Source organism: Neolamprologus brichardi, chromosome 7 (genome assembly GCF_056152115.1).
Source record: "Neolamprologus brichardi isolate AB-2024 chromosome 7, ASM5615211v1, whole genome shotgun sequence".
Taxonomy (NCBI): Eukaryota; Metazoa; Chordata; class Actinopteri; order Cichliformes; family Cichlidae; genus Neolamprologus; species Neolamprologus brichardi.
Genome location: NC_142110.1, coordinates 44,320,771 through 44,437,880, shown reverse-complemented (window position 1 = coordinate 44,437,880; position 117,110 = coordinate 44,320,771). Strand labels below are relative to the sequence as shown.

Genomic DNA, 117,110 nt, shown 5'->3' with positions numbered 1-117,110 from the left:
ACAATACTATTGCACTGCTAGAATGGATGGTACAGTAGTGCAACATTGTCAAAGCAGCTGACCTCAGCATGTGTCAGCACGTGGACATGGGGTGGGGGGTGGGGGGGTTACAGCTATTCTTCACAGCCTAACTCCAATTACGCTTAAATAAGAAGCAAAGGTGTTATTTATAACAAAACAAGAAGGTGGGTGTTGAAATGCAAATTTACCTGTCTTCTTCCATGTGGCTGATAACGTCTGTCGAGTGTGGACTTAAGTCTACAGGTTTCCGTGCAGCAGGAGACACAGTTGCATCACATTTAAGCACACCCGGAAAAAAAAAAAAAAAAAAAAAAAAAAAAATTGCTCCACACGCAGGTTAAGAGTTAAGGCAGTAAAGGGAGGTTTGAGTGTCTGTTTCATCAGCCAATGCCCTTTTAATATTGCACTGCTCATCTCAGTGTCCAGTAGTGCAACAGAAAAAGGGCAGTGGACAACAACATGGACACAATCAGCCTCCACTGCACATACTGACTCAACTACCCACCTTGTTTTCTCAGCCCTGCAACAAACAGTCGCTTAAATCACACAAATGAATTAAAACACACAAACACACGCACACACACACACACACACACACACACACAAAGTTGGATCAGAAAAAAAAAGAGGGAAAAAAAAAGGAAGGTTAGTTTGCAAACTAACTAAATTAAAACAGAAACAAATTATTACTTCTGCACAAAGTCATGGGTTTAGCTCAAAAAAAAGTTCAGCCCTGCAAGCGTGCATGTCCTGGAAACAAAAGTTAGGATGTCACAGATTAACAGTACAGCTTTTCAGCTGAGGAGTTAAATGAACTTCCCAAATTAAACAGCACTGGTTACTCTCACCCTGGGAGAATGGGAATTTCCCAGCATGTGGGCCCATACTATTCTCTCCAGTGAATGACATGCATTCTAATTTTGGTGGAGAAATGGGAGGTTGGAAACAGGGGAGGGGGGGACACACACAGACACACACACACACACACACTCTCTCTCTCAAAGGATTCAAAGAGCCAGGGCTGATAATGCCAAACTATAAAAACACATTTTAAAAATAAATAAATAAATAAATATTAGTTTTGTGCAAAACGAACACATGGTGGGGGGAAAAATGAGCTAAATTATTTAACATATTCAAACTGGAAAAAAAGTTTGCATCAATACAGGAAAAAATTAGTAAACTGTAGCAATCCCTGGAAATAAAAGTGAAGCAAATCCTGCAAGTTTACACAATGGGTGCGCAGTTACACAACGTACAGAATCTATAGCATGACAGGAAAGAGGCGTTGCAAGCGTCCAGAACACAGCGTCGCTTCCTCATTCCTCAGACATCTGACGATTCCTATAAATACACCTCAAGGTGTTCCTCTCCCCCCCCCCCTTTTTTTCTTTTTACCTGTTCTTGGGAGCTTTATCCGCCATACATCTCTGTGAGCGGCCTATACGCCATCTAGAAGCGCTGGCTTTGCTGTGCGAGCCACTCCGGCCAGCTCTCACAAACCCACAGAACCATACTGACGACTTGTTAGATTGCACAACAGCATATAGGCTGCACTAAACGTACGCACACGCTAGCACCGTGAAAATGTCCCCCCACCCACCGAACCCCCCTCGGAGAGACCCACCGCACTAAGATAACGGCGCGATAAGGTGCAGGACGCGGGGTGTCTGTCCACAAGGCGTTAAATCGTGTCCTGATCAAGTTTTGAAGCGAGCTTCCAGATGCGCAGCGCGCGGGATTCACTCAACTCTTATCGCCGTTTTGCTCCTTTAGGTCACAGAAACAGGAACATCTTCGTATCTCGACCTTTGCAACTTCCAAGTTTGCACTGAGCTCCTGACAATTTACGCACACAAAAAAGAAAAGAATTTAAAAATAAATAAATAAAAATCAGCTACAACTCATCGTGGCCAACCTCCACCTTCTCCACCTCCATAACCTCCTCCTCCAAAATCATGAATAGTATCAAGCCAGGGAGGGACAATCCGTTATGGGCAAAAAAAAGAGAGGGGGAGAGGGGGGAGAAAAGGGAAAAAAGTTGTCCATAAAACAAAGAAAAGCAGCCCTCTCCACAAACCACACTTCGCGTTCCGCTAGTTTGAGGATTCGAGCCGTCATCCTGCGAGGCTGCGGGTGGATACGGATCAAATCTGCGGAGCTCGGAGAGTCAGAAAAAAATCGCAAGTCTTCCATGCACAAGCACACGGCCTCGCAGACCCGGACTCCATCTTTGACTACTTGACATTCAGAGCCTGCCGGAGCAAATTCCTCGTTTGCATGCCTCCCGCTGATTGGCCTCTTCTTGCGCTAGTCTTTGCTATATGATGCGCCATTGGTTTGGTTTCGGCGTGTTCGACATTTTCAGCGCGCACGGGATTGGCTGCGGGCGTGGAAGCGTCACAGCGTACAACGAATACCTGATTAAATGTTTCCCATTCACAAATTTCTCATCATCTGCCCCGCACATTATCTGGATACTTAATCACTAATTATTGCGTTTACTGCGTGGCGCACAAACCTTTTGTGCGCTTATAAAGGAGATTATGGTTGGTGTGTAATTGGTCTCTGAGGGGACAGTAAGCTTCTCATTAGTTAAAATGTGGACTAAGTCCAGCTTATTCTCACGGCTTGGATAGCTCGGATCAGACCATCAGGAGTGACCTAAAATTTAAAATAATCGATTTAATATAATTATGACAGGAAGGCGGAAGTAGTATGTAGTCCATAGTGGACGCAGATATGCAACCTTTATTAAAATAAATTAGAATAATAAATTCAACTTGGACAGGCTTTAAACCACTACGACAGATTTTCTTTTAAAGAATATCCATAATTAGCCTGTATGGATCAGCTTGTGAGGGATCAATGCTTGGATCGGATCACACGGTGCTGGAGGCGGACCTACTGGGCGCCTCGGCCCCTCGCAGAGCTTTGATTGACGCACAGAGAGGAGTAGCGGGCTGTGAAATTTGGCATTCCTGGCCAGAGGAGCTGAAATAATGGCATTATCCAGTGGGAGAGGGCCCACTTTTTACTCCCCACACACCCACCCGACTCTAGCCCACTCAGAAGGGATCTGATTGTGCAGCCAGTCGGCAAAATATGTTTGATGTAAGGCGAGGCATGATGGATCCGGTGAAGGTTTGGGCCAGTGATGTCCCATCTGAATCCACACAGAGAGGCTTTTTTCCCCTCCTGTGACTGTCCGCATGCTGGACCGAGTCCTGTCAACGTTTATTACTACCTCTGAAACTGATCATAAAGACCAATTATGGTATATATATTCTGATTTTATCACTGCTGCTGAAGCCCATTTTCACACATTGTTTCTGTCCTCATTCATAACCAAATAGAAACAGACAGAGAGGAAAGCAGTTTTAATGAATCTGATAAATACACCAGGAACACTGGAAATCTGTTTAAAAAAACACTGACATGCAATATGTGAAAATGAGTGGATCCATATTAGGTGGATGTATGAAATAGACCTGTTTTTCACATTAAAGAAATTAATTTATTAAAAGGAAATAGATAGTTTCAGAAACAATTTGGAGAAATGAGCTGCTTCACTGCTGCTTCAGGCTGAATTTAAAATAAAAATCTGGTTTCACAAGGAGTGAAAATGAATTATTATTATTGCTATTATTAATAAGCATATTTTCAAAAATGTTTGAGGAAAGATTAATGAGTATTTAACAGGATTGAGACATAATTACTTTTACAAAAAAAAAACCATTTTACTGTTTCAAAGACACAGCAACGACTAATCTATGATACGACTTGATTATTTGTTAAAATGAATTTATATGTATATATTTTGTAAGATTATAAAACTGAATACACTTCATTAGACTCTGTACACACTTGGTTTACCTTTGGTAAAATAAAAGCAATCAAATTTAGAAAGTACAAAGAGATACTTTCTTTTCAGATTTGTTCATTTAAAATGTGACACAATTACATATTTATATTTTGAAATAAAATAACATCAAACAAAAGGAGATAAAAGACATTTATTGATTGGACAATTTCAACCATTTTACAGCTAAACTCAAATCAGGTTTGTGGTTACCAAAGGTTGACTTTCAACTGTGTTTAATTCAGATATGACGATTTGCATTCTTCAGTTCAGGGAAATCCAGTTGGATTTTTTTAATAACTGTAATTTAAGAGATTTACAGAACTGAATAATTTATTCTATAAATAACAAAGACTAAAACAACACATTTTATGATTATTTCAAACATGTGTTTCCTGATTTAAATACAGTGTTTGACTCACATTTATGAGGATCCCAAATTCAACCTTTACATTTTAGGCTTAAACTATAAACTGTTAATAAAGCAAATTTGTTTACAGTTTCTGATAAAGCAGCTATCACTGAAAACACACCAATAATGTCACCGTTCATTTATGCACATATATACTGCAGTTCCTGACACATCTATCAGTTAATTTTACACCTTTTAGGACATTTTATCTACATTTCTGACATTTAGGGCTGATGTTTTCACACCAAATGAGCTAATTACATCTGATATAATTTAATAAATAAACCACGAGTTAAAAAGATCAAACAATTCAGTTTTATCAGATTTTTTCAAATATTTTTCTTCTTTGGTTTAACTTTAAAAAACATTTAGAAGATCAGTATTTCCCAAAACAGAAATAGCTACACTTTAATTAAACTGGTTAATCTAGAGGACATTAAAGAAGGAATACACCTATAGAAAAATAGCATGTGGTGCACTCAAATCCCCCTTTCATTAAGCAAATAACAGAAGCAAAAAAACATATTTTTAAACATTAAAAAAATGTTTCATTTTTCACAAAATGTTTCTTCTGAGCTCGAGCTTGGGAGAAAATTACCAGCTAAAAGCTAAAAAAAAAGGCCTGACTTTAAACTGCTGCCTGTGTGAGGTGTCATGGGGGCTGAGAAAAGCCTTTTAAACATGGGAGTTATTGTTCCCTCTCTTTTTCCCAACCTCCCATCCTCCGAAAATGTACCTCCTTTCTTCCTCTGCCCTTTAACCTCTACCAACCCCCTATCCCTCCATCTTACGTGTCTCTCCCCCTCAACATTTCCTCTCGCCTCTCGTCGGCTGAAGACCAAACAACTGTGATGGATCGTCATTAATAATTTCCCACACACAGAAAAAGGTTAATGGAGAAGGTTTTGATCAGTGGAAAGAGGTGTTTTCTGCTTCATCTTTTTTTCATGAAGTAGCAGCAGTAGTATTAGTGCTAGTAGTGGAAGACGTAGTAGTAGAAGACCCCACCTCGAGCACCGGCTCCCTTCCTAAAAGAGGTTTCCCCACCTCACCTCCCCCCTCTCTCCTCTTTCTTGAAACAGACTCTATGGACTGCATACATGACATTCCAGCTGTGTGGGTGGCACAGCCTTTACAGCTTCTCCAACAGTACACATGGCTCCTAAAGCACAACAGCAAAGGAGCCCACGATCCATCTTCACTTACACTTCATAACTTCAGCTCTGTGCCGCGGTTGTACCTGAGAAATGTAATCACAAATGTTGATGGCTCGTTATCTGATGACCCAAAAGTTCACAGGGCAGGACATGTGAAAGAATAAGTCACAAGGCGGCACATTTTCCCCCTCTTCTTTATCTTTAACCCTGATTTTGTGTTTTAAGAGCTTTAAGGAGCTCAGAAGCATTCCTGGAATTTTGTTTTACCACCTTGATACCTCACGGCTGTTCAAAAATATGTTTTTGTTATAAACATGATTTTTCTAATTAGTTATATGTTTTGGGAAATAGCTGTAGGCAGCAGCTTTAATACACAATTTAATATGAAAGATTTTCATGTGCCCTGTATCTGTGATTAATATGTAGCTTTTCCATTACTGGAGTTTTAAAAGCCTTTAATAGCCAGTTATATGTCTCATAAGTAAAGTCAGAATCTACAGCAGTGTGTACATTTGTCTGGAACCTACCTTTGTGTTTAAAGAAAGCACACAACTTTAATACATTTCCATATCATATATAACATTTGAACTATATCTTTAGTAAGTGTAATCACAATACTTTTCGTTTTGCTCTTCAGTTCACCTCAAAAATGTTCTCCATATATACATGTAATGGCAATAACTATGATATTTAGGGGAAGGAAATAGTGAATAAACATTGCGCATGCACGTGTATTAAGTTGCTCAAAGGTTTAATTGCACCTTTTGTACTCTTACGGTCAGAGACTCGATCGCCTTCACTATACTTTTGTTTTAAGTGTAATTCGTTTGTTAAAAAATAGACAAAACACACAATAAATAAAGTTAGTGAATAGAAATTTGACTGAAGGCAGAACCATCATTTTTTTCTCTGATAGAGATCATGATAATGTCGTTAATGTAAATTACTCAGCTTCAGGAATCAAGAAGACAAAATTGGATACTGAGACCTACAAACCCTACAAAAAATGTTCTTATAGCTGGTCACAACTACATTATCATGCACCACAAACCAGTGATCAAAGGTTTATGGCGGTCTTATAAAAGTTAGGGTGAGGGTTATTAAAGTTAGTAAAGTTGGTCGTTTTTTTTAAAAAGATGAAAAAGTAAAGGGGATATCAAAAATAAACAAAATGCCTTTCAGTGCTCAACTAAAAATTATAGAAACTGTTCACCAGTCTGCTGTGAATCATGTCAGCGCAGGTTAATAATTTGTGATTTTGCTTGTTGACACATGTTCTGTTTGTATCTATACAGCTCAGTGTCACAAATTTGCCACAAGGGGCTCTGTCCCCTCTACCCAGAGACTCCCAGCCCCCCTTGGAATAAATAACGGGCAAAAAACTCAAATGCATCAGTAATAATTTTATTGTCATCATATTAACCCAACAGCTGAGCTGTAGTGGTAGCAGGGAGTGGAAGCACCAAACAGCCTTCAGCTTCCACAGACCTTCATGCCTCCATTCAACAGCACCCTCCATTAAATCAATTAGTCATGAGGATCACTGCAGAAACTTACTGAAGCTCAAAACCTGCGGGTGGGAGACATCGATTCCTCTCCTACCACCAACAAACAACAAACCTTGTCCATAACTCACAGCGAAGGCTACGTCAGGCTTGTTTTTCCCCCCTCACTTCCACCGGGCGAGTGCAGGAGCAGAGTCCAAAGGATGAAAAAACTCAACCCCATTAGCTGAACTTCAGAGGAATTCCTCACTTTACATACAGAATGCACATTAGGTCAAAGGGCAAAGGGCCAGAGGGGAATCCACCCCCGCCCAGGCAGGCAGGCCTTATTTAAACAAGCCAGGAATGCCTGGTTTGAGGAGAGGAGAAGAAGGAGAAAAAGAAGGGGAAGGAACCTCTATGCCATTAAAATGAGTTAAGGGGCCACTGCCAATGAATACCAGCACTTTTTAAATTACCCGCACTGGATGAGTTCATCTGCTACTGACTCTGAAATTTATTACGAGCTTTCCCTCATTAGATGTTTACTGCTTAGATGAGTCTTCCTGTAATGATAGGTGAAATTACTATGTGTGCTCAGATGTGCCGTGCAGACTGAGGAAGTGCAATCAACCTCTGAAACAGAGAAGCTCTGAAGATGGACAATGAATACATATAGACGTTATACTCAGTTTAGTATACATACTGACAGTGTTGCGTAGATTAATATAGGCTTGTTGTTGTTGTTTTTTTATTAGTTATGCTCAATCAAATCTGTTTTTTGTGACTTTTGCATTGTTTTTTTAAAACTCTTGTGCAGAATTCATCCAAATATTTTTTGATATTATTGGAAAACCTTTCATATGAATTGTGTGTGGCACTCCTTAAGACACACCAGCGAGGCTTATATCCACATTTGTCTCTATTTCATGTGCAACTTTCACTCTTAGTACTAGACAAATATCCTGAAAGTTCATTGGATTTTATTGATCTTCTGTCCCCATAAATTAAAACGAAGGATTGATTCCTACAGCAGTTGCTGGCTAATTGGGACTGTGTCTTGACCTGCATGTCTCTAATTTTAGGATCAAAAGGAGAGAGCGGTACGAGCGCCTCTAAATACAAAACCCTGCATTCCAGGCAAGGGCCAGCTTCCCAAGTTTTAGGACCATCTCGCCAAAATATCTTACAAATGACATGCTACAATCCCCATGACTGTGGTGGAATTCTGTCCACTTCAGGGCTTCAAAGCTGTGCAGGAATCGTGGATTGCTCTGGCCAATAGGTGGAGGGGGATGGACCCTGCCTGCTTTGACCTCAGAGACCTTCCCCCCCAAAAAACCTCCCCCAGCCACGCACTCAGTGTCCTGCCCTTCATCCACCCCCTCACCATCCACACCATCCACGGAGTCAGTCAATCAGTCAGTCAGTGGGTCGGCCTGTTCATCTGCATGGCAGTTTGAAGGTCTTCTGGGTGTCTTTAAGCAACGACGAGCACTCAATATGGAGCCGTTTCTTTCAGCACAAGACCCCAGCCAAATGTTACACCAGCATCTTTTCATTAAACTGGTCCCTGCTAGAGTAAATTGGCTTCCTCTCCATAAACATTGGAGCTCAATCCTGACCCTGCTCGTACTCAAATATTTTAGTGCTGATCTGCCACAGCAGATCAGACAAAATGCCTCACATCCACTACAGATACAAGCACGGAGTGAAGATCTCAACATTATTGTAAACTCTTGACTCAGCGTCTTTGGGCTGTCATTGAGGCAGCCATTTCCCCCCATTAAGATCTCCCTACGGAGCCCTGCAGGAACCAATTACTGTACTTTGATGAGAGCACACCTTTCATTTTTGTTAACTGCTTAATCAAGGGATGATTTCTCTCTTTGATTGTTTGATTCTGCAGCTTTCTGCTTCTGCCAATGTAGCCTGGCTGTCAAAATGTGAACTGTATAACGCTGCGGTTCATCTGCGTGTTGATACATTGGGTGAAAGCTGCTCATATACAATGGAAAACAAGCTTATAACATCGGCCAATAAGTGAAAATACACACGCTGAGTTTAAGAGTAAAAACCTTTCATAACTGACTTGTGTCATAGGGGTTTCAGATATTTGTGCTCTGCTGCCATCTGCTGGGCGATGTTCATGTTGCAGAGAATTATGCAACTGATAGTTAATGGAAAATTTCATCTGCGATGGGAAGATATGGGGTCGATTCTGTAGCTGCATATGAAAACCGCCAGAATCTATTACCAGTGCATACATTCCACCTTAAAAAATGGCTTGAAATTTCTGCTTCTAGGCTGACAATATATATATTTTTTATTTTTATCTAACGTAAATGGGAAAACCTGTAAGTTTTTTTTTTCTTTTTTTTAGGTTTGTTAGCTAAAGTGTTTCTCCAAAGTGTACATCATAAAATAGAAATCATAATCCACTATTCTTACTGTGAGCAGTTTCACACGGGAACTATTTTCTTCCTACCAATTTACACCTGCAAACCACATCACTGCGCCTACTGAAGGGTGCGCAGAAACGCAAGCTGAGGCTTGGGTGAAGGCTCCGACACACATTATACGTGGTATATTACTTTGACCAAAACTCTAGCTGGCTTCTGCTCTGCCAGTGGACCTTGTGGATATTACAGGATGCTAACACACACGTTTTCTCCAGTGGTTTCTTTTAAACGCCGTATATTGAAATTCAGCGGGGGGTGACTTCAAAAACAGTCTTTTCTTTGTTCGATATCTGTTACCTTTACTTGGTTGTACTGCTGATGCCTTCATCATCCATTTCTGGTGTGAGTTGATGATTTACACCACAGAGCTGATGAAAAGTGTGACACCCATTATTTAGTCAATATTAGCATGTCATGTAAAATTGTTGCATAGGAAAGTTTATTACGCTCACCTGCTGTTTTATTAGGCACACCTGTATAACTGTCCCTTAATGCAAACATCTAATCAGTTAATAAAATGGCAGCAATTCAGTGGATTTACACATTGTCAAGATCACTTGCTGGAGTTCAAATTGTCGCATCAGAAATGGAGAAGAAGGGTGATTTAAGTAACTTTTGAACTTTGTATGAGGCAAGTGTGAGTATTTTAAAAAACTGTTGATCTACTGAGGTTTTCCCGCACAACCATCTCTGGAGTTTACAGAGAATGGTCTGAAAAGGAGAAAATATCCAGTGAGCTGCAGCTCTGTGAGACAAAATGCTTTGTTTATTATCAGAGGTCAGAGGAGAATAGCAAGACTGCTTCTGGCTGATAGGAAGGAAACAGCAACTCAAATAACTGTTCAGTAGAAGTATGCAGAAGAGCCTCTCTGAATGGACAACACGTTGAACCTTGAAGGTGATGGACTACAGCCATAGAAGACCACGCTGGGTAGCACTCCAGTTAGCTGAGAGCAGGAAACCGAAGCTACAATTAAGGCTCGCATGAAGAACAGGACCGTATTGGAAAACCTTCACCTGGTTTGATGAGTCTCAATTTCTTCTGCAACTTCCTGACTGTAGGATCAGAATTTGGGATATGAATACATCCTGCCTTGCATCAAAAGTTCAAACTGGTGGTGGTGTAATAGTGTGGGAGATTTTCTTGCAACCCTCTGGGCGCCTTAGTACCAGCCGAGCATTATTTAACCACCACGGCTTACCTGAGGTATTGGTGGTGACCATGTTCATCCCACTAGGATCAGTGTACTGATCTTCTGATAGTTGCTTCCAGCAGGATAACACACCCATTCACAATGTTCAGATCACCTCAGTGTTTCATAACTTGGCAATGAGTTCACTGTACTGAATGCCAGTACAGAACAATGGCCACTAACTTTCTGCTTCTCAACTCAGATAAAACTGAGGTCACTGTACTCGGCGCTGAAAAGCTTAGAAATTTGGTATCTAACCAGATTCTTACTCTGGATGGCATTACCTTGGCCTCCAGTAACACTGTGAGGAACCTTGGAGTCATTTTTGACCAGGATATGTCCTTCAACGCACATATTAAACAAATATGTAAGACTGCGTTCTTCCATTTGCGCAACATCTCTAAAATTAGAAATATCCTGTCTCAGAGTGACGCTGAAAAACTAGTTCATGCATTTATTACTTCCAGGCTGGACTACTGCAATTCATTATTATCAGGATGTCCAAAATACTCACTGAAAAGCCTTCAGTTAATCCAAAATGCTGCAGCAAGAGTACTGACAGGGACTAGAAAGAGAGAGCAGATTTCTCCTGTTTTGGCTTCCCTTCATTGGCTTCCTGTTAAATCCAGAATTGAATTCAAAATCCTGCTCCTCACATACAAGGTCTTAAATAATCAGGCCCCATCTTATCTTAATGACCTTGTAGTACCATATCACCCTATTAGAGCACTTCGCTCTCGCTCTGCAGGCCTACTTGTTGTTCCTAGAGTATTTAAAAGTAGAATGGGAGGGAGAGCCTTCAGTTTTCAGGCCCCTCTTCTGTGGAACCAGCTTCCAGTTTGGATTCGGGAGACAGACACTATCTCTACTTTTAAGATTAGGCTTAAAACTTTCCTTTTTGCTAAAGCATATAGTTAGGGCTGGACCAGGTGACCCTGAATCCTCCCTTAGTTATGCTGCAATAGATGTAGGCTGCCGGGGGATTCCCATGATGCATTGAGTTTTTCCTTTCCAGTCACCTTTCTCACTCACTATGTATTAACAGACCTCTCTGTATTGAATCGTATCTGTTATTAATCTCTGTCTCTCTTCCACAGCATGTCTTTATCCTGTCTTCCTTCTCTCACCCCAACCGGTCGCAGCAGATGGCCGCCCCTCCCTGAGCCTGGTTCTGCCGGAGGTTTCTTCCTGTTAAAAGGGAGTTTTTCCTTCCCACTGTCGCCAAAGTGCTTGCTCATAGGGGGTCATATGATTGTTGGGCTTTTCTCTGTATCTATGAAGCGCCTTGAGGCGACATTTGTTGTGATTTGGCGCTATATAAATAAAATTGAATTGAATTGAATTGAACACATTAGGGATGAAATGAGATTTGCCTCATGGATGTGCAAAAACTGTGTGATGCTTTCATGTCAAAAAGGACCAACCCTGTATTTAATGTGTGCCTAATCAAGTGCTAGCTAAGTAGAAGCACAACCCCCCCCCCCCCCCCCCCCCCCTTCAATGGCATTACCGATCATGTATGACAAACCAACACAAGAGATTGAGTGCAATTGACCGTGTTAGGTGACCCGAAGAAAGAGATGCACTCTTGTTACAGTTAGAGTCATGTTTATTTACAGCAGAATCCTGAATGAGGGGGGAGAGGAGCAAAGGGGGCAGGGAAGAGGGGTTAAAAGGAGACAAAGTGTTTTTAGATCAAGCGCTTCAGGATTCATGTTTCACTACACAGTTCTTAATTTATTTTATTCACCATTTTTCTATACAGAATCCATTCAGCCGTAATATCAACTCAACCGACAGAGCTCGTGTGCTCTGCTGGAGGGGAAGAGAGATGGAAAGAAAAAAAAAAGAAAAAGAAAAAACCTAAAGCACTAAACTAAAAATACAGAGGGGCTAAAAAGAAAACAAATTTCTATAAAAAAAACAAAAAAACCCCCCAAAAACCCACCATGATCATTAGTTATGCATATATACACATATACATACACGCATATGTATATGTGTATATAAATCTATATATTTTCTGCCTTGTCCATGAAGAGGTGAAGGGGGGTTTGTAGATCCATGACGTCAGTTATGACGACTGCAATGAGCAAACTGCCAGAAATCCCGAAGCAGACAGTACTCAGGTCAAAACTTTCAGTCAGAGCTGACCAATCAAAGTCCTTCTGACCTGCAGCCTTTGTACTACCCACTGACAGGAGTTCATAGGTCCAATGTGTCCGTGTTGGCCAGCAGAGCTCAGCACTGCAGTAGCCCTGTTTAATGCAGTCTGAGAAATGATACACTGTACACTTAACATGCACGGCCAGGTAGCATAAAAAAGTAAAAAAAAGAAAAAAAAGAAAAAGAAAACACAAAACAAAAAACCACCCCAAACCCAAAAAGCCAGCAAAATGCATCCAGACATCTTCAATCACACACTTTCCAGTATACATTAGATATTAACTGACAAGCACCACAAAACAGTGGAAAGACCAAAAGAAAAAGAAAAAACAAAACAAAAAAAAAAGATCAGTTGATGGTGACAGTAAAAACATCCTGTGGGTTAGCTCCAACCTCAATTATTTGACTGATTTCTGAATGGTGTGACTGATTCAGGACTCAGCTCAATGGATTCAAACAGGTCCACACACACACACACACACACACACACACACACACACGCACACTCCACAAAACCTTTAATCTGTAGCTACTTTAATCTCAGTAAGCCTTCATATCCAATGACCCTCCTCTGGAGCAGGCTTTGATTTCAAACTCTCACAATAGTCAGGTTTTCATTGACTGAGGTCAAACACTGACATTTACAGAGTTCAGATCAGATGTTTCGTTTGATTTGTTCTTTTTGTGCTTTGTTGTTTTTTCTTTCTTCCTTTTTTTTTGCCAAAACACAAAAAGACTTGTGTATTCTGGAAAGAAGTGTGTTTTCAAGGCCATATATAAAAGGTGTAAATTTGGGATGTGCAAAAATCACTGAAACATGTAGTTTCAGGATAAAAGTAACGTAGCATACCTTCAAGTTACTTCAACATTCATTTATTTGAAACAAACAAAAACAACACTTTTTACATTTCCACCTGTCTGAAGAAAAATGACCTCTGGTGAGTTCTGTGTAAAAGTTCATGCAAGTTTTGATTGAACATCCAGCTCAATGCAAACCTGACTATTGTCGCTGTTTCTAAACTTCAGTGTTCGTGATTTCAAATTAAAACCCATGTAAAACAACCATTCACTCATTTGTTCTGCTTTCTCTCTCTCTCTCTCACACACACACACACACACACACACACACACACACACACACACTTTAACACTAGAACAGGAAACTAACTTTGCAATTGATCAGTAACAAAGGAAATTGTTTTTTTGTTTGTTTTGTTTTTTAAACCACACGCGCGCACACACAAAAATCCATCTGTTGATTCTATTGGACAAGTCGACAAACATTTAGAAAACTGTCTCCAATAGATGGACGCTTGCTTGTCGACGCAGCTGGCAGTCAAAATTCACCAAAAATTCGGCTGTTGGCTGGCGTCAGATTCCCACCCTGTTCAACATGCTCCCAAACACAAATACAAACTCAAGATACTGCAAATACATGTGTACACATATATACAAATAGAAGCGCCCCCACCCGCCGACGCTGGGGGGAGGAGGCAGCTTAACAATTTATAATGCATCATTTCTGTATATGCCAAGAATAAAACTTTTCTAAATAAAATACATAGTTATCTGTGAGGGGGGGGGGAATGAGGACAGCAGATGAACAGAGAGGAGGAGCTCGCAGGGAGTGTCAGAGGAGAGCAGGAGCGCCGAGGAGAAGCCATTATGGAGCGATGGTGGAACAGATGGGAGAAAGCGAAGGTGAATGAGGGCAGACGGATGGAAGGGGAAGACTCTTCTCCTTTACCGTGTCGCTGCTCATGGGCATTCTCCTGTGCCGCTGCAATACTCCACCTCAACTCCATTTTTTTTTTCAGTTGTTCCATAATAATAATAATAATAATAACAACAATATTAATAATAATGACCACAACAATGCTAAAAAAATATATATAAACCCCTGCTATGTCTCACAACTGCAAGTCCACAAAAAGGGGGGAGGGGAGGCCTTGCCCTCGAGTTCATCTGAGTCATAGACAAAGAGAGATGCAGAGGAAATTAAAGACGTAGAAAAAGGAGGAAACTGCAGACAGAGAGGAGGCCTGACGAATGAGACGAGGCCATGTGAGGGAAGTGGCAAATGAGACCAACTATACATGTGTGAAAAGGGAGGGGGGGGGGGGGGGGGGGGACAAAACAAAGACTGGGAGGGGCAGAACAAAAACAGCATGGGCAGGATGTGCTGTAGTGAAGAGGAAATAAACAGAGAGGAAGCAGAGATGAAACAGGGAGGATATAGGGACCAAAGATGAGTTGTGTCGGGGCGTTGTGATCCACACACTGGTGTCCCTTCGGAGGGTTTTCTCAGAAGATTGGTGGAAAGCATGAACGAGTGATGACAACATGGCCTCACTGTGAGTGTGCCCTCTCTCCTTCCCTCGAATTAAGGGAGAAAAAAAACCCAACAACAACAACAACAACAACAAAAAAAAAAAAAAACTTCTCCGTGCTGGTCGCTTGTCCCAAGTTGTATCATACCTCTAGGAAGCGAGAGCTGCTAGACTTAGTGTGGAAAGGCTCAGACCACATGCGCCGCAAATCCCCCTGTGGGCCACAAACACCAAGACAAACACAAGTTAAGAGTCTTTAAGCGAATCACTCAAATGTTTCCTAATAAACTGACACTGACTAGATGATGATCAACAGAAAAAGTAAAAATAAATATCTCTGCCCCATACAGCTGTGCACACAAGTTGTAAGTGGTCACTGGCAGATGAATCAGCACCTAAAATTATTCTTCACTACTTAAAAGTACAGTGTCTAAAATCTCACCACTAGATGTCAGTAGATTGCAGACAGCAGTCAACTGAATTCTGTTTTCTTACCCCTCCCAATTCAACTGCGTAAGCTACGGTGGCCCCTGTAGGACAAACAACTCGCGCTGCTGTTCATCCGTAGTGAGTGTAGATGGTCAGTCCGCTGTTTACCTCAGCTGTCAATATGCCAGGTGTCCACCTCTATTTAGGAGGAGGCTGTAAAACTTTGTGAAAGTAGTCTGATACGAGGCAACGACTCAGTAAAGCTCACTTCTGTCTCATCAAAGTGATACTGAGGTGAGTTATCGAGGGTATCCTGAGCCTTTCTGTCAGTAAGCGCTGCCTTTTTTGCTGGGTTAGGTCAACATACCTAAAAGACTATCGGCAGGATGGCAATGTCCATCTCAAACACTGTATTCAAGATGGCAGGCCAACATGGTGGCTTCCACAAAGTGGCGCCTGCTTCTATGTTGTTTTCTTTTTTTCTTTCTTCTGTTATTTCTAAATCAGAACTGCAACAGCTAGATTTTTGGCATAGTCCATGGCTGATATTATACCTTCAGGTAGGCCATGGTGAGCAGAGGCAGCAGGGTGAAGGGCACCAGGTAGAGCAGAGCGGGCTGTGCAGCACGATGGATCCTGGAGGCCACGGTGGCAGTCAGCAGTCCTGAGGAAACATCAACAACATGTCAGAAATGTCACAAATACTTAAGACAAAACATTTTAAAAGGTCACAGCTTAAAAAAAAATAAAAAATCACCACTGCTTAACACTGAGACAATATAACCTTGACCTTTTACATCCATCCCTTCATTGATTGCTTACCTACAAAGTATCCGATGAGAGTGCAGTGGAAATAGGAGACGCGCTGCATGCGTCCAGACATGTTACCGGGCCCTGGGACTTCCCCGGTCGCTTGCTTCTTGTAGTTATCATAACGCAGGACAAAGCATAACAGCAGCCCTGGCATCACGATGTCTCCTATTCCCAGCATCGAGAAGTGACTTCCTGTGGAACTGCGCAGAAGCAAAGCGCAAAAAAGAAGAAATGATGGCAAATCAATGCCTGTGTCTTATTTCCATTTCATCACTACTTGGCTAAAGCCAACACAAGGTCCTGAGCAAATATCAGACTGAAATCGGCCAAAAGTCAGTCACCATGGTAGCCGCACTGTGGTTACTACGTTCACTGAAACAGAAAGCTTCAGCTGTATTATGTTAACTGCAGCTCTGTTAGTGCTACTAACACACTAATTTTAAAGGGGACCTAGCACTGCTTATTACCAGCTATTATTTATAATAATAATAATAATAATAATAATAATAATAATAATAATAATAATCTCTATTTAACTTATAATTCAACCTACACCTGGAAGACACTTGTGGCTCCTCTCCCTTTAAGCCTAGTTTCTTCTGACCTGCTGCGCTGGAGACCATGGACCATATTAAATATATCTCCTCTCTGACATAATACAAAAGTCAAAAAACTGTCCAAAATGGAGCACTTAATGCAGCCTGAGGCTTGAGCTTCACTTGATTTTACCTCAGTAAAGAAAGTTATGCAGAGTAAGATAGAATATGTGATTGGTTTAGTTTGCTAGCAGGATCATGCAACAAAATTATAGCTGGGTTTACAGTTTAGATGATTAACCTCTGGCGTTGGTCCAAATCTGGATTTAGATTCGGTTTTCAAGTTTCCATTTGTAAGGACTGTTTACCATTGCAAGACGGGGCAAAACATTTCACATCATATCCCGAAAAATATGCAATTCTAAAAAAAAATAAAAAAAATAAAAAATAAAAAATAAAAAGGAAAAGGGAAAACATTAAACTAATATTGATCCAGGGACTCGATTCATGCAATTCAATCTTTTAATGGAGGTATAGAGAATCAGCAAGGTCATGTTTGCAACTCATTCTATGGCTGGAAATAAAACATTAACAGCTGTTTTCTCAATTAATCAATATAACTCCAAAGCAGAGTTAAAACACAGTTAAAACATAACACATCAAACCTTTCTGAAGCACAAGCACGTGTTTTGTCTGACGCTGTCTAAGTTCATGTTCAGGTTGTCATCCAACACAAAGAATACATCCTCATTGTGACAAAGGGACAAAAACAAACAAACAAACAAAAAAAACCCCACAAACTGGTATACTAATTCACTGACAGTTTCAGCTATTAGGATGTACCCTTTAGCATTAATCTTGAGGCAGATCTTAAGAGGTAGTTAAAATGTTTGTCCTTTGTTTCTTGAAGGTGTTGTAAATTTGTTGGTGATACCAACAGCTGTGAGATAACAATACTTTAGGATTCACCTCGTGGGACCTGAAAGATGTCTTTTCAAGGGTCGGTAACATTTAGCAAACTTAAATGTCAAAAAGCTGAGCGGAGTGATGAAGTGAGCATCAGTGACTGAATAAAGGTCACACATCATGCACACGCAGAGGCTGATCACAAGTAAACGACTCGGTGATCCCGAATGAATGTGTACCAAGCACACACTGCACTGCTTCATGATTGAGAGCAGCATTTACCTGGGAAAGACGAGTTTGCCGGGCAAGGAGAGGCGGGGTACGTCACGGCCCATCCCCGGCCCCAAATGGAGCTTCCTGGACAGAACATCTATGGGATTTTCAGCAGGCTGAGTGGCTACTTTGACCATCACATTACTATTGAAGATGTATGCTGAGAAAAACACCTGGAAAGAAAGAGAGCCGGCCGTTAACACTTATCAGGCTTCACCACAACCCAAAGTGACTGTTGCTACTTTTCTCATAAAACTCAAACACAATGTTTATGTCATGAAAAGCAAGAAAATCCCACTTAAAAGAAGGTGGCTGCAGCCAGTTTGATATTAAGTAACACGGAAATTCCACAGCAGGGACGGCTTATAAATTTGTCAATGCCCAAGTTTTGATAAGAGGCACCATCAGTATTTATGCACTTTTAATTCACTCTGACAGAGCAACTCATAACAGCTCTTTAATAAAGACAAAGCTACCGGTCTCAGGAGATTATGTCTGACTACTGTGTGTTTGCATTATGTGCTCTTCAGTCATAGCTGACAGGGCAGACTCATCAAGAGCATGTGCTCACTTTGATGTATTTAATGGAAATTCTACTGAATGCCATAAATGAAATGTATATGGCACTCAGCTTTCCTTACCCTTTTACCCATGTGAAATTCAAATTTCTATAAATCTGAAGGAAAGCGGCATGTTTGTTTGCAAAGCTGCTGCTGTACTGCTTTCTGATTCTGGTGCTTATGGGATTTGTCAAATTCAAAGGCAACTGACTTGGCTTTAAATTAGGGTAACACTCAATACTGGTGTAAAAATGTCTGTACTTAGCGCAAAATACAATTGACCATTTTTAAGCACTTTTCAAAATGCTGGTTGTTCTGGGAAAAGCAAACGGCTTCATCAGTGAACAGCAGACATCCACATTTAACCCATTCCTTATTGCTTTACAAAATAAAATCAACAAAGAGAGAAAATAAAAAAAAATCATAGGGCTGTCATCAAGTTAATTTTGAATTCTTCCTGAACATGAACTGGGGGCTGGAGCCTATCCCAGCTACTACAGGGCGAGAGGCAGGGTACAGGTCACCAGCTCTTTGCAGGGCTAACACATAGAGACAGACAACCAGTCACACTTACATGGGCAATTTAGATTCACCAGTTTGCCTAAATAGCATCACCTTTAGACTGTGGGAGGAAGCCGGAGTATCTGGAGAGAACCCATGCAAACACGGGGAGAACATGCAAACTCCACACAGAGAGGCTGCAAACAGGTGGTTGAATTGAACTCATGACCTTCTTGCTGTGAAGCAACAGTGCTAATCACCGTGCCACTGTGCTGCCCCAATCTCATATATTGACCGATATTTTTCTTCCAGGTAGACGAAACAAACAGATTTCATAACATGGTTGAAGGTTGGTTTTTCTGTCCCTTCCTTTTCATTTAAATCCATATACTGACAGATTGAAACATTTTTAATAGTGGTCCTCCAATAAACTGGCCAGGTTCTCTTCTTAGATATACCGAATGTCACCCAAGTATACAACTACGTCCGTAAGTATTTCGATCCTAAGACACTTGTTTGTAAGTTCTGTCTTTGCATACCAGAGGTGTAGTTTAATAAGTTTTAATTCAAGAGATTTTAATAAGTGCTGCATCGTCTGTTTAGAAATCACTGCCAGTTTCATACACATATATATATTTTTATGTATATATGTCTTGACTCTTTTTCTCATTGCTGAAGCCACGACTGCAGATGTCTCTGATAGACAACTGTCTAATATAAAATATGGATGCAGCTACCGGGTCAGAAAAATGAAGCCAGTGCAGACGTGGGAAGTGTCTTAATCCTGGAATCTATCTGAAGGCGACTAGATAGTGATGGCTATAATTTCAAAAAGACTTCTGGTCCTATAGAGGTCTAAGGGAAAAAACTGCTTTCTGACTTTATGCCTGTATACACCTTCCTTGAGCTCAAGGGCTCAGTCAATCATTTTGGGTAATTTTGAATACGAAAATAAATAATTAAAAAAATTAAGCTGTTATGTAAATCTTCGTCGTGGCATGTTTCAAAATAGAGGAATTTCTGTGGTATGAATCACAAGTCATTAGAAAATGAGCATGTGGCTTCACAGTCAGACTTGTCCTAGTCACTTTTGTGGGTTTTTTTTTTTTTTTTTACAATTAAGGAAGCGAAAGAGCAGAAATGCTCAACTTGAGGCTTCACAATCAGGACTTCAGAAATGAATGGGTGGCGTTATGACGGCACACTTTTAAAACCGTCTCTGTCATTATTACAGTCCTTGTTCTGCTCTGGAGATCTGCTGTGAGCTGGAGGACAACTTGAACCCACAGCAGGTAAAGGGCTGCTGCTGTGATGCTGTAGCTCATCTAGGTTGCTGAGCAGAACGAGCGGTCTAAGACAGTGGAGCTGAAGACCATCCACCAGATGAACTTTCTGCAGTGACAGCTAAACATCGCTCTGTTATTTATAGACACAAAACGTAAACATGTAAACACAGATACACAACTATTTTTTTGTGTCTTAAAATATATTTTTTCCTCTGTTTTGAACAGCTCTAAGCAGTACTCAACACACTACCTACAAAATGGGAGAACTGTTTAACTGACCAGACATGGGGCTGTTGAAAGATGTGTAGCATTGTAAAATTAGAGGATATTAAACAAAGAAGAGAGACATACCAAAAGTCTGCCAGAAAATGCTAACGAGACTTAGATGCTTAAATGTCTCAGTGAATTAGTGATCTAGTGTTTCCTGAACTAGCACCCTCTGTAGCGAGATCACCTTCATGATTCATTTAACATGTTAATTCGATCAGTTTTGCTTTCTGCCAAATGAATTTTTAATTTTTCATGATTTATTTAATTTCTGCACAGCAGTCAGTGCGATCAAGTTCTCCCTCAAACTCAAAACTGTTCAATGTAAAGTGCCTCACTTAATCAGCAATGACAGACACCGGCCTGCAGGTTTGAGGAATAAATACAAAGCCTTTCATAATCGTGAATCATCATGTTTGTTTGTTTTTTGTTTATAAACAGAGAAATTTTCTCTTTGAATGTGTGCTTCATATATCGCAGTCTGTTTGCTGCGTCTCACGGAAGCTGCTTGTATGTCCGCCGTGTTGAAGGTTTAATTTGGGTTGGGAGCATCTCTTACCCAGAAAACATCATAAATGAGCAGTCCTGACAGCAGCAGGCAAGACACCTTCAGACTGGGAAGTCGCACAAACGCTATCATGGCGACACACAAGCCCATGGCTAAAGCTGAAAGGAGAGGACAACACATAATTTCACATTTTCAAAAGAAATGAATGAAAACAGCAACTTGATAAAGCTGTTCAAATTATTTTCCTACTTGAAATTGATTTTCTCAGGGCTGCATAACTGAAGATGAATACCAACATATACCTTTATATTGAGCTGGGAGTCTGTCATTACCTTTTTCAAAGTCCAGCGAACTGGAATGCCAGTTCATGGGTTAGTCATGTGGGTAAAATATAGAACCAATGACTAATATTTAGCATGTAGTTTTCCACCATTAGGAGAAGTACTTATTTTAAAACTATGAATCATTACAAGCTGAAGATGTTAAAATGTTTACTTTTAGCATGCTGTGTAGCAGGGCATGTTAAAACAACACCAAATCACACATTGCAGTTACATTTCTGAAACCTGACTACTTTGTGTTTAAATTTCATTGCTGCGGCTCTTATCTGTGGATTCTCATTCTGTTTGTAGTATGAACTGAAGCAACATTCATACAAAAGTTAAGGCAGAGCAAAGTACCGTCCATGAGAAGCCAGTGTCCAGTCAGCACCCAGATGAGCACCAGCATAACAGAGAGTGAGAAAGACAGGAGCTCAGCCAGAGTGAAGCGCCCACAGCAACCAAACGAAATCCTGCAATGAGACAAAAAGACACAGAAGTGATCCACTTAAATCTCACAGAGCACTTTGGGGTAAAATGCAGTGTACAAAAACTTTTACAGGTGGATATATTTCTTAACTGAGGATCTGCTGCATATCAACTGCTATACAAAGAACTTATGTTTGAGACAACTGATGTTTGGATGAGTGAGAGTGGAAGGTAAGTCTGCAAACTGCGTAACAGATCAAGTTAACAGTAGTTTTTTTGGTAAATAGCGTGCAGGTGTTCATCTTTCAGCTTGGAGTTTTCCCTGGGGTGTGGCGCTGGCAGAGAAACCATTACATTGTGTGGGTTGTAGGGTGGAGCCTCAGTGGTTCAGGCTTGCTCTGGGGCATTCAGCTGATGCTTTGATGGACTGGGATCTGGGAGGGTGATGTCAGGAATTCTTGTCAACTGGCATGTGGAAAGCCGTTGCCATCATGACCATACTTTATTAAGTCTAAAGGGATTCTGGGTAGGTATGGAATTGTTTTTGGGTGAGAGAAGCAGACAAAGATTTACTGAAAACTAGATATGGGGATTTGAATGTTTAAACAAAGTCGTTTTTATTTAAAGCAGTTTTTTCCGTGTCAGTTTATTGAGCAGATGGGCTCTCCTGGTGACTCTGTGTGAACTCCCCGGTGGAATAGAAGAGTTGATTATTCTAGATGTCTTAATCTAGAGGCTATGCTGAACTTTTAAATGGAAATTATATGGAGGAAGGCAATGCAAGAGAATTTATTGAATTTTCACTACGTCCAAACATTCAAAATAAATTTCCCAGTGGTATTGAGTTTTGCACCTAGTTTCCGTTCTACTCTGTGAAATTAATGCAAAGTATTTCCATCATACCAGGAACAGCTGAGAGGACAAGGACATCTGATAAGCAGTAGTAAAAGACCTTTTTGAATACTTTGTGGAAGAAACGCAAAACACCACGGAGCAGTTGAGCAGGAGCCAGAAAGACTATGAAACATGATTTTCTTACTTGTTCTGTGGGGAGCAGGGTCTGGTCAGATACTGGCACATTGGCAACAAAAGGAATGCAAATGCAATTGTTGCAAGAACTGAGGAGAGGAACAAAACACAGCAGTTAAATCCAAAGCCCAGTTCACCTCCACTGCTTGTTCCAGTGGTTCCTGTCGGTTTAATGGGGCAGCTAATGCCTTCAGTTATAATAATCAATGCAGTAAAGATGTTTCCCCAGTGCGTAATTACACAACAGTAACATAAAAGCTTTATAATAACTCTACAGCTTATTTTTTGTGGTATGTTCAAGACTGGTAGTTACCTGCAGTGCAGATGGTGAAGACCACCTGTACAGAGTCGAAGAAGAAGAACATGACTAGCAGAGACACTGAGGCTCCTATGGGCAGAAACAGGGCCTGTGTGGAGTCTATAGTCTGAATGCCTGAAAAAGAATTCAAACATTAATGTAAGATGGATTAAAATGCACAAAACAGGAATGGATATTATATGTGACTTTAAAAACAACGGTACGAGCAGAGAATTTAATCATTCATTAGTTATTACCTGAGAATCCAAGAAAACATTTAGCATGCACAGTTCAACTTTGCCCTGTATGTAATACTTACTGTTGTTTGTATTGTTGTTATTGAAAGACCCCGTTGTTGAAGGGTTTCCATCCTTATCCTTGTCCTGGTTCTCACAATCCATGTTTAATGACCTGCACAAGGAAGGGAGAGAAAACCTGTGTGTGATTCTGGCTTCCACAATTAGCTCCTCAAAGCATGTACACTAGTATGAGGTGAAGGGAGGTGAAAACGCAATCTCTGCAAATCAGATCTCATTGTGGATGCTCTAGCAGCTCAATTTCAGGGTCTTTTGCATGATAAGCACGTTGAAAAAAGCCTTCACATTTAGCATGCAAGCTTTTAATTTTATTTCTTCATTTACTAGGCATAGTTTTTTTTTTTTTTTTTAAATATTTGGTTTCTACATAAGCAGTGTATCTATTAAAGCAAAAAGACAAGAGAACTGTACTGCCAAAAATGCCTATTTTAATATTTCTTTGTCACATGTCAAACAGATAATCAATACTGAGTTTCTTCATATTGTTTAGGCCAAGTCTGCATACACAGGTCCAGTCTGATGACTTGCTAATAAAGAGTGTGGGCAGAAGAGTGTAAAGCTTGCGCCTGAAAAAGCACATCTTTTCTTTGAGTCAGAATGCCTGACTCACAAATCCCGTGACCTTGAGTTCAAAAAAATGTAATCCTTAAACATTAGCAAATTTAAACTTGATGCATGTTTTGAATTAATTATGCTTATCTACAATAGCTTTTTTAAGTCATACTGTGATACCAATTTTCCATTCTGGTACTATAAGCCATACTACCAGAAGAGGGTGCAAACTGAAAATGTGGAGAAGCAGTGGCAATTACGTATGGATGCATGTTTATCTAAACAATTATAAGCAGACTTTATACCATTTATTGTTACACAGATAGAAAAATGCTCACTGGATATCTTTGAAAACTCATTGCCTTCTCTAAACCTCTTTTTTGCATTCTTTAACATCTATGGCACTTTCCATGTTAATAAAGTACAAGATTACTGTCACATTAGAGAGGCTGGGATCCTACAGTTCAAACCAGATTTGATTCAAACACAAAACGAAAGTTTTAAAGACCAACAACACAATAAATAAAAAACCCTGATATCAGTTACTTAAAGGTGCCACTTGTTTGTGTTTGTGGTTTGGCTGAGATTCTTTAGATAGTCTGGTCAACAGCTGCAACAAGCTGATCTGAGATGCATGAGTAAGTCAAACTTGCTAATGTAAACCATCTTTTCAAACACACATGAAAATGTGGGAAATTCCAAAGTTTGGGAACATCAGTTCCCACCAGGTCGCATTTCAAACACTTCCTACACAAAAACGTATCTTGCCTCAGAGATCCTGCAAAAATAGTTTAAGGCCACTTATCACTTACAGTGGGATGCAAAAGCTTGGGCAACCTTGTTAATAGTCATTATTTTCCTGTATAAATCATTGGTTGCTTCTGTAAATCCAATAAACTTTGTTGCACTTCTCAAATATCACTGTGTGTGTCTCCTATATGATATATTTAACTGACATTTTTTATTGTAAAACTTTTTGTTTCTAATTAAGATTTCACCTTAGCCAAGTTGGAATTTTTTTACATTTTGATTTATTTTTGTCATCGCTGCCAAAGATTTATACTGTGCAAAATTAAATGGAATGCCTCCCAACAGCAACCGCCTCAGACTAGAATGAGCAGAGTGCAATAAGTTAATAATAATTAACCAGCTAAATTTTGTCTGATGCTTTGCAAGCTGGTGTGCTTGCTGGAGTGATGGCTGAGTGTCAGTTTTATGGTATAATCACAGCTATTTCTGTGCAAGTGGGCCTATATGAATGTTTAAAGTGTTTTAACCTTCTTTCAGTACCACAAAGTATATAAAACATTTTAAGGTCATAAAAAAAAAAAGAAGAGAATGGGGGGGGGGGGGGGGAGAGAGAGAGAGAGAGAGAGAGAGAGAGAGAGAGAGAGAGAGAGAGAGAGAGAGAGAGAGAGAGAGAGGCTCCCATAAGAGGCGGTCTCTGTTGTTTTTGGTTAGCTGTCATGCCCTATTTTAAGGAAAAAGTCCTGAAAAGTTAAAAATCAGGCTAGCATTTCCATAGCAGAGCTGTGAACTAAAAGACTTTAAAACAAACTTATTCTAAAACTGTGGCACAAACTATCCTGTTATCAGGAAGAACACTCGATTGCCTCAAGTAACATGTTTCTGTGCCTTAGCTGGTTTCTTGATACTTGGTGTAAAGAAGCTGCCTGAAACACAACCACAGTGAAAGTTCAGCACAATTTTTTTTTTTAATTGAACAAAGTCAGACAGTAGACGAGTGCTGTATGTTTTTGACATATTCCTGGTCTCTTTGTGTAATGCAATGATGGACTCCATGTCGGATGTTAATGATGTCAGATTACCTAGCTAGCAAATATTACCCAGCATGTGTGTAGCTTTGCAAATGTGCAGTTATTAGAGTTAAACTGTTTATTGTTCACAGATTATAGTGTGACTTATTGATTTCTATCATATAATTTGAAGTGTGAATAAGGCACCAGGCACACAGGAGCTAGAGTAGGATGTCTCGAGACCACTTTTACGTGGTCTTGGTCTTGTCTTGGTCTCGACGGACTTTGGTCTTGTCTTGGTCTCGCTCTCTCGGTCTTGCTGTCTCAGATCAACATAGTGGTTGGGAGATTTGGAGTCAACAATATCCATGACACACGTTCAATAATGTGTCATGCGCAAAAGCATCAGCTCTAAGAGCCGTGCTTAGAGAGTGCTTTGTAGTAAATCAGAGTCGACTCCCATTGAGCGAGAACCGGCTCCTCAATTTCCTTTCACTGCTCAGCTCTCACACAGTGGCTCAACTATGCTCCAATCCCTCCATATTGTGGCCAATCACATGCGAGGATATAGGATAATATCATTATGTGAAAAACAGAGAGGGTGAGAGACGCGACAGTCAAGTGGAGCGTGTGTCTGTCCTCTCAGTAAGTGAGTGAGACAGTAGACAGCGGTGAGGAGGGCTGTGTGAGTGCATCGCAAAAACACATAAGTATGCCTGACACCTGTAAACGAAGCAGCATCTGGCTGCAGTTTAAAGACTTTTTTGTCTCAGTCTCGTCTCGACTTGGTCTTGGTCTTGATACCCTCTGGTCTTGGTATCGTCTTGGTCTTGGTTACAAGTCTAACAGGAGCCCATTCCCCCGCCCCCAGGCAACCACTGCTCTCTAGGGAAACATTAATATTCCCTGTGTGGTTGTGAGTAGTTGCTGGAGATTGCTTGTTGTCACTAGGTAAATTTGGTCACAAAGAGTTATACAGTGCTAACTGAAAACCTTTGATTGCTTTGGTCACATAAAGACTGCCGTGGTCAACAGTAAAGCCCCTCAGGTACCCAGTATGGAGACAAATTTAGACTACGTGAAAATTCATAGGGACTGTTTTGTGGGCTGACTGGTAAAACACTATGTGAAAATGTTATCATCATTTTGATCATTAATTAAATTATGTCTAGTTTTAATGATAGATTACACCTGTTATTACTGGGATGGGAGAAGATAATATATCCATACAGATTAATCACAAAATATAAATTAGAGAGATGTCGTAATTTTGCTGTTTGCTAATCCAAACAATTAAACTAGAACTTGAGCATTTTTACTGACTTGAACACACACACACAAAAATTAATAAAAAAAAAAAAAAATGCCTACATTTTACTGCTCATCTACTGTAATAGAAACACTAAAACCCGTTTTCCTATTAACACTCACCTGAAGCTGCCATAGACAATGAGCAGAATGGAAATGAGGAAGGTGGACACCTGACTGGAGTCAACTAGGGAGTACGCCCTATAGAAGAAAGAGAGACATACAAACATTACTTACTGCACAAATGACTACGCATGGACATTTAACAACAACAAAAGCACAACGGTCTCATTACTAACACAAGATTACTGCTATGTACTGTTGAAGAGCAGTAACACATTAATCTGATAATTAACTGTGCTGCTGTCGATATTTATTTTACCACAGCTTAAGTTTTCAAATTCCTAACACTCAGATGCTGTTGTCAAGCGATTATACTTGATGCTTGTGTGTGTTTATGTTCTGTACTCTCCGGTCACAGCTGTCAGGGCAAAACTCTGGGCTCCATTCACTACATTCAATAGTGAACAGCATATAAAAAAAAGTATTAAATAGACCAATGCCAGCAACCTCAATAACATCCCACAAACATAACTGCTAAGAATATGAGGAATATGCGATGAGTTTCACTGCTATAGCAAAGTGCCTGCTGTATTGGAGAGCAGTCTCACAACTGTGATGCTGATGGGATTTGTTTAACTAAAAATACAGTGGTGTGGCCTCTAACACTTGGCATTATTAGACTTGATATTTCATCAGTTTAAACGTTTTTTTTAATAAGTGCTAAGACATGCAGCAGCCAGGAAAAGGAGACTGAAAATAAGTGTCACATGCTTCAAAGTATGAGCAAAAAGAAAACAAAACGCACCAAATTCACAAACACCAAAGTCTCTCTTTTTTTAACCACAAAGGTTAACAAAAGTCAGGATGATGCAGTTTCTCTCCTGCAGCAGGAGACAACAATGTGGAGGAGTTAACTTAAGTGAAAATCTTTTTTTTTTTTAAAGAGTTTAGGTACTGCTTTTGCTGTAAAAGCAATCAAACCTTTGTGATTAAATGCTTCTGCTAGAATCCTTTATATATATATTCAAACATTTTCTGAACTTTTATGTGCCCACTGACACTCTGTTTTACACAACAGTGTTACACAACAAAATAAAAAAATATTAACTCTTTACCCTTTGAAAGCCTTAGAGGAACAGCTTCAGTAATGTTTCAGGGCTGTTAGTGAAAGTGGTCTCTGCTTATGCAGCTACCCTTGGAAAAAAATGGTCATCGAACCACATCTTTATTGATATATACTGAAGTGTCAAACACATCATTAAGGGTACAGGGGAGGTTGTTAAATGTCATCAAATATTGTCTTTATGGGGGAAAGATTTAAGATAAAGATACTTTCCTGATGAATTTATGGGCTAAATTACTAGTTTCAAGTCCATAAATACATTTTCTTAATATCCCACCAAGATACAAAGTGCACCCTGGACAGGTATAAAACAGTACCAACACAGAAAGAGACAACTATTCAGCTTACATTTAACCCCACAGTAACACAAGATACTGAACTTAAGAAGAAGTTACTTTCCGATGCATCCATTAGACTGGGAATATGTGTGAATATTAGATAAAGCACTCAGGAAGAAAAAGCATACCAAAAATATAAATGAATGGGTGGATGAGGCATGTTGTACAGAGCCCTTTGAGTGTTCAAATAGTGATGTTACGGTCCACATTTTACACGGTCTCTGATTTAGCCACAAAATATGAATAGTAGTAGTTGTGATTAGAGTATAAAGGACTATCACTATCAATAAAAGGTATGTTCACACAGGAAACCTCATGCTTTGTCGTTCAAATTTGGTCCAAACTCTAGTTACCTAGGTAACCCTCTAAAACAGGGGTCGGCAACCTTTCTGATGATGAGTGCCATCTAAAATTTCCTCAGAAGACAATGTGCCATAGGATTGCATTAGTAATAAATTTAATAACGCTCTATATTAACAGTTACACACTATATAGAACAACTTTATAGAATTATATTTGTTCGCAGATGTTGGCAGCTATCAGCGAATAGTTATCATCTATTTTAAAACAACAAAAAAAGACACTTTTTTATCCATAACAAGAACTCTATAACAGCAAATGAACTGTACAACAGAAAATGTAAATGCTATTTATGGTCTCCTCACGAGAATGATAAGAAAAATAAACTGGTCCAATATGGCATGTTTTTGATACAGGGATACACATGTTAATGTGATCTCTGGGCTCCCACTCAGAGACACAGGTCTCCGAGTGTCCAGCATTCAGACAGCTACCTGAGGACACTCTTCGTGTGAGAGAAAATCTGCTCACACAGATATGTAGAGCCAAATACTGTCAATAAGGCCTCTGCAATGTTCTGAAGACAGTTAAATTTGTCAGGTAGTGATGTCCAGCAGGTGAAAATGCAAACTCCATGAACACGCACAGCTATGGATACCAGCTGTGTTTGTAGTTCTGCAAACTTTGACCCCCACAGAGTCGAGCTTTTCAGTTCAATCAGCTGCATTTCGATGTCCTCTGAGTTCAGCCAGTTAATGCGAGACAAATCCAGCTGCTCATTAAAGCTTTCTGGTTTGATCAGAAAAGAAAACATTGGTCCATACACCTGAAAGTCCTGAAAACACATTGTGACTTCTGTCTCAAGTCTACGGATGTATCCGTGTATTTCCACAGTGCTGTTGCTGAGCCGAGCGGACAGCTCCTGAATCATTTGAAGTGTTGGAATGTAAAAATTTCAACATTACTTGAAAAAGGTGCCAGCTAGCAACGTCCCTCTCACCAGTAGGCTAAGTTATTTTTAGCCAACTACAAGTTGAATCTGGTAGTTGGGGTTGTTAGCTAAGATACCATCATTAAGAAGCGGCACAACTAATGTGTCTATGTGAGCTAATTTGCGATGTGCACCGCTGGCCCGGCCATTTATTTTTTAATGCACCTTCTCAGATTAATTCACTGCGTGTCGTGTCCAGGGCTGCTCAATTAATCGAATTTTAATCTCGATTGCGATCTGGGCTTTCGACGATCATTAAAAACGACTGAGCCGATTATTAGCCCCTCCCGCGTGCTTTACTCTCGCGCTGCTCTGTGTGGCAAATCGAGCGCACCTCTCTGCATTTCGAACACGTGTCACAACAACTAAGAGGACCTGAGGTAAGCTCGGAAAGCTAAGCAGAAGTTATTTGCAGAGGAGAGTGACTGCCGTTGGTTGAAAAGAGAGGTAAAAAAAACTTCAGTGGTGTGGAAACATTATGGGTTCGCGGAGTCAGACGTGGATCAAGTAGACATAGTGTGTAAACTTTGCTACAGTGTCGTAGCTGCACCACAGAGCAACACTGCAAAGTTCACTAAACATAGATGTTTACATTTTTCATTTATTTTTTATATTGCAAACATTTGGACTGTTATCAGTATTTGCACACTATTTTATATTATTTTTTGACAATCTTTAAAGTCATTGTCTGTGAAGGTTCTCAGTCATCCAGGTCATTGTAGTCAAAGGAGCTTGCAAAGAAAAGCGTCTGGACTTCTTTAAGTTGCTTGAAGACGTTTCACCTCTCATCCGAGAAGCTTCTTCAGTTCTAAGGTCAAATGGTGGAGAGTCCCAGATATAAACCTAGTGGGAGTATCCCCCCACAGAGGGACAAAAGGACCCCCTGATGATCCTCTAATCGCCTGAGCCAAGGTGTGAAACTGGGTGTGGGTCCCAATCAGCCAGAGTTTCGGGTGAGTTCATTGTGAAACCTGGCCCCACCTTATCATGCGAATTCCTGAGGTCAGATGGCCCAGGATGTGAGTGGGCGTTAAGGCGTCTGGGGAGGGAACTCAAAACTGGATTATAGATGGCAGAGAGTTGGTGTCGTAAACCACCGCCTCTGTTCAAAGATGGTCGCTGACAGTGGACATAGATGGCTTCTTTCACTCCTCTTTCAAACCATCTGTCCTCTCTGTCCAAAATGTGAACATTGGCATCCTCGAAAGAGTGTCCTTTATGCTTAAGATGCAGATGGACAGCTGAGTCTTGTCCTGTGGAGGTCGCTCTTCTGTGTTGTGCCATGCGCTTGTGAAGTGGCTGTTTGGTCTCTCCGATGTAGAGGTCTGGGCATTCCTCGCTGCACTGTACAGCGTACACCACATTGTTAAGTTTGTGTTTTGGAGTTTTGACTTTCGGGTAGCTTCCGGTAAACTTCGATGTTGAGGTTGCCATTCTCTTCAATGTGCACAGCGCACCTGGTACCTGGTACAGATATGTAGACAACACCTGGGTCAAAATCAAGACATAAGAAGTGGAATCCTTCACTGCGCACATTAACGCTGTGGATAAAAACATCAAGTTCACCAGGGAAGACACAAAGGACAACTGTTTGCCTTTCCTGGACTGCGCTGTGCACATTGAAGAGAATGGCAACCTCAACATCGAAGTTTACCGGAAGCCCACACACACGGACCAGTACCTCCTCTTTGACTCCCATCACCCTCTGGAACGCAAACTTGGAGTAATTAGGACCCTACACCACCGGGCAGAACATGTTCCCTCTAAGCCTGAAGGGAAAAAGAAGGAACACACACATGTAAAGGAAGCACTCAAAACGTGCGGCTATCCTAAATGGGCATTCTTAAAGTCAGCAAAGATGCACAGAAAAGAAGATCAGACACCAGCGAGGGAGGATAAGAAGGACAGACGCAACAACATTGTCATCCCCTATGTAGCCGGTGTATCAGAGAAACTCAGGAGGGTTTTCTCCAAGCATGACATCCCGGTGTACTTCAGACCCAGCAACACGCTCAGACAAAAACTGGTTCACCCGAAAGACAAAACTCCAAAACACAAACTTAACAATGTGGTGTACGCTGTACAGTGCAGCGAGGAATGCCCAGACCTCTACATCGGAGAGACCAAACAGCCACTTCACAAGCGCATGGCACAACACAGAAGAGCCACCTCCACAGGACAAGACTCAGCTGTCCATCTGCATCTAAAGGACAAAGGTCACTCTTTCGAGGATGCCAATGTTCACATTTTGGACAGAGAGGACAGATGGTTTGAAAGAGGAGTGAAAGAAGCCATTTATGTCCACTGTGAGCGACCATCTTTGAACAGAGGCGGTGGTTTACGACACCAACTCTCTGCCATCTATAATCCAGTTTTGAGATCCCTTCCCAGACGCCTTAACGCCCACTCACATCCTGGGCCATCTGACCTCAGGAATTCGCATGATAAGGTGGGGCCAGGTTTCACAATGAACTCACCCGAAACTCTGGCTGATTGGGACCCACACCCAGTTTCACACCTTGGCTCAGGCGATGAGAGGATCATCAGGGGGTCCTTTTGTCCCTCTGTGGGGGGATACTCCCACTAGGTTTATATCTGGGACTCTCCACCATTTGACCTTAGAACTGAAGAAGCTTCTCGGATGAGAGGTGAAACGTCTTCAAGCAACTTAAAGAAGTCCAGACGCTTTTCTTTGCAAGCTCCTTTGACTTTAAAGTCATTATTCAATACATTGTTATTGTTAAATAAATATATTCAAATAATCGAGATCTCAATTTCAGTGAAAATAATCGTGATTATCATTTTTGCCATAATTGAGCAAAAAAAAATGATCCTGGTGTTATTTGTCTCTCAGAAACTGTTCATAACTTCCCTTCAACTCATTCATGTCACCTAAAAGGTAAACCTGTTTCTCCATCACCTGTTCAGCTCTGATGATTCAGTAAGGACATCTCCTGGTTTCATCTTCATGTTTCCCTCTCACCAGATAACCAAACCGATATCATGACCAGCAGCTTTTAGAGCTGTGCCTCCAGCAAACATCAGCTGATACTAGAAATTAATATAAAATAAATTCTAACAACAGCTGATCAAGCTTAAATGTGCTGCTGTTGTTTAGCATGACATCTGCTGGTTTCCTCTTTTTGGTGCAAAGTGACCGATAAACAAACAAGAGAGAAAAACCGATCAGCTGATCATTGATCAGTTTCATGATTGAAGTAGCAACAGGAGAGGGAGGGGACCGAATGAGAGAAGATGCAGCTGACAGCGTAAAGACACTTCATCCTCCTGTACTTCATCCTAGCTGAAGTACGGGACAAACTGTTCCTTTTCAGCTCAATACGAAACGCGTAATAATTTCTCTGAGTACGAGATGATCCCGTTTTTTACGCGACGGTTGGCAACTTTGCTAACAAACCTTATGAATAAAATGAAGTTCACTATCAGTAACATCATAGCACCCACCCAGCTGTATAGAAACTTTGTCATGCTAGCTAGTACGCAGTACAAGTTATTGTAACTGACTGTAAAAAGTCAGCACAACAAAAATAAACTACACCTGAACTTGGTTTATATCTGAGCCAGATAGACTAAAGGTCATAACTTCGTACCTGAAGTTCAGGTCACCTGACACTCGGACCGGCGGTTGCCTCTGGTCTCTCCCTCCTCCTGCCTCCCTCTCTCATCCACCCGCTGGTCTCTGTGAGCTCCGCCAGAGCCACCACCAAACAACGAACTTATTTTTACACATTGGCCATTATCTGGCCAATCCACCACCTTACATTTATATCGTTACAAAAACAAACAAACAAAAAAAGAACCATCGGCCCGTAAAAACGAAAGATCACAATCGGCCCATCGCACAAATGCCCGGTATGCCCTATGGCCAATCCAGCTATGGTCGTACCATCAGTTAACCCTTGGCGTGCCACACGGTTCCCAACCCCTGCTCTAAATGCACCACTCACTCTTATGTCAATCAACGCTATCCCGTACTTTCATTAGTGCCAGCTTTGCTTGCCTTGAAGTTTAGAAAAGTTTAACTCAGGATTTGCCCACTCTTCAGTTTTTTTAATATACTTTTGCTTGTTGCACAAGTTGAATTCTCACTTGATGTGATCTGACAACTCGTACCAAAAGAGAAATTGTTTAAAAGTGATTTTAGCTTTTGTGAGGCTTCCTAGCCTCTCCTTTTTTAGCTAAAGGAGAAGAAAATATTCACTAAAATACAAGCATTACCAAAAAGAAGGGGGAAAAAAAAAAACCCAAAAAACTATCACACCAGCAAAACAAATAAAGTTATGAAACAAAATATGTTGAGTTGACAAGGATTATTTAGTGAGTCAGGATGCATGTGATTACTGTCAAATTTACTCAAAGTTCAATTATGGAAGAGGAAATATGAGCTTCAGAGCTGATATATTACAGGGGAAGAAAGTTCAGCCCTTAGATTTGCTAAACTGTGGTGAATTGTGTAAATAAGCCTCTCTCTGAGAATAAAGGTGGTTTTCCTGCTGGATTCTACTCTGTAATCAATTCACCCATAGAGACATACAAACCATTGGTGATGTCCGAATAAATTATGGCTGTGCTGTTCTTTCCATGGAGCATTATTTTTAAATCATCATACTCTAAACACAGCAAAAACAGACTCTAGCTGAAAATGGCAATTTGTGTGACTCCTTTCAGACTCTGTACCTGACAATGGAAAAATTGGCTGTGGCAATTTTATCACCATGAGACACATTTGTCCCAGCAAAGTAGCGCGGCACCAACAGCAACCACAAAAATGATAAACTGAGTGGAGCAAGTTTAATGCTTGGAAATAAAATAATGAAGTCTGCAGACTGTACCAGCAAGTGTAAACTAACTGGGCAGCATGTCCATTCCATACAAAGGTACAGCATTGTGCATTGTGCATACAAAGGGAACTGGGTCAGCAGAGTTCAGTTAACCATCACAGTGGCCTGTTAAAGAATAAGAATAAAACAAACAAAAAAAAAATCCCCGTTTATCACTACATAACCAAACATGCAACAGAACTGGAAAATAATCTGAATAAATTATTTATGACCACCCTACATCCCACTGAAGCTGCACAATACTGTTGTGCCGCACAACCATGAGCATATGTTCCCCTGAGATGACCGGACCTCATAATGCACACACACCAAAGCAGCGAATGAAACCAATTCGACAGCAGAATCAGAATTGCTAATTTTGCTGCATGTTAAAATGAGAACTGAGGAAAAGCAAGCTATCGATTATGAAAATCAATGAGGCAAATGGGACACAGTTGAAGGCACACTGGAAACTGTATACTAAAGAAGAGGGTGTGAATTAAAGAAAAGAAAAGAAAAGAAAAGAAAGAACTGTACTAATGTTAAGTTCAGGTTTTAGGTGTTATGTTTATTAGTGTAGTTTAAAAGCAAATGACTGGCACATTGAGGTTTTATAAAAGCTGAGCTTGCACTAAATACTAGCTTTACACCTATATTAGATCCATCAACATCTGAAATTTCATTGTGTGTATAACAATTCCTGATCGGACTGAAATGCATAAGCCAACACTCCAGATAGAAAATATAAATCATGCATTTGGTTCCTGGAATACTCTGTAACATAAAAGATTGTATAGAAAATGTTCTATAGTCTGGGATTGCCAGCTATGATCATCTGCAGATCTTGCTGAAATAATGCCTCTGGAGTGGAATGTATCCCCATGTGCTATAGCACTTATGTTTTTCAGTTTTATTAAATAGCCCAGGAACAGATCGAGCACAACAACGCAACAGCCGTCTGCTCAGTCATGATTAAAAAGATGATCCACACAACTCAGCCTGAAAGCAGTAGGAATCATAGTTATGCACAATGACAGATGCATTGCACTTATTTTGATAAAGGATGAGCATGGTTTTAAAACTTCAGATATCCATCTATCCATTTCAGTTTGTTAATCAGTCATGATTATAGTTCTGCATCTAATCTGGATGTTTGCACATTAAACAGTGGCAGCTGTTTTCAAACAAATGTTTACCCAGGCTTTTATTTTGACTGATCTTCATCCCATATCAATATGCAGCACATCCTTGACATGCAACCTTATTATGCAGTCAAAAACTAGGCTGGTATTGTAATTTGCCTGCCTTAGTACGAGGTGCAAATTTGACCCAAATCCTGCCCCGTGTGTCTCCTGTCAAACTCTGGTCATGGATGAGGAATGTAGAGTGTATTTAAAAGTGCTGTTGAATTTAATGTTTACTAAAGAGTAAATAAAATAAAAATATACAAATTGTTACAAAGTAGAAAAAGAGATAGAAATAAGGTGTTAAAAAAGAGAAAAACATACAAACACACAGTGTCAGAAACTATATGTATGACTATATGTACAACATTTAAAAGTAATATAACATAGTATCACTTCGTAGTGTTTCAAATGTTTCTCACACTATGACACCTGATGCCAGCAGCTACATCCTCTTTGGTTATTATGAAACAACACTGAATGGATGCAAAATGATTTCCTTTGCAACATCCTGTATTATACACATTACATTTCCGTTTGTGTTGTCAGCACCAGCAAAATGTGAAAGCTATATTATAATATATAGCAATCATAACTAACTGAAAATCTGCATTTCTGAAGCCAATTTCGTGAGCTATACTTCAAGAGCGACAATGAACAAATACAATCTTGGATGTTTTATCTCTGTAGTGTGCACCATAATGCCTCTCAGCTTTAATTAAATCAAACAATCCCTGGATATTTTTTTGTTTTTTTTTATTAAAGCCAGTAGAAGATAAGTTTGAGAGCAACTCCATAGGTTGAGTGTTATAAGTAACAGTTTCCTTGAAATAGTTATTGGTACATATACCGTAATACACACTGTGTCAACACAGAAGAAATACTCCAACACCATGTACACGAACCAAGATCCAGTTCAGCAAAATTAATTAGCTGAGGTCCAGCCCAGGAAATATCTACCGGCTACACCCACATGTCTCGGCAGCCACCTGTCAGACTATGCTGCCACACCTCCAACAGAATTTAGATTTTGTACAATTCAAATCGGTCAGCTATTAAAACTGGGGGATGTAAAATTGATCCTGCTGGAAAGATGGACATTTGAAGATGGGAGTCTATGAGAGCTGACTTGCTTTTGGAACAAGGTTCTAGTGGCAGAGGAACTGCTGTTTTTGGCCCATGCTGACTTTATTTTACAGGCCTGAACTGACCCAAATGTAAAGCTTATCACACACACACTATCATGACATATTTGCATTTATATGCATATATATGCATATGCATATATATGCATTTTTAGTTTGACTGTGCAATTACAAAGATTTATTTTCTGCTGGCATGCAGTTGAGTTGTATAATTATTTTTCCTCCAAACACTGATAGAACATTTAGCATAATGGGCCCTTTATACTCAGTTCTCATCCTTGCGAGTTGCACCGGATGCCAGAAGTGACATCACTTCCATTGGCACAAGCTGCACTTTGGTGTTCTCTTGGCCAGTTGTGCACCTTTCAAATTTTATAACCTCACACAAGGGCCACGCCTATTTGCTGCCCAGTTGAAGATAAGTGTACGATTGTATTGATTTCTACTGCCATTTTTATGATACGTCAGTGCTTAGCCCAGAGATCGCCAGATTATACAGGGTTTATTCTGGATTTAACTTCTCCTCCTATACCAGTGCTGATTTGGAGGTTTTACCTGGGTGGCGACACCCACCGATTAAAAGAAACTGGGTGCAGTGATTACTTGCACCCTGAGTGGTGCTATAAATCGTACAGCGCTTTGGTGGCATCACTGTTTATGTGCCCAGTTTGGTGACTATAAGAAACTCATAAGAAGGCTTGCCACTTCAAGTCATTTTTCATTCTGGTGTGTCTTTTAACACAGGATTTCACAGTTCTTACTAGGGCTGGGCCATATCATACCGTTCACAGTAACACCGGTGTAATGTTGGGCAACGATAAGAAAATGAAATATCGTGATAGAATATGGGTAAAACGTGCATGCGCAGTGCCTTTGTTTGCATACGCACATGGTGGAAAAAACATGGCGGCGAAGGAGAATGAGAAGGGCGAAAGCGGATCGTTGAATGAAACGGATGAACCGAATTGGTTTGTAAAAACACTAACATACAGTTCACTGTGGAAACGGGACACTAGGACAGCGCTGCATCATACAGCATTACAATGGGGGCTGGTATATTTGACTCTAGGTGTGGGTTAAAACAACATGGTCAGTTTGGTTTCGAGCATTCATAAAGTGATAAGGAAAGCTGACTTTGTTTTACAACACACCAATGAGGTCACTGCTCCACTGTCAACAGAGCAAGCAGACAGACAGCTAGTTTAATCTCCCACAGACCTAATTCATATTCTAGCACCGAACTGGTTCGTCTGAATTCTGTGCACAGACGCCTGTAGAACATGGGTGAGATAGATGAATGGAACATTTAAAAACAAAATACAATCCCGGACTGTTGAGGCCTGGACGGTAGCCAGAAGTGCCATAAGACGTCCTTGTTCGCTGACAGACTAGGTTTTCAATAACAATTCCAATACCATTCTTAATCAAAGCAGTTGCATGTAGGACTGGGCGATATATCGACTTTTTAAATATATTGATATATTTTTATACGAGATATGAGATGTGACAATATCGTTTATATGGCTATAGTATATGTTAAGTTAGAATTATACTTGAGGAGCCGCAAGTTGCCTCTCTTTCATCCACTTTTGTCTCTACGCAACGTTACTCTGCCTCGCCTCTCTCCTTCACTGAACACAACTCCCCCTCCCCCATTGCTTCACCTGCAGGCAACGACAAGATGGACATGGCAGCTATCAAAGAGGAGCTGGTTGGTAAAAAGAAAACATTTGGAGATTAATGCTACCAGCACTAAAATGGTAATCTCGTTAAAATGACGTTAACGCCATAACTGCATTAATGCGTCAATGCGGCTGGACGGCGTCAACACGTTAACGAGCCAACCGGGCTAACACATTGACACCATGCAGCCCCACGCACGGGGGCTGCCCGGCCTAAAACCCTTTCATTTTCTCAAAAATCGACAGTGTGCCTCATGTATGAATTCTGGTTGTGCTTACTGACCGCAAACCGCTTTTATATGGTACACGGCGCTCAGCAATCTGTAAGCTACGAAGCCGCACCGCTTGATGGATTGTTGGAGCATTACGGCTACCGTAGTCAGGAGCCTCGCGGAGTAATACCTACTGTGCTTCAACATAATATCACTGCATTGTGTGTTTATAAGGACCACAAATGGCACCTGTTAAGAGACATGGTTACAAAGAGGATTACAAACTCAAGGCTGTCAGTCACATAGTAGGACTTGGGAACAGAGCAGCTGCGAAATCTTTGTTATTATGCTCAGCGCCTTTTAGTTTACATTTTGACTGCACAATTGTGAGCTTTTTGTTATGCACAAAAACAACATTGTTTTATTTCATTTATGGAGAATTATTATTTAATAAATGCTGATAATTTATTTCTGAGTAATTCTTTAATGTATATTAATAAAAGTGCCTGTGTGAGATCTGGGACACAGCTTTGACTAAGAACTCACTTTTTGTTCGAGATATATATATATATATATATATATATATATATATATATATATATATATATAGCCATCCAGCTAAAGAATATCGAGATATGAATTTTGAAAGACTTTTGCTACTGTGAGGTATAGGCGTTAAAGATTCAAGCATGCAAAATGAACATCTTACTCAGGTCTGGTCTAATACACACACACACAGACACATAAATTAAACAGAAAAAAGGCAAGTCTTCCAGGACTAACATTAATCTTGCGAACAAGTTTTCCCATCAATTACATTAAACGAGGCACTGGGTGTTTGACTTCCTATTAGGTAGCATTTAGTGTCTCACCTTTATGATCAATTATGGACATTAATGGACTACACCCAATATAAAAAGGACACATTTCCTCTGCATTGGTACTGTAATGAGATATCTTTCCATTTTGTGTTTGTTTGAGAATTTAGCATTGAAATGGATCCTCGTCAGATCCAGGCGGTTCTGGTCAGGCTTTATCTCTGGTGTTACAATCCCACAGCCCATCGTTCATCTTAATGTAACAAAGATTGCATCTAGGAGGGGTGCGCGACTGATGGGATTACAATTTTGGAGTCCAGTGACTAGTAAGCAAAAATAATAATGAGGTCAAAAATACATTCTTGAATTAATCTTCTTTTTTTAACAAAAAGAGAAAATCTCCTGCAAAAAGACATGTTTTAAAGTTTTGTAACTGCATGACGTATGTTAATGAAAAGATAAGTTGAATAACCAACTAACCAAGCATCTATCAGTTTGTATTAAAACATCAGGGATAATACTAGCTGTTGCACATACCTATTAAGGCTGAGCTCAACATGTAACGATTTTGCTCATTTAATCAGCACAGATGACCACCATTAAAATTTAAGCTTGATTAGGCGCCTGTCTCTCCAAATTAAAACAAATTGAGCTTTTCAGCTCTGAGAGGTTATCTTAGTGGTACTTCTGTTCAGGACACATCCAACAGGTGCCTTAGTAGTGTACCAAACTCAGGTCAATGTGTGCTCTTAAGTAGAGAATTCAGCAGGATTAGCTCTGTCTATACAGCTGTAAGATCTACTGAAGAAGCCCTCAAAACTCCTTAAGATTTAACAGGATTATTTAAAAAAAAAGTGCAAAAGTCATTTAACCCTTTAAGACCTACCATAGAACCAAGTCTGCCAGAGTTATCTTTATATTTTTACATGCAGTAGTGCCATTTTTGGGAGCATTTCAAGTTGCTATACATCAATATAACCGTTATAACCCAAATTTTAATATGTATGTATTAAGTCTATAATAACTACATATATTACAACAAAGTGCAATAAATTACAAAAAAATGATAATACTTTTTGGGTTTTAAGAGGTTTGTCCCTCAAAATTGTAAATACAAAAAAGTTGCACAAAATAGTTTCTAACAACAGGAAATTTATTTTGAGTGTCTTCATAGTTTTATTTTTGAGATGCACCAATTTTTATATACTGCTGGAGAAGTGAAAATAAATATTATAATGCAAATAAACACCATGTGCATCAAAACAAACTATTTCCAACAGTGCAATTTGAGTTCTAAGCATCCCAGAAACTATTCAGAAAACCATGAACTCAAAAATGACTGTGCTAGCTTACGCGGTTCCGGTTCTACAGAGATTTAAAAATAGTTACGCAAAACGGAGCATACCCGCTACGACTGGTTTTAAAGGGTTAAGCGTCATCGACTTGTACTGTAGATAAGTAGATAAAATATATCTTTAAAAACCAGGTTTCCAGGTGTAAAGTTTCTTCTTTAATTTTTTAACTCTATTAACTTTTACTAAGGTATTCATAGACTTCCTGGTTAAAATAATCACATTAGTGTACATATGTACAATATTTTTAAAAAGTTTGTATTAAGATTTTTTTTTTTTTTTAAAAATGGTGCAGGGAAAGTGCTTCAAACATCTAAAAGATGAGCTTAAACATTGCAAATACAATCATTGCATTTGCATTTAACATTCCATTAATGACATTTAATAATGACATTGTGCTTTTAAATATTGCTGAAGATTTTGTGCTGTGTATAACACTACACACGTGCAGTATTAGATCAGTTTGCCAAGTGTTACATTAGCACTGCTAGCAGCAGTTATCCACCTTTCCTGTTGGCCAGCATCTACATATGTGCCTGTGCAGAATGTGGTTACACACAGCTTCAGTCTTGTTTATGTTAACTCTTGTAATATCTAACGTATAACCACTCATCTTTCAAAGCATTGTAGAAACAAACTAGTTCTCACAGCTGTCTGCCTACTTTCCATCACAAAGAGGGAGCAAGCACCACTGCATGCCCTTAGACGGAAGATGAGAGATTACAACCAATGGGTAATTTTGGATATCAATAAAATAAGAATCACTTGTTTACCTGACAAGTACTTCTGGTGCCGACTAGCAAAAGCAGCAATGTTTAAACATCTAGTTGACCAGATGTTTAAACATTGCTGCTCTTGCTAGTTGGCAAGAGCAAGTGTTTTAAATGCAGACTGAGCTTTCCTTCCACGACATGCAGTGTACAAGCATTTAAAGCACCGGCACCCTGACCATGGAGCTGTGACGTCAAGTCTGCATTTGTCAGTTTCAATGACCCCCACATACATTAGGTGGTACTTGATCGTAATGGAAAATGGCCGAAACAGAGTAGGGTTGAGTTGAGCAGGTAGTAGTGAAAAAGGGCTATAAGACTTTAGGTTAGCATGCCAAACCTGAAGTGCCAGGTAGAAAGCTTGTTCTACAGGTTCATAGAACAAGCAGGAGAGAACATATGTTGACATAAATCCACACACAAGTTGATCTCTGCTTTTCTCTCCTTTTGTTTTTTGTCAAATATTAAATGTGTCAGATTGGCACAACTAAAAGAAGTTCTATTTTTTAAATATGCTGTAAATTTGATTGGATATGACAATCAGCAGATACGCAATGTAAAGTCTAATATTTTAGGAACAAAAAGCCCCAGCAAAAAGCAAAAAAAAAAAAAAACCCCACCAAACTTCTTAGTTTAAACAAATAATTCGTTACAAAGATTCTGCTGTACATCCCTTTACACCTACATGCTGCAGCATTATGTTATTATTTTGGAGTAAACTTCATACTTCTTGCAATTATATAAATTATCATCATCAGGTCCTTAACTATGTGTACTGGCTTTCCACTCAAGTCTTGGGTCTTGTGGCATCTCTACACAAGGACACACTAATTACATGTGCCATAAAATATTCATGTTGCATATCATAGTGCCCCATCTTGCTATACAATTATAACTACACTTCAGACATACTGATATTTTTAAAAACACGCAGGCACTCGTAACTCTACCGCAAATGTATCTCTGTGGTAAGTGAGCCTGATGTTTCAGTTTTGCCTGTTAAACTGAGCAGTAACCTAACTTAAATCTTATGATTATTACGAGCGCCACTATCTTGTCTTCATTTTTCCTCAGCTTCCTAATCCTGTCCCATATTAATTTTTTTTTCTCTAAAAACCTGAGCCTTTATACTCTCATTTGTCAGTAACAAAAATCAAAGGCATGGGTACTTGAAATATAATATAACCTATTAATATAACCTTGAAACTATATGGCATTATCCCAGAAGGTTGATTCTGTTCATCTGGACGTTTCGTCACCCACCCAAGTGACGAAACGTCCAGATGAACAGAATCAACCTTTTGGGATTTACTTACCTGGATGATTGGGCATGCGTCAAGATATATAGCATTATATTTTAACATCCACAATCTGAATTGACAGAAAAGTATTTTAAGTAACTGAAAGTGTTTCAAAGATTAGACAGATGGATTCAATTTTAGCATGGTGGCTAGCTAGTTAAATTCCTCAAGTGAACTAACTTGCTGAGACTCACACCGTTTAACTTGACTGCATGACTGCACAGGCCTGTTATGCATAAACAGCACTGCACTACCGATGATACGCTGGCATTCAGGTAACTACTTGTTACCTGAATCATCCTTAACATCCTCCACCCTTAGGTCACACGGACACAGAAATGACATATGACTTGGGTGTAGGCTATGTCAATTATGGAGAGATGGTACTTTCTTGGAGAACTCAAAATGTTTCTGACATGTAAATTCAAGTATTTCCTTTTAGATACTTTTTCATTGTAATCTACCCATGTCTATACACCAAGATGGAAGCCTACATATTTCAATTTAAAGGAACCCTATTGAACATAACACTCTTCTTCACTGCAACACAATCCAAGTCATCTCAAGGAAAACATACCTACTGGGCAATTTTTATGCCTTTGGAGAAATTTCTCAGACTTGGAAGAATTCAAAAGCATGACAAAGGAGATGAAATCACGATTTAATTAAGGAAAGTGCCATCCCTCCATAATCGTCAGAGCCTAATTCCATGCTTTAGTATCTTCAAGATATGAACTGCTTAAGCCTCAAAACCTTAACAGAAAAAAAAATGAAAGAATAACTTTCATCACTGAATTGAACCACTATCATCAGAAATCCAGGGACATAATTAACAGACACTGGCACATCTTAAAAGCTGAACCGTCACTAAGTGGAATCACTGAGTGGAATCACTGAAATGCCTCCTCTCCTATCATTTCAAAGAGCTCAAACAATAAGCAATAATCTTGCACACAGTTTTCAGGCCAGCAAACCTAATCACACTTGGCATCACCTAAAAGGAAACTTAAGATGTTGGTAAATGCAGTCAGTGTAACACTATTTCAGATATATTTTACCCATCCACATACTGGTAAAACGTTCCTTATCAAACAATTCATAAACTAAACTACAGCACAACATCAGTAATCTGTATTCTTGAATGCCCCAATGGTCAAGCTTACACTGAAAAAACAAAGAGCAGTCAACCAATGAACTTCAGAACATATTAGATGCATGCATACTGGGAACTTGGAGTAGTTACAGCCAAACACTACCAAGAAGCTAAACATCAGTCCCTTGCCACTCTGCATTTCATTGGATTTGACTTCTCAGAAAGAGATGTATTGGGTCTCAACACTCAACACAATGATGCCTGCTGGACTGAATGATGATTTTAGTTTAAAATGTTTTCTGAAAACAAGTTTATATAAAAATACAGAATATTTACAATAAAACTAATAACCTAAGACATAATCATACTCAGTCATATATATCACTATATCATTAGTTTGTTTTCTTTAATGCTCTAACAGAAAAAATGCCACTTATTACCTTTGAGTGCTTGACACTGGACACAAATAACTGTGTTATCCTCCTAATATTTTATTATTAGCCATAGCTGCTAGTTCCTAGCTTAATGATGTTGGCTACTGTGGCTATTGGTTAACTGCTAATAGTGAAATGGCTACTGTTAATGTGATCTCTGGCTATGTTAACATTTATGAAACCGTTTAACAATTCTGTTGAAACGGCAACTTTGATGTCAACTTTAATTTTTTAGCTTATTATTATCTCCGTATTATTTTTTTAAAACAACTTTACTCAAAAATATGTGAATTTACAAGTAATTCAATTGCTGATGGCACAAAACTATTTAACGTTAGTTTCCAGAGGAATGAGATGTAGTACTCTTCTTGCAGTCATATTTCAGCAACAGTATAGTACTGCTGACAGAAAGAAACATTATACCAGAGGATATACGTAAACACACACACAGAAAAAGGCCAATACAGTTTTACTGCCCCCTTTGGATATTTTTGCTGCCACTCTTCCCACCCACAACTGGGCTGCTTAAACTAAAATAATAAGCTTAATGGCTTTTTACCAATATAGGTCTTGATTGTGATTATAAAAACAAGCACTGTTGCTGTCAACTTAAGAAAAAAAAATTAAAGCTCAGGTTAAGTGAAAGAAAGGTAACGGTCTTAGCCCAAGGGCTGTCTCTTTGCTCACAGCTCGGTGAATGTGTGTCAGAGGTGAGGCTCCAGCTCTACCATAAAATACAACAACGTCATCTTCTCTGCTATTGTGCTACTTAACCCAGTTTTCTGTGCAGATGAACTGATAACTGTAACTGGTGTAAATGCCATCACTAGCCTTAACAGGTCAGCAGGCAGGGGTTATGTCAAGTCTTTCAACGCTTTATATCTTTACTCGGTCTCTCTGGTGGTGGCAGGACTTAAACAGTTATATTAGGAAAAAAAAGTTTTCAGTATATTACAAATAGGGCAGTGCCCCATCAGTGTGTCAGAAAGAGTGCCATACAACAAAAACACAACTGAATAGTTCTGCTGCTCTATGCTTTCACTTCAGGAAGTGTGACTTTCATAATTTGATTTAAAATGTCACGGTTGAAAATTTCTCATTTACACTGCATGCACTGTCAGCTACACAACTAAAAGCTAGGAAGAGAAACTAGAACAAAACAACTACCAATGGTTAGTAATCTAACTTTAAAGCAAATTGCTGCTATTGCAAGAGTTGATAGTGGCAACAAATGAAGACTCTTCAGAAAGATTGGTCAGCTGGTTGTTGTGAGGTTGAAAGGGGCTCACTGTCATTTGCGCCAGACAGCAATACACTTAATATAAAATTAGCTGCGCACAACAGAAACTAAGTGCACATTTAACAAATGTCTCTATGAATTGCGGTGAGAGATCGGTCTTCAAATATCTGCTCTTTGTCAACACTATTAATAAACTTAGGCATGTGATTTAAAACAGCAGTGCTTTCTGGTGTCTTCTAAAAGTTACTAGGAACACATTGCATTCAGTGGCTCAGTGTGCGAGGTAGCTGCACTGGGGTTAGCCTAGCTGCTGCTTTTCTGACAAACGGGTACTGAGGTGAGGACAAAAATGGCATCACTTACTCTACTGTAACAGGATGACTTAAAATTGGTCTAGTGCAATATTAAACTATATTAACCTGGTGATGCTGATATGAAGAGAAAACATCACTTACTTACTGGATAACACCAATGAAAATGTAGAAAATATGAAGCCATTTTCATGCATGTACTCTTAACTTCTCTAGATGTAATCTGATAGAAGTGCAGGGCAAAATGCAAATATCCCACGCAATTGGATCGCATGTTTTTTTTGTTGTTTTTTTTTTTTTTTTGGGGGGGGGTTAAACCTGTCAGCTTCATGGGTCCATGTGATGTTTGAACAGAGCACCTAATACTGCAGCAAATCTAACATTTCCAGCACACTGCAAATTTATTTCCTGCTGCTCACTACAAGTGAGAAAAGCAGAAAATATCTCAACCAGATTGTTCCAAAACTGTCCTAAATTTGTGTTTGAAAACAGCTTATGTCTACAAACACTATGATATTCTGCCCTGATGGTTGGCTGTGCACACTGTAGTAATTAAAATAAATCTCAGGTTGGCTGCAAAGCAAAAAGAAAATTTAGTGCGAGCACACAAGCTTTGAGATTCAACTATAATTCCACATTTACTCATTATTCATCTCTGAAGCTCCTCAGTGACATTTAAGCTATTTCAAGCACAATAGATAGTCACGGTCTAATGTTTTTCTGCTGAGCTTGCAAATCAACACAAGCGACTATGCATCCAAACCCCATTTAGACTAATTTCTTTTGAGGAGGTTGAGTTAAATCATAAATATTACAATAAATACACCTCTAAGCAGGAATCCTTATATCAACAGCTCTTTAGCCATGGTTAACACAAAATCATTAAGTCACAAAATGTACAAGGCCTTGTTGACACTACGTGTTTAAAAAACAAAACAGATTTTCCTTCTCCATGGACTTTAGCCTTTTAGCCACACACGCAGTTTTAGGTCACTGAAACTGGCCTTTTGGAAATCATGGGTCAAGAAATTCAGAAAAGGCATTTGCAGGGTTGGCAGTTTTTGACGTCGCAGAGCCTGTGGTTCTGATTGGCCGACATGGCTTTGTGGTTTGTCCACTTGGCATGTTCTTATCAGTGCTTCTATTGTGTTTCTGTATGTTTTCTTTTTTCCCTGCCTCTGTCGGTGTGTGTGGTTCTTTTCTTCCTCTTTTTTCTCAAAAAAACAGATTAATGTATGCAAATTAGACCAGAGAGAATTTTGAAGCGGCTGAATTTTCCCAAAGTCCTTCTAGAAGAAAGTCTTGCCACTGAGCAGCCATCTGGGTAAAGCTTTGTAGCACTTGTTTGGGGAGTTAGTTTAAAGCAAGTATCTAATGAACTCCAACTTAAGCAGCAATTGAGACAAACTACACTCACAAATGAAATTTTTTAAATGATAATGAAATGATGTACAGATTTTCCCCAAAAGCCTCCCCCCCCTCTCAGTTAACATTTCATAACCATCTTTGCTGTTCTGAATAAATTTCAACCAGTATAATGTCTCTGATTCCTCTTTTTCACTCTCTTGGATGGAGGTTATCTGTTTTTCAGATTCCCTTTGTACTACGTTACCTTCAACGAGTGTTAAAAAGTTGAGAATGAACAAGACGTTAACACTGTTAAAGCAAGGCCTGGGGACAGATGATAATAAATATGTTCAGAGCAATCCCAGATAGCTTACCGATCAAGAGGATTGTTACAGGTTGTTTTCCCAATAACATTAAATCATCATCATTAGCTTTTGAATTCATACTTGATTTAATCTGCCTCACTATAACTTAAATATCAGCATATATAAAATGGTCATGTGTAGGAGTGCATATAAAATAACCCCAAATCATTTTTTATGTTTGTAGAACAGTATAGATAACAGTGCACCTGGAAAATATTCTTAATTTGATCATATAATATAAATTTTTAAAAATATATATATTTGATTATGAAAATTCATAATCAAACGTGGAAGTAAAAAAAGATCAGCCCTATGAAGACGTTGGGCTGTGAGGTTGATGGAGTGTTATCCACCCACATACAGCAGACTGTGTGTCAAAGTCAGAACAGCTGTTTGGGGCATATAAGGCATGCCTGAATGTTTCTATTCATACCTTTTTTAAAAAATAAATAAATAATCAAACATAAAGTTAACCCTCCTCCCCTCCCAGGCAGAGATGATCTCAGTCCTATAAATTTAATTAAAAAAAGAAAAATGATGGGGCTGTAATATTGTGAAGACATATTTCAATGTTAGCCCCATTTAAAGCAAAAGAATAAATGGACATTATCTGCTGTGTTACGAATCGATCCACTGATTTAACCACATCTGGGGGTAGTTTTGCTTGTGCTTTGATCCGATCTCATCCAGGTGTAAATCCATCTTGATCGGCAGTGGGTTTTATTGCTGCTGTGTCACATAAATTAGGCTTACTATGTTAATTAATCCTCACAAGTGCTTCTCTTATCTTCTGATATATCACAGCCGTTGACAAGTCAAACAGGATCATGAAGCTTGTTTTTTTGGACACTAATTTGCATTCTGAGATCCAATCACATTGCACACAAAATTATTGACAACAACCCTTTCAAATATCAAGTTTCATTGTAAAAGCCTGTGGACTGGGTGTAGTCATAAAAATTGTGCATTAAAAAAAAATACAAACTATTTTCTTTCTTTGGCCTCACATTTTACAGTGATTTGGACTTTTTATACAACACATTTACCACACAAACAGTTTGATAGATCACTTATGAAGCTAAAAGCACACAGTGGCACCTTGCTGGCAAAAACGTTGGGAAAAACTTTGTTTTATCTGCATTTAGAGATATCGCTGTACTGGGAAAGGCTTTTGTTCACTGATCTAAAACTGATGAAAGATATTCAATTGTGATTTTTAAAGAGCATGAATACTGGGATTTTCAGAGGCAGAAGGTTCACAAAAAGTGTGACATTAAATAAAGGTTAGTCTATGAAATAAACACAGTCGACTCGTACAACTCAATGAATGCACTCTCCTAGGGAAGACCCGGTTGGCTCGGCCTTCTCAGACTCAAAACAATCTTGTAGTAGACATGACACAAACACTTAATCTTTAGTTTATAGATCAGACAAGTATAACCTAGTATAGATTAACTAGGCCATAAGAAAGAGGTCGTTTTCGGAGACAACGCATTTCACTTATCACATCATCTCTGAATGATTTCGTGCAATCTATACTTTCGCCGACCACAAAAATTACTATGACACTATAGTTATATATCGTTTCTATACCTCGAGACCTGATGGTGCCATCTGTGACCGCCTATCGCTTGTCACTGTATGGAAAAACTGCATTTTTGTGACATGACACCGATGCTAGCTTAGCTACAGCCGAACCTTTGTTATTGTGTGAGCAGTAGGTCGACGACGAATGCCAGCTAGCGCTAATTTGTTGGCACGGACAACAAACTAAGCCTTTTAACACTGTCATGAAATGCTGCGTTTATTGTGCACAACTGGGTTTACCAACAAAGCCAGCCGTACTCCAAAAAGCGAAGGAAAATTCGCAAAATGACCACCCCATTGTGCTTTAGCTATCAGCAGGGCAGCTAACTCGTTAGCATTTCCTTACAACAGCCACCATTGGATTTAACCGATGCTGGACAATGTTAGCACGGCATCAGCTGGGGCTGCTCGTTAGCTACGGCTAGCCAAAGTTAGCAGTTTAGCAAAAAAAAAATCAAGCTGATGGAAAAATATCTGGATGAGTGACCTTTTGCTCTGAAGACATTTATAAATGCATGTGAAAGTGTCGATGTGAAGAGACAAAGGTTTCTGTATACTGACAGAAATACGGTTCGTTGGTTTAATGACCTATTGCAATCTGGTTTAGCAATAGCAACAGCGGCTACCAGTCGGTAGCGCAATGCCTGTACGCACTCACCAGGATGAGTAGCCTTGCTCCGCCATATCGCCAAAAACAGTGGGTTCCGCGACTGTGGCTAACACAGATTCAGGTCCCAGTGACAACCCGTCGGGACCCGGGAGATGTTTTCTTGCGTTTCTTTCACAATTCGACGTCTTAGCGGTTACTTTTTGGTGACAACATGGTGATACATCCCGGCAGCAGCTAGTAAGAACTAGCTGAATATCTTGCGGTTAAAACGAGAGTGATGGTTTGCTATCGTTAGGTGGACTAGACAAAGCACCCCGAGAAAAAAAAGACACAGCTGTTATTTTCGGTGGTTTCGCTAGTGTCCTGCTGTCACTCCAACCGAGAAGGCTCGGTCTCCAACGATGCTACACCCACAGTAAATCCATATTCAGCTCGCTGTATGCAGACTAAATTCGGATATTCCTCAAGTCTGCACCTCTAGCTGTTATGGAAGACGTTCAGCTTTGTTTTCTATGGCGAGTCCACGGGAGCGCGCAAAATCGCCCTACTGAAGAGGTTTACAAATAGGACGTGCACAGAAACGCTTTCATGCATCGAAAACGTTTGTAATGGTTTCCCCTCCCGGCAGCACTGCAGCCTATCATATACACAGCGATTGTGAATGGCAACGAGTTGTTGCAATTAATTGCTGAATTATGTGACATACAAAATACGGAAAAAACGGGCCGTGCATGAATATTTAACCAATTTACTTTAGTATTATGACAAAAAATAAAAATGTAAATTAAATTAAAAATAAAAAAACTTTTTTTCAGAGCAAATTAAATTGAATACGTGTGTATAATTATAAAAATATATATATATTTTTAAGATTTTTAAAAATATTATTTTGCATAATGCGACTCCTTTTATTTTTTTATTTTTTTTAAAAAAAAGGGACCAAAAGCCAATAAAAGAAATGTCGTGCGGTTATCAAGTTGTCAGAACAATATGTTGACTGGAAATGTGAATCACCCCATAGATGCCCTTTATCAAAATATAAATAAAAGAGTGTGCAACATAGCAATATTTACTGAAATAATCAAGTCAAATTTATATAAAAATATATTGGGCCTAGTTCTTTGTTTTTTTCCCTCAATGTTTATGTTTTAATTGATGATGATTACGTAAATAAATCCATTTGTTGTGTCGCCCCCTCTGGCTCCTCGATGTAATAACCATAGTAGGGCATTCACTGTCGTTCCCCTTTTAGTGGTAAAAACATAAACTCCATATGAAGATTGGAATTTTGCAGGTGAAATAAAGGTCAACGTGTATTGGGCTTGACCAAGTTACAAGATCTCTGCTCAAACACTGTGACGTTATCCATGGGCGGACTTATCCGTAGCTTAATTTATAGTTCTGTGGCCAACGCCATTTCCTGCAATTATATCTGTGCTTCTGTGTCGATGGCAACATGTAGTTACACTTCTAGGGAGGTAAATGTCCAGTTACCACATAGGGTTTGCAATTACAATGTAACTACAGCACAGACTTAACACAAAAGTATAAATCCACTGTGAGTAAGCAAACAATGGAAGCATATGTTTGGTTGATGCTTGCCTGCACCACTGGAGCACTGAAAGAAAAGTTAAGACTGGCTCAGCTTTAATTTCTAAATGTTTTATGTCAGTCATGCAGCGGTAAATGTCGGGTGCCATTGTGTAACTTCATATTGCTGCCTTCTATTGTCCTTTCCTAGTAGTGATACCACAGCCCACCCACTAATAGATTATTGATTCCCTCTGTGAATATGGAATGGAGATTTTATGGGAACAAAAACACTGCAATACCCAACTGGTCTAATGCCCAAGTGGCACCCAAAGACCACAAAATTATTATTATCAGTCCTGTTAAATGTATGGCTCTAGTGATGGCATTGTCTGTCGGTCTCTTACTTTGGTCCAGGCTTTATAATTGTACAGACTGCCACAAAGTCTTGTGTAAAGGATGAACACTGGGTTTTTTCTTTAACCCGTGGCTGTTATTTTTTTGTGATTTGCAGTTATTGTATAAATTTCTTTGTTTTTGTGCAGATTTTTGTGAATTTCTGGAATTTCGTTTCTGTACCTGATTTCTCCTGTAGCCAGGTTTTGCAACAGTTTATTTTTCTCATCACTCACAATTGCAGTGACACATCTAGAGACTGTTTGTCCTTTTAAAGAAGCCTTATCAGTACACAACACATCTAAAAGATCAATGTATCATTAAAGCCAGGGTTTGTTGCTTTGAGAATGACACAAATGCTTTGTAAGAGTTTCTCACAGTCAATACGCCAATCTGATAAAGATGCATTTTTGAGCAAAGGTGCACAAAAGAATGCAAATTTTACCTTTTATCCTCTGGATAGCATATATTAGTAAACTGAATGACAATCTGCCCTTTAGACTTTGAAGTCCTCAAGTGGATATTTTGGCCAGACGGTGGTAAGAGAGGAAAGGTCAGAGGGGGGTCACCAAAACCATTAAGGACTCAGTTCCCAGGAGGACCATCAAAGGCCACACAAAATGTACTGATGAGATGGGGTCTTAAAGGACAGATGTCCAAAATAGAACTGGCGTATTCTTTAGGTATCATGGGTCTGGTCAGGAAATTTGATGGTAATCTGCTCAGTAGATTTCTTGTGCTACGGTGGAAATGTTGGTTTGATGGGGATGAAAGAAGAATTAGGCAATGACTCAATATATTTGACATATCTCGTTGACATTATCTTTTTTTTTTAGATACACTGTCACGAGCAGTCGTGCTGAAAAGTCCTGGCATTAGGCAGGGTCATGGCAGGGGTCTGATATTCACTAGGAATTTTCCATAGCTATACTTTGGATGATCAAACTGTATTCAGATGAGTGCATGGAAACAAAACTACATTATATTATAATAATAAGCACATAAGCAAGGTGTTGACCTTATCTAACAAGACAAGACACATGAACGTGTAATTCACCAGATTTAATATAAGAGAATGATGGGTTGATGAAAGAAAAGAAAGGGGAATGGCTCATGACCCAGATCATAAAGCAATCTGTCAGACATGTTGTTGGTTCAGTAACAGAGTGAGCATCTACAGCTGCCAATAAAACTGGCACACTGACATTAATTTCATTGATGATTTTACTGCTGACAGAAGTGTTGCGACAACAATGCCAAGCACGCAGCGAAGAATATCTTTCCAGAACAGCCCTTTCCATTTTGACGATGGGAAGGGAGGAAGGTTAACCAGACTGAGAGATAGGGAAAGAAAAAGCAGCAGAAGTACTCATAAATTGTAACCATAAGTGCTACAGAGAGCTCACAGACCTGTCTGAATTTTCCTGGCATGCAGACAAAGAGGAAAATGAGCTGATTCCTGGAGCAATTTTGGATAAAACTACCTGTCTGACCTGCTGGGAAACAGCAGTGACCTCTTTGTCTTTGTGGGTCCTTGTTTCACGTTAATGTTTCTCATCTTCTAAACTTCTTGGGCATTAAAACCCTAACAAATACACACTTACTCTTCTCATACAAATTGCTGGAAACATTCACTGACACTCTGAAGGTCATACACAGTGTTCCCCTCATTTGAATACATTCACGCATGCAGATGTACATATTGTCTACCGAAAGCTTGAAATTTCCTTGTCTTTGACTTTATCACTAAGAATTTCCATTGGGATTTGATTTTTGTTCATTTCTAAGTGAGCAACTTTCATGTTTGACTAGATTTTTTTTCTATATTTTCATTTGTCTACCATTCAGTTTGACTTAAACAGTATTTATTTGAAGTAAACCAAATCTGTGTGTGGCTTGTTCATTTTTAGTAGTGTGTCTTGGAAAGCTAAGTTGTTGTTATCAGAATTTTTTCCTATGTGATGAGGAAGTTGAGGATTGTGGTTATGCCAATGTCGACACTTAAAAAAATAAATTTTGAATATTAGGTATAAACATACGATGTGAAGTGGCTGAATCCTAACACCTTACAACAACATAGGCTGAAAGAAGCTGCCGAGAACGCTTGAGAGAGTATGACCTTCTGCTCATGTGTGTATAGTTTATGCATGACTGCAGACAGCTTTTAAACAAAGCACTGCAGATGATAATTTTGTTTGAGCTTCATGCAGATCAGTATAATTACTTCTGAACCTCTAAACTATGCCTTAAAAGTCTCCTATTTAGTTCTTGCATATTTGTAACACCCACATTCAAGCTGTCAAAATACATAGTTTTGACTGTACATATATTCATCAGAGGAAAATAAGATGCTTGAAAAAAGAAGAAGGGAGGTTCTTCCTTACAAATACCATGAGGGGTCATAAATGGGGCAGTGGGATTCCCTCTTGCCAATGAGTGCTGGGATTACCAAAGTCCATAAAGAGCTTCTTTTCTTACAGATTATGTACAATCTGTTCTCAGCACATAGACACATAGTCACAGAATCAGCATAAAAAAAACCAGCTGAAATTCTAGGGCATAATCGACCAGCCTACATTCAACTGCCTCGTGAAATAAAACACGAGATTACCTCAGTCTTTCGTGAGTTTAGCCTTTCATTTCTTAGAAACCACTTGCTGGTTTAGTTTGAGAGGATTTTTTTTTTTTTAGACACCAGCTGGAGTGGTTTCGCTTTCAGATCGGGAATGACAGAGGCAAGAAGGAACTATGAGCTAACCTTGTAACACACAGCCTTTCAGCGAATTAATGTTAAGTGATATTAAATAACCTTTGCAACCCCAAGCACAATAGTTACAGTAACTTTAGATATGTCAGAACTCTTAAATTATGTATTTTGGCGCCCGTAACCATGGCGTGCTTATTTACTGAGACAGACGTCAAACAGATCTTGCTTTGTGTAGTGCTTGTGATAAAAATCTCTGTGTTCCTTGAAATTAGGAGCTGTAGTCAAAAGCTTCCTGGAACAAAAGGGTTGCTATTAGTGACAAAATACCAAGAAAGTTCCAATAATTATAACAATTTCTAAGAATTACCTGGAAAGTTATTGTTAAATAATGGGCAGGTCCAGGTGCGGGGGCAATGAGAACTGAGATCTGATTGGTCCCTGAAGTGCCCCGTCCTGTCGTTACTTATTTCAGCATTTTATTGGTCGGACCCACGGTGCTGCATTGATGTCATGTGGGAATTGCAGGTTACTGATGTGAAGATCCCGTGTTTACAACTTCAAAGAACTTTATTTGTAAATGGTGAAACTGGTAATTACCTTTGGGACTTAAACGTAGCACGAGATTGCACCGGCTCACGAGAGGAGCAGCTGCGCTCAACCCAAAGCTTCATGGTAATTTACCTTTCTGCGGTTTAGCTGGTGCTGTCACTGAACACGCAGTAGGATTGCTGAGCATTAGGTTTAACACTGTTGTTGCATAAACAGTTAAACTTTTAGACACTATGGGCGTGTACCAACAAGAATTGGGACTTAACAGGTACCACAAGGTTTGACTGTTTGACTGTGGGGTTCTCAGTTTAATTAATGTGGTTCACATTTTACATCACACCGTAGATTGCCATGGTAACTTTTCCTGCAGGTCTAATCTGCTCGGGATCAGGTTATGCTCAAGATGGGAGGAATGTACAATGTCAACCCCCACTAACTGATTAATTCCCCGTATATTAGTGTCACTATTCCTAGAGGGTCCCAGGAACTGGTTGTGTGAGGATGTGGTACAGGCTAGTTTTTGTCTTTGCTTTCTCCTGTTGGTTGCACTTTCAAAACAGTTGTATTGTTTTATAATCCTTAATATGGAGATGTGGGGGGTTTTTTTTGCTTGTTTTTTTTTTTTTTTTTAGTTTTTTTTGGAAATAATTTTCATACTCTCTGATTATTTAACACCTCCAGGTCTGCAGCTGAAAGAACAAGGTCGTGAGTTTAGCACATTAAACAGCATAGACTGCTAACTTAATTAAAAACAGAATTTGGAGTCCCAGTCTCAGCTGTGTTACTTAGAGGTCTGTCAGCTTACAGTGAAGTCTCACTGACCACAGTGCTTAAAGTGCACACATTAATACAGTGCCTTTTAATAATACAGTGCCAGTGTACATCACTTATCGTAGAATACACACTCACACCCGCTGCTTCTTGTCTGCAGTAGCTGTGCTGTTTTTTAACCTATATGCTTTTTATGCTTTTTGTATTCTTCTAAAATTATACTTTGAGCTGCTACTTTGAAATAAATATCATTCTGCTGCTAATAAACCTCTTTTATATTAACATGCTCACATCTAGATTGAAAAACCTCAGGCTGACTTATCAAGTTCATACTGTTTGCCTGATTACCGATGTTAGAGTATAAATGAAGCCATTTAAGGTAAAAACATCCTGGCTATGTAGAACTCCCGGCTGCCTCGGAGCAGCTCCAGTCACTTTTCACCATGCAAGAAATCTTCTAGATTCATAACAAGAGATAGCTAAATAGCTGTATTTCATGAGACATCAAACAATGAGTGAGCAAATATCATGAAAATGCACTCTTCTTATTTTTTGTTAATTACAAGGGTCAAACAAAGGGATTATTATCAGCATGAACATCTGGTCAAAATGCAAAGAACACATCCATCAATGACTACTCCAGTATTATGGGTTTATTATAGGTAGTTTAAACAAAGGGAACATACGCACAACACGCTGAGCTCTGACAGAGACACAATAACTCAGCCGCCGCCCCATGTGGTGGTGAAGGGAGTGCCTTTTTTGAATTATGTGTGCCGGATGAGCTCAATTAAGAAATAAAGAAACACAAGAGCGAAGCTATAAGAAAAATAAGGACAGGAAGTGAGGTAAAGGTGGGGAGGCATGGATAGGAAAAGGCTAAATAGAGAAGTTTATTACACTCCCATTTTTTAGAGAGAAAAATGTTTAAAGAAACCGTAATTGGAAGTATCTTCAGGGAGGGCTGACAGCCTATAGGCCTGATAGAAATTTGATAAACTGTTCCTGCAAATGATTTGCTAGTATTTGCCCATGTTGCCAGTGTCGCTGACCAAAGAGATCAGAGCCAGGATAAGACACTAAGGCAGGGGTGGGCAATCTCAGTTCACGAGGGCCGGTGTCCCTGCAGGTTTTAGATGTGTCCTCGAACCATCACAGCTGATTTAAATGGCTAAATTAGCTCCTCAACATGTCCTGAAGTTCTCCAGAGGCCTGGTAATGAACTAATCATGTGATTCAGGTGTGTTGACCTGAAGTGAGATCTAAAACCTGCAGGGACACCTGCCCTCGTGGACTGAGATTGCCCACCCCTGCACTAAGGCAAGTGACTCACACTTCCTTTAGGACTGGATCCAGAATGTTAAAGTTGCCCATTTGTGTACGGGGAGTTTCTTATTCTGCTCTTGGGTTAACTGGAAGATTTTTACTGCTAGGAATGGAGAGATTTGGTGGTGATTTCCAAGTGTTGAAACTTAAATGACTAGCAGATTTATTACTCTATAGCACTTTCCAATCCTAGAGTACACTGAATATGTGGCTAAGCTAACCCCTAAAGTGGATCACAGCACTAAAGAAGCCTAATACACTTCTCCTCTAACCCATAATGATGGTAAAGATGACACAAGAGACAAATCCTTGTCAAATCTTATCAGCCCAAACAGATGAACCAGTGGCCCACCACACCTATCAAATGGGTCCTCCAAAGTTCAATCCACTGAACCTGGCAATGATGAATCACCTCCACCCATCCATTTTCTGCCACTTCTCTGGGGTTAAGTTGCGGGGGCAGCAGTCAGCAGAGAAGCCCAGATCTCCCTCAGCCCAGACACCTTCTCCAACTCCTATTGAGCTGAGACATTCCCAAGCCATCCGAGAAATATATCTTCTCCAGCGAGTCCTGGGTCTGCACCGCAGCGTTCTCCTGGTAGGACATACCCAGAATAGATATTATATCCATAAAAACTATGAACAGAATCAGTGATAAAGGGCAACCCTGGCGGATTCCAATACCCACCGAAAACAAGTCTGACCTATTGCCGGCAAGATGAACCAAACTCTTGTTACGTTTATACAAGGATAGAATGACCCATAATACCTTCTGAAAGTCCACAAAGCACTTGTAAACCCCTTAGCCAAACTCCCACACACCCTCAAGTAACCCCGGGAGGATAGAGAGCTGGTCCACTGTTCCACAGCTATGACGAAAACTGCATTGTTCCTCATGAATCCGAGGTAGCTGGAGCACATCCTGGGTCCCACCTTCTTAAAGATAGGAACCACCACCCCAGCCTGCCAATCCAGAGACGCTGCTGCAGACCTCCGTGCAATGTTGGAGAGATGTGTCAGCCAGGACAGCTCTAAAACACCCAGGAACTTAGAGCAAATCTTATCCCCAGGGGCCCTGCCAGTGTGCAGTTGTTTAACCATGTCAGTGATCAGTGGTTTAACAAAAAAGGTTTTAGCTGCTCTTTAAAATAATCCAGTGGGATTTACTCTAGGTCCTTGGTGCCACAGGTTGAAAGGCTCTGTCGTCCCAGAGTCTGTAATCTCATACGTGGAGCAACCAAAAATTTCTGAGCATCACAAAGAGTGAGCAGCAGTCTGTTTAACCTCCTAAGACCCAAAATCTTTTATGGCATGGATTTTTAAACTTCTCTTTGCTATTTGGGCTGATTGGGACCTGATGAATGTAAAGACAAAGTTTTACCTGACTTTTGTTTCTGAGAAAAATCAGAATCGGCTTTCTGAGAAAAATCAGTATTATCAATCAAAAAAGATTGATTGATAATACTTTATTCATCCCGAGGGAAATTGGGTTAAGGCTGCCAGCTGTGCCAGTGCCATCTATGAGGACATTAGTTTTAAATTTTGTGGATATCAGGCCCTTGTAGATCAAAACTTTGTGTTTTGGTCTAGACAACCCAAACTGATGTCCACGTATGTGGACGCCAGGTTCTTGGAGGTTAATAAGAAGATAAATAGTTTTGTCTGTTTATACTCCTTATGCGATTACAAGAATTTAAAAATCAATTCTAAAATAAATTGTGAGCCAATAAAGAGTATATAATAGGGTCGAGGTGAGCCGAGTTACTAGAACTTATTGTTAATAGTTTGGAAGGGCATTTTGTGTATTATGCAGGTGAGAGACAGATGATTCATCTAAGCCAGAAAACAGGGCTTTGCAATTTAATTGTGATCACAAAACAATGATTTTTTTCCCAGTCCAGTCAAAGAGACCAATTGCAATTGTTGCAATTTCAAAATGTTCATTAAATGAAAGACAGAGATGTGAAATGGTTTTTATATGTGAGGAATCTGATAATGCATAAAGATTATGAACATTGCACAGTTGAACAAAAGGAAGTGAGCGTTTTACTGCTGTTAAGGATATAGTTCATGTGGAGATACAATCATGGCCTCAGGCTTAGGGATGGGTATCGAAAACTGGTTCTTGTTGAGAACCGGTTCCCACTGTTTTAATTCCTTGGAATTGTTTGCCATTTTTGCAAACGATTCCCTTATCGATTCCAGTCGCCCCGAATGACGTCACCACGTTGCGGAGCGTCATTCACCTGGCAGGAAACACGGTGGCTCAAACGCTCAAAAGTTTGATTATACTTTACGAGAACGGATGACAACAGGGCAACTTGCAATACTTGAAAAGTAGATATTTAATTTAAGGAAACACTACAAATATGCAAAAGCATTTGCTCACAAAACACGCGATAACCTTAAATGAATGTCGTGTTTTTAATTCCACTCTGGACTGGTGAATCTCAACCCAGCAGCAGCGGTAACGTCCTCTCCCGTTAATGCGGCAGGTGAATAATCAACTAACAGTGCATATTATGTTAGCGCGATCTGCCTTATTACCAAACCTGCCATTACTGTGCATTTAGGTGACCATGATGAGAGAGACAGACAGAGTCTGGCTCAGATGCTGGCAGTTCTCGCTGCAGTCTACCGTTAGCGTCTCCTTTCAGGCCAGGATAGACGAATGTCACCGAGCAGTGACTAAGTTTGTGGTCAAAGGCTTGAACCCATTTGCCACAGCAGATGCCCCGATTTTCGGTAAGTGAATGTGTTTAATTGTAGGCAGGGACATTACAGGATATTCTTGTGTAATTGCTACAGAAGAATATTTATTTTATAATTTTACATTTACAATTTTTTTTCCTGGGGACCCTGTGACACCCCATTGAAGAGCCGTAGGCTGTGGATCTCTTAAGATCTCACTGTTGGGATTGTAAGGCTATGTTACTCCTAAATTTCTATCTTGTTCAAAGAGAAGATATAAAACGTATAAAAAAATAAATAAAAATAAAAGTTCTAAGCTAATCGACCTTAGTGTTCTCCTTTTTTAAAAAGAATCGATAAGAGAATCGATAAAGAATCGAATTGTTAAACAGAATCGAAAATGGAATCGGAATCGTGAAAATCTTATCAATACCCATCCCTACTCAGGCTTGTTAAAATTTAAAGGTAATTGTTGGAGAACCAGTCACTAATCTAGGATAAACAATCAACTAGGGTTCACAACAGTCTGCAGACAAGATTGCTTTGATTGGATCAACAGATAAGAGACAGTTTATGCAGCAGTGGCACATTTTTTACGTGAGTATATATACAAATATTTGTGTTAAAAACTTTCCCCAGTAAAAGTTAAAAAACTGATTTAACTTCTTTACTCACCTAAACGTGACAAAGTGCAGGCTCTGAAATGCACTCCAAGTAAGAAAGTAGCTCTTTGAAGCTCTTTGAAGATAGCTACCCACTATTTTTGCATAAAGCTAAATAAACCTTGTGTTATATTACTATAATAATGAAATAATATTAACACTTGAAAATTGAAAGAACTTGAAAAACCTTTTTTTTAGTTTGCCTCCATGCTTACAAAGAAAAGTGAGAACAGTTGGGGCTTAAAGTGGGATTTGGCAGATCGAAAAGAATCACAACATAATAATTTATACTGAGAGCTCATGTGAACTGTGCTGCTGCTGCTGATTTGAGGTTTATTGCTCTTTGTGGATTTACCTGATTTCCATTCCCTACATTGACAGTATGCCGTTTATACTAACTTTATAATAGACCATATAACGTTGGTATAAAGGTTGAATTCAGCAAATGAATCCAAGCATCATCAGCTTAAATAAAAATTAATCTTTACACTTGATGTAACCTAACTCAGACTCAGGCTTCATGCAACCTTTAAGCAATATAAAATTTGCTTTTGCAGGATGTTTCACAAAGTGAAAAAAACAAACAAACCCATAACTTCATATCATTTAAAAAGCCAATAACTGATTTAAATAATTATGACATTACATGGACGCTTTACATTTTCAGTTTATCAAGCATACCTTTAAAGATAACCTCTCTTCTTCCTCTCCTGGCCCATCTTTTTTTAAATCTTTCTCCATTTTTGAGTGAAGTTATGTCTCATTCTGGGAAATTAAGGAGCAGCTGCTGCACCTTTAGCTAGCAGACTGACAAACTGCACACACTTTGTGTTTACTGATTTTTGTTGAGCTGATCACCCAACATTGCTCCTTTTATGCTCACTTCTCATTTGTAGCACTAGCTAGATACCAAAGTACTGCACTACAGCTTATGGACATTTGCACCAAAAGCGCTTCCTGATTGTTCTGACCCAATTATAGATCCCTGATTATAGAACTATAAATGCTATGAAAGTATGTGTTGTTGATAAGCCTCTGTCATGGATACACCAATAGTACTGCATTATTGTTCCCTCCATTTAGGCTCAAATTAGTTTGATGTTTCAAAGCGTGCGGCAATCTGAAATAAAAGCTTCACTCAAATGTGTTAAACCTAAAGTAACAAGCCTATTTTGAAAGTGTGAGGAGTAGAAAGTAAAGATAGTTGTGCAAAAAGGAAGGAAGTGAAAGTAACAAGTTGTCAGAAAAATACATACTCAAGTAAAGTACCGTAACAAAGTATTTATACTTTGTCTCTTCACACCTTTCTGGAGTTGTGAGGGGGGAGCTTGCTGGCCTTGCAAGGGGAGTGGCATAATGGTAACTGCCATCTTGAACCTCTAAGGCTTCTGTTGTGGGTCCTGGTTGGATTTGATAGTTTTTTTTAACTGCACACTGGTACTTTGTCAAGTTTATAAAACCTTTCAACACTCCCATGCAGCACTGGACGGTTATGTGACGGGAGATCTGTGATGGGGCCTTGGAGTATCCATCATGGGTTTTGACTGTGACAGAGACGCATAAGACTTAAGATAATGCATCTGACTGGAGCAATAGGAGTAATAAGGTGGGTATAGTCAAAGTCTATGAGAAGCAGTAGAAAGGCCTTAATAGATGACAATGTGATGCTTTGAAGATGCTTTTACTTTCTATGAAGAGACAATACAAGATATGTGAGGTCTGAAAGTGCTAGTTAGTGCCTGCAGTTAAAGCATTCATGGTGAAAACCTTATCTAGGTGTAGGACAGGAGCAATCAGGAATCTTAAAGAACCTTGAATGGTTTCAACTTCTTGGTAAATAGAAAAGAGTGACAACTTTCAGCTTTCCAATTTAGGTGGACATACTACAAGAACAGTACATGTTTCAAGGGTTCTTTTGCTATTATGCAGAAACATTTCACAACTTTGAGAAGTATGCTGTCACAGTCACTTTATGTATCAAAATACAATATCTGCACTATAAAGCTAGCAACATTGTTAGATCTCTGATTTACCTCTCACAGGACTTGTAGGTGTTCTCTGAAGCAGCCTGGTGAGTCCTAGTACTTTTTATCTTTTCATACATCAGTGAACCCGGGACATTTGCTAATGTGTTGTTCAGAGAAGTTGCTCTTTTTTTGTACACATTGCAAAAGGCTCTGAAGGCTGCACTAAAACACAAAGTTTATTTGCTCTATGTAGAATTGTTTTAGGGGGAAGTATGGAGTTATGAGATGATGATGATGATGATGAGATAGCCTTTATTTGTCAGTTGCAGGTCTTTTGCCCACAACCGAGATGACAGACCTTGCTGACCGTACATACAATACACAAACATCACATTGGGGAGACAGGTCAGGCTAGGTAGCGAGGAAAAAAACATCGAAATATGTAACACAAAAGGATAATACAGGAATGCACAGATATCAACACACCATAGCACAATAAACACAGACAAGCAACATGGGAAAGTGTTCCAGTGTGTACATCTGATCTGGGACCGCTGCAATCTTCGACTGCCCCTCCAACTGACCCGATGTCCATATCAGAGGGGAGGTAAGCGTTGGAGGTGGCATTGGATCCGGGGTAGGGAGGGTGATGCGTCAGTGAGTACTTATCAGTATCAGTATATGTATGTGTGTGCGTGTCCATAGTTCAGCTGAGACAGTGTCCTTCGCCCTGCCAGGCTAAGTAAACAGTCTTCCAGCCAACCCAGGTGGCCTTGCATGGAATGGGAAGGAACAGACTAAACAGTCGTTATCAGGGTGTTTTGTTCAGCTCCGGCCTTGAGCCCACAGATGGCGCCAAAGGGGTAGCCGGATTATGATGGTAATTTTTCTTTTGCAACAACTCACGAGAATTTCAAAGCTGTTCTTTAACACTCCGACACTGGTCTCTCAATCTCCCGTTGGAGAACCGCAAGCTTCCCTATGATGGTATCAAACTTACTGGTGTTGTCATTCTTTTGCTCAGAGAGCCGATTCTGAAACCTCACGACTGCAGTTAGCTGCTCCACGATGTAATCCAACTTTCGCTCAAAGGTGATATTCTGAGCAGGCCTCTCCTTGATGTAACCCAATATACGCTCAGAGGTGTTATTCTGAGTATTCATGGCAGCTGTAAGCATCTCCAAGATCTTAACCATGCTGCTTTCAATGAGCCCGTTCTGAGAAGTTCCGCCTTGTCCCATCGTTTCAATCCCAGCGGGCAGCCTTGGGGGGATTTGAACAGCCGGTTCCGCTTTCTTAATTCTCCGATAAGCCAGGGCCAAGCCAGCTCTGATCAGCAAGAACCCTGTTACCATGGTTCCGAATAGGTATATATCTTCAGCGTCCTCGATCGACAGTCCCGCCAGGCACACGACCCTCCATTTCTGCCACCCGTCCATCGTGTATCCAGCAGGGAAAGTCCCTTCAGGGCACTCGGGCTCTCCTGAGCCCAGACTTCACGTTGAGAAAAGGGTGTCAATAGCATTCAGAGACCAGTTGATCAAATCCATAATTCTCTTTAGGTTTTAGAAACAGACTGTGAGCGAGTGTTCCAGGGAAAGTAATACAAAAAAACCAAAAAAAAAAAAACAAGACTAGACAAGAACATACGAACTAAGCAGGGAAGATAAGGGAGAAGAGAGGAGAAAAGTGCGTCCGCCTCCTCTGAGAGCCAAAAGGACACGTAGTAACGTAGTAACAAAGATGGTATAAATCTCTTTTCTTGATTGATACAGTTTCCAACGTCGTTTCCAATGACGTCGTTACCTATAGAGATGCTGTTTAAAGTGACTAGTGCATTCTGCAGGCAGCTTTTCAACGAGAAGAACAACAGCCATAGCGTAGTTCTGGATGTCCTTGATCACCCTTAGTGCCAAGAAGAAGAGGTTGTACACAACAACGAAAAGTTATTAAGAGCATTGCCTTCACCTACTCTGATAAAGAATGGAGAGATAAAAGGAGATAAAGAATATCTGCCTTTAACAGTTTGAATTATGGGTATAAGCAATAGAAAAGGCAAGGGCTAGTCACTTAGCTTTATATTTAAAGTGCTGTCTCATTAGGGTCAAGTAAGTTACTTAGTGCCATCTGCAATATCCCGCACTGCATTTCATCTTTAGTAAAGTGTGGTGAATGAAGGGCGCTCAAGCTGGTATGCACGTGCTCTACTGCACGTGGTCGTAGTACTGGCTGCCTTTGCAAGGCATGAGATGTAGATGATTATGGCCTTAAAGTAGAACACTGCCTCTGCCCAGAGGAAATGGAAATAAGAGGCTGAGTGGAGCCTGCAACTAGAGAATTTGAAAGCTGATCACAACAACTCAGTAGGGGACCCTGTAATAGTGATGCAAGAAAACTAGAAGGTATCTCATCATCTTGTGCAGCAAGGATTGGTATAGTAAACTAGCTGAAGCATTGAGAACTGACAAATCATTGTAACTGGGACATGGCAGAGGAAACAGATGTAGGGTGATGGCTAACCTGCGGCGGACAAGAACTTGACCGAAAGGTTGGTGCTTTAATTACCGGGTACTGATCAGGTTGCCTTTGTATTTGGGAAACTGCTGGTTATTTACATACAGAGGGTTTGATATCTCCAGATCCAGATTTGGATATCTGAAGAACCATTGAGAATGGGGAGTGCATGAGTTAATCATAAACCAGCTTCCTTCATTGTCGCTTAAAGTTCCTTCATAAATATAATAATTAGCAAGCAGAAGATCAGGGTCTGGGTCTTGTTGGCTTTGCTAGTCTTGTTTATTATCCTGCAGCCATTGTGTGTCTGTGTCAACATGCTGACATACTGTTTGGCTTCCTGTTTCACATCCAGCACCTTTAGCTCCAGGATACCAAACGTTATCATCTTGCAGGTAAGCAAAGTGTTGACTTTCGTGACCGGAACATCTGAGGGTTTCAGTTGTTCTCTGTGAATGACAGTAACATGACTCCAGCTCAAAGTACCATTTTAATTAGGGGGTTCAAATGAAAGGACTGCTGTAAAGAATACAGATGTCAATGATTCTCCAGTGTTTAAGGTTCATTTTGTTTTTAGAAGGTTAGACATTAACTTGAAGAAAAAGGTATTCAGTAAACTCAAGAGAAGACCAAAATAAGCTCCCCTTCGCCGCTGCACCATGTGAGAGCGTAAGGAAGTGCAGTCGTCTTATGTGTACCAGGTGAGTCAATTAAGGAACGTAGAAAAAACAGGAGCCAATCAGGGATGGGAAAACAAAGACAGGAAGTGAGGTAAGGGGCCTGAGCCATGGACAAGCAAGGAAAGGGGTAAATAAAATATCTTTACTATAGTGATGAAGTTTAACAGCTCTGTTTTTACTCGCTACGAGGGATATCGCCAAGGATGAATAACCTTTGCAACATAAATCCACATTACACTGAATTTAGGCTTATTCAAGGTCCTTACGTGAGACTTGCCTCTACACCAGTGGTTCTTAACCTTGTTGGAGGTACTGAACCCCACCAGTTTCATATGCGCACTCACTGAACCCCTCTTTAGAGAAAAATAAAATATAATTTTTTTTACTGGTGCACAAAATGAGCCATGCATGTCACGGCGGAGGCTCTGCCGAACCCCTGAGACTGACTCACCGAACCCCTAGGGTTCGATCGAACCCAGGTTAAGAACCACTGCTCTACACTAATGTAGTTGAACATTTTTATTGCACTTCAGCCAACATTTAAAAGATTTATGGCACAAAACTTACATTTTGACAGACAAAGTAACACAGCTGACTTGACGCATTAGGAGAAAAAGAGAAACTGTTACTTAAGATAAAGAGGAAAAAGGCATTTTATTTTCTCTCTGTTTCTATAAATAAGAAACTCATCTCTCAGAATCAGCATCTGATAACCTCATCTCCCTGAAACATAAAACACTCTATTTAATAATAATGCATATTACACTGCAGATTTACCCCCGTGAATGTAATCAGACAGTGAAGTCTAGTTAGAGTGTAGGGATTTATTCATGAATACTGTATCTAAAACAATATCATAGTTTTTAGATCAGTTACGTTAATTTATTATAAAAGTATCATGCACAGCACACCCTTTTATGCAGTTACTTTGCAAATTACTTTTTCCCAAGTCACAACAACAAAAAACATTTTCTTTAAAATAATAACATCTTTAAGGTCAACTTAAAAGAAAGGCAGACGTGAAAAGTAAAGGTGAGGTCAGAGGTCAAATATGACATGATATTTGGATCCAAACTATGATGGTATATAAAAAATCCCCATTCACCCATATCATTTGTTAAAAGTTGCCAGAACAAACAAACAAACAAAGACAGCAGAGTTTGAAGGATAGTTTTAAAGAAATGTGACCTTATTTGACCTGGAAGAAGAGGTCAGAGGTCCAAAGTAATCTTTTATTTAAAATTGCCATATATCATGCCCTGTATTCCTATATGTTGTCAATACAAACAGTGGCAGTTTTAAATAGATCTATATTAGCATTACTATGACATTCAGATCAATTTATTAACCTTGAATGAGAGGTCAAAGGTCAATGTGACAGTTGGTTTGAAATCTTTATACCGTGCTCTGTATATGTTGACAGTGTGTACCACATCTATAATAATATAATAATCATAGTTAAGCTAGGTTATAAGGCTTTTTGTCAATTTTTGACCAATACATTTTTATGTTAACTTTGAAGACCTTGGTGGATGTTGGTGGATGTAAGCCCAATTTTAACCCCACGCTACACCCCTACAAAGTTTTATCAGAATTAATTTAAAACATTTTGAACTATCATGTTTTAGACAGAATAACACTGCAATCTTCTTTGTGGAGGCAATACTACTACTAATAATAATAATAAGGAATGTTTAAAAAAAATCAAACACTATGATAATGGGTTAAACCCTGGTACTGTAACCCTGGTACTGGAGTGTTTTGACTTCAGGACCCAGATGCAGATGCAGAGAGAGAGGCGTTGTCAGCTAAATAAAGCTAGACAAAACATGAAACTAAGAAAACAAAGAGGACTGTGAACACTGTGTAACTAAAAGACTATGAAACTCAGTGAAAAAACTATGAGGAAACCATGAACACTGAGTAACTATGAAACACAGTGAAGACAAAAAACGTATGACTGAGCGATAACAGACAATGCGATGCTGAACACAGGAAGACTGAGGACTTAAATACACACATGAGGTGATCAGGGGAAGTGGAGACACATGGGGACACAGCTGACTAGAATCAAACATAATGGCAACACAGGGGAGAGGAAAAAGTAACCACATGAACCCAGAACACACGATTTACTTCAAAATAAAACAAGAAAGTAGACATGGCAACACTAAGCTCACAGACCTAAACACATGATAAATTAGACAAGAATCCAAACATTGAAACCAAGGAAACAATAAATAATGGCTGCCTTTAACCTAAACTAAATAGGAATAACACATGATCACAAAGCTAACATGAGAAGAATACAAAAATAAACTCAGAGCGCTGGGTCAGAGGCCCAGGCTGTGACAGGTACATTGTCAGTTACGTGGCTGTAACACAGTTGGCAGGTTATTCATTTTAGACCCATGTGCTTACATCAAATAATGCTCTTAATGCTCTTAATTAACTGATGTTTAAATAAACTTTCTCTACGATTTTGTAAAAATAATATCTAGAGCAAAGACACATGAACATGTTGATCATACAATTGAAAAGCAAACGTCTCTATGTGCGGACAGTAATAGAGAGAAATATTGAAGATACTGTATTTTAAAGTCCATCCAATGGAGGAACTGAAACCATTTAGTGTTGATTATATCTCTTTGGAGCAAACTGTTGATTTATATAGCACCAAATCACAACAACAGTCACCTCAAGGCACTTTATATTTATGGTAGATCGTACAATAATAGATTCAGAGAAAACCCAACAATCATATGACCCCCTATGAGCAAGCACTTTGGCGACAGTGGGAAGGAAAAACTCCCTTTTAACAGGAAGAAACCTCCGGCAGAACCAGGCTCAGGAAGGGGCGGCCATCTGCTGCAACTGGTTGGGGTGAGATTACACCTTAAAAAGGATTACACAGTTTGACAGGCATAACATTTTTTGAACCATCAAGGTGATTCCCAAAGAGATATTAGCTAAAAACTTAGAAATGGTCTCAGTCAGTTGCGTTCCCTCAGGGCAGGCAAGCCATGCAGTGCTTGTGAAATCTATTTGTTTTCTGACAGGAGATTAGCGTGCAAGACAAGCTGTCACTACTCTGAGATCAGTTATGAGCCGTGCCGCACTGCTGGCACGGTCTCTGCGCACAGAAAATCTGCGTTGCTCACAAAAAATCTAACCTGAATTGAAATTAAAATTAATACTTTAACAATTCTGTTTTGCAGTGTTAGTCAGTGAGTGATTGGCTGGACTATGGGATTAGAACGATGCCACTTTATCCCATAGTCCAGCCAATAATGCGATTCACATTCGTATATACGCAGCTAATCAACGTCGTTGACAGGCTATGACAGCGTCCTTATGTGCCGACACCGGTGTTTTAGCGAGCAAAGCGGCGTGGCTGATGTGGAGTGAAGCCACGTTAATGACAACGTGTACAACCATTGGATGTGAGCATGTGAGCAGGACAGACGAAACAATTGACGGGAAAAGTGTTGACTTTATACCAGTTTTTAAATTGTGTTGATAGACCACGTAAAACCAGAGTTGTGATAAAAATATATGCAATGTTTGGTTTTCTTCCTGAATACTATCGTTGTTTACATTTATTGCAGGAATAAACGGTAAAAATGGCGTTTTATAAGAAAAAAGGCTCGAAAGCCTGTGAGCAAAAACAAACTCCACCCCCCTCTCCCTTTCCTATTCGTCCAAAAAAGTACCATGTCGACCAATCAAAAAATGATATGGCAACGTGGCATATAGTTGTTAAGAAACGGGAGGAAGTTTTAGGAGTGACGGCGGTGTTTTGAGATGTGAGAGATTTGAGACGTTTAGCGCAAATCTCGTGTAGTTAGTGTGTAGTGTAGTCAACAGTTTTGTTGTGTGTGTCAGAACAATGAGGCGACTGCTGAATGTTACAGGAGTGATACATCTCCTGTTGTCAGGCCTGCAGGTATCAGGCTGTTGTTCTCCTTTATCTCATAGTGGACAGAAATTATTTTTTGGAGTGACACAAACAATTTGTGTGGCATCAAATTTGATGCAGAACAGCTGATTGTTCTGTAAATAGTTTGAAATGTTTATTTAAAAATGCCTTGGCTGCAAACTTGTTGTTTGCCAAATTGAGTTACTTTTTTTGAAGAAGTAACTATATAATTAATTGCCCAGCTTTAGTCATTATATACTATATTTTGCAGACAGAGAGCTACAGGACTCTCTCCCAGACCACAGACTCATAATACAAGTCAGAGCTTTTTTTTTAAAAAAAAAAAAAAAGAAAGTTGTGTTTTCAAAATTGGAGTTCAAGTTATTTTTACTTCCAATAGTGTTAACACACTACACAGGTCAATGAATAGATTATTCTTTTTACATTTTCATTGTAAATTGGCTAAATCAGTTAATTAAAAGTAGTCTAACATAAATGTAAATGCTGCAATTTGGTTATTTTAATAAACATGTAACTTGGATGGATTCGATGCTGGCGTGACCACAGTGCACACGTCTGCTGTCGCTCACAGTGGTCCAAGGGATCGCTCAGGGAGTTTGTGTGTTCGCTCAGACACATGAAAAATTAGAGGGAACATTGGTTATGAGCTGCACTGTGGGAACACTAAGCACAGCTCCTAACCACCTCAGCCAACAAGTGTTGTTTAGCACATTAGTAATGAAAGCTTCTGGTCCTGCATGCAGTAACATCCAAGAATAAATCACAAAAATATGAAAACCATTAAATGTTTTTTGAAACAAACATATTTCTTGAACAAAGAAAAGCTCATTAAAGGATGTGCGTCTTAGCTCAAAGATACAGAGCCAAAAGTAACAGATGAATAAGTGATAAAATATCTAAAAAAAAAAAAAAATCTTACTGAAAAAAGTGCTACTCCAAGACATAATCCTGTTATCTTTGAAGTTTCTTAGCCTTTAAAAAACATTTTAAAAAGCTGCCAAGTAGTAATGAAATTTTTTATTTGAAAATAAAGACAACATGTAGAACTGTGTGAGCAAACTGGAACAACACTGCTAGTCTTTTCCCTGACAAATGAGGCATTAAATTAATACAATGCCTTTAACTCATGTTTTCAAATAATCAAATCACAGTTAAGCTTCACTGATATTCAAAGTATGTTGATTAAGTCACAATATCAACTCCAGCTCTGCAGCTTAATTTTTGTCCACACGGTGACAGGTGGACATAAACATATGGATCTATGAGCTGATTATGCAGTCTAACATTTAATTGTGGGATCACAATTGACTAATGTCAGTGGTTACATGGCCTGAACTGATATCCCTGCGTTGGTGTTGTCTGAGCAGTCAGTTAGCATTAGCCAAGAAGTTAGCAGACGAACGCGACCTAAATTTAGCTAATGGCAAATCTAACTGGATAATATATTTATTATATTGTATAAATTACCGTAATAAAGAAAAAACACAAAAAAGTGCTTACCATTTGTTCTAAAAGACAGGTTAATTTATAAAAAAGTCATTTTTCTTTCTCCGCCCCCCTCCACACATTATAAAGCTATGACATCACAACAGTGTGATTGGGTAGCTGCAATTTTGATCCTGGTCCAACATTATTACAATAACAAAGGAAGAACACCAACAGGGGAATAGCAGATACATCGGGCATATGTAGAAATAGCCCAGTGGTGTGTATACACGATGAAGCACTTCAATGTTTACATAAAAAGTTGGTCCCCGTAGCTCCAGACAGAAGATCACAGGTTCAATCCCTGGTTCTTTCAATCCACATGTCAAAGTGTCTGTAGGCAAGATGTCCATCAGTGCATCCACTGGTGCATGAGCGTGTTTGGCCTTGCAGAATTATCCCAAAAGTAAACAGAAAGCACAGGCAGAATGTTTAATTAAAAAAATGAATACTATGTAGGAATCTTAAGTTAATATCTTTTTTAAACAACGGGTAGAATGAGAATAAAATGGGGAGATCTTTTGGGTGATACAGATGGTGGAAGTGGTGTTTGAAAATCATTAAAATACCAGTTTCTCCCTAAAATAATTTTATTTGGTCAGAAGCTTAAGAATAACAGCACTTAATCAAACACCACAAGAAAAATCTTCCAGATATAATGAAATGTGAAAATATGAAACAAGAAGTGCAAATTATGCCTACAAATGACACAAAAATGGGAATTATGTATTTGGTAAAAGTGAACTTTGTTAAAAGAAATTATAAAGTACATAATTACAAATATTGAACCGTTTCCTGTAATTAGCACACATGAGCTCAGAGGTGACACATCTTGTCTAATGTGTGTTTTTATGTCTATTGATAAATATTGCGAAAAATGAAATGAGGACCTTGGGCAAGGTTTAAAAATAGCGGAAAAGTACCAAAATATAGCTGAACCGCTGACTTTTTCACACAATAAATATGATGGATTACATTGTCATAATATGTCTTCACACAGAGAGAAACACACACTACAACAATGATAATAGGCTGCATGTGTGTTTTAATGTTTTTAATTGAAAACATTTGTACCTGATTGAGGTTGCAGGTGAAGTTGCATCTATGACAATGCTTTTGGATATATAATTATGTGGTGAAACAAAAAAGAAGGAGAAGAAACTTTCGGCTGCTCCCTTATTCACCAGGGGTCACCACAGCTGGTACATCCAAACTATATGTTATGTACATGCTTGGCCACTAGGTGTCAGCATTTACAGTAAAACCAAGCTAGATGCCACACCAGAGCGCAACACTTGGAAGATCATGTAAATGCAGGGCTTTCTATTGTTTTCATTGTTTGTTATTTGCTGTTATTATCAGATAAAATTCAGTTTATATAGGCCATGTTTGCTGAATTTACTCTTAATTTTAAGTTTTTAAAGTCCAGTACTGCCAAAAGTGATGTTTTCAAAAGGAGAAAAGGAGGAAAAATGTTTTCCCACTATCATTCTTACTTTATTACAGCAGCAGGTAGTCCCATATCACAGATCAGATGGTGCACATCTTGCGCTCATGCTGGCCCTGCTAAATGCTTCATTTCTCTGGCTGATTTAAAGCACCTGATTATACTTCTGAACTGATTAAACAGAGAGTCTGAGTACACTGTCAGTATTGTTGTACATCTGCAGAGAGCACAAACCTCCAGGTCATGTGGTTGTGAGAAAGGAAATCCTTTATGTACCCTGTCTGTTGGTTTTACAAAGCCTCTGTGATTCATTTTTTTTTTAATGTGATCACTATCTAGCAATGTACGATAACCTCCCCACTTAGAATACCTGCCCCTGTGCACAAAGTCTGAAGAGAATGAATGATTGAAAGGATGATGTTTTCATAACTTGTGTACCTCATGGGATTCATTCCGAATTACCAAATGAATATGGCATATGTGTCATGTTTGTTTTGGACTTTTTTTGGTGCTCTGTACAACCATTTAAAGAAGCCTAAGCTTAAACGGTTGTCCATTAGTCGTTTTATGATAAGGCTGAGGATAAGTATTACAATCCTCAGCCATAAATCACAACACAGGAACACCAGTGACACAGACTCTATGCTTGGTGTCAGAGACGCTGCTCACAAAAGTGACTTTTACATCTCTGCTTTACACCCTGTACTGATCTCTGTTCCCACAGCAAGTTTAGTTCACACAGAAAAGAAAGTGTGTCATTACAGCTGGATGGTGACACGTCCTCATGTAAATGTTTGCTAAATTTATAGAAAGAGACACAGCTTCTTTCACAGTCTCTCGAGATGGGATCTCTGCTGCCTCGCTTTCACCTTCCTCTCAGGCAGAGTCAGGGGGTGAACGCCTGTTTGAAGTTCTCCCCCTGGGCTCCGGGGTTCTGTGGGATCCGGGTGCGCTTACACTGTTAGCACGCCTGATATGAGAGCCTGATCAAAGCTGGCTCATTCTGCCTGACCGATTTCCACAGGATTAAGGATTAGGGAGACAGGAAGCTGTGAGAGGCACAGAGACAATCTGGGAGAGACAAAAAGGAATATGGAGAGTGAACGGGATGGAGGAATGCGAAAGTTTTATAAAACATAAAACCAATGATTGTACACAGTAATAATAAAGCAAACATTAAAATATAAAAGGATCTTTCTGCAAAACTCATTTTTAGGATTTAAAAGACAGTATAGCAAGTTTAGCCTTACTGGACTTACCTAACTTCATCAAAGATTAAATGTGTCAGTTTGAACTATTTTTTAACCATTTTCTCTTAGCAGTATGATTCAGCTTCCTATATGTCAGTGGTGGTTACCAAATCACCCCACAAGTGGTTTAGTACTTTAAACCCATACCCAGCTTTTTGTTTAGTGACCACTTTTAAATGTGTGTTCATTATTTTCAGCTAACAATTAGATACTTTTAGCAAGTAGCTTCATCACTTTGCATATGGTTAGCTAAGAATTTCAGCAATTTTCTTCATTTTTAACACTTTTTAACCATCGCTCATCTGTTAAGTTCACTTATATTTTTATTTTGGGCCACTATTAGTGCTACATACTACTTTAAGTGAACTATTTCCTTTTAAGATGCTCTTTCTTTTTATGATCTTGTAATCTGCAGTAGCCATGCACACACTAGCTGTTGCATAGCTCCATGGGCATGTTAAATCTTACTTAAAGTGAAGCCCTTATGCTCCATAGCAGCTCCCTATTTTTTATTTGTTATTACTGTTAACTTTTGATGATTCACGGTTCAAAAATAAATCCTCATTTATCTTATAGTGGCTCTTCATCTGGTGTCTGAAACAAGCTGTTTGACCTGCTCTCCCCTAAAGGCCACCCGCCCGTGTGCCACATGTCAGCCATGTGCCCGAGATGACCATATAGAGCAGCAGTCCCCAACCCCCGGGCCACGGACCGGAGTCGTTTGGTACCGGGCCACGAGAGTTGAAGCTCTCTGGGTGTGAAATTTATGGTTTTCAGGGTTTTTATCGTTGTTTTTTAATTGTTAACTTGGTTTCCCTAGGTCTTTTCCCATGTGTTAGGAATACATTCTCTCTTTTTTTTTGGTACTGGTACTGGTTTTATTTTGTTGTTTTTATCACACCTTAAAGGCCGGTCTGTAAAAATATTTTTTGGACATAAACCGGTCCGTGGAGCAAAAAAGGTTTTGGATCGCTGATATAGAGTCTAGAGCAGTCTGAACTTTTTGGCTAATAGCCTTTTAACCTCTTTATTTTAAACCTTTAGCCATGTTTAGTATGACAGTCCACCACTGTGACGATATAAATGGAAAAGCAAAAAAAGCTCCCTTTAAGAAGAAAAAGAACGGTTTTGAGTCTAAAAGCAGAAAAAAATATGAAAGCAGTGATATTTTTTTATTCTTTTTTTAAATTAAGAAAATATAGGATGAAAACCATTATCATTTAATTATATGAATATTACATCCAAACGATTATCTCCAGACTTAATGTCACTGGAACAGCAGTGTGTTAATCGTGAGGCTTTCTGGTTGTTAACAGTCATGAAAAAACACAGTATGAGACTGTGTGCCGCCAAACACTGGTGTTCTTCAGTCCACAGCGGCTTGTACAACAAGGGGAGACCAAAATAAGATCACTGAAGTGTTTACTTAAACGAGTCAAGATGTTATGTGAACCAGAGGGAAAAAATGGTGGCAACGGTGCATATCATTTGTGTGCGTGAATGTTTTTGTATTCAGATACATCAAAACGTGCCTGATGCAAATGTTTCCATCACACCTGGAGCTTTATCTCCTCTTCTTCAACAGGTATGTCATCACTGGCTTGACATTTGAAGGTGAAATGTCAACAACAGCTACTAAGCCTAAGTGAAAACAACGACTGAGTATAAAGCCAAAACGTCTTATCTGAACAGGCAGGTTGTGTCTGTGCCGTCCTCTGTGCACCAGTGAAGCCTCAATGCAGTCTTGTCCTGTTGAATCGATGATACGGATAGGGACTCCCCACTGTGGGTGTTTGTGGTTGTATGTACTTGACTTAGAGTGTGCTATTATACCCATGTTTTTAGTTTCAGTCACTCATTTATCAGAAAACAGTTCCCTCTGCACAGAAACCGAGATTTGGAAGATTTCTGCCGTAACCTGACAGCTGCTAAAGAGGAAGTGAAGGGTGTTTAAGGTAACTATTGGTAGACGTTGAATGGGGTAATAAGGATAAGGAGAGACGAGGGGGAAAGTGACAGAGAGAAAGAATGGGAGCAGCACAACACGTGCCTGCCGGCCTGGATTAAAAGGCCCAGATGAAAGGTTGGCGAGAGGCAAAGTTGTTCACCCGCACCAGATGTGCACTTGCTCTGGCCTATAGCCGATTAATTATCTCATTGTTCATGACACCAGGGTTGGTGTCCAGGCAATTGCATTACACTACACACCCTGAGCGACCTGATCTGGGGATTTCTTTCCTGTTGATCGGTCTGATTTGGGTGTGTGCGTGTCTGTGTGAATCTGTGCGTTAGTAATATAAGGGGAGTCTCTTCACACACTAGTGGCATTCGTAATGACAAAGCAATCACACTCCAGCGGTGCAATCGTTACGTCTCTAGGGGTAGACTTGCGTGTGTTCTCCGTGGCCGCAGTCTAGTCAAACACATTTGTTTTATTGTCGTTCTCAGAGATAAACGAAAAGAGGAAGAAACAGGAAAAGAACAACCCATTCACACCCCGCATGACACGCTGCCTCATTTGCCCAAGCCTCTATCAGTTCTTTGTTATAGCCAATAGCATTAAAGGAAGTGGTCACACTGTCACAGAAACAGTTGGCACGGAAACAGCACATTACACCATCGTCCAATCCCCCTCCCATTCCTTTGTCGTCATTTCTCCCCTCCCTTCCTCTCTTCTTCTGTCCCGTTCCCTCCTCCACCTCCCTCTCTCCCTATCTTGTATGTTTTTTTCAGTCATCAATGAAATCACAACCAATCCTGCTGCTGCACTGTCAACAAGCAGACAGCTCTTTAAGGGGCAGATCTACTTGCCATATATACTTATAATCTAACCTTCAGGATTGCTTAAATACCAATGTGTGTTTTTCTAGCATAAAGCAAGGATGCTGTGGCTCCCCCATCAAAGCCTGCTTTCTCTCTCTCTCTCTCTCTCTCGCTCTCTCTCTCTCTGTTACTCTCATGATTTAATCCTGACCATTTCCCCCTTCTCTCTCTATCCCTGCTGACTCCTCCCTCCATTTCTGCCCTGCGCTCCCTCTCGCTGCCTCTCCGTCTCTGACACACTCAAACACACGCATATACACACCCTCCACCCCCATCGCTGCAGTGTCTCAACTGCCTTGAAGCAAACAAGAGAGGATATAGAACACAGACGTTAATGAGAGCGAGAGAGAGAGAGAGAAAGAGGGCCGCGGGAAGAGAGAGATGTATATGTGAATGTTTCACCCTGTGAACATGAGGAAGGCATGAAGATGGAGCAGCAGGACTAAAGGTGGCTTGTACAGAGCCTTTCTCACCCTGCAAGGGCTTGTCTGCAGTATCCTTTGTAAATGGATGCTGGCTTGTGAACACGGTAAGCCTCGCCACTCTCACAACGCTTCCTATTTCGCTATTTTGGCTTGCTTTGAGACAGGAAGATGATATTTCACTGAAGCCGTTCTGCTGCTGAGGCAGACTGTATTTTCCCATAAAATGCACCAAAGCAAGCAAGCAGCCTGTCCAGTCCCCTCCTCCACCCTGTTAGCTCTGTGCCAGCGGACGCTGCTATCTGTGCTTGCAATTTGACTCATCATCTCTCCAGAGCATCCTCAATTCTTATAGAATGCTTTTATCTGCGTGCAGATAAATTAATTTAATTACTGTATATAGGGCAAGTGGAGGATGGATTAAATGTGTGTGCGTGTGCGAGGCTGTATGTTTGTATGAATGTCTCTGTGCTCTGTCCAGGCCATAAGGTGTAACAGAAAGAGGGGAAATGAGCGAAACCGCCATCACACACACACACACGATCAGGTGTTCGGTGCTTACAACTGGCTTTACGAGACACTGAATGTGAACGTGCAGTGTGGGAGTGGGAGGTGTACCATTCCTGTGGAGCTTGGTTCTGCAGACAGTGGGATAGGAAGGCAAAATATGGCACTGGCATGGGAACATTGTAGGATTTGCCAGTGTGGAGCTTGCTGTCCCATGAGGTAAATTTACATCAATTAATAATCTGGATGTTGAACAGGGATTTATTTGGTTTGTTTTCTGTCCAGCTGTCTGTGTCTGCCTCATGATTTTAAATCCTGACGGTGAGAAGAGGGAAAGAGGCAGAAAGCAGAGCATGTTCATTACTCAGCAGGCAAAGCAGGGCAATTTCTAACATTTTCTGTCTCAACATTTCACATTTCCAACAGAGCATTACTGTATTTTTATTTATTTATTTATTGTAAGTGGCAGTTGGAATTTTTTGTGTAGCATCAGGAGAGCATGTGTATTTGTGTATATTGTATGTGTGTTTGTGTTACATGCTCGAGAGAGAAAAAGAGAAAGCCAAAGCAGGGAGGGGTTGAGGGGCCAGGGGTTTAACGATAGGGAGGCAGATGTGGCAGAGGGGCGGAGGTTGATGCAGCATCGAGCAAGAGAGGGAAAGAAGGAAAGGCAAGATTTCGAACAGAATGGACGGATGAGTGGGACCAAAAGACTGTGTTAATGTCACGGTGGTAGAAAGCCAGCGCTCGTTCTGGGCGAAGACAAAGTGATGGATGTGTCTGTGATAGTTCCACCAGCAAAAGCAGCAGCGCCAGTGAGGCCCTGAGACATCTGTGAAGCAAGCGAAGATGGTGGAAATTCCACCACGCCTTCTTTCTTCTTCTTTCTTGAGGACCAGTGATCTCAGGATGGCTCAGAAATGGTAGATTGATTAAAATAAGTGGAAGGAAATACTGTCGTACAACATCTACAAATGCAGATAAACACATTAGGGGCAGCAGGAAATTTAATCTAGTGTTCTTACGAAACTAAATGCTTTGCATTTTCAGACAAGGCCAGACTTTTAGCACTTTTTCGATGAACGTTCTGTTTGTAAATCACATGCAATCTTCAAGTAGGATATGACTGAAATCCATATAAAACAAAAGGTATTGATATTAGTCATTTTGCCCACATATGTTTGAGTTCAAGGGATCTGACCTGTTGTTTAGAGCTTGTAACAAAAACCTGCAGATGCATCGTGATGCTATCTCAAGAGAAGATGCCTGTCTTGGGTGAAAGAAAGAAACTGTGGGCTGTAACATTGCAGCCTGAACCAGGATTTGGTGCAAAACAGTGAACGTTTTGCATTCTCCCTGCATTCTCCCTATATCTCGCATGTTTCAGCTCCAGTCAGCAACGTGCGCTGCTCTAAATACAGATTCATCATCAGATTCAGCTGTGCAGTTTGTTTGTTTTTTCCACTTCTCCCTGCAACATGTTACAAATGTCAGAGGTCACCGATGACCTTGGCTTTAAAATGAGGGATGACAAGGTCCAGTGTGAAGTATAAAGGTTAATCACATGCTTACATAATGGGCCTTCAAGTTTCAGACACAAACACACACACACACACACACACACACACACACACACACACGCACATGTGCACGCACACTTAAAAATGTCATGATACCCTCATGCCGATCATTTGGACATGAGGTCGGAGAAAAAAAGTGTATATATATATAAACCTATATATATATATATATATATATATATATATACACTACAATATGATAAGGCACTGAGGTGCCTTATCATATTGTACTTTATTTTCTCTGTAGATGATGAGCAGATAGCAAAGGTGTGAATACACACCTCAATAGCAACTTCTCCGTTAACGTGGCAGTGTGCGGTTACACTGCATTGCTTTTCATATTCAAATAAGAGCAATAGTGTGGCAAACCCTATGCTGAGTTGACCTCCTTCCACCTCTTTTGTTACTTGCTACATCCATTCCACTGGGTGACATAATGGCAGGGGACAGCAGGGACACAGTTGGTTTTAAAGTGACAGCGGCTGTTGAGGTAGTCACTCGCAACACCGAGCGGGCCAGCGTCACCGTCCGGTGCACTTTTAGCAATCTTTTTAACCTTGTAGGTGAGCACACCACCAGCTTGGACAATTAAACTCAGCTCTATTACAGTTAAGTACCAAGGGGGCCTGAGCGTAGCTCCCTCAGCAGCCTACTTAATAAAATGATTAATCTAAGGTGTCATTTATTTCCTGGAGGGGGACCAGCAGAATTATCACACAACTCTTACAGCGTTTGTCTTGGTAGTTGTGAGAGTGAACATGAAACCCAATCTTTATGCAGACACGGTTAAATAAACACTAAGGAAATGCGTGTCCCTAAGGTATGTGTGTGTGTGTGTGTGTGTGTGTTTGAGCTGCTTTGCCGCTATGTTCAGGCGGGGCACTGCTCTGTTCAGCTGGCTCAGCATTTGTGTTTGTTTTGGGTCTTTAATCCTAGCCAGGTACTGGAACAAAGTGTCATCTCCACACAAACAGCTGTAAGACATGCTTTGGCAGCTCATTTTCAAGAGGCAGCCGCTGATTGTAGAAAGGGCTAATAATCGACTTCACAGTAAAGGATCAATGAGGGAAAGCTGTCAGAGGAATCGAACAAAATCTTAGGGTGGGGTTCAGTGAATGAGTAAGGATTAGATTATCTTTGGTGTTATATAAAACAACACCAGCTCAATTCATCCTTCTCTCTCTCTCTCTCGTTGCCCTCCTTTCTAATCTTTGCTGGTAGTCGCATACAGGGGACTGTCTGTTTTCCTGAGGCAGGCCAGCAAGAGGGCCTTGCTTCCAGCACTCAAATCTGAGTGATGAGAGGGCACAGCAGAGGGGACTAACAGAGCAACTTTGTGTTCCACTGCGCACACATAACAGTGGTCATATGACAACAAGGAGGTGGTGGAGAGAGAGGGTGGTGGTGAGCGAGGGCTACGGCCTACAACCGACTGCTGAGGGATGTTGATCTTTAGTGGAAGAAGTGAAAGCTGATATATGCCATATATATATATAGAGAGAAAAGGAGAGGCATGCTTTACAGTCTGTACTCTTAATTCAGGCTTTTTGGATCACAGCCACATTTCTTTGTTTTGATGAGGGCGTGCAGGTCGCCTTTTCCAAGAAAACATTTGAAAATGACGTGAAGCTGGTGGTGTATCTCGGTGACTTCTTCACTCCACTTGCTCCTTGCTGTTTCCATAAAGTTCGGCACTTTCACATAGCCGATGCTCTAGGCTCTTTCTTCATGTAAACACACAACATACAGTTAAACTATACTCGTCTAATTGAACTAATTTATTGAAAAACATACTTCATCGTCATCTCCAAGACCTCCGCACCAGAAACCCACTGTAACATCAAAGATCGTTTGCGCCTAATAGTTTAAGTAGCACTTTTTTTCCCTTTTCATTTGTCATTGTCCTTTGTGCTTTAATTCTACAGAGCTCATTGGGTGGGTTAATGGCAATTAAAGTGTTGCATCTGCTGCAGAGTAAGATGTTTCTCTTTTTCCTGTTCCAGTTATCAAATCACTAACAGCAGATAATGCCTGTGGGTTGTAGAAGCCTGAAAGTGTCTGTTACCCGCAATTTCCTTCTGTTAGAGAAGGCGTTTATCTTATCTGTCATGACCCAAATGAATGCTGTGCTGTAGTGAGTGTTTGAATGCAGATTACAGTGTTCATAGCACCAACCTGCATTTGATCTACCTAATACGGTTCAAAAGCCGAAGAATGCCTACTGTATCCAAAGGCATGCATGCGCGCCCCCGTTTGCTTTTATACAGCAGCGCGTGCACGCGAGCCTCTAGTGTCCACCTTGTGCCATCTTATCCCTTCACATCACACAGCGTACAGGCTCACCCTGTGCACAAACATGCCATTGTCATCGCTGGCTGGCCTTGTGATTCAGTGTGACCCGCTGGATTAGAGAAGGGGGAACACAGCCGCTGAGATGAGGAACATTAAACAGAGTATTATCACAGAAAAGCATCTATCATACAGCGACCTCACCCCCACCCTGTCTCCACCCTCTAAATAGCCCACTGTTTTGGGGGAGTAGAGAGAGGAGAACACTGCCCATCATTGTTTTCAGTAATGAATGAGTTGTGTCCTCACATGTGTATACTACGCAGGCATCTTCCTCAGAGGTCTGCGGTGAGGACGTGACGGAAAGTAAGAACGTGAAATGTTAAAGAAACAATTTTGAGGGCTAAATTAAGAGTTTACAATGACCAGACTGAAATATGGAACTTTTTTTTAAAAGAGCATTTAAGGCCATTTTTGATACACAGTGTTTCAAGAGTGTTTACAGAGGGAACATAAGTGATGTTGGTGATTTTGAGTTCACTTAACTGCAACCACCAGCCAATGGTTGGTCTCCTGACACGTGTTTTTGAAGCAACTGTGCGGTCATTACAGGTTCTCAGAATGCCTCCCCTCAGATGCTTCTCAGACACATGGCTGCAGACTAGACTAGTTATTCTTTGACAGCCCATTCAAATGTCTCTTCAGTGTATAAATGTTGTTAACTGTCTATCAGCTCTCAGCCTGGATGACAAGGCTTACTGCTTCTTTAGTTTTCACTATAATCCAATCTCCTCTCAAGAACGCTGATGTATAAGAAGTGAGGATTATTAGTGTGTTATTAAAAAAAAAAAGAGGGTTAAGCCATATGGTTAAATCTAAAGAGGTGCAAACTGCTGAAATGAGCTGTGAATGTGACGTAGAGTGGGGCAACCACAAAGCTCTGACTCATCACATAGGCCCGGCCTTCTAGGTTGGAAAACTTTGTTTATTTAATTCCTGTGAGATATGCAAACCAACAGAATGTCTTTCAGTTATCACGAGCGACAAGACACACGGCATGTTTATCTGAAAGCATCACATGGTCCACCATAATCTACAGAATTAGCAGCTACCATCAGTTTGCAGCTCAAAGCATGAAACTCACTGTCTGCTTTATGTCGCTCATTCTGCAGCGTTGTGTTGCAGCACAGCCAGTCAATGAACTGAAACATGAAAATCATTCAGTGCAGCGTTCAGATAACCCAGATATTATTTACCAATTCTTTCTGTCCTATTACACGTCGCAGCTCTCTATAAGCACTCTGTGCTTTCATCCTGCTTCATCTAGCTGGATTTCTGCCTAGTGTGCCCTGCTTCACATGATAATACTCGCAACAGTGAATAATCTATCAATTAGAGTCAATCTATGTTTTTGTTTTTTGTTTTTTTTACCTGTGGAAGCAAAGTGACAGCAATTATCTACACAACAAATGCAGTATGGTTAAAAAATCCAGCCTTTTTTATTTGTTTGTTTCCCCACAAGGATTTTTGAGAGATTTAGATTGTCATAGCCACAGTAACCAGTTCCATTTTATCTTGCTGTGTATTAGCTGTTAGATGTAAGATTTCCTGGAAACCTTCCCAGACTGGTAACATCTCCAGCACCCTTTCCAGAAGCTCGAGCAGCACTGATTTAAGACTCCTCTCAGCCCCTGCTCTGCTACTTGGTAGGAGACTTAAACAGAATGCCACTGGGACAAATGAGAACACACAAACCCAGCAGTACAATTAAATAACATGCACAAAAGAAAAATTAAGAGTGGGTTATGTAACTGCTCGTACTGCTCCAAGCTAATTTGTCAGCAACGCTGCCTGTAAATGATTACTTTTTTCACAAGGCCCATTTTAGTGTCTTTTTCTTATTTTCTGTGATAAGAAATCCTGGTTATCTGGGTCATAGTTTCCACACTGGAGCCACTCAAGTATATCAAGCTGGTAATGATGATATAAAGGCTGCAGCATCTTTCACAATATATTATTGTAACTTAAAAAAGACAGCTACCAACAGGTTATCAGTCACTGAATGAAATGTCTTGTTTTTTGTAAATGTAACTTGAGACAATTCATTCTTAACAACTGTGATTGCCTCGTGCAGCAAAAGCTTCGGTGTCCTTGCTTGTCCTTGTGCACGTTTTCTTGCAGACACCAACAAGTCCACATTGGAAACTGTTGTAAAACCACTAAAGGCACAATTGGAAACGTTACAAATGATGAAATCAGAGATCAGAATGAAAAAACTGCTGATCAGCAGTAACCGCACAGCACAACTGCATGCAACCACACAAAATGACAGGCGCACTTCATTGAATTCAATTCAATTCAATTCAATTCAATTCAATTCAATTCAATTCAATTTTATTTATATAGCGCCAAATCACAACAAATGTCGCCTCAAGGCGCTTCATAGATACAGAGAAAAGCCCAACAATCATATGACCCCCTATGAGCAAGCACTTTGGCGACAGTGGGAAGGAAAAACTCCCTTTTAACAGGAAGAAACCTCCGGCAGAACCAGGCTCAGGGAGGGGCGGCCATCTGCTGCGACCGGTTGGGGTGAGAGAAGGAAGACAGGATAAAAGACATGCTGTGGGAGAGAGACAGAGATTAATAACAGATATGATTCAATACAGAGAGGTCTGTTAACACATAGTGAGTGAGAAAGGTGACTGGGAAGGAAAAACTCAATGCATCATGGGAATCCCCCGGCAGCCTACATCTATTGCAGCATAACTAAGGGAGGATTCAGGGTCACCTGGTCCAGCCCTAACTATATGCTTTAGCAAAAAGGAAAGTTTTAAGCCTAATCTTAAAAGTAGAGATAGTGTCTGTCTCCCGAATCCAAACTGGAAGCTGGTTCCACAGAAGAGGGGCCTGAAAACTGAAGGCTCTCCCTCCCATTCTACTTTTAAATACTCTAGGAACAACAAGTAGGCCTGCAGTGCGAGAGCGAAGTGCTCTAATAGGGTGATATGGTACTACAAGGTCATTAAGATAAGATGGGGCCTGATTATTTAAGACCTTGTATGTGAGGAGCAGGATTTTGAATTCAATTCTGGATTTAACAGGAAGCCAATGAAGGGAAGCCAAAACAGGAGAAATCTGCTCTCTCTTTCTAGTCCCTGTCAGTACTCTTGCTGCAGCATTTTGGATTAACTGAAGGCTTTTCAGTGAGTTTTTTGGACATCCTGATAATAATGAATTGCAGTAGTCCAGCCTGGAAGTAATAAATGCATGAACTAGTTTTTCAGCGTCACTCTGAGACAGGATATTTCTAATTTTAGAGATGTTGCACAAATGGAAGAACGCAGTCTTACATATTTGTTTAATATGTGCGTTGAAGGACATATCCTGGTCAAAAATGACTCCAAGGTTCCTCACAGTGTTACTGGAGGCCAAGGTAATGCCATCCAGAGTAAGAATCTGGTTAGATACCATATTTCTAAGCTTGTCAGCGCCGAGTACAATGACCTCAGTTTTATCTGAATTAAGAAGCAGAAAGTTAGTGGCCATCCAAGTCTTTATGTCTTTAAGACATTCCTGCAGTTTAACTAATTGGTGTGTGTTATCTGGCTTCATGGACAGATAGAGCTGGGTGTCATTGCTAAACAAAAGCAAAATAAACAATAAACAGATGATATTACGCAATAACTTGATGAATATAAAACTAATATAAAATGACCTGAAGTATCCAAAATAACAAATAAGGAAAACTAAGTAACTATAAAAAAGAGTTCACTGTTGTCACATCCAGTAAGAACAAACTGATAAATGGGACTTGACCTGCATGAATGTCACGTGACCTGATTTGCATCCTCACGAACATGCAGTAGTGGCTTTTGCTGACAAAAGGTAGCGTTATTTAGATCAAGAGGTTCGGGTGTGGATTTAGAGGGACATGAAACAAAAGTGTCTGAATATTACAGCCTTCTCTCATTTCTTTCAAGAAGGTGACGTTGAGCGAGGCTTTTGCGTTTGAACTCTCTTCACTTATAAATAGCCAATATGTGGTTTTGGAGACACCTAATGTAGTAGGAATTACCACAAAAGCTGCTTTGTATGCTTTGTAAGGCTATCTGTCTATCAGCAGACTGCCATGACACCTCACAAGAGTGCATTTGAGTTTAAAATCGATGTCAGTTTTGTAGACGGGTATTTTCTGGCTCACAAAGGGGGTGGAAATACATCAAATGCGCCACTGGTCCCTTCACTTAAGCCTCTCTGCTTATGTCTGCTATATAAACATGTAACATTTGTCAAAGATTAAAGTTTGCAAGTCATTTTGTGGCTAATGTAATAATCTCTAATATTTCCCCATATGGTATCTACTTCACTGACTCGCTTTCTCTGTATCTGAAGCTGGAGCAGCTAAAAGGCAGTTTGAGCTTTCAGACTTACTTTCAGTCATGTGTAGTGCATCAACCACAATGACGTTGTGGTCCAAAGTATTCAGGAAAATACTGTAAAAGATGTGAACCACATGCCTTCAATTCAAATTAGTTTTTAACGAGCTAAATATAAAATTCTCATCTTCTTCCAAATAAAAGACTTCCTTATTTCAAGAGACTTTGCTGTATGAATGTGGATGTGTTTTTTTAATAATTATTGAAATCCTACCTTTTGGATTCATTCAGTATGGATTTCAATAATTGCCGATTAAATAATAAATCTGCCTGTGAATTAACTTGCCTGCTTATTACCTGTTGGAGACAGTATTCTTAGGTTAGGGGTTTTTGCAATACAACAACTGAAACCGAAGCCTGCTGGCCATGGATTTAACACACACACACACACACACACACACACACACATACACACAGCCCTGCTCACCTCATTCATAAACCATTACAAGATGACTAAAAGCACACCTGCACTTTTCACCTTTCTTTTAACATTCGACAGTTTTCCTTTTCATTTATAAAAATAGTAGAATTTCCATTCTGCATATCACCAGCAGTTCTGTACCGCATTTGTCAGTCTCATCATTACACATCTCAGCACCGTCTTGGACCTTCAGTTGCCTTTTCTTTGTTATTCCGTTGACATAAGTGGTTTCATTTCATAAAGTAGACTTCAGCAACGTTGTCTTCATTAGCTGCAATCAGATCTTCCAAACATGCTTTCTAATTGCTGTTCTTATCCGGAAAACTAAGTTCACTGTCAGGATCTGGTCACCACTCCAGTTTAATTTTAACTAATGTTTACCTTCTGTTTAAAAACTAAGGCTTTTAACTGATGTGACTAAAAGAAACACTTTCCCTACCTACCTATATGGTGTGATCCTTCCTGTGTGTTTAAACATCAGTATGAGATGCCAATGTTTGTTCACATACTGTCCGTTCTGGTAAGTCATCTGTAGTCGTTACATAATGCATTTTTCTTTGAACGAATTTCATGTCTGAGCAATACCATTCAGCCTCTAATGGATTAAAATCACCACTCAATCTAATGTGACTGACCCTAATTGTAAGAGCATTTTCGTGGGCTAAATAACTACAGCAGTAGGACAGTAGGAGAGGTTATACAACAGAAACCCACCGTGACTGCATATACTCATCTTGAATCAATCGTGTGATTGTAATTATTTGCAGCATGGTGAATTAATAATTAGAGGTAAGCCTCTGGGAGCAGTAGTGAAGGGGGAGATGATGGGCCGTGTGCAGCCAGAGCTGTGCAGGAAAGGCAAGAGAGTGACCAGGCTCTGTCACATGATGGCTATCAGATTTCTTCAGCCCTCATGATGCATCAAGATGCTGTCCTTTCTGCCTGGCCCCCATGGCTCTGCATTCACTCATCACTCGGCCTCCACGCTGATACTCCGTCATTCGATGTACCCATAGCACTCACTTTCTAGAAGACGGTGTGCAATAGTTCTAGTACAAATATTCAGAACTATTTTGTGCAAAATGCAGCAAAATCAAATCAATAGTTAGTGTATTTAGTCAATGCAAAAAAAACAAACAAACAAAAAAAAAAACAGGAGAAGCTTTGTATTGTAGACTTGCAAACAGTTTTTCAATTCATTTGCAAGGTGAGCTCTTCCAATGACCTTTGAGACCTTTTAGTGGATTCATGCTGTGTTAAGCTGAGCAATTTTGCACTTTCCCAGACAAAAACTGACCAACAGGAGAGAATCATTATAATATCTTACAGTGCTCCAGTGTTGCACTGTGAGAGAGGTTCAATATTGGTAGTTGCAACTAAAAATACTCTATATGGACAAAAGTACTGGGCCACACCTATTAATCTTTGAATTCAGGTGTATAAAATCAAACACCGAGCCATGCAGTCTGCCTTTACAAACATTTGTGAAAGAATGCGTTGTTCTAAAGAGCTCGCTGGATTTCAATGTTGTAATTGAACAAGATGCCACCTTTTCAACAAGTCAGTTTGTGAAATGTCTTCTAATGGATATGTCACCATCAACTGTAAGCACTGTGACACATTGTGTGTAAAAGTCACCAGTGCCCTGTTGACTCATTTTCTTTAGTTACAAACCTCCTCTGGCATTAACATCAGCACAACAAATTTCCCCTGAGAGCTTCATTGCACAGGTTTCCATGGTTAAACGGCTCCTGTAGGTGTGATGTGTAGGTGTCCCACATTTGTCCATGTAGTGGAACTGTGGCCAACTAAGCAACCTATAGGGCGAGACATGAAAGCCCACAACAATCAAAAATACATTGGTGTAATAAAAAAAAATACAAAACAAACCCAAGTGGAATAAGTGGAGGCAACAAAAAAAGAAAACAAAGTTACTAACTCACATTTGAAATGATTTATTACAGCAGCAGGATACAGTTAGAGTTTGCCATGTAGTGCAAATATTCAATTCAGTTCAGGTGTGTAACAATTCACAGCAACGGTCGCCCCAAGGTAAAGATCCTGCGGTATTCTGGAGAAAACCCCAACATTCAAGCGATCCCTTATGATCAAGCACTGTGCAATGGTGGGAAGTAAAAACTCCCAGAGAACTAGACTCGGGGAGGGGCGACCATCTGCTATAACTGGTTGGTGATGGTGGTGGATGAAGAGAAAAGAAGAAAGAGAGCTGTGGCAAAACACAGACTAAGGGAAAAAGAAGACAAAAATTTGATAAAAATTGTGAAGTGATGAGTAAATATCTTCCTGCAGCCTATCGGTGGATGTTGGGGTGGTGGAATGGTTGAATCTGCAGGCAGCAATGCTGAAATGTCACAATGGGAAATTCATCAGCTTAAATACACAGAAAGAAAAACTGGTGAGGTGTGCTTGAGATATGGTGTGAGGAGACTGAGGCACACTACATGTATGACCCTGTGTGACTCGAGCTGACTGCTTGAACCGGCTCAAAGGCTTCACGTCATTTGTGACATCAGAAATGTTGCTTGTGTGTGTCCTCCAGAAGTCTTTTTGTCAACAGCGGCATGCAGTTTACAAGACTGCTGAAAGCCCACAGTCTGTAGGTGCCTTTAGTTTCATTTGTCTTCATGTATTCTTGAACTGGCTCCATGATGTTGAGATCAGGTCACAGTGGCATCTGTTGTATATTGCCTGGATATATTTGGGGTTGTTGTCATGCTGTGGAATGAATTTGGGGCCTTTGTGATAGTATTGTGTCTGGTTACAATTACATTTTAAGTCTTTGCGCCAAACTCTTTGTAACTTTTACCAAAGCCTGAGATGTATCCTTGTAAAGTAAAGTTGGCACTGTAAGCATGATGTGAAATCCTGATAAAGAAATGATATTTTCTTGACCTTTAAAAGCTAATTATTTATTTGCTGTCGCTTGAATTTGGAGCTATTTCGACTTTAAACTAGACTGTATAATTTGTTACAAAGAGTAAGCATGTTTTCATCCTCTAGGCACTTTCCTAATTAATTTGTGTTTGTTTTTTGTTAAAATTTTGTGGGTTCCTGCTGCGATATGCTCTAGTTATCCATGTGTAAGGAAGAAAAAGGCCACGTTCCTCTCCGTGCAGTGTGTAAATGTGTGTAATATTACTTCACCAGTGCACTCCCATATGGAAAAGAAATAGTAAAAACATATATGATTTACTCATGAAAGTGGCCACTTTCTCATTACTTTCATATATATTTTTTAGTAAGTATCCAAAACATACAAGTTTCATTATATAATTTTTCAACGGATCTTATTTGTGTTTTCGCTCTTGTATGCTTTTCATACAAGTTTCATACAAGACAGATACAAACTTTATAGGATTTATATATATATTTTCCATATAGGCTACTTCCACAGAAATGATCAAATAAGAGGTATAACTTCAAAAAGTGCAGAAATGTCAGAGCTGTATATTTGTGAAATAACAAAATGGAATGACTTCGCACGCAGCTTTAATGTGTTTCATGGGCTCTAAAAATCAGTGATGTGCATTAACCGGTTTGGCTGGCTTTGCCATTTTGAGAGGGTAGTAAGGTGCCTGAAGCCAGGAACCAACTCTCTTTTCTGTCTGTGTCATGATGCTTTATTATGGCTTTGTTCTGCTTTGTTGTCCTTTGTCTTTTGAAGAGTGGACGCCACGCACCAGAGTAAAAAAAGGTGCTCTCCTTCTCTCTGTGTGTGTCTAAAGATAATACCAATATTCTGCCATCGCTTAGTCTGTTCCAGTGTGCACCCATTTGTTGCTGAATCCGATAGAAACAATAGTAGCACAGTTATTCCTGCTTGTAATCATTCACGTCAGCCTCTGAACATTTGAGACATTTATGTAAATCCATGCAACCAAGCTTCTTCCAATGCAGTATTTGTTTTATTTAAATAAAAGTAATGCCATATGCAAATAATGTATGAAAACGGGAGATGAACGAAACTATTTGCATGTGAAATATGAAAGATAGCCACACATATGACTGGGCAAAGAGTAAGAGCTTTGCAGTAGCATGAAAGCATGAGAGGCACCTGCTGGCTTGAGCCTGTTATTTTCCACTTTGATAGTAAATAAGCATTTCACCTTGTTTTACTGAACACCAGCGCAGAAAGAGTGCAGGCAGACACTGGCTTGTGAGGGAACTAGCATGAGATGCTGTTGTTTGCAAGAGAAAACACATTTATTTTGTTTACACTGCATCACTTCCCTTTCAAACGGTGGATAGTGTTTGTTTGTTTTTGGTTTTTTTAGTTTATCTCGCCTGGTTCAAGCCTATGTTTGACCTTGATTGTGTATAAAATGAGTCTGTGTGTGGTACTGTTAAGTGGATAGGCAGGGTTAGCTTGCCTCAGAGTAAGTGGTAACAAAAGGCTCCTGTTAAGGGAAGTAATCTGAAGAGGCAGAACATGGGTATTATGACAATGTTTAAATGGGAAGTGTGCAGGTTAGTAAGCATGCTTTCAGTAACCATCTGTTAGATCAAGGAAGAATCAATAGTGCATTTATTTTTTATTTCTTCTTCTCAGTTTTGCATAAATATGCAGATAATAATGTCATACTAGGCTAGAACTTGGCTTGGCATAAAAACTAAAAGCAGTGCTATCCCTACTCCCTCGAGCTCAGAAATAAATCTACCAGCACCTTTAGAGCTCCCTCATTCAAACACCTACCATAAGTACGTCTATGGCCTTTAGTATGCAGCTTGTTTGGATAACCACTTAGTCCCAGTCTTCAAGCAAAATGGTAATAGTTACAATCAGAGAAGTTTTTAAAAGTAAGCACACTTACTGCTTTCATAGAAAGAAGAATAGAATAGAATAGAATAGAATAGAATTCAACTTTATTGTCATTGCACATGCACAGGTACAGGGCAACGAAATGCAGTTTGCATCCATCCAGAAGTGCTTTAGTGATATAGATATATACAATATATATTAGCAATAATATAGATATGTAAGTATGTTACAGAAATGGGTCTATTATGGTATGTTATAATGTACACGGTATGAAGTATGTTATGAATATTCTATAACTATAAGTATGTACAGGCTGTAGTGAGTACAAGCTATGTACAGGCTATGAACAGGATATAAATATGAAATAAAAAAACTATACAGAAATCTGAGATATACAGTTATACAGAAATGTGAACTATGCAAGTTATAAACAGTTGTAGGATTAAAAATTATCGTATGATTATTTACACAGAACTATACAGTAGTGCAGTTAAGATAAGTGAGATATGTGGATAATTTCTACAGAGGTATATAAAGTGCTAGTGATTGTGAATGGTGGTTCAGTCCATGTTATTATTGTGTGTTTGAGGGTACGGTTGTCCATTGTGTGTGTGTGTAGGTGGTTGTGGGTGTGTGTATGTCCAGTCCATGAGTTTAAGAGGGAAAGAGGACGCCAGATACTAATAATAAAATACATAGATTAACTGACCATCAGTAAGTGTTAGCATCTCTATAAAAGCAGGATTTTTTGCAGTTTGCAGGTCTGAAGCATTCAAGTGTGTGTTAACACAATGCCACCATCTTCTTGAGCGTGGACATCCCAGCAAATTCACCCCAGGGCAATGCTCAGAAAAAATAAAAAATAAATAAAAAAAAACCCCAGAAAAAAACCCCAACTTGAGCTACATCTTAGTTAAAGTTCATGACAGAACAATTAGAAAACTGAATAAGTATAGCTTTTTTGAAGGGTTGCCGATAGAAAGCTTCTTCTCTCTAAATTGAACATGGTAGCACAGCTTAGGTTTGCAAAGGTGAATCTCAACAAACTACAGGACTTCTGTAACAATGTCCTTTGGACAGATAAGACCGGAGTGGAGATCTTTGGCTGCAAAGCTCTACATTTGGTGAAAACCAAAGGCGGCATATCAGCACACTGTGTGGGCATCCCACATACTAAGTATGGTGGTTTAGGGCAAATGATTCAGGCTTGTTTTGCAGCCACACAACCTGGGTACCGTGTAATCATTGAATGGACCATGAACTCCTTTGTGTACCAAAGTATTCTAGAGTCAAATGTGAAGCCATCTATCTGACAGCTCAAGCTTTGCTAAAATTGGGTCATGCAAGACAATTATCCCAAGCACAGCAGCAAATCTACAACAGAATGTTTGCAAAAGGAAAGATCAAGTTGTTGCAATGACCGAGTCAAAGTCCAGATCACAACCTGACTAAAGTTTTGTTTTAAGACCTTAAGAGAGTTGTGCAGAAACACATTCTTGCAAACCTCAATGAACTGAAGCAACGTTGTAAAGAAGAGTGGAGCAAAATTCCTCCACAATGATGTGACAGACAAAAAAAAAAAAGATTACTTCAAGTTTGAACTGCGAAAAATCTAACTACAAAATGTAAAACATGGTATTTTAACAGTAAATACTATGACTGATTTAAAAGGTATTGCCAAATGGAGCTTTTAAATGTAACTTTCGCTTTTATAACCATAGACTTAAGATAGTAAGAAAAAAAATACAATCCATTACAAGCAAATGAAAACATATTGTTTATAATTGCACAAAAAATGGACACGATATGAACCTCACTCCCCTGGGAGAGAGTCTGTTGTCAGCTGATCTGTTTGTGTAGGTACCAGACAAAGTAGGTGAGTGTTAATTCCTCCAGTGGTAACTATTTCTGCTGAAGTAAGCTTCTAACCTCCAGAAAAACAAAAACATATATAATGTTGAATTGTCCCTTCAGCACAATTGTCATTAATAAAACTGTTCCTATTTATCTTGAACATGTAGCTCATGACTCCTCTCTGTCTTGTGTGTTGGCAGATTTGGAGGCCTTCAGTTGACTGGGATATCTCACCACAGGAAGACCAAGCAAAACAGGCCAAAGATACAACTTTGGTGGATGATTTCAGAGGCTGAAGAAGGGCAAAACACTGCAAGAGCCATGTGGGAAGAGAGTGAAAGGGGTTTGCTATTTGCTCGCATCAAGCCTAAACACTTTCTCTACTGACATACACTGAACGTTCCTGAACGTTTCCTCCAGAACATTTCCTCAGGGGGAGCCCCTGCTATGAACCCCAGGCTTCAGTAGGCAGTCAGACCTCAGAGCCAGCCACTGTGTGGGCATCCCACAAGTCTGGGTTCTGCCCACACAGAACTCACAGACTGCCCCTGAACAAAAAGCATGAAACACTCCTGAGTCACTCGTCAGTGTGGTAGCTTTCCTGTCTTGTCCTCAACTAGTCTATTGTGAAATCTCTTCTTTCTCGATCTCTGAAGGCTCGTACACACAAAACCCCCTCTTCAATCCTTCTACCACCACATATTCAGTCACCACTTCATTACTATTTGCTTCCCCATCAAGTAGCAGCACGAGTTCCTTTGGGTTTACCACGTGGTGGAGGACCATGGGATGCCGTCAGAGCTCGGAGGAGAAGGAAGCGGCCCGGCGCTCGCGGCGGATCGACCGCCACTTGCGCTCAGAGAGTCAGCGGCAGCGGCGTGAGATCAAACTGTTGTTGCTGGGCACCAGCAACTCTGGCAAGAGCACCATAGTCAAACAGATGAAGATCATCCACAGTGGAGGCTTCAATCTGGAAGCCTGCAAGGAGTACAAGCCACTCATCTTGTACAATGCCATCGACTCTCTCACCCGCATCATCCGTGCTCTCAGCACTCTTAAAATTGACTTTCACAATCCTGACCGCGCCTATGATGCTGTGCAGCTCTTTGCCCTTACAGGGCCAGCTGAGAGCAAGGGGGAGATTACTCCAGAGCTGCTAGGGGTAATGAAACGTCTGTGGGCAGACTCAGGGGTCCAGGAGTGCTTTCAACGATCCAATGAATACCACTTAGAGGACAACACTGCCTACTACCTAAATGACCTGGACCGCATTTCTGCACCCGAGTACATCCCCACGGTTGAGGACATCCTACGATCCCGTGACATGACCACTGGGATTGTGGAGAACAAGTTCACCTTCAAGGAGCTCACCTTCAAGATGGTAGACGTGGGCGGACAGCGTTCGGAGAGAAAGAAGTGGATTCATTGCTTCGAGGGCGTGACAGCAATCATTTTCTGTGTTGAGCTAAGCGGCTATGACCTCAAACTCTACGAGGACAACCAGACGGTAAGAAAATTCAGCTTTAAAAAGGCCCACCTTTTGTTCTGACAGTGCAAATGCTCTTATGCACAGATGCCTGAACAAATGCAGACAGGCAGCAGCCACTCAGAGTAGTGTGAAGAGGCACGAGGCAAATATCTACCCAATTTGCACACATTCAGTAATTATTATCTCTTGTTAAAAGTTAATTGCAGTCATGAGAGAGGGATGTTTCTCACCATCAGATTAGAACATTAAAGTGGAGACAATTCCTCTCTTTTATACAACAAACACCATTTATCCGATTTACTGTGTGGAATTTAGGTACCATTTATCTTATCAGCAGCATCCTAGTCTGTAAGATTACTTCTTATTCTTTGACAGGTAAACTTAAAAGCAGAGATATCTAATAATCACTTGCCATGTAGTTCAGTTTCATAGCTTGGATATTCATGTTATGAAACAGTCAATGTAAGAAATGGCTTCCGAAAAGTCATTTTTGCTGTGTCACTTCCTCTCTGTGCATCCCCTTCTAGAGCACAGATAAGCCTCCTGTGGTCACATGGATCCACCGAGACACACGTGGTTTTTAGTTCGTGTCAGAAACTGTTTGCTATAACATCACTCTGAAAGTATTAAGGGATATGTTCAAAACACTTTTTAGAATCGGTGCTGTTAGATATTTGCTGCCAATTAAGGTAACAATTGTTTGATTACTGAGTTTCCTGGAACAATTAAGAAATAAAGATTACTCAGTAAAGCCATTGAGGCTTACATAACTTGTATGTTTACTCTGGTCTCCTCTAAACCAATAAAATTATTAATTGCACATTTTCCTGAAAACCCTGGCAGGCAACTCTTAATAGAGACAAACTGAAGGGAGCAAATGCACAGTATCCAAATTTAGGGAATTTTGGTTGCATGATTTCTTCTAAGGAAAACAATTTTTTTTTGTCATTTTTATTTTTCAACAGGCAAAGGATCTAGGACTTTTTAATTCCCTGCATAAATCCAGATTCCAAAATAGTTGTCTCGATTAAAACATGAAGCTCTTCTCCTACCTTGGGCTAAATGTGCAAAAAACCCCACCGAAAAACAGTAAACTGTGGTTCCACTTTGTGCATTTGTTTTCTGTGTGGGAACATTTTGTAATGCTGCCACTTTACAGTGTAAAATTTGCAAAACACACCACTGAGCAAAACCAAACCATGTGCTGCTGCTGACAGGTGCTGCTGTTACAGCTGTGACGCCAATGAAATTTCTGATAACTGCTTGTTAAACAAATGTAATTACCACAATAAACAAAAATGAACTTAGCCACATTAATTCAGACTGATAGCCACGTGCGACATGGTACCCAAGACTACTCAAAACACATCTGGAATGATACTGCTTTACTGAACTTCATTTATAGTTTTAGTTTTCAATTTAGAAAGCCTTATCTACATTTTAAGTTCCTTATCTAATGTTTTTGGATGGTGAAATGGATTCTCTTTGCCTTAATTTAGTAATCACAGTTATTTTAAATCTGTCTAAAAGAGGGGAATGGCTTGTGTTTGTTATCTTCTCTTCATGGTTTTGGAATTTAAACGATTTCTTCTTCATAGCATATTCATCATCTTATCTGAGTGTTTTAGAAAAGTTACTTCTTGTTTAACTGCCTCCGGGATAACGGAGGATCAACAATATAATTGTATTTGGTTATGAGGGGAGATCGTCTCTTGCTTCACTTTTTCCACGATCCCAGCATCCACTTTCACCTTGATGTTTTACAGTCAACTCCAGAAATAGCTCAAGTGCAGAGGAAACTTGGTCATTGCTGGAAGTGGACTGGCCTGATAATGCATGGGTTACCCGGATAAAACAGGGTGTACATGGAGCCAGGTTGGAACATGAAATCAATTAGCTTTATAGGTTAAAAATAAAGTCTGAGGAGAAAATGCAGTATGGTGTTAATTGAGTTCACAGAATAAAGTGTGAGGTTGTACCTGTGAGAATTAGCAGATTGTGCAGGCACTGTATAGCAATGGGAGTTAACTGGTGCAAGGAAAAACAACTTTTATTATTCAAACAAAGGCGAGGAAAGCTATCAGAGTGGATAAATCCAAAGGAAGGTGAGTTATATGGATTGTCAGGGAAATACATGATATACTTATGAATTTAAAAACCAAAAATGCACTCATCAGCCACTTGATTGGGGACACCTTGCTAGTATTGGGTTGGACCTCTTTTGCCTTCAGAACTGCTTTAATGCTTTGTGGCATAGACTCAATAACGTGTTGGAAAGGTTCCTCAAAGATTTTGATCCACATTGACATAATAGCATCACAAAGTTGTTGCAGAGTCGGTTCCCACTCTACTACGACTCAGCGGTGCTCTACTAGATTGGGATCTGGCTGCTGTGGAGGCCATTTGAGTACAGTGAACTGTGTCTTGAACACCGCCACATTCAAGAAAGCAGTTTGAGATGATTGGAACTTTGTGTCATGGCAGAAGATACACTGTGGCCATAAAAGTATGAACATGGTCAATAGCAGCATCCAGCTAGACTGTGGAGCTGTTACTAAAGGGCCCAAAGTGTACAAAGAAAATATCTCCCACACCATTACACCACCAGCAGCATTCTGAACCATTGATACAAGGTAGGATGTAGCCATCTTTTTATGTTGTTTACAAGAAATTCTGACCCTACCATCAGAAAATTGAGACTCGTCAGACCAGGCAACATTTTTCCAATTTTCTCTTGTTCAATTTTGGTGAGCCTCTGCGAACTGATACCTTCAGTTTTCCGTTCTTAGATGACAGGAGTGGTACAAGGTTTGGATTCAGAGATGCTCTTTTGCTTATATCAGCTGTAACAAGTGGTCATTGGAGTTACTGTTGCCTTTTTGTCAGCTCAAAGCAGTTCGGCCATTCTCCCCTGACCTCTGACATCAACAAGGCATTTTGACCAGAGAACTGCCGCTCACAGGATATTTTCTCTTTTTCAAACCATTCTCTGTAAATCCTAGAGACAGTTGTGTGTGAAAATCCCACAAAAAACCTGAAATACTACAACCATGCCACAGTCAAAGCAACTTAAATTACCTGTCTTAATGATGTCACATACCTCCATGTCATTGATTGATTACACTTTTGTATTAATAAGCAGTGTATCTAATGAAGTGGCTGGTGTGTATAACTAGTTTTGGAGATATGCTGCCTCATCTGATTCAACCTGTATTTGTGTTCAATTAGTACAATTTGTATGTATTTATACATGCCTTGCAGTTTCAATTAAAATAGAAAATGCCAGCCCATTTACCATCATTGCTCTCAATGTAAAGTTGTGTTGACCGTGAATACACAGTTTTATTGTTTAGTTGGACAATTAATGCAATTCACACTTGTGTCAAGGGGAATTCTTGGCTGGAAAAGCAAGAGGAAAGATGTCTATGCTCTTTGGCTCAAAGTAATAATTTAATCATTAAGCATTTTTGCAAAAGCAAGTTTTGATCTTTCTCGGGCAACTTGACAAAGAGAAGAAAGAAAATGCATTTTTTAGAAGCTCTACTTTACACAGATCATTGTGAGCTCAGGCAGGTGAATGGGAACAACCCCACATAGCATTCCTTAAATAAAAAGTTTTTGCGTGAAAGCTTAGGGCCAACCCAGTGTGTATGAGGTGTGCTACATGCTAAACAAGTTGTCAGTCTGTCAGCTAAACCACATGCTGTGAAGTGACAGCGCTAATCACCGAGTCACATCAATCATACTCGTCAAAATTACACAAGAGAGCATGTAACTAATATTGCTTTATAATAACCATTGTCAACAATAATTTGTTAACTCTAGTGAAAACTAATAAAAAATAATGCTTATTACTAATGTTCTAATTTATGGTAGTTTGTATTGTTTACTGTACTGTAGCTATAAGGCATATATATATATAGACATCGGCACACATTATATTTTATATGCCATTTTAAGCATGTCTTAGTGGTTAACACATGCTGCCATTTTAAAACAAAAGTTTGATAATCAGGTAGTTTTCAGTCCAAAAGTATCAAATACTGCAGTTTTCTCAAAGCGGATAGTATCTAACATACAAACGAGGTGCACTTTGAGGTTTGTGCTGTATCAGCAAGACAAATCTCACAATTCATATGGGTTCATGTGATGAGACAAACCAAAACCAATAGTATTACAGTGCTGAAAAATCTGGTTAAAAATCTAAAGCTCTGCACAAAGTTTAAAACTACATTAGCATACAGGCAAGGTAAGCTGCTCAAAAACAGCCAGAGAAGAACAAGTTAACATGTTTGTTACACAGAGAAATTGTGTGTCTGAATTAATCTACCAAAGCTATTCGACTCTTTGTGAAAAGTAATTACCCCTTAAATCTAATACTTGGTTGAAAAAATGCAATCAAGTGTTGGTGATAACTGACGATGAGTCTTTCACATTACTTTGGAGGAATTTTGGCCCACACTTCCTTGCAGAATTGTTTTAAATCATTCACCTTGGAGGACTTTTTAAGCAGAAAAGGCCTCTTCTAAGGCCACTTTAAAAACCTTCATTCAGAGGTGGACTTGCTGCTGTTGGACATAAACTAATATCTGAATATTTTCCTTCAGGATTTTCTGGTAGAGAACAGAACTCATGGTTCTGTCATTCGTCCAGGCCCTGAAGCAGAAACCAGACCCAGACCATCACACTACCATCTCCATGTTTGACTGCCGGTGTGATGCTCTTTTTACAAAATGCTGTGTTAGTTTTACTCCCAAAGTGACGGGACTCAAACCCTCCAAAAGTTCAACTTTGAAACTCATGGATGCCACTTTTGCCCTGTCTCTTTCTCATTGTTGAATCATGAACTCTGACCTTAACTGAGGAAAGTGAGGCCTACAGATCCTTAGATGTTGTTCTGTACTTTACTGTCATTTACTTTTTGTGGTTAAAAAAAAGCAAAATTTTAAAAAAAGTGCAGATTCTGACAAAAATGGTGATTACAAAGCGAAACATTGGTGACTTTTAAAGCATTAAAACTAAAATGAATTAGTATTCAGTACAGAATGCAGGGCACACGTGTGTGAAGCAGGAAGTGTAAGACTCTTATGTAACAAGCAGTGTCAAAACTCTATGGCTTGTCTTACAACAGACACAACAAAGACTATACATGTCCAAAGTCTGTCGTTTATGCAGCACTACATATAAAATACATATGTATAACAGATATTTATATCGGATACTTGGTGGTTTAAAATTGAGGAACTTGGGTATAAATTCTGCCACACCACACCCAATAAATCTACATGATCATCAGGTTGCAGTATTACACCACAGCTACATCGCAAAGGTTGCTGGAAACAAGCAGCTTCCGTTCAGGGGAAACATTTTTTACACATTTCTGAGAACTGTTATATTTTCCATCTTTTTAAGTCAGGCTATAAGGAGTCAGCAATGTAGACTCCAAAGATTTAGATAACAAGGCATGACCACATCCTTGCTTTAACATTTTGCAAGATAATCTGCAATAAAGTTGAAATCAAAAGCAGCAAAATGAAGCTGGGTTGACACATTATAATAATGTTGTTAGAGCAGCTGGCTCCATAATGAGGCATTTTAAAAGTCTTTAAATATCTCTGACCTTGTTAAAAGCATGTCAGTAACACTGAATAAATTTGCACTAAGGTTACTGCGCAGTATGCAAATTATTTGCGTAGACTCATTCATGTTTGTTTTTATTGCATCACAAATATCAAACATTTTATTCAATGAAAACACTTGGAAAGATTATTAACATCTACATTAGAAGTGCCACAATTGAGTCACAGCATGTAAAACCATTAGTTGGTGGGAATTAAAACTTTGCATTACAGCAAGTTTCTCATGAACAAAAACTAGGGTACTGATTCAACAGTCGTACCCAGGAGTGACTCATCAGTTTTCATTTAAGTGCATCTCTGACTCACTGATTTCTCAGAGTAAGGTGAAAGTGCTGTAGGTTTGAACCCAGTCATTGAAGGATGGTTTAATAGAAAAGTTTGCCCTGAGGCTTCGTAAGAAATATGTAAGAAATATATTAAATATAGTGACAAACAACACAAGAGGACTGAAAAGGGAAGCTGAATTGCACAACCACATTTGGTGTGTGGTCGTTGTTGGTGTTCTTAACAGTCATTAGAACTTTTGAGACATTCATCAGATTTTTCTGCGCATGTTTACAAATAAATTTAAGCTGCTTTCAAGAACAAAAGGTCCCATTTTATTGTTATAGCTTAATGCTGTGACCGGTTATCACTTAAGTGGTTTCAGCATTCAGGATTCATACAAGCTGAAAAAAATCAGAACTCATCTGACTGATAAAACACGGGTTCCGTTTCCATGCATCAACTCGCGCAAGACAGAAAATACACCATAATAATTACAGTATATTTACCCATCATCCCATTCCCTGATGCATTTTTGCTGTCCCATCCCTGTCTTCATAATGAATCGGTTACCACGGCTACTGTTGCTTAGCAACAGGCCAGTCAAATGCTCCTAATCCTGTGCTGTTGACAGTGAGCTGTGACTAGGGAAGGGAGGATGAGAAGGGAAAGGAGCGGGGGGGGGGGGGGGGGGGGGGGTACAATAAACAGCAGCGCTGGAGAGAATAGATGAAGTTTCATGCATGTATTGTGTTCCTGTTCGAGTGTTTGTGTTATTATGAATATGTAGCGCAGGTTTATATGCAACAGCTGACGCCGAGCAACTGCAGTCAATTCTTTTTATCTGTGAGGGGAAAATGAAAAGCATAGATATGAGATTAGCGCTTGCTTAAGCTTGTGTTTGCCAAACATGAGCACAGACACCGACTGTACTGTCAGCTCTACTTCTATTGTTTCATTTATTATTTCAGTAATCTCTCAAATGGGAATTCATTACCTGTCACATGAAAGGACGCTGGAAATCAACGAATAGGGTTTCACGTTTTTGAATGTGGACCTTTGTTGTGTGTGCCTTATCTTTCGAGCTACAGCAGAGATGATGTGCAAACGGGCCTGGATGTAAAACATTTTCCCTGATCGGTGACTTTGAATAGCATTGGCTGTTTTTCAGAATCGCTCGGGCATTAAATGTGTTTCAGACAGATAGTTTTTTTCAGAAATATTTCCAGCCCGTGCTTCTTAACTGGCTAATGGGTTATCAAAGGCATTACCATCATGTTTCTAAATTGCTTTGTATCAAATAATGGTGTTTTGGAAAAAGAGCTTTCCATTATATGACTAAGAATACAGAAGATATATATGGCCCTTGTTATAGTGACATACAAGCCTAGTACCTGTCATGGCCTCTATATTTTTCTTAGAGTGCTTTGAACTTTGTCTTATTCACATCATTGTCATAATAAGGTGACAGACAAAAATATAAAAAAAAAATAGCCTAGATGAATTTGTTAAATTTGTTTAGCTCATGTTCAACTTTTTTTTTAAAAGTGCTTCTGGTCATGTGTACAAATACATTGTTTCTATGTTTGTTTGCCTGTTCTTAACAGCTACACCCTGCAGTGTTGCTGCCCACAGTAACAACATTAGTAATTAAAAAGAGAGTGGAAATAGAAAGGGAGCGGCCTGAATAATGCAACTCTCAGGTACAACAGGGAAAAAAAGAAATATGTTGACAGAAAAAAAGCAACCTTGGCAGATAGATGCAGGGCGTCATTTCTTGTCAGGCAGTGACATGTAAATTTAACCTTAATGAGTAATGGAGAGATGGCTGCACACTTAAATGGCTTGTATTTGGGAAACAAAGCAATGACACAGTGATGAACTTCCTCATTAATACTTAAGCTTAATTAAAGCCCACACCGCTCTCTTGAGTACTCTGGCAGGAGGAGGTGAGGGGGGAAGCAGCGTGTGTGTGGGTGTGTGTGCGTGCACATGTGTGTGAGCATGTCTGCATCAGTGGGTGCTTGAAGCAAAGGAGGGGGTCTGCGTACTTTGGGGACCCCCAACCCTGCTCTCCTTCCACCCCCCGTTAGGAAACACTTGCTGTAAAGTGATAGGTGGCCAGGTGATGAGACTTGAGAGTCCCTTGGCTCAGCTGGCTGTCTCCTGCTATACTCTCTTTACCATGTGGGATCTTGTTTTGACACCCTGGAAAAAGAAGGAGTGAACTCAAACAGCCTGACAGGACCATATGCGGTATACAATGTTTGGGTCTCAGCACCCGGGATGCATACTTGTGAAGGAAGGAGAGCTTGTGATTCAATCTGATTAGGTAGCGACATGGGACTGGTAACAGAAAGGAAAACAGACAGACAATAAAAGAAAAAGGCACTTAAATGCTTCAGTGCAGAGCAGATTTGGCAAACACACTCTTATGCAATTTGTATTGAACACTAAAGCCAAAATTATTTCCTTCTTCCTGTTTTTTCTCATTTTGATTTTTTCAAGCAATTAGCTAATTTCTGGATGGGACAATAAGGCTTTAAAAAGACATTTAGACAGAGCCCGGTGAGTTGATCACCTTCTGTTACAACAGATTTTTCTTTTTACTTTTGAGGCAGTTTCCTTCAGTGGTGCATTTATTATTGGATACTCTGTCAAACTGTTGCATTGAAAGCAAAAATGACTGCCAGGGAGCCATTTAATGATTCTCAAAGTTAATGGTTTAGTGCATACTGATTTTTGAGTTTTTCTTTAGCTTTCTACTACACTATTTCAGTTATGCTCAAAAAAGCATATATTTTATTTTATTTTATTATTTTTTTTTTCTTTCAAAGGTCTTTTTATTAGACAAAGGTTCCAATACAATGTATACAATAACAAAAAATGCTTCAGAATATTCCAAAATTTCAATCTTGTTCCCACCCTAACCCCTAAAACAACAAATAATTGGCAGCCTGCTGCCCAACTAAACCAAAAAACAAACAGAAAAAAAAACAAACAAAAGCAAAAAACAACAAACAGACTCATAAAAGAAAAAAACAAAACAAAAAATAAATAAATAAATAAATAAATAAATAAATAAATAAACAAGAGGGGGGGGGGGGGGTTCCTTGGACTACTCAGTAACAGTAGTTGTGGGCCTTTCAAAGAAGTCCAGAAAGGGAGACCACAGTTTATAAAATTTATTTTTAGACCCACGAACTGTATATCTAATTTTTTCTAAATCCATACAAGACATTACATCTTTTAGCCATTGCGTGTGTGAGGGGGGAGAAGAGTCTTTCCACTTCAGCAGTATAGCTCGCCTGGCCAACAATAATGAAAAGTTTAATGTTTTGAGTCTGGAGTTGGACAGATTCAGATTCTGGTCCGCACCAAACATAGCACAGAGTGGCTCTGGTTCAATTTGATGCTGCAGGGCTTCAGACATGGTATGGAAAACAGATTTCCAAAAGGTGGACAAAGAAGGGCAGGACCAGTACATATGAAACAATGTACCAGGGGCACCCCCACACCTTACACAGGCTGGGTCCACCCCTGGGTATATGTGTGCCAGTCTATCCCTGGACCAATGCCCCCGATGAACTATCTTAAATTGGATGAGTGTATGTCGAGCACACATTGATATATTGTGAACCTGGCCAAGGATAGAGTCCCACAGTTCATCCGTAATACGAAAGGTAAGGTCCTTTTCCCATTTAGATTTGATAGCAGCTACTGAAGAGCCTTGTAAATTTGAAATTGAGCTGTACAAGGCTGATATTATGCCCCTTGAGGTTGGGTTTACCATTAAAAAATCATCTACTGGATTGTGTGGAGGCATCTGGGGGAATTCTGCTGTCACACTCTGCACATAGTGTCTGGCCTGTAAGAACCGAAAAAACTGAGCTGCAGCTATGCCAAATTTGGCGGATATTTGAGAAAAACTTACAAATTGTCCATCTTCATATAAGTCTGCAAAGGATTTTAGGCCCTTTTTATGCCAGATATGAAAAGCATTATCTGCCATTGAGGGAACAAATAGGTGGTTCGCTGCAACCGGGCTTTGAAGTGAGAAAGCCCGGAGACCCAGACTCTTCCTAAACTGAGACCAGATTCTAAGAGATTGCTGGACAACTCTATTATTACTGGGTAGAGGCAATACCAAAGGGAGTGATGAACCTAAAGTCGCAGGTAGAGAAATTTTCCCACTTGAATATGACTCCATGGCAACCCAAACTGGCGGTGATGGTTCGAGATGGTAGTGTCTCCAATACAATAAACACCTGATATTGGTGGCCCAATAATAGTACTGGAAATTAGGGAGGCCTAGACCTCCAACCGGCTTGGGCCTTTGAAGAATAGATTTCTTCAATTTGGGAGGTTTACCATTCCAAATAAATGAAGTGATTAGTGAGTCTAGAGATTTAAAAAATGATTTTGGAATCAAGATAGGGAGGCATTGAAAAACATATAAGAATTTTGGAAGTAGCATCATTTTCACTGAGTTAATCCTACCTATTAAAGATAAGGATAATGGGGACCATCTGGACAGCATGTGCTTGCACTGTTCCAGCAGGGGGAGGAGATTCTTCTTAAACAAACAATTAAATTGCTTTGTGACACATATCCCAAGGTAATCAAAGTGATCTGTGACTATTTTAAAGGGAACATTTACCAAATCCAGATTTTGAGCACTCTCGTTAATCAAAAACAGTTCACTCTTATTCATATTAATTTTGTATCCAGAGAGGCGACTAAAAGCATTCAATATATTAAGTACAGCGGGTAAGGAGGTAAGCGGGTTCGAAAGAAATAGAAGAAGGTCATCGGCATACAGTGAAACTCTATGCTCAATCCCCCCCCTCCATATGCCCTTTATGTCCCCATTACCACGGATTGCAATTGCTAATGGCTCAATTGCAAGGGCAAAAAGCAAAGGGCTTAAAGGGCAGCCCTGTCTCGTTCCACGGTGGAGCCTAAAATGGTCAGAGTAGCGACAGTTAGTTACCACTGAAGCCGTGGGGCTTGCGTAAAGAAGTTTGATCCATGAGCAAAATAAGGGGCCCATCCCAAACCTTTCTGAAGTAAAAAACAAATATTCCCACTCCACCCTATCAAATGCTTTTTCCGCGTCCATAGCAATAAGGCATTCAGGCACAACATGGCTGGGGGCATAGATAATATTAAAAAGTCGCCGTATGTTAAAGAAGGCGTGCCGATTTTTTATAAAGCCAGTTTGGTCGGGAGATATTATAGCAGGAAGAATTTTTTCCAGCCTGTGCGCCAGTAGCTTAGACAGAATTTTAACATCCGTGTTTAACAGAGATATAGGCCTATAAGAAGCACAGTCAGTCGGGTCCTTGCCCTTCTTAAGTAACACTGTGATACAGGCCTGGTAGCATGATGAAGGAAGTGCCCCAGAGTCTAGCGACTCTGTAAAAACTTCGCAAAGGAAAGGGGCCAAATCGTCCGAGAATATTTTATAAAAGTCTGCAGAAAATCCATCAGGGCCTGGAGATTTCCCAGATTTCATAGATGCTATTGCCGCCTGAATTTCCGCCTTTGAGATAGGGGCTTCCAGAGTCTGTCTGAGCTCTGGGGAAAGCGAGGGCATGTCAATGGAGTCAAAAAAACCATGTAAATCTTTTACATTAACAGTAGATTCTGATGTATATAACTTAGAATAAAATGAAGAAAAAATGTCATTAATCGCCTTCTGATCCCTAGTCACCACTCCATCGTCCGCCTTCAAGCCAGTTATAATTTGTTTAGCCCTAATACCCCGCAGTTGGGTAGCCAAAAGCTTACCAGTCTTTCCACCATGTTCGTAAAAATCGCTCTTGTTCCTAATCAGACATCCTTCCACTTGTCGAGTGGAAAGTAGATTGAGTTTGGTTTGTAAACTTAAGCGTTCTTTATATAGCGCCGGTGATGGAGACTGAGCGTACTGCCTGTCGATGTTTAAAATCTGGTCTGAAATAAGCTTCTGGTCCCGCTGATCACACTGTCTTTTAAATGCTGCCACTGAGATGATTTCTCCTCTCAGAAATGCCTTCAGAGCCTCCCACACAGTCCTGTTTGGCATACCAGGTGTTCTATTCTCAGTAAGAAAAATTTTAACTTTAGAAGAGATGTTAGAAACAAATTGTTCATCCGTGAGCAGCAACGGATCCAGTCTCCAGAGCTTTCTCACAGAGTCGCAGCCCTGAAAAGTTATTTTGAGCACGAGGGGGGCATGATCAGAGACAGTAATACTTTCATAGCTGCAGGATCTAATATTATTAATTAGCAAATTGTCAATAAAAAAATAATCTATTCTACTGTAGGTGTGGTGTACGTGTGAGAAGAAAGAATAATCTCTACCAGTAGGGAATAAAAACCGCCAGGGATCCGTGAGACCATAATCTTCAAGAAAAGACTTGACATAAGTTGCAGATTTATTAAGAGTAGCAGGTTTGGGGGATGAACGATCTAATACCGCATGCATATAAAGATTAAAATCGCCCCCCAGAATCAAAGAACGAGTGAGAACAGGCGTTGAAAAAACTTTTTTTCAAAAAAAGTTGAAAAAAAGCATATATTATTCTGACTTTACAGTTCACTCTTTACTTGAACAGTCTGTAAAGATTACAGCTTTCACCAGACTAGCTTGCTTTCATTTCGTCTGGCTAACTATCACCACTCAATCCACTTTATCTCAGTTATTTCTCAACCTAATTTTTTCAACATGCAGGGGTGCCTCCAGGATTTTTAAAGTGGAGTGGCACAAGCTGTGCCAATAACCAGTAAAAGGAGGGTCCCTGGAAAATTTGAAAGTCTTAAATGAAAACCCAGGAAAGCAGAAATATGTGCACAGACCTGCTTCCTTAAACATGGATTAGAAGATGTCGCTACCTCCATAATAAGACAGCAGCTGCACTGAATCACACACAAGCAAGGTAAGGGTAACATAATCTAGTTAGAAAAATTAAAATATGTTACATTTTACTGAGTGCTAGAAGAGTTAGACTGGTTGGCAACTACCTACCAAGCAGCGGTTGTTAGGGAAAAGTGAATATTGCTTAAAGGTCTCTGGAGGTTGCTGTCAGTGGCTGAAATTGAAATTGATTGCCAAAATCCCAGTTGTAAAGACTTAGAGACCAGTCTGGTAGAGACCCCTGGTAACGACCAATCACATGTTTTCCTGTTGCTGAGTGGACGCTGGAAGTTGCCTGCTGTTGCTAGGTGAAAATAGTTGCACTATAGCACTGCATTGACAACCTCCTTCAAATTGCTTTGGTCTCTAGAAGATTGCAGCCATTGCCCATTGAAAGATGTTTAGTTGTGTGCAAACAATAGCCAGCTATTTGCTAAGCGGTGGTGATACTGTGAAACTTTGCCCTCAAAGCAAAATTAGCATATTTTGAAATGTGATGGTTTCATGATTTAGGCACGGCATTTACTATGGTCTGTGTTTCCAATCTGTGTCGCACTTTTCAAAGTTTCATTACTGCTCCATGGTTAGTTACAGAGTGTGCAAAAAGTTGGCGTCTTCCGTACAAACTACGGGTGACTGTGGTAATCTGCTAGCAATGAAAGCAATCACAAAGAGCTTTTTAGTAGAGCTCCCGCTTTGCCACCAATTTCACCAAACAACAGCCAGCAATCCACACACCCACTAGCAAACAGTCACGGAGTGCTCATTTTTCCCTAGCGACAGTGGTTGCCAGGTGGCACTCAACTGGTCTGTGTGACTGAGGCCTTAGAGGACGACAGGCAGTGGACCAAACCACTGTAAAGTACTGTATTCACGTATTGTTTCCCATTCAGGATTCAACTAGTAGCTTGATATACTATTATTTAACATTACATAATTATCTATTTACAGTGCCTTGATGAAGACAGTTGTTGTACACGGTACCTCTGTTAATAAGGCTTAAAAGGTGGCTGCCGGTCAGGAAGAGGCAGAATGTACAAGGAACCAGGACTGAAACTTCGGACTGTTTGTATCACAAATTCAGTTTCAGTTTCACAGTCAATACACCCCTGGTTGCATTTCTGCTCTTTCAGTGAACTGCAAAACAATTAGCATAAGGAAGGGTACTGTAGTTAAAATGAATAATCACTGGATGTACAAAAAATAAAACTAGCTAAAGTATAAACAATATATAGAGGTTAATTAGGGGGTAAATATCAAGCCTGAGGAAACTTTGGTGAAAGTGTATGGAGATTGTGATGTATATGTGAGTGAGTGTGCTTTTATTGCTTAAAACTAGCACTGAAATGAATAAAATAATTACAAGAAAACATAAAAAATGCACTAACACAGTCTGTGCATGTGAATGCGGTCTTCTTGGAACACATTAACAGCTTTAAATGCATTTTTTGGAGCAGTATCTAAGGGCTACCTGCAATACAAGTTTCTCATAACTGCAGTCTTTTCATCATTATCCAAAAATAATGCACTTACACCACTGAATTATGAGGGTTTACTTTGAATCTGGCAGCGATTGCCTAATCCTGTGCTATTTCCCTCGGTATCACTTTTTTTTCATGCTGTGTAGATCTTGTGATTTGCTCAGAGCATCATGTTGTTTCTGTAACCTTTTAAACAGCAGCGTTTCATCTGACAACCTCCCAGTCACAAGCTACTGGCCACTCGCCACATGCCAGCAGATGCCATGAACAGATCAGCTTTCTCTTTCTTAGCTTTGCCTTATACAATCAACATCACATGAGCACAGCTGTAAGAAAGCGCATACATACTCATGTTCGCAGGCTTTTTGTTTTTTCTTAAGCACCCTAACCTGCATGTTTTTAAAGATTACTGCAACACGCTATCAAAAATGAGCTGCATAAAGTTTCAAAAAAATACATAACTGTGGTAGTCTCATTTCTCTCGCTAGTAGTCCTCTCTGCTCATCCCTTACTTTAACTCGTGACTAACAGATTTGTCTGCAGGATACAGCAGGCATCAGCGATTTCCATCAGAGAGTTGTGAAATCTATTTTTTTTATCTCACTTTAGAGAAAATGAATGTGACATCTAATGTGGTCCTACGGCTAAATGTGATAATTGACCCACTTTTTGAAAAGCTCCAATGTTATTTATCAAAGTTTAAGGCTGAAGGTGAACTTTGTCATCAAGCCACAACAGTTATAGCATGCTAGGGGAAAAAAAGTTTTCAGCATCCAAATGAACCATAACGGAAAAGAGGTAGGCACTGAGAGGAAGAAATCAGTGTTGTTCTTATTATCCTTCTGTAAGCTTTCCTAAGTCTCAGCTGCACAGTGTTTCTGTTATGACAAACTATATAAGGCCATAGAAGTGTGTTCCACATGAGCCACTCACATTTTCTTATATGTGAGCTACTCTTTAGGGAATAAGTTAGTTTGTTTGACTAAAGACTTGAACACGTTTTCCCTGACTGATCATTTCACTGTGTAGGACTTGGATTAAGCAAGCAGCGGAAGAAGAGATAATCAGCAGTTTTAGAGGAGAGCATGAGAGTTCAAACAAAGGTCTGCGGCTGTCTTAGTCTCAAGTCTGTGTTGACATAACAGAGAAGGCGTACCTTTGGCTAGTCTAGTAGATGTCTGTGACATGTGCTGGATGATTTCAGACTTAACATGTCCTCATTTACCTGAAATCTCGTCACGAGCTACCAGAATGAGTCCAGTTCGGTTAGTCTATGTTCTTAACTCTTCACAATGCAAAAATCTGGGCTGGTTTGAGTTGTTATTACAAACTAAATGCTACATTTTCTTTGTCATGAAGTCATTTTTCTCATGATCTAATCCCCCCCCCCCCTACTTTTCTTCCCTTTTCTCCTCCACACAGAGCCGTATGGCCGAGAGCTTGCGTCTGTTCGACTCCATCTGCAACAACAACTGGTTCACCAACACGTCGCTCATCCTCTTCCTCAACAAGAAGGACCTGTTGGCTGAGAAGATAAAACGCATTCCCCTGACAGTGTGCTTCCCCGATTACAAAGGTCAAAACACCTACGAGGAGGCAGCTGTCTATGTGCAACGGCAGTTCGAGGACCTCAACCGCAACAAGGAGACCAAGGAGATCTATTCGCACTTCACCTGTGCCACCGACACCAGCAACATCCAGTTCGTGTTTGATGCTGTCACGGACGTGATCATCCAGAACAATCTGAAATACATTGGGCTATGCTAGGACCTGACACGGGTGGGGTGGGGTGGTGGTAGGGGGTGAAAAGCGGGCTGCCGTTAGCCTGCCGCGAGGCTGGATAAACAAAGGCATGTTAGCCTGCCGGGCAGTTTATCTCTTTGAAGAGGGGGCAACAGAGGACTGGAAAGGAAATGAGTTAGTAAGACAGTGAGGGATGGACAATACTGTAGATTCAAGTGTTTCAATGGAAACAACAGAGCTGATGGTCCATGGTTGAGGTGGGATTTCTACCCTACATGTTTGCACTGAATATGAGTATGCAGAGACACCCAAACACATGCACACCAACACGCATCCTTATAGTTTGCTCACACGTGCGATCTTCAGTCAGACACTGGTTTGACAAGGCAACACTGGAAAATTTTTAGAAAGCTGCCCCCAACTGCCTGTCAAACCTGAAACCTGAGTCAGTTAATGCTGCTTAATTGAAAATAATTTCTGCAGAATCAATGCTCTCTTTTGGCTTTTTACCCAAACAATAGTAAACGGCGAGGGCACCTGAGGAGACACAGATATAGAGACAGAGAGAAAGCCTGTATTTCTGGGGAAACAAGAAGTCAGTAAACATGACGTCACAGGTTTTCTGTCTAAAAGAGGAAACTGCCACAGTCTAAAGTCGAAGTGAAATATGTTTTCTACGCACCATTTCTGTTCTTTCCTTATCAGCTGTCTGTTGTAGTTCTTTTCCTCTCTTTCTTTTATCTTTTTGCGCTTTAAAAAAAAAAGAAAAGAAAAAAAGAACATGTCTCTCAAACCAGCTTTTACAGCAGGTCCCTGACTCAATACCTGGAGCATGTTACACTCGGAAGAGTCAAAAGTATTTTTCATTACCGTTTCCAGCAAGAGACAAAAAAAAAAGCAGTGCCAAGATCAGTTTGTAAATAAATCTGGATCCCATCCTTTATGTTAATTTTTTTTTCTTTTTTTTGGTTTAGTTTTTATGGATGAAGACATTAAATCATGCATGATTTTGTTACTTTGGGATACTAATATATTTTCTTTGGGATTATGTTCCTCTTTTCCTAGGTTCTAAATAATATATTCCCAAAAATATATATTAAAGTCAAACACTGTGTACGATTGTACAGTTGTCAGAGAGGAATCTATTGAAAAGAGTTATATAAATATAATAATGATGATCAGAATTTTTATGGTGACAATGCTAACGGCGATGATGAATATACTGGTGATGAAGATAATCTCACTACAGAAGCTTGGGGGTGAAAGGGGAGACTGTAGAAGAACCTGAAAACAAAGAAGCAAACTTTCAAAGTTCAATCATCCTTGCATTATCTAAATGGAAATTGTTAAACCAGTCAGTCAGTATGATGTGTAAATATACTGTAAGGTACACTCTTTGTTCAAACAACATGAAAAATAACGGTTGAGTTGGGATGCTGTGAGTGCGATAAAGAGAGAGTGAGAGACAGAGGAGGAAGATCCCACTCCACTCCTCCTCTTACCCTTTCTTTTTTTAGTTCAGAGAACAACTCAGCCAAGGGCTTGACTTTACAGGATGTCCACTTCAACAACAGACTAAAACGATGAAACAAACAAACAAAAAAAGACGTATAAAAGGACAATAACTATTAATAAAACAACTTATGCAAATTTTTATGGTGTAGTAAATGTGTTTTTGGGTGGTGATTGTGTCAACAGTGTTTTAAATGTGTTTGGGAGGGGAATGTTTATAGAGGACGGACTGCCGCAGGCCCTCCGTATTCTTTCGTAATTATGCTGCATCGAGTGATTTTTTGCAACTCGGAATAGAGCACCCTGTCTGAAACTTTGCTTCCATCTTCAGTGTCCAAACAATGACAAAAAAGTGTTTGTCCTCCTCGTACAATGTAGCCACTGGGCCAAGCAGAACTCGGACCTAAAGTATGCAATTAAATCACTGCAGAATGAACTCGGCCTACGTGTGATTGGGTGACGGTGCACAGCAGCACGCAGACTTCATTCTAATTAGTGTATAAACTCCAGCATCACCAGGTGGGCTGATAGAGTCCACAAATATTTTTGGATTTTTGCACTTCTTAGTTTTTAGTCAAGTAGTCATTTTAAACTTCCCATACTCTAAATGAAGAAGATATGAAAATACTTTCACTGTATTCAAACCTATAATAGGATGATATGACCCTGTGGCCATCCTAGTACGCTCAAGTGGAACAAACTTTTTCGTGTTTGATTTAGCATTCAGTGTGTCACACAGGGGACCAAGCGTTAAATAAAACTACTACTATTTTGCCTTTTACATCCTGCTCCTTTCATCATGATCTACATCCATGTGTGGGAAATGTCTTCAGGTCATCGGGATATTGTTTTGTGGACTGATTGAACCAACAGTGGGAATCTGTTTGAGGGATGAACATAAATAAAATTCATTTCTGAGAAGGCTGAAATTGTGCCTTATGACTGTCATGTGGTTGGAGTTGGTGCCAACTTTGAAAACTGAGAGAGAAGTTGCTGCAAAAAAAAAAAAAAAGGTCAAAGTCCTGCATTTCTTTCATTAATTTGTTTATTAATTCAAATGAGACTGGAGTTTAAATAATTTTTTTTTCAAAAAAATTTGAAGTACAAACTGGTCGGCCTTATGCTGTCAGAGGGTATTACTAAGCAGCTCATTGTGACACTGACAGAGGTTTTTAGAGAAAAGTAACACAAAAAAGCAGTAAAATGTTTCAACACACTCAACAAACCTTTGGTGATGTGTACAGATCTGTGTTTTGTGGTCTAATAACTCTTAAGAAATAGCGCTAGAAATGATCGCAAACAGTTTAGCTTGCCAGGACTCATGACAGCTTAAAATTTCATTTTCTAAATACAGTAAAAACAAAAATGCACTCTTGTTGGCAAATCCCATTAGTTTTAACAATTTTTGAAATACTCACAGCAGTCCATCTGGAAACCAGTAATGTTCAAATTAATATAAATCACCTTTCATCCTCATTTGATGCTCAATTTGACCTCCAGCAGGTCGTCTGGCCCAGGTCTACGTTTCTAAATGCATTGAGTTCAGAGTGATAGACCAAGAGTTTGTCACTGAACACGCTGGTAAGTATGAAAATAATGTGAATCACATGCTGCCTTTGTAGCCAGAACAAAGTCCGATTTTGGACTGACCTGTCAGACAGCAGCCTTTATGATCAAAATAGCTGGCATATTTCATCCCTGCAGAAGAAACTAGAAGAAATGCTCAGGACTTCACCAATACATGTGACATGATATTTTTTTCAGTACATTGTGTATATACATTGTAAAAAGATGCAAAAATAATTATTCCCCAAGAAAATTAACAAAGAGTGATCTAGAGTAACAAAAATTAGTATGGTAACAGGGCTAAAATAAAGATGATGGAAGGTTCCCTAACTTTTTAATGGTCAGTGTTCCCAACATTTTGAGATATTTAAAAAAAGAATATAGAATCTTGTGATCTGCTATATTTTAAACTTACCAAAATGAAAAAAAAAAAAATCTATCAGAATATTAGATGTATATACATATATAACACCCAGCACGCCCCTGCGGGCAGTTTATCCTTCAAGCTCGGGTCCTCTACCAGAGGCCTGGGAGCTTGAGGGTCCTGCGCAGTATCTTAGCTGTTCCCAGGACTGCGCTCTTCTGGACAGAGATCTCCGATGTTAGTCCCGGGATCTGCTGGAGCCACTCGCCTAGCTTGGGAGTCACCGCACCTAGTGCTCCGATTACCACGGGGACCACCGTTACCTTCACCCTCCACATCCTCTCGAGCTCTACTCTGAGCCCTTGGTATTTCTCCAGCTTCTCGTGTTCCTTCTTCCTGATATTGCTGTCATTCGGAACCGCTACATCGATCACTACGGCCGTCTTCTTCTGTTTGTCTACCACCACTATGTCCGGTTGGTTAGCCACCACCATCTTGTCCGTCTGTATCTGGAAGTCCCACAGGATCTTAGCTCGGTCATTCTCCACCACCCTCGGGGGCATTTCCCATTTTGACCTCGGGACTTCCAGGTTATACTCGGCACAGATGTTCCTGTACACTATGCCGGCCACTTGGTTATGGCGTTCCATGTATGCCTTGCCTGCTAGCATCTTGCACCCTGCTGTTATGTGCTGGATTGTCTCTGGGGCATCTTTACACAGCCTGCACCTGGGGTCTTGCCTGGTGTGATAGATCCCAGCCTCTATGGATCTTGTACTCAGAGCTTGTTCTTGTGCTGCCATGATTAGTGCCTCTGTGCTATCTTTCAGTCCAGCTTTGTCCAGCCACTGGTAGGATTTCTGGATATCAGCCACCTCCTCTATCTGCCGGTGGTACATACCGTGCAGGGGCCTGTCCTTCCATGATGGTTCCTCGTCTCCCTCCTCTTTCTTGGGTTTCTGCTGCCTGAGGTATTCACTGAGCACGCTGTCAGTTGGGGCCATCTTCGTGATGTATTCTTGGATGTTCGTTGTCTCATCCTGGATTGTGGTGCTGACACTCACCAGTCCCCGCCCCCCTTCCTTCCGCTTAGTGTACAGCCTCAGGGTGCTGGACTTGGGATGAAACCCTCCATGCATGGTAAGGAGCTTTCTTGTCTTGATATCAGTGGCTTCTATCTCCTCCTTTGGCCAGCCTATTACCCCAGCAGGGTACCTGATCACGGGCAGGGCGTACGTGTTGATGGCCCGGATCTTGTTCTTACCGTTCAACTGACTCCTCAGGACTTGCCTGACCCTCTGCAGGTACTTGGTGGTTGCAGCTTTCCTAGCGGCCTCTTCATGGTTCCCATTCGCCTGCGGGATCCCCAGGTACTTGTAACTGTCCTCTATGTCTGCAATGTTGCCTTCTGGTAGTTCAATCCCCTCAGTTCTGACTACCTTCCCTCTCTTTGTTACCATCCGACTACACTTCTCCAGCCTGAACGACATTCCAATGTCATTGCTGTATAGCCTGGTAGTGTGGATCAGTGAATCAATGTCTCGTTCACTCTTGGCATACAGCTTGATGTCATCCATGTACAGGAGGTGGCTGACAACTGCTCCGTTCCGTAGTCGGTATCCGTAGCCAGTCTTATTAATGATCTCACTGAGGGGGTTCAGGCCTATGCAGAACAGCAGTGGGGACAGAGCATCTCCTTGGTAGATCCCGCACTTGATGGTGACTTGTGCTATGGGCTTGGAGTTGGCCTCTAGTGTTGTACGCCACATCCCCATTGAGTTCCTGATGAAGGCTCTTAGGGTCCCATTGATCTTGTACAATTCTAGGCATTCCAGTATCCAGCTGTGGGGCATTGAGTCATAGGCCTTCTTGTAATCAATCCAGGCAGTGCACAGGTTGGTCAGTCTGGTCTTGCAGTCTCGGCTGACTGTTCTGTCTACCAGTAGCTGGTGTTTTGCGCCTCTGGTATTCTTGCCAATTCCTTTCTGTGTCCCGCTCATGTATTGACCCATGTGCCTGTTCATCTTAGCCGATATGATGCCTGACAGGAGCTTCCATGTAGTACTGAGGCAGGTTATTGGTCGGTAGTTGGAGGGGACTGGTCCCTTCTTGGGGTCCTTGGGGATCAGGACCGTCCGACCTTCGGTTAGCCATTCCGGGTGTCCCTCGTTAACTAGCAGCTGGTTCATTTGTGCTGCCAGACGCTCGTGGAGTGCAGTCAGCTTCTTTAGCCAGTAGGCGTGAACCATGTCGGGCCCTGGTGCTGTCCAACTCTTCATACTGGAGACCCTTTCTTGGATATCTGCCACTGTGATGGTTACTGGAACCTGTTCAGGGAGGTCGCTATGGTCTGCCCTCAGATCCACTAGCCACTGAGCATTGCCATTATGGGTTGCGTCCTTCTCCCATATGCTCTTCCAGTATTGCTCCGTCTCCAGCCTTGGTGGTGCTGTTCTCTTATTATTGTTCCCTTGCCACTGAGAGTACACCTTTGCTGGTTCTGTGGAGAACAGCTGGTTTATTCTCCTGCCTTCTATTTCTCTGGTGTACCTCCTCAAGCGGCTGGCCAAGGCTGTGAGTCTTTGCTTGGCAGTTTCCAAGGCCTCAGGTATGGACAGCTTGCTGTATTTCTTATGCACCTTCTTTGTCGCACCTTTCTGCAACTCCGTTAGTTGGCTAACCTCCCTCCGTGCTACTTTGATCTTGCCCTCTAGCCTCCTTCTCCATGGAGGGTACTGCCCCTTGTGGCTGTTCAACTTGTAGCCAAGCATCTCACTGATCACTGCTGCCGTATTGTAGATCAGCTTGTTAGTCTCGGTAATCGTGGTTGTAGGTATT

At 40.1% G+C, this 117,110-nt stretch overlaps 2 protein-coding genes and 1 pseudogene across 3 annotated transcripts; 1 reads left to right on the top strand and 2 right to left on the bottom strand.

The window, feature by feature from the left end:
- Window positions 1-12,189: 12,189 nt before the first annotated feature.
- sppl3 (signal peptide peptidase 3) lies at window positions 12,190-50,883 on the bottom strand. Of its 2 annotated transcripts, XM_006788794.3 has the most exons (11): window positions 50,332-50,883; window positions 27,300-27,377; window positions 23,562-23,653; window positions 23,258-23,377; window positions 22,955-23,033; window positions 21,847-21,959; window positions 21,218-21,324; window positions 18,054-18,217; window positions 16,339-16,529; window positions 16,071-16,180; window positions 12,190-15,301 (listed from the first exon to the last, which is right to left on the bottom strand). In XM_006788794.3, exons 1-11 carry the CDS (start codon window positions 50,355-50,357, stop codon window positions 15,230-15,232), a joined length of 1,152 nt encoding a protein of 383 aa, XP_006788857.1. In that variant the 5' UTR covers window positions 50,358-50,883; the 3' UTR covers window positions 12,190-15,229. The 2 variants fall into 2 exon arrangements, with proteins under 2 accessions (XP_006788857.1, XP_087699772.1); XM_087843646.1 differs by lacking the exon at window positions 50,332-50,883 and having other exon boundaries at window positions 27,300-27,406.
- Window positions 50,884-63,808: 12,925 nt separating this feature from the next.
- On the bottom strand, window positions 63,809-64,493 carry LOC148102171 (uncharacterized; annotated as a pseudogene).
- Window positions 64,494-77,247: 12,754 nt separating this feature from the next.
- gnaz (guanine nucleotide binding protein (G protein), alpha z polypeptide) lies at window positions 77,248-112,480 on the top strand. The gene is made up of 3 exons (XM_006788793.3): window positions 77,248-77,550; window positions 93,514-94,820; window positions 110,510-112,480. Exons 2-3 carry the CDS (start codon window positions 94,098-94,100, stop codon window positions 110,852-110,854), a joined length of 1,068 nt encoding a protein of 355 aa, XP_006788856.1. The 5' UTR covers window positions 77,248-77,550; window positions 93,514-94,097; the 3' UTR covers window positions 110,855-112,480.
- The last annotated feature ends 4,630 nt before the right edge of the window (window positions 112,481-117,110 follow it).

What these genes read in the sequence shown, in the direction of transcription:
- gnaz (XM_006788793.3), top strand. Translation starts at nt 94,098, where the DNA reads ATGGGATGCCGTCAGAGCTCGGAGGAGAAGGAAGCGGCCCGGCGCTCG. An exon ending in TCTACGAGGACAACCAGACG is followed by an intron (nt 94,821 to 110,509) that starts GTAAGAAAATTC and finishes TCCTCCACACAG; the next exon opens with AGCCGTATGGCCGAGAGCTT.
- sppl3 (XM_087843646.1), bottom strand. Translation starts at nt 27,406, where the DNA reads ATGTTTGTATGTCTCTCTTTCTTCTATAGGGCGTACTCCCTAGTTGAC. An exon ending in GGCAAACTCGTCTTTCCCAG is followed by an intron (nt 16,530 to 18,053) that starts GTAAATGCTGCT and finishes GCTTCTGCGCAG; the next exon opens with TTCCACAGGAAGTCACTTCT. An exon ending in TCACCATGGCCTACCTGAAG is followed by an intron (nt 15,302 to 16,070) that starts GTATAATATCAG and finishes TGTGGCCCACAG; the next exon opens with GGGGATTTGCGGCGCATGTG.